The sequence below is a fragment of the Acartia tonsa genome, chromosome 7 (assembly GCF_053477335.1).
Source record: "Acartia tonsa isolate MP-2025a chromosome 7, ASM5347733v1, whole genome shotgun sequence".
Lineage (NCBI taxonomy): Eukaryota > Metazoa > Arthropoda > Copepoda > Calanoida > Acartiidae > Acartia > Acartia tonsa.
Window position 1 is genome coordinate 22,914,838 of NC_137266.1, and position 144,179 is coordinate 23,059,016.

The 144,179-nt window shown below is 32.3% G+C and overlaps 4 protein-coding genes and 3 long non-coding RNA genes across 8 annotated transcripts; 3 read left to right on the top strand and 4 right to left on the bottom strand.

The window, feature by feature from the left end:
* Positions 1-405: 405 nt before the first annotated feature.
* On the bottom strand, positions 406-1,759 carry LOC145324208 (uncharacterized). The gene is made up of 3 exons (XR_013881206.1): positions 1,668-1,759; positions 1,033-1,133; positions 406-571 (listed from the first exon to the last, which is right to left on the bottom strand). It is a non-coding gene; the product is annotated as an uncharacterized LOC145324208 (long non-coding RNA).
* An 11,308-nt stretch (positions 1,760-13,067) lies between these two features.
* Positions 13,068-111,960, top strand: LOC145325090 (uncharacterized). The gene is made up of 10 exons (XM_080167934.1): positions 13,068-13,323; positions 60,763-61,034; positions 89,392-89,503; positions 89,875-90,006; positions 90,233-90,310; positions 101,992-102,373; positions 102,869-102,972; positions 103,725-103,899; positions 108,319-108,483; positions 110,276-111,960. Exons 2-10 carry the CDS (start codon positions 60,794-60,796, stop codon positions 110,489-110,491), a joined length of 1,605 nt encoding a protein of 534 aa, XP_080024060.1. The 5' UTR covers positions 13,068-13,323; positions 60,763-60,793; the 3' UTR covers positions 110,492-111,960.
* Positions 24,530-30,175, bottom strand: LOC145324460 (uncharacterized). Its single transcript, XM_080167046.1, has 5 exons — positions 26,955-30,175; positions 26,705-26,761; positions 25,570-25,697; positions 25,181-25,232; positions 24,530-24,658 (listed from the first exon to the last, which is right to left on the bottom strand). Exons 1-5 carry the CDS (start codon positions 29,883-29,885, stop codon positions 24,530-24,532), a joined length of 3,297 nt encoding a protein of 1,098 aa, XP_080023172.1. The 5' UTR covers positions 29,886-30,175.
* On the top strand, positions 31,519-38,401 carry LOC145324461 (uncharacterized). The gene is made up of 3 exons (XM_080167047.1): positions 31,519-31,963; positions 37,989-38,307; positions 38,394-38,401. Exons 1-3 carry the CDS (start codon positions 31,841-31,843, stop codon positions 38,399-38,401), a joined length of 450 nt encoding a protein of 149 aa, XP_080023173.1. The 5' UTR covers positions 31,519-31,840.
* LOC145325089 (uncharacterized) lies at positions 38,414-48,733 on the top strand. Its single transcript, XR_013881396.1, has 7 exons — positions 38,414-38,456; positions 41,253-41,319; positions 43,343-44,409; positions 45,212-45,277; positions 46,496-46,576; positions 47,633-47,756; positions 48,549-48,733. It is a non-coding gene; the product is annotated as an uncharacterized LOC145325089 (long non-coding RNA).
* Positions 79,596-80,244, bottom strand: LOC145324209 (uncharacterized). The gene is made up of 2 exons (XR_013881207.1): positions 80,081-80,244; positions 79,596-79,815 (listed from the first exon to the last, which is right to left on the bottom strand). It is a non-coding gene; the product is annotated as an uncharacterized LOC145324209 (long non-coding RNA).
* Positions 111,961-119,091: 7,131 nt separating the features above from the next.
* On the bottom strand, positions 119,092-138,599 carry LOC145325091 (uncharacterized). Of its 2 annotated transcripts, XM_080167936.1 has the most exons (21): positions 138,535-138,599; positions 137,791-137,941; positions 135,086-135,172; positions 134,461-134,573; positions 134,120-134,194; positions 131,848-131,916; positions 131,410-131,462; positions 130,465-130,563; positions 127,468-127,594; positions 126,796-126,889; positions 126,205-126,245; positions 125,750-125,838; positions 125,117-125,173; positions 124,208-124,276; positions 123,470-123,530; positions 122,397-122,456; positions 121,494-121,638; positions 121,047-121,125; positions 120,578-120,666; positions 120,188-120,222; positions 119,092-119,793 (listed from the first exon to the last, which is right to left on the bottom strand). In XM_080167936.1, the coding sequence occupies exons 2-21, from the start codon at positions 137,876-137,878 to the stop codon at positions 119,776-119,778; spliced, it is 1,548 nt and encodes a 515-aa protein (XP_080024062.1). In that variant the 5' UTR covers positions 137,879-137,941; positions 138,535-138,599; the 3' UTR covers positions 119,092-119,775. The 2 variants fall into 2 exon arrangements, with proteins under 2 accessions (XP_080024062.1, XP_080024063.1); XM_080167937.1 differs by lacking the exon at positions 120,188-120,222.
* Positions 138,600-144,179: the final 5,580 nt, after the last annotated feature.

Consider the following 144,179-nt stretch of genomic DNA (forward strand, 5'->3'; position numbering starts at 1 on the left):
TAGGTAAATTTGTTGCAAAATACATGATACTATCATTTTTAGGACTTGATTATAGAGATGCTTCGCTTATAACACTGTACCTCGTTGTAATAGGAATCAGTATTCAAAAAATCAGATAAATAGGATAATCTTAGCATACAAAAATTTGTTGTCAAAAAAAATAAAATAAATCAGTATGTTTTCAATGGTACAGACTTTCTGCCAACGATTATAGAGTTGCTACGCTTTCTAGATTGTACCTAACTGTTATAGGAATCATCATGCAAAGTTTGAAATTGATATGACAATTCTAACATGCCTAAATTAACAAAAAGTGCTAACCATTACGGACGAAGCTACCCTAACAATAGAAAAGATTCGCTTTTAAAGATGTAGAAAAACTTTGCTTTCACACAACACAAAATGTTTTACTGTTTTTATATTTATTTTCAATACAATGAACATAATTAATTATAAGTCTAATGGCCAACATTTTTAACCATACCAATAATAGTCTCCGTAAGGGTATCCGTATCCGTAATCCCAGTAGTCCCAGTAACCGGGATAATAATATACGGCTTTACCATCTTTCCTAAAAATACAAATATTGGGTCAAGTGCAGCTCATGGTTCAATATTGCTGGTAACGAATGCTTACTGGTTTCTGTGATTATTAGGTTCCTGGATCAACAAATTAGAAAAGAATCCTTTAATACAATATGACACTTAGCATCATAACTAAAGACCTTAATAAGGATTCCTACTGTTGCTATATGTCAGGTGCACAACATAAATAGTTAAAAGTTGGGGAAAATGCCTTGGCCCATAAACAGGAGCAACTCATTACCATGCACAGTATGGACTTCTCAGACAAAGGTCGTGCAATCAAATGATGGTTGTCTGTTGGATGCTACTTAACCTTATATCGTATAGTGGACATATAGTGAGTATTGCATCCCAATTACAAGCGGATGATGCCCTTGGGTTCTCTACATGATCACTTGAAATCTAAGGAGAATCTTGCTGCAATGAATTAATAATAAAAATTATCTACCTGTCATTAGGTGCTGCAGCCTTTTTAAAATTTTTTCCAACTTGAGGGTCTAGTCGAGGGCTTAGTCGAGGGTGCAGTCGAGAACCATTACAGATCATCACCTAAACAAAATTGAATGCTATTTAAATAAGAATTGAAGTTTTTAAATTACCAAAAACGGTTTTAAAAAAAAAGTTTATAGCAGATTTGACTAACCCTTTTTAATACAGCCAGTTTCAGAAAATGTTTAACAATAAAATTAGAGCTCTAACTCAAACAACAGCCAAGAAAATAATAATAAAAATAGTTATTTATCGCATCACATTATAGATAATAAATTATAAGATCAAACCAGTTTATTAGCCTCGGAGGGCTGTAGGCTCCGGCTATCCAAACTGGTAGTAATCTTATGACTTTTGATTTTTCTATGCATAGAAAATTATATATAATACGATACAGTACATAACTATTCAGGGGCAATTTCTCTTGGGAGGATGGTGGTACCCTCCCCCTAAAAAGTTACAAACCTTCCTGGGTACTATGTGAAGCTACCCTGTAAAGCAGAACCATAATGGATCAGCGGTTAGCGAGATCCTTCGGTACAGACAAAAAACGCGTACTACTTTATATAATAGGATAATGATAAGGATAATTACCTCCAAGAGCACCAAGGCCAGGACAAGAACCAGTAGTTTTCTGGACATCTTCAATTTCTATACTGATCATATTATTCAACTAAACATCTTTTTATACTATTTTTTAAAATCTATTTTTAAAATCTATTTTTAAATGTTTAAAAAAATAAATCTATTTTTAGATGTTCTATTTATAAATTATAAAAGCAGGGTTGTTGCGCTTACAATTTTTAAATAATAAGGACATGTATTAGGAAAAACAGATGCTTTTACATAAAGTGATTGTTATACCAGGGAGGGAGGGGACATGTTTCATATCGATAGGACAATTCTAACCTGTCTTAATTAAAGAAAAGAGCTAACCGTTGCGGACGTAGGGACTGACCCTAATTAAAATATTATTCCCAATATTCAAACTCTAACTAAAATAATTAACTTTACAATTTAACCCTTAGGGTGTTAAATTAAAAGTTTTAAAGCCAACGAATATGAGAATGTATTTATTAAACTTTGGGTAACAGTATAATTTACAGTCAAATGTCCCCTCGATTACTCTCAAACAAAAGTAGAACCAGAATCAATGATTTTAATATTGGGAAAAATGAGTATAATTCAACTGTGACTCCAATATTAAAAAAAATGTTATGTAAATTGTGTAAATAGCAAAAGATGTTGGAAATTATTGGTTCGAATAGGTTGGACTTTTTAATAGGCTAGTTTTAGGCAGGCCTATGACTGAATTCACCCCCCCCCCCAAAAAAAAAAAAAACCAAGCATTTTTTAAAAGATCTCAGAACTTGCATGACCAATTTTATTCTACTGTTGATCATTTGTTACTTACTAGAGGATACACCTTAGCATCTAGGGGAGGATGTCAGGTAAATAGCCTAAAACCCACCCAAGACATTTGTAAAGCTTCCCGGAAAAGTACAATCAGTTCGGACCAGTATTTTCCGAGATCTTAAGCTTCAGACAAATTATAAGATAAAGAAGTTTTTTTAAGAGTCACAAGGATGACAACATCCATAAAAGCGAAGCACTGAAACGGTAGGACAAACGGACATGAACACTTATATAGGGTCAGAACTGAATAATCAGAATATAAATATAAAGAGTCGAAGCAAAATTGTGAGTAAATTTGTTGAAAAACTGCTTTATACAGGATAATGTTTATGGACATACTTACATTTATAGGACTTGATTATAGAGTTGCTTCGCTTACAACATTATACTTTTTTTTCCCAGGAATCAATATACCAAAAATCAGATCAATCGGATGATTAGATCATATAAAAATTTGTTGTTAAAAAAGTAAAAAAATCAACATGTTTAAAATGAACGTACGGACATTTTTGGTAATGATTAAAGAGTTGATACGCTTTCTAAATCGTACCTAACTACTAAAGGAATCACCATGCAAAATTTGAAATCGATAGGACATTTCTAACTTGCTTAAATTAACGAAAAAAGCTGTCCGTTACGGACGGACGGACCGACCATAATTATAGAAAAGCTTCGCTTTTAAATTATATCATTCATCTAATGTTTATTCAAAAAATAGAAATAGAAGAATAGAAGCATATTCTGAACCCTTTTTTCGTCAAATCTATGAAGGAACATTTCTAGCAGACAAATGTATTGTTTACTTTCGACTCAAGCTGATGTGGATTCTTAAAAAATGACAGACTCGCTACTCGATAGTGAGGCAAAATTATTTTTATTAAAAATCATCCAAAAGCACATTAAAAATCTACAAAAATTAAACAAAATCATATGTTAATAACCCTTTAAAGATTTTATTTAATTTTTGTGAATTTTTTTATTCGATTTTGGAGGATTTTTCACAAAAATAATTTTGCCTCACCAGCGAGTAGCCAGCCAAACTTTTTTTTTAAGAATCCACCTCGTTTCGAAGCTTTCAAATTTAAACGAAATTTTTAGGCAATTAATTCTGATTCCGCAAAGCTTTCTACTAAGAAAATATACTGTTTACAGCTGACTTTTATATATGTATGAAATGAAAAAAAAAACATGCATTTGTAACAAGATGTGTACAAAATTTCAACCAATGAAATTAAATGTATGTACCGATGCGATTCTCTTATTGGCTCAATCAGACATTCCCTCTCTTTCTTAGTACCTTTATTATTCAAAATTACAAATAATTGTGTTAGTGTAGTTATTATATAACTAGCATCTATCGGTTTACCTTTTTTTTTAACAATTTAATGTAATAATACAATCTTTAAACATAAAACAAGTAAATTGTTATTTTAATAAAAAGTGAAGCTTTTCTTATTTTAGATTCTGGTTGTCTATATGTTGGTAATGGGTAGTTCTGTTCGATGATTTTAGCATATTTGAATATTAGGACATTCTTAGGCCGACAGGGTAACTTATTATCAAGTTTGATTTTTTTTATTCAAAGTCCTTTACTTTGAATTCCATTTAGATTTTCTGTTACCTAATTTAATTATTGCTTTTTATGTGAGAATTGCCTTGCATAACGGGGTGTGAAACAACCCCATAGAGCCCTCGGGACTAGCTAGGGACTACATCTCCCTGATACACCCTTCTTACACATTTAAGAGGGGTATCAAATTAAAAAAAAGTCACACTCCTTTACATCAATCTATAGCATGATGGTTTAAAGAGGGTGTCAAAATCTTATTGGGTGGGGAAAAATTTGTATCATTACTTCGCCCACCCTATTGGCAAGACCCTGTACACGCCACTGTGTAAGACTATCAAATATGATTAAATCACGAATACATAATGATATTGTGTTGTACATATGTAACACAAATCTTCTTGTGAGGTTGTGTAAGTCACACAGGGATGGAAGTGGATGATATCTGATATCTTAATGGAAGACAATAAACGATAAATTGATGTATATCCCAAATGATAATCATTAAATTTACCCCTTCTGTAGATTAAAATGTTGGTAGAAGTTTGGACAATGCAAGTTTGAAACCAGTCAATCAAAATATTATAAATGTACCCATAGTTTTTCAGCCAACAAATGATAAATTATGTTTATAAACTTTAGGCACTAGTATAATTTACAGTACAATATCCCCTCTTTCTCCCTGTGCGCAACTCGAGTTGGGTTAAGGATGACTGGCTCAAGTCCTTGCCTTAGAGTTAAAAAGTTTGAAAATATTTACTTTTGCTGCTTTTCATAGAAAGGACCATAGCCTAAAAACATAAAAACAAGGATGGCAACATCCATAAAAGCGAAGCACTGAAACGGTAGGACAAACGAACATTAACACTTGTATAGTGTCTGAACTGAATAATCAGAATATAAAAGTAAAAGCAAAATTGTAAGTAAATTTGTTGAAAAACTGCTTGATATAGGATAATTTGTATGGACATACTTACATTTTTAGGACTTGGTTATAGAGTTGCTTCGCTTAAAATATTGTTCTTTGTTGTCCCAAGAATCAATGTACAAAACATCAGATCAAATAGATAATTAGATCACATAAAAATTTGTTGTTAAAAAAGTAGAAAAATCAACATGTTTAAAATGGACGTACGGACATTCTGGTAATGATTATAGAGTTGCTACGCTTTCTAAATCGTACCTAACTACAACAGGATTTACCATGCAAGTTTGAAATCGATAGGACAATTCTAACATGCCTAAATTAACGAATAAAAGCTATCTGTCTCGGACGGACGTACGGACGGACGGACACCGACCCTAATTACAGAAAAGCTTCGCTTTTAAAAACTATTCATAATTAAGACTTTCAGATAGGGGCTCTGCAATCAAAGGGTTAATGGTCTATCAAAGTAGGATTAGGACTAACATTTCTTAATCGTACCTAAATGTTTTAGGAATCATCATGCATGAAATGTATGAAACAATTATAACATGCCTAAATTAACGATAACTGCTATTCACTAATAATAGAAATGCTTGACTTTTTAAAAACTCCTTTTCCAAGCGCAAAAGATCCATTTTATCCGTGAAAGTTATGTTTGATTATGAAATATGCATAATTAAGAAAATATATTACGTTATGCTCATAGCTTAGCTTCTTATGATAATGTTCATGGACAGCGGTTTTAATCGATTTAGGCCATGTTACAAGTATAAAATATTGTGGTTACTCAAAAATTTTAAACAATATAATAGATTTTAGCAATGATCTATTTTTTTTTATGAATATTAATTGAACTTAAAACATTTATACACTATATCTTACATCATTTAACACCCCCCCCCCCACCCCCCAACAAAAAAATCTTGGACGCCCTTTGCTATAGAAACAAACAAGAATTCTTTTATTCGTAATTAGCGCAGCAATATTGATACAGAATAAATAGGGGCAGTAACATTAATACAGTATTGATTTAAAAATAATTTATGCAGCCCTTCTTTATTCTATAGTATGAACTAACGGCTTCGCCCATAGCTTTTTGGGGCATTGCCCTAAGAGGTAATGGAAAGTCCCACGTCTATATAAATTTTTTCTTATTTTATTTTGTGGGGGGGATTGGGCGTGTTCCATCCCCCATGAAAATAGCTGAAAACCACCACAGGGCCAGTAGGTATATTTGCTGAAGATTAAAACCCAATCGGTTCAGCGGTTACTGTGATCAGATTTCAGACGGACAGACAGACAGACATCGTTTTACTTGTATTATAGATACTTATAAATATATATGGATGTATAACTTTGCACGGTATTGTGATTGTTATAATAAAAGTTTTTTACTTTGTAATCAATCATTTTACATTATTCATTATCAAAAAGAAATAACAAAAATTATGATAACTTTGAAAATCAAGGGTATAATCAAGCCAAAGCAAAAACTTCGTATGCTAAAATCGGTGTACTACCCCCTATAGTAGCCTTTATTTAGTGCCGAAGCCCCGAAAGCGAAGCTTTTCTATAATTAGGGTAGGTCCGTCCGTTCGTCCGTCCGTAACGAATAGCTTTTTTCGTTAATTTAGGCATGTTAGAATTGTCCTATCGATTTCAAACTTTGCATGGTAATTCCTCTAGTAGTTAGGTACGATTTAAAAGCGTAGCAACTCTAAAATCATCACCAAAATGTCCGTACGTCCATTTTAAACATGTTGATTTTTTTACTTTTTTAACAACAAATTTTTATGTGATCTAAATATCCGATTGATCTGATTTTTAGTACACTGATTCCTGGGACAATAAAGTACAATATTAGAAGCAAAGCAACTCTATAATTAAGTCCTAAAAATGTAAGTATGTCCATAAACATTATTCTGTATCAAGCAGTTTTTCAACAAATTTACTTATAATTTTGCATCGACTCTTATACATTAATATTCTGATTGTTCAGTTCTGACACTATACAAGTGTTAATGTCTGTTTGTCCTTCCGTTTCAGCGCTTCGCTTTTATGGATGTTGTCATCATTGTTAATAATAAATTGAAAGTAAGGAGGGTAGGAAGTTTTTAGTTAGTTTGTTAACTACCTTAGGTTTTATTTTTTACTGACTAGCCCCACGGGGTAGGACACCTAAGGTAATGACCCCGCAGGGTTAGGCTCTCCACAGGGATCAGGATTAAAACTACCCCCTCTCTAATTTTTGACATTTTAAAAAATGGTGGGGGGACGGTTCATACAGGTATTGGGTGGAAATGTTAAAATTAAAATCTTCTTTTTAAATCAAATAGATAAAGTTATAAAGTAGCATATCCTTACTTTAAATCTTAGCGAATATTTTGGTAAAGAATACTTTTGTTAAGATGTTCAATCAAAAATGTTCCAAAATATTATCATGAAACTTCATGAAACGTCAAAATAAGAATTGTTATTAACAATTTCCTAGTTAATTAACTTGTAGCACTTGTAAAAAAAACTTATTTTGTCGCCATGATAATAGTTTATTTGGAAATTTGATATCGAATTTTAATTTTAAGTAATATTTCATGAAAAATGTTTAATTTGAATAAAAATATTTTTTTTAGAAATGTTTTCCAAATTTTATTCCTAGAACTAGAGGCAGCGATTTTAGCATCTAGAGGGTAAAATCTTTAACAATAATAAGTTAATATCATTCTGTATGATCGTAGCATCGACATAAGTATCATAAAAAACTGCCGTAGGTTTTATATGCAGTTTTTATGCTACTTTAAGAACAACACAAATAAATTTACAAGGGAAATTGGTGAATTGTTTTGCATAGAAGGTGTCATAACTTTAAATAAGCAACCACTAAATGTGCAGCTACTTCTTTACTAATTTTAGTAGCGAAGCTACTTTATAAATGGGACTAAGGGATAGTCAGTAAGTCAGTTTCTATAAAAATATCATTCTAAGATTAAAGTTAAAGATCTTTTAACTCAGTATTGTTCTATGCTCACTTCAAAACAAACTTTCTTATAAGGTTCATAACTATTTTGGGATTGGGTACCTCACCCACAAGAGAAATAGTCGAAAAAATCCCCCTTCCTTTCATAGGCGTCCAAGGGGGGGGTAATGGGGCGATTACCCCCCCCCCCCAAACGAATTTGGGGGTGCCTACGGCACCCCCAAAATTTTTTTCATTTTACCCCCCCCCCATTCAAAATTTACCCCAACCATTTAGAAGGGTATTTACCCCCCCAAATAATTTTGGGGGGGTAAATACCCCCCCCAAAATAAAAAATCTCTAATAAAAAAAAATTTTGCGCGCTTCGCGCGCATTTTTAATACTATATATTTAATAAAATTTAAATTACCCCCCCCAAAAAAATTTTACCCCGGGGGTAAATTTTAGGGGGGGGTAAACTAAATATACCCCTGCCAACAGATTTCAGGGGGGGTAATTACCCCCCCAAGCAAATTTTACCCCCGGGGTAAAAATTTTGGGGGGGGTAAAAAAAATTTGCGGCACGCTTCGTGCGCCATTTTACCCCCCCCCAAACACGAATTACCCCCCCCCCCAAAAAAAATTTTTACCCCCCCCAAAATAAAAAGCTTGGACGCCCCTGCTTCCTTTTTTTCTTCTTAAAAACATAAGTCTAACTAAAAGTATTTTATTTGAAGATAAAAATCACGCAACCTCTGAATATAAGATAAAAAATTATAACAGGCATTTTTATATCCATGCTTTTAAAATGTAATACATTATAATATGATAATATTAAAATAACAAAGCTTTTCTGTCAGAAGTTCCAGATTTCTTTAACTACTGAACCAATTGAGTTCTCTATTCCAGGGAAGCTTTACTTAGTAATTTTATTTTTCTGCCCCCCCCCACCCTCTTCTCCTATACTTGATAAGTACGCAGCCGCTATTTTTAATGGCGCCAATCTATTTTATAGCCACGCGCCTAAATTTTAAATTAATTAACGAGGTTAAATACTTGAGTAAATGCCATATATATGTAATTCATTATTAAATTAGTCTATAGGATTATAAAAATTTTAAATGGGCGGGAATAGGGCGTGGTTGAAAACCATAAGCATGTGGAAAGGGGGTGTAGAGGGGTTAAAAACAACCCCCCCCCCCCCTCTTAGTATTGAAATTGGGGAGGTCTACTTTACTACACCTCCTTTAAAAACATGTCCATGCCACTGGTTAAAATTAAACAATTATACGTTGCTTAATTTTGTCCAGATAATTTTAAATGTTTTGTTTTTAAAAAGACATCAAATTATTAAAATTAATTTATTGATATAATGCCAGATTTCTTTTTTTTTTTATAAAATACTAGCGGCTTCGCACCTAGTCTTTTGGGGCGAAGCCCCAAGAGGTCATTTAAAAAGATTTTTAATTTTAAATTAACTGCCTAAAAAATGGTGGGGGGATTGTGAGTGTCCCAACCCCCAAGAAAATATCCTAAAACCACCTCAGGACCAGTAGGTATATTCCCTGAAGAGTAGAATCCAATCGGATCAGTGGTTACCGATATCTTAAGGGGCGGACGGACAGACGGACGGACAGATGGATAGACATCATTCTACTTTGTATTATAGACAGAGCAACTATAAAAAGAAATGGTTTCTTGAATTTGAATGGCTATTTGTATTGGCAGCTATAAAGGTCTGTAAAACTTTTAATAGCTCTAAAAAAAGCTTGTTCATCTCAACCAAAACTAAAAGTGTGTCATTTCATCTTGTTAATTACACCCAAAGATTGGTTATGGGAAAATGGTCACCTTTTTTTCTGTACAATATAAAAATCAAATGGCAAAGTATTTGAATTAGGTGCACTTTATGGAGAAATATTGCTGGTGACGATTACTTACTGGTTCCAGGATCCTGCAGCTTAAATGTTTCCCTGTCAGCAGCAATATTTCACAGTACAGGAAAAAATTATTAAATTGTCAGTAAAAACATTAACACCACCCCCCCCCCCCACCACCACCACCACCACCCCTACAGAACTATGAACTCTGGCCGCAGCGCTCGGCCCCTTTGCCTGCCTAGCCGCAGCGCTCGGCTTTCTAGCCTATAACCTAACCTAACCTAAACTAGTTGTTCTCTGTCGGGGGGGGGGGGGGGGAGTACTCAAATTTTCAAAATTAAAAAAATAAATTTCTAAGAGGATAACGCCGAACATTAATATCTTTTGTAAAACTCATATAATACCATGTTTTGTTTTTCGTATAATATTGAAAAAAATATTTTTTCATTCAAGTTAAATTTTTGTTTGAAATTCGTACTGAGTTGAATTCTTCTGTACCCTACTGTACTACATAGTACAGAAAACGTGACCAATTGTGCCACAACCAAAGGATGGTATAATGGCGCCAGTTAAGTCAAGTCAAGGTGCCTTAATGGCGACACATTATATACCATTCAAGTACCATTTCCAACCCCCCTCCCCTCTATTGCAATTTTTAAACCCTTTAAATTTACCCATAAGCATCCCTCCTTTGCGATAGTGGAAAAAAATGCCATTTCTCGCGGTCATACGCCGTTATGCGTTATGTCGGATTTCGTGATTTGAGAAAAAATTTATCTTACAGCGAATTAAACAATCTTGCCAGTATCGCTTGTATCTTATAGAGGAAAATAGCGAAAACTGAGATCTGGAATTTGTGTCACCCTTTCAATATGACGCATGACGGCGCATGACCGCGAGAAATGGCATTATTTGGTCCACTATCTAGCTCTTTCATTTCTTATATGTTTTAACACTGGGACTTAAACAAATTTTTATTGCTATGAATCTTGTACAAACAAAATAATATGTCCGAAAGTTTTAAAGCAAGAAAAAACATTTTAGTCATGAAAAGAATAATATATGATTATATAGAGATTTTCGGGGGGAAAATTTAAACCAAAAAGTTATGATAATATAATTACCTAAAGTAACAACAATAATTTAGTGCATTGTATGTGAGTTACTAATTGCTTAACTCACTTTAGGTACAAGCATACAGAAGTAAAATCATCTTAAGATTATATAGGATTTGCAAGGTTTATTTGATAAAATATGGGAAAATTGCTATTTTAAAGATTTGCTGTATATATAAAACACTTAAAAATAATTTTCATCCCTTTCGAATTTCTTAAACTTGTCATCGGAAAGTTAATAACTGTAAGATCTGTAAATCATTAACACTTTATCTATTTAGTCATTCGTCTGTGTGGCCATTTTTTAAATAGTCTAAAACTATCCTGGGAGCTTTATAAAGGTTATCTGAAATATTAACGCCAAACATAGCATTACAAACAACTCTTTAATTTCAAAACATTTGCCTAGAAGTCTTATAACTTTCCATTGTCTTCATACTTTTTTTCTATAACAGGGACAAATGTGTTTACGAGTAGCGTATAAACAGTTTATTGTCAATTCTAGTAACAAACAAACAAACGACGTGACTACGGAAAAACTTACTGAGTAGCTACGCACCAAAAAAGGGCGTTTCTTTGCTATGCATTATTGACAAATAATAAACAATAATAACACAACAAGAAAAAAAGTCAATATTAGCGTAGCCATTTCAACTAATTAGAATAAAATCATTTAATGCTACCTTAAAGATGCATTATATAAATGAAATAACGACAATTTTAGTGATTCGAAGCATTTTTTTGCTCTTTGTATTTTCACTTGTGTAAATATGATACATACAAATTATAGTCATGAATCAACAACAGACAGTCGGACAAACCTACACCTTAACATATAGAGTAGCTTCGCTACAGCCAATATTACTGCTAAACAATAATTGATTGAAGTGTTGGTACCCACCAAATATTTGCTAATAAGATTAAGTTTCATGCAAAAAAATTATGATCATGGTATTATGGGTTTTTCTTATTTGTCAACAAAGACAATTTATTAAAATATTGCTTTTCTACTATTAGGGTCAGTCCGTTCATACATCTATCCGTCTATTACGGATAGCTCTTTTCGTTAATTTAGGCATTTTAGAATTTTTAAACCGATTCTTAATTCGGCATGGTAATTCCTATAGCAGTTCATTACAATTTAGAAAGCGTACCAACTCTATAATCATTACAAAAATATCGCTTGTACATGAAGAAAATTGTGATTTATAGCTTTTTGGACAACACTCAACCATGCTAATTCCTTCATTTTTAAAGTATTGATTCCTCGGACAATTATGTATAATGTTATGAGCAAAGCATCACCATAATAAAGTCTTAAAATGATAGTATGTCCATATTAAGCATTCACTTTTTACTTTCCCTCAATATAATTAGTTAATTTATGAAATCATTAATGATTGTATAATGATGGATTGTTTTCAAATCAATGAAAGATCACTTTCCTATTGACTTACTCCTCTACAGGTTAAACCTTTCTCAGTGTTCATACACCAAATCTAAATTTTTAAAAAATCAAGCAAAAATTTTTTTTTATCTTTTGAATTGATCGAAATATATCTTTAAATGAAGTAAAATACTTGTTATAAAAAAAGTATGTTATTGTTGGGGCAGCAAATCTTGACCGCTATGGCTGAAGATGGTTCGTCCGTCTGTAACGGATAGCTATTATCGTTGATTTAATAATATTATAATTCTAATCTCGATTTCAAACTTGTTATTTAATAGAATTTTTGTTCTAATTTCTGAATAATGTTGAATATCAAAAATCAAAATTAGATCAAATATTCATTAATGTTCGTTTGTCTTACTTTCTGATTGTGGAGCTTTGCTTTTATGGATGTTGTCATCCTCGTTAATCTAAAAAATTGTAGAAAACTTTGTTTAAGTATTAAGCAGGTTTTTAGCTATATTTTACATATTTGCTAATAACAAGGTTGTGGGTATTGTATAAACTCCGCGATAACCATTTATTTGCTTAATATTATCCTTCCCTCCCTGTTCTCTTGCTCTTTCTCTCCACTGCCCCCCTCCCTCTATTTTTGCTCTTCCTCCCTTATTCTCTCTCCCTCTTCCTATACCTCTCTTTCTCTCTCGGTCTCTCGCACAGAAAATTTTATCGGACGGTAACTTTATGGGTAGTTTTCTTCAAGTATTACAACGAGGGAGAGTAAATTTTAAAATTCATAAAAAAAATAATAACAATCATTTAATAATAAAAAGTGAACAATTAAAATAAAACATATGTAATTAAATGATAAAAAAGTGCGTTTTTGTTTAAATTTGAAATTAAACGAAAAACAAAATTGTTGAGTGATTAAAAACAGTGGTGTTTGACATAAATTAGTTAGATAATATCATAAAATTAAGAAAAAATCTTCTAATTAAAAGGTAAGAATTTTTATCGGTTATAGGCCTAAGTTATGAATTCTAAGAATAAAATTTTATACATATTATACATATCAGTATATCAATTTATCCTTTTTTTTCGCCGGATATTAATAAGAATATAGAAACCATGATCTTTTGTTAGGAATAGGTTAAGCATAAAATATATATCCTATGTATCAAACAAGAATGATAACTTACAAAAAAAATATAGCTAAAGCTCTAAAAAGGGCAATATTTTAGTCCTTAGTAAATTTAATTTTTTAGTTACTGTAATTTTATCATTAAAAATCAAATACATATATGAGATAGTTTAGTCAATTCTAATTCAATTCAATTTAGTTTTTTTTTGATTCGTCATTAAACGAGAAACGTTGGTGTTTAAATTCCCTTATATCAAACTTTAATCGGTATCAAAGAGGTTAAATAAGGGTTAGAGAAGCCACGAACATTAATTGTAGAATTGCCTTACTTTTAACATCATACGCTGGCAAAATTAATATTTTCCCTTTTTTCTCGCAAATATTTGATAAAATATTTTGCCAAGAAAACAATTTAATTTCACACAGCGAACCTATCTTGTATACTTAGGGTATATCCTTCAGTCTGCCAATTAAAATTCCGCCTGTTTAAGGCAAGGCATTCTCCTACTCTTAATGCTATTGTCAAACACAGCTAGAGGTACCATTTTTCAACTTGTTTAGTATGACCAAACTCGAACCCGACACATCCCCTTCAGCATGTTTTTATTCTTTAAAATATTTTTTTTCTAATTTGAAATATCTTTTTCTATAGGTATATAAGAGAAATTAAGCCAGAATATTTTTACTGTTCTACAGTTTGCTTTTTCCTCTTTCCTGTAAAGTATTGCTAGCATTTGTTGATGTGTTACTCAATACTCAGTAACATGAATGTCCTTGTTGAATTATGAAAAAAGAAAATACTGAATGTATGCTGGAAAGCGTACACTATTTGCATGGTTAGCATAGATATTTACCAATTTTAATTATACAATATGTTTGTATTTATTCCATTATATCAAGTAGAATTAAGAACTTTTCTAAACGTCTTTAGTTAAACGTTGTGTTGAGCCGAGATTAGAACTCGTAACCTTACAGACGACGAGCGGATGCGCTACGTTTTAAGCCACGGTGACGTATTTAATGGATGTAGAATATACGTCGATATTAAGACAGGGAAAAAATTCTTATCAATTTAAGTTGCATGGACATCATTTATTGGTCAGATTGCTCATCCAGTAAGGATAAAGTAGAGGGGGTGGATGGGAGGTAATCATTATTTTATCCAGCTAAAAGTTTTATTTTATTAGAGTACATGATAATCTAATGTAAGATGCAAGAAATAATAAATACATTTGTATTTTTGTGTCAATATTAATACAGTTGATGTAATACCTTCACATTACTAAGAAATAAACCTAAAACCTTTTTTTAAAAATGATTCAAAGTGTAAGGATCTACATTGAACGTTGAAGGAAATAGAATTATAATTGATGGTTCCTTCAAATACTACAAAAAATAGAATATTTTTGCTTTAAAAAAGTTCTAAAATTTTTCTTTTGGATTAACGAAAAGGTAATCGACTTCATTGGGAACTTAATAAATATAGTTCTTTTGTTTGTTTTTCAATCAGGGTTAGGTTAGGAAATATTGGGTACTGGGTAGCCAAGGCATATGCCTCGCAGGGGAAAAATACAGGAAAAAATACCACACTTTATTTGAATTACCCCAAATTATTTTAATTCTAAGTGGGTTCACAGTGTTCGACAGGCTTATTGAGGGAAAGCACCTTAGTCTCTACTCTACAACTTTAAAAATGAAAAAAATTAAGGTTATAGACATTTTAATTAATTTTGAAAAATTTTATTAGGAATTATTTTATGAGGTAAATTTTTTTAGAGTGTATCTAAGTGAAGAATTGATTTTTTCATGGTTTAACAAAAGCTTATGCATTTTTATATCTTTATATACAAGCTCAAGTGCGTGATTATATTATCAAGAATGACAATATTGATAAAAGCGAAGCACAGCAAACTAAAAAAAACTAACATTTAGTTTCATTGCAATTTGAAAGCTTTACATTAATTAGATAGTAAATATCCAATTGTCACAAAAGTTCTAAATAGTTTCGAATTGCGAAAAAAAATCCTCAACTGGCATTTGATCCTGAAGTACTTTGAGCCACCTTACGGAAATTGAAACGGCTCATCTATGTTTTATGGTTTTATATAATAATCATAGAGAAATGGCAAGGTTTAAAGAAATTACAAATTATAACAGACGATTAGAAACTTTCATCATCATCATCATCAGGCGCATCTCTCTTTTTGACTGTTGAGTCCAGAGAATACGGACACCTTGTTCCTCCATGAATTTCTTTTTTTGGCAAGTGCTTCAGCTTCTCTCCATGTTAATTCCAAATCAAAGAGGTCCTTTTCAGTGCTCCGCCTCCAGGTCATTTTTGGTTGTCCCCGTTTACGTTTACCAGTGGTGGGGTTCCATTTTAAGCACTTTTTTGGAAACCTATTTTGTTCCATTCTGAGCACATGTCCTAGCCACCTTAGTCTTTTATATTTCACTTCTGCTTCAATACTATTGCACTTCGTCTTAGCATGCAGCTCAATGTTTGATATTTTGTTTGGCCAGAATATTTTGCAAATTCTTCTTAGGCAGCTATTGTGAAATGCATTAAGTTGATTTGTTTCAGTTTTCACAGTTCTCCAGCATTCAGCTCCATAAAGAAGAACTGATTTCACATTACTGTTGTAAAGTCTGATTTTTGTTTTCAGAGCAAGTTTCTTTGAATTCCAAACGTTGTGTAGACTGTTGAAAGCAACCCTAGCCTTATCAATCCTGGTCTTAATATCAGCTTTTGAGCCATTTTCGCTGCTGATAACACTCCCCAGATAAGTGAATTTGTTGCTTTGTTTCAATTGTTCACCATTTATTGTTATATTTTGATCAGGGTTTGTAGGTATATTCATAATTTCGGTCTTCTTGACATTGACAAAGAGCCCGACTTGTCCTGCATATTTGACTAGTCTATCTGTTTTAGCTTGTAGATGTTTGATTGTTTCTGAAATCAGTGCCAGGTCATCAGCAAAGTCCAGATCCTCTAGGTGTCCTAGTATGCCCAGCTGGAGACCACGTTTTTTGTCCTCTGTGGTTTTCTTCATCACCCAGTCAATGACCAATATAAATAGAATAGGTGATAAAATGCATCCCTGTCTAACTCCAGTGCTTATTCTAAAGAAATCAGATGTCTTATTGTTTCCAACTGAAACACAGGCTTGGAAGTTGTCATAGAATTTAGTTATCATAATTATCATCTTTTCAGGTATACCATAACTTCTTAGTATTTTCCAAAGTGTTTGTCTGTGTATGGAGTCAAAGGCCTTAGAGAAATCAACAAAATTTACATGGAGTGGCTTGTTAAATTCAACACATTGTTCAATAACCGTCCTCAGGGTGAAAATTTGGTCAACACAGCCCTTTCCAGCACGGAATCCAGCTTGTTCTTCTCTTAGTTTATTGTCAATTTTTTCATCAATTCTGTTTAAAATAACTTTACATAAGACCTTGCTTGGGATAGAAAGCAGCATAATTCCTCTCCAATTATCACAATTGTTCAAATCTCCCTTCTTAGGTAGTTTTATGATTATACCTTTAGACCAGTCCGTTGGTATCTTTTCTTGCCTCCAAATTTTATCAAAGAGATCAGTTAGAGTCCTAGCAGAAAGCTCTATGTCTGCCTTAAGCATTTCGGCAGTTATCAAGTCAGGTCCTGGTGCTTTGTCATTCTTCAGACTATGTATAGCAGCTTTAACTTCTTGAATAGTTGGTGGTCGTGTGTCTATGTCTATTTCATGTCCTGGTTCTGGTTCAGCAGTAATTTCTGGTTCAGGTCTGTTCAACACTTCTTCAAAATGTGATTTCCACCTTTCAGCAACTTCTTTTTCTGTAGTGAGTAATTTACCATCTTTAGCCCTGATAGTTTCACCACTCTTTTTGCTATATTTGCCACTTAATTGCTTGGTTATGTTGTATACTGTTTTCATGTTACCAAAGTCAGCTGCTCTTTGGGCCTTTTCAGCCAGATTGTCAATGTAATCTCTCTTGTCTTTCTTTGTGCACTTTTTGACTTCTTTGTCTTTAGCAGTATATTCAGCTTTTAAATTGCTCATGTCAGCCAAATGTTGAGCATTATGGATTTTGTTTTTGAGCTTCTTTCTCTCTTCTATTTTGATCCATGTTTCTTCAGAGATCCAGTCCTTTTTCTCTGGTTTCTTGTGTCCTAGGATTTCCTTAGCAGTAGATTGAAAGTTTTCTTTAATTGAAGTCCATGTGATCTCAGTCTCGTCATTTAGGTCCTCTAAGACTTGAAATCTATTTCTGAGTTTTAAGACAAATTCATTCTTTATCACAGGGTCCTTTAATCTTGAAGAATCATATTGTCTACCAATCTCACTCTTTTTATCATGGCCAGTACGCTTAAGCTTTAATTTAATCTTGCTGACAACTAGTTCATGGTCACTAAATATGTCGGCTCCTCTGTAACTCCTACAGTCTTGCATTGACTTGACCCATTTTCTATTGATCATAATGTGGTCAATCATGTTTCTTGTTTGTCCATCAGGCGTTGTCCAGGTATATTTGTGAATGTTTTTGTGTTGGAATAGTGTACCTCCTACAACCATATCATTATTTAAACAGAATTCAATTAAAAGTTCTCCATTTTCATTTCTTGTACCTATACCAAAGTGTCCCATTGCGTTCTCCACTCCAGTCCTGTCAGTTCCTACTTTAGCATTCATATCTCCAAGAACTAGGCACATGTCATGTTTGGGTACTGAGTTTCTGATTGATTGCAGTTGATCATAAAACTCTTGTTTTACTTCTCCATCTTTGTCATTTGTTGGGAACTTTAGAAACTTTATTGGTTTGGTAATAAAATTTTTTAAAAATTCTTTAGTTCTTTCGCCTTTCCTTAAAGATTTCACGAACAACTGAACAGAATGAGATTTTAATTTATGGAAGCTTTACATACATAAAGGGAAGGTTTTAGGCTTTTAGATTATAATTTAAAGCCTCTTAAAGATGCACAGCCGCTAGTACATTTATAAGTTTAACCAAGTTATGAATATGCATTAGTATAAGTTCGTCTACCCCTGAAAATGACATTTTCCTTCTATTGATACATATAAAATAAATATAGATCCTAAGGAATTTGAATTTTCAAAATTACAGTATTAAATCTGCCTTCGTAGTTTTTGATCACCGAAACCCTCCAAAATCATATTTTGAATTACGAATAAGAAAACCAAATTTTCCTCATGTTGGGGGGGCATAACCCTGCGGGTGAGGGTGGAGCTTTTCTAAACTTTACTTAACCTAACCTAAAACATAAACAAATAAAAGTTTTTTTTACCTTAAATCTATATTAGAGAAAAGCCTTTTTAGGTGAATAGGTATTATTTTAACTAATAACTCTTTCAATAACAAGGTATATTAATCTAAATGATGGTTAATAAAGTAAACGTTTTAAAAATCCATGTTAAATTTCTGTTAAAAATACATGCCTATCCTAATTATAGAGTATCTACGCTACGCGAAACTACATATCATTGACGTCAGAGTTGTAATCAAAACTTTGCATAATAATCTGGAGAAATTATCAACAGTAGAAATTTGCAAGATTTGCACTATTTAGTCTAATAAAATGGAAATGTTTTTTACAGTAAAAAAATTCCACCTTTTTAGTTTTTATAAAGTTTTACAGACAAAATGACTTAAACATTTTGGGTACATTTATTAAATTATTTAGTTTCAAATTAATGGTGTCTAAAAGTTTCAACCAAGAATTTATTCTAAAGTAGGGGTAAATTTGTTTTTAATCATTGGGAATCCATTCATTGCCCATTGTCATATTCCTTAATTCCCTGTCTAAAAACACAATATATGTACAGGCTGAACAAATGTTAAAAATAAACATTGGTAATCTTAAGATATAAATGTGTAGGAACTGAAATGCAAATCTACATTCTAAAGATTCAAACTTTAAACCAAATCGGCGAGAAATATTAAGAGGACAATATAATCTGTGACAGCGTACCACTGCACTGATTTAAAATGGTTAATTAATAAGGTTAAATATTTAAAAAGAGAAACAAAGCGGCTAAAAAGCATTGAAGGGGCAGTCTAGCTGTTAATGTTATGAAATGGTCTATTATGTTCTATAGTGAGAGGATTTTTCACTAGAAAAAGCAAACCTTTTATCTTGTAAAGCCTCTGAGAAAATTTAATTTTAGACGGATTAGACGGATGTACGGATCAGCCCTAATTTTGAGGTAGCTTGAAAACTCAAAAATCTAATGTCAACTTTAATTTTTTAGCTTATTTTTCCCTGAAATTATAGTAAAAATGTAATATTTCCTTTTTTACAATCATTCCTGAAATAAGAAGCAAAATATATGTTTAATTGACACGACAAGGTTTATATGATCCAAACCTTCAAAAGATGGTAAAAAAGAATTAAATTAAAATTTAACTTGGAAAATTGAAATCCGTTCAGCAATGAATCTTATTCTACCCATTTAATTCAAACCTTAGATAGGAAAACAAAAAAATCTAGGAATTTAAAAGTTAATAGATTATTAAACTTTTACTAAATAGATTTTTTAATTTTAATTAATAGATTTATGACTTTAATAACATGTTGGTTGTCTGGAGGATGTAACTTTGTCTAAGACAAGAAGAAATACCATAACTTTACCAAAGTACAGGTGCCTAAGGAGGATGGGAACATTGGACTGTAAATTATACTGTTCCCCAAAGTGTTATAAACACGTTCTCCCATGAGTTGACTCATACATTTACTGTCTTGTCTTATCCATTAAGATCCCTGACTTATACCTAAATAATTGTCTGCCCTGTTAACCATATATTCGTTCCTGACCCCTGATTATAGCGACATCCTAGTTAATTAGAATTTAAATCAGGAATCAAGGAAGAAGTATATTGGAATGAAAACAAAAATGATAACATCCAAAACAAACAAGGCTTTGTTGTATTTGTTTTGTCAATTCTTCATTGTGGTAAAATATTGTATAGTTAGAACTTTTTGCTTGTAACTTCTGTAGATGAAAACTATAAAAGATTTTATAAAAGTATCCAAATTATTTGGCCAATAATTGAGAAGGCATGTTTTTAGAAACTTGGGTACCAGTGTAATTTACAGTACCATGTTTATTCCAAGTTAATTACAGACTGGTAAACTAACCAAACATTATTTTTCTTGCCTCCCTGAACTTGTGAGATTAAATCTTTCCCATTATAAATTTAATTTAACCTAAAGGGTAATATTATCTAAAATGAATATTTCATCTATACTATATTCTCTACTGGCAGCTGTGCCCCAAGCTTCTAGGTGCCCAATATTTGGGAATATAAGAAAAAAACTTAATTTCAATACTTTAATCTAAAAATAATATAGTTAAAAATATCTCTGAAGTTTTTGAATATTGTATGAATGATACCTGGAACCTACATGTTCCTGGATGATCTAGCAAGCTTTGCTGGGATACATTGTCCAACAGGATGACACTTTCAGCTAAGATAAAATATTTTCCTATCAAAGAGGCTACCTGGGACGTCTCGCTGGTCCCGAGGAGCTAGATTTGTTAGTGTCACCTAGCTACAACTCTCACTTACTCGTAGATACAGCAGATTTAACCGTCCCGTCAGAAATATCAATGTATTTTTTAACCCTTTTGTACCATGTCCTAAATTTTAGGTCAGATTGAGACTAAGTTATTTATACTTTTTACACTTAGAGTCAGTCCGCCCTAAAACTATCAGTTTTCCTACTCAAGTTCTACTGCCAACCCTTATCCCTGGCCTTCAAAGTTTATTAAACAATATGTTAGGACGTTATTTCCTCTGGCCTGGGTTTTAACCCAGACGTATGTTTAATAAGCCAAAAGCGGAGGACATTCTGCTTTACATATTTATTAACAATATTGGGATTAAACCCTAAGATTAAATAAAAAGAAAAAATTCCATTTAAGTTTCAGTATTTTATTTACAGTTCTAAAATTCCAATTTAATTATTAAAGACTATTTTATTACAGGTTTTGTTGCTGTACGAGTTTACATCACAGAGGAACGGGCTTGCTGCAAGATTTAGAAACTGAACCTGAGATAGTGGTACCCTGAAAACTGATGATGTCTTCCCTTGTCTTCTCATATTTATAGACACAGTCAGTGAAAGTTTTTAATATGTGGAAGGTGAGCTAACCCTTTTTGTGATATATACCCGAACAATACAGTGAGAATTTTATAGTAAATATTAGCAAAAATCACACATTTTATAGAAAAAATATTTAACATACACTATATCATTACTAATATTTTAAAATTATTAGTTTATCTAAAATAATATCTAAAATGTTATCATTTTATTTTACATGTTAAAATCACAAATTTTGATAATCTATTTTTATTTGATTGTTATACAAATTTATTGATAATTGATATAAGTTTATAACTATCCATTTTCCAAAGATGAAAAATACACTTTTTGTGGTAAATTTGTTGTTTTATGGAAACGTTTATCAAAGTAGAAAGTGTGTTTGTCTGTACATTGCAATATGATTTTGTTTGCGCAAAAATAGAAGGTTGTAGCGCGTTTTATTCTAACTAGGCCATTTTAACATATCTGGATAAAACTGGATATAGAAACTGGATAGAGCGAATGTTTTATTTAAATGATTTTCATGTATGTTAAAGTGGAGTGTTCGTCCGAGTCTTTGTTATGTTGGGTGATTTTGTTTTACTTATGTTTTTAGGCCCAGTGAACAAAGACAGGGTCGAGTTCCACGGATTTTACTACTTTATTACTGTTATTTTATAACTTTCTCTTTTTCATAAAGGTCAAGGAAAAGTACTTGTTATTTTATAAAATAATTCTTAGAAACTGTTTTTTGGGTCATATATGACCCATCCTCCCCTCCTTCAGGAAAAGATTGCGTAACCTAGTGATTTTCAGGCTTAAATTCAAAAGGTGGTTTTAATCTTCACTTAAGAGGGTAAAATACTAAAAAGTGTTTTTATTTCGTTTTAATACTTTTTTTGGTTTTTCTCATGTTACATAATATTTACAAAATATTCATTAATTTAAAAATTCTCCTTTTTACTTATTCCAATTACGAAGACGATCTTATTAAGGTCGTCTTTTATACCGTAGATGCGCATATTGTTTACTGGAATGCCGCGTATTTTGTTATACTACGTAGCTTTCTCCCACATGGGCTTGTCGGTCCAGTTTACATTATACGCATTTACCGTGAGCACATCATTTTAGTTAAAAATCTATTTTAAGGCATATTATTAGTGAAAATATTAAAAATTGATCTTTGATTAATTACCATATATAAAAATTGAAATAATATTGGTGAAAATATCATATTCATAATATAAATTTTGTTATAATGTATTTTCCATGGCCTCTTATAATATGCCTTGTTTTCATTTCAGTTATTATCAGAAATTTGTTATTCTTTGTTCCACGTTCCACTCAAGATGGAGTTGCCCTTGGGAGTCTTAGCGACCTTGGGCATCACTCTTCAAGAGTGGAACGTGTTGAATATATTCGCCCCCCAGTACTTAGAGTCTACACTGGGGGATGGCGATTTATCTATGGAGGTTAAAGTAATCATGCTGAAGGTAATCTTTTAAGTCAATTTATATTAGCTATAATTCTAGTATTTTGTTTAACTATTATGGTTACGTTAAGTATTAAGTGTCTTATTGGGTTGTTTACTATTACATTTTTCTTAAATATAAACTATGCATATTAATAACTCAAATATTTACTGATTTTGGCTTTACTTATTATTACTTAATATTTACGGTTATTTACTATCTCATCTATTAAATATTTTGACATCGTTAGTTTACATTAATAATTAATAGGTTATTACACAATATATCATATACTTATAAAATCACTACTACATTTATTTTAGGCACTTTTTGTTTTTTCACTATCTTTTTCACTACATCTTTTTGTTTTTCAGAGCCGGTTGAAGAGCTTACACGCACAAGGACTGTCTTGGGTGGCACAAGTCACATCGTGCGGTGTGGAGGGAGCCGGAGCCAGCAGCGTGGTTATTGACACGCCCAGCCTGCTAGTTGGGCTGAGTGGTGTGCTCCTCATCCTATTTGCTCTTAAGATGGGTGAGTTTTTCACTTTTTATAGCGTTATAGTACCTTTATTAATATGATTACAAACAAAATAATTCAAATAGTTTACTTTATTTTGGTTAAAACTGCTAAACAATACCTGATTTTTGTTTTCCAGTTTTTTCCATACTTTATTTTAGACATACTTTATTTTAGACAAAAGAATCGTTTTTTTCTTTCCAAATCTTTAGTTTTTTAGAGCAATCTTTTAGTAGTACTTTGTTTTGGATAGAAAAAACGGTTTTGGTTATAGAGTAGTTTCGCTTTTTAATTTTAAGTTGCGTAAAATGATGTTATTTTTTCCACAGACCTTTTATTTATTTTATGCCTCATAATTATTTCAAGAAAAGAATAAAGCTTTTGAAAATAATAAAATTTGAGAAATTTATACCTGTAAATGCATTTCTGTTTGTTTGTTGTTCTTCTTTTGTCTATTTTCTCTTATTCTTTTGTATAGACTTTTTCTTTATTTTTCCTTTGTCGGGTGTGTGGGAGTATGGATATTTTGTCCTTGTTTTTGATTTTCTTAGCTATTGACAGCAATTTTTTCATGTTTCTGTTACTCCCAACTTGGAAATTTGTAGGGCTAGTTTTGATTCCGATTGGTGTTTTAATTGCTAACCATTTTCTCAGGATTGTAGGATTTCTTCGCAGGTTTTCTTCAAGTATTTCCCAACTTTTTTGAATTGTTATATTGTGTTGTAATTTTAGGATGTGCAGTACTTCGTTTAAGATCAAGCTTCTAGATAGGTCTTTTTTCATGTTTATTGTTTCAAAATTTCCTTTTTCATTGTAATCTACGTAAGGTATTTCAGTTTGTCCTTGGAGTTGTTGTAATTCTTCTTTATATTTTTGCCTATAGTTGTTGATTAGCCTTTGCTTTTTGGCTTCTGTTGGCATATTTTCCAGAAATTTGCATATGCTTTCTATGTTTTGGTGTGGGTTGTTTAAGTATTCATCGGGTTCAGGTATGTAGGTTTCCTCTTCTTCAAACATACAGTCTTGAATTTCTTCCTTGGGAATATTGTCATAGGTGATATAGGCTTCTTTACCACCTTCGGCATATGCCCAGGTAACTGTTGTTTTGTTGTAGATTCTAGGTTTGTCGGACTTCATTAATTCTTTGATGATTCTCATTCTGAAGTATTCCATGTGTTCTTGCCCAAAATCAATTTCTTTTTCAATCGCTGCGTAATATCCATATACACAGGTAAAAACGCCACAATCAAAATTGTTGTTTTGTTGTGGTATGTTTGTTAGTTGTACTATTTGAGCATCTTTGATGTATCCTATGTGTTCTAGATATTTTGCTATATCTTCTAACATTTCTTCTTGGTTGCTGGTACAGTTGATAAGGGAGTTGTAGTGGTAGATGGTGTTATTTTTTCTTTCTACTACACATAATGTCCAGTGTTCTTGTTGATGTAGAGGAATGATGGCCTTGTTTGTTTTATTTAACCAATGTTCTACTACCTTTTTCCTCATTATGTTATCGTAGTTAAATCGGGGATCTTTTATTTTGTTTCCAAAATATGTGGATGGCATAGCAATGTTTTTTCCAGAAATTATTTCAATCAGAAAGGCATTTATTATTTCACCTGAGAGTTTCCCTTCAAATATCCCACTACTATCCAGCCTTTCAAGGTCTGCCTGGCAAATTTCAATTTTGTTTATTAGAGTTTTGTGCAAATAGGTTTCATTATTCTTTTCTTGTAAGTATATATCCCTGTCAGTATTCAAATATTCTAAAGGATCTGAGCTGTGGACATCTGTCCAGTTGAACCGTATCTCTTCGCCGTAGTATTTGTGGATAGAGTTGGAGCTCCCTTTTAGCTTATTCGCCGGCCCGAAATTGCCTGGGGATAGATCGTCCTTTAACTCATTATCCTGAGATACAAAATTTAATAAGTATTTTGATGTATAATTTCTTTCTTTATCCTTATTGGTAGGAAAGTATACTTTTGGTTTTGGGATATTATAATCAAACTTCCAGTATAAGGTTTTTTCTCCAGAAGGTGGACGCTCACACTCTTTGAGAGAGTTATTAATTCTCTGTCCAGAGGGTACAATTGTTATTGGTGGGTCCTGTTTCCCTTCACTTGTGGAGCATTCCATCTAAAACAATAGATTTAATTAGATATGTTATTTTGTTCTCTTTTTTATTACTACGGCTGAAGTTTAGTTTGTTCGAAATATTTGTTAATATTTTTAGCTCAGGTTTCTTTATAATATTTGAATGTAGCATTTTAGACTTTTCAGGAGCTTTTATGTATTTTTTGGTTGTTGTGCATTGAGTGTGTTAAACATTTCACAAAGTCACTTCCAATTTATTTAAAATTGCGCAAAGTTTTTTCGTTATTGTTTGCACACCATGCCTATGATTTTGTAGTTTTTTAAGTTTGCAGTGTTTTTCCTAAGACAGGCTTTGGGGGCTATTTATTGCTACTAATTGATACTCGGTGCTAGTAGCAGCTTCTTGTGGTCGGCAGATTAAGCAGTTTGCAAAATTTTTTAAGTCTCTTGCTGAGCAAGGACACCACCTAAGTTTTTTATCTGCCCCCACAAAGAAGTTGCTAAAGCACGAGTAAGCAATTATGATAGCATTAAAACCCCCAAAGCTTATCCAGATAAAAATACTCCAACCATAAGTAATCACAAAATCATAGATCATTCCAAAAATATCAGAGAAGCTCCTGGTAAGGATAAAGTGCTCTGCCAAGATTTCCGCTGTTATGATAAAATTTGCAATTAATGCCTTGTCCTTACTATAAATACTGCACATTTCATTGCATTCGTAGTACATTTGGTTCGTTAATTCAGTCCTACTTCCTCCAAAAAAATAAAAATGATAATCACAAGTACGGTCCATGTCGCCAATGCAATCCATTGATTCGTATTTTAGTTCAGGCCACAAGCAGTATATAGAGCTTGCTATAGTAGTAGTTTTAGGGCAGACCATGTTAGGGGGAAAAGTTGGGGAGAAAAATACTCTATTCTTTTTCAGCTGCCAAAGCGGCATGACGCCGAATTTCATGGCTTCATAGCGATATCCATAACCTTTGTCCTCTTTAAATAGTAAAAGCCTTTCTTTATAGAAAATTGACCTTTAATCTCATGTTTACCGATAAGGTCCTGGCAACCGTGAAATAAAGCAGGGTTGATTTGTGTAGCGTCGTCGCCTAAAGGGATTATGTTCATTAAATAGTTATTTAACAAATTTAATTCTTGGGTAATTCTCAGATTTAGTTTTTTCTTAAGTTCCGTATCGCTTTGACTATTAAGCACTTCATAAATTCTTTTTACCTTTAGGGTGAACTCTTGTTCTGTTATACTTAATCCTTTTTTGAATTTTATGAATTGATACATACTTACTCCTCGTTGGATGTCAGTCATTGCGTCTAAAAATTCATCTGTTTCTTTACCTTGTTGTTGTTGAGCTTTTTCTAATTCTGCTATTTTGTCCCTTAAATTTTTTACCTCCTGGGTACTTTCACCTTGTGCTTCAATCATATCTTCCAATAATTTTTTAAGCCCAGCTATTTGTACATCTTTATCTGAATTATTGTTTTCTTCAGATCTTACCTGGTTTTGGTTGCCTTGTCCGTTATCTACTTGGACGTTCATGCCACTAAGCGCGTCGCTAGTTTGTCTTTTACTCACCAGATGGCTTATTATTTCCTCTTTGCTACTTACTTCGGCTAGTAACCTTACATTTTCTAAACTTGAAGCTGTGTTTTCTTCATTTATTTTTTCAAAGCGAGTAGTTAAGGCTTGTAATTCTTCCATTTTACCCTCCAATTCTAATGTTTTAGCTTCTAAATCGTTTTTATATTTATCTCTGTCTTTCTCAGTTTGTCTTATAATGTCTTTATTTTTGGATTCCTCATTTTCTAGTTCTTTTACTGCGTCCCTACTCTCTCGTAAGTCTTTCAGTGTATTTGTAAGATTTTCTGTGACTTTCTGTATTTCCTTTTCTAGTTTTGTCCTTAAATCCTCTATGTCTTTTTTAAATTTCTCTTCCATTTCGTCTTTTTGTTTAGACAAATTGTCATATTCTCTCTCTTTAATGTCCAATTCACTTTTACTCTTTTTTTCACAGTTTTTTAGTTCATCTACTCTTTCTCTCAATCTTTCTATTTCTTTATTAATATCATTTTCTTTATTTTTCTCTCTTTCCATTTCTGTAATTCTGTCGTCTAATTCTTCTCTTTTCTTTTCAGCTATCTCTTTTTCTAGTTTTAGTCTATCATATTTGTTAGTCAATTTATCTAGATTTTCTCTCAACTTATTCTTTTGTCTTTTTAGTAATGCTATCTCTTTATCCTTATCTTCTATTTCACCCTTATAGTGAGATACATCAAATTCAAACCATGATATTTGTTCTTCTAGCCCACTTATAGCTGATTCATGAATTTTAATTTGTTTATCTGCTTCATATTTCCCTCTACTTAGTGCATTATAATTACCATTCAAACCTTCATAATTCCTATTTGCTACTTCTAGTTTAAATGTTTCTGCGGCCAGATCAGTTTCTGCTTTATTTTTTAGATTTTCTAAACTATTTATTTTACCTCTTAGTTCTATAACCTGGGATTGAGCTTCGTCTCTTTCTTTCTCTGAATTTTGCTTACCTGTTGTTTCTGTTTCCAGTCGGTTCTCTAAACTGACTTTTAAATTACCGATTCTTGCTATCTCATTATCTTTTTCTGTTACCTGAGATTCGAAAGTATCTCTTTGTCTTTTTATTATTTCTAACTCTTCGTTAACTAATTTTAAATCATTATCTTTACTAGTTACCTGCTGTTTATATCCATCTCTAGCGCCTATGACCGTCTGTAGGTTGCTTTCCAGGTCCTGGCTTTTAGTAATAAAGGGCGTGGCATAATTTAATTGACTCTGTATTTCTGTTACCTGATCTGTTAAAGTTTCTATCTTTTTATTTTCTTCTGTTAAAATGACTATGGCTCCCTTGGCCTCCCTTAAGTTTTGTTCTAGGTTAATATGTTCTGGATTATAGCAATTACCAGTGTGGTCTTCTTGTTTTACCTGTAACAAATTACTTTGGTCTGTTAACCTATTTTGGGGGGCTTGGGTTCCTACTGTACTGGGAGGTGTAATTGTGTCTCCTATATTACCTGCATTACCTGGTGTATCAGAAGTGGGTGTATCAATATTTTCATTTTTTACCTGATTGTTAAGATTTTCTAATCCATTAGGGACATTTTCCACATTTTCATTAGATTGGTCTAGTCCTTGGTCAAAATTATTTACCTGTTGTGTGGGTGTGACATTATTTACTTGATCCATATTTTCGCTACTGTTTTCTATTGGGGGGTCATTATTATTCTGTAAATTATTTAAATCTAAATTGTTTTCCTCATCCTGTACATTATCTGAGGTATCATTATCCATGTTTCCCTGTTGGTTGTTAATTGCAGGGGGTCGTCTAGTTCCACCATACCTGTCCGTGAACCATTCTTTAAAAGTGTCATCTGGCATGGCAGTCATTCCCAATACTTCACATACCTTTTTTATTACCTTTGCTTTAAGTATTTTTTTCCTGTAATTCGTGGGTATGTCCCAGTTTGCTTTATGAATAAGATTTCCTAGTTGTCCTTTTTCCCTTACCTGGTCGATTGAGCTATAGATCTGGATACTAATTATCCTTTGATCCTCTATTGACCTGTCCCTGTATAAAGTGGGAATTTCTTGGTCATAAATAATGTCATAGACTCGGAGCATTGGCAAAAGGGGATATTCCATGCGTGGCTTTTTTGTAACAGGGTCATTTTGATTGTCATTATCGGGTCGAGGTCTTTTAGTAGGAAAATGCATAGGTGTGTCTGTGCTAGAAAGATCATTATTTGTTTGTCGTTTTTTGCGAGCTGATTGTTCATTAGATGTTCCTTGTGTATTAGTTATCATATCGTCTAATTCTATTATTAGAGTTTCTAAATTTGCTAAGTGACATTTTACTGTTCCTTCTTCTATCCTGTTCAATGTTTTGTCCAAGTTTAAATATCCTATAGCTATATCCCTTACTGCCTCAGGTGCCTCCCTGTTTGTTTGTCCAAAAAATATTTCCAGTTTCCTAGCCCATCCTACATTTACTTGTTCTGAGAATATTTTCTTTAGCAAATTTCCCCCAAGAATATCTAGGCTAAGGGTGACATTATCGGCATAGTAGGAGTTATATTTTAGGACTGGGAGGTAATGACTTTCGGAAAGATACCTTTTTTGATTATCCTGTAAGGCTTCATTTCCTCTCGTCAAAATTGTTATCACAAGTAGGAGGGAATACATTCCTAAAATGATTTTTAATTGTTTTATTTTAAGGAAACATCTTTTTTAGAACTTTCAGCTTACAAAATTTTAGTTTTTATTGTCATCATAAAGTTTTTTTAAGTGTTGTGTAGCAGTTTGGTGTGGATTAAAATCTTTTTGAGTTAATCTAAAAAGATAATCAGCCCAAATATGGTTGTATTCTCTTTTTAGATGTAAACCATTATCGTTTCCGTCTAGGATATATTTAAGAATTATACGCTGAGCCTTTTTGTTCGTACAAAGATTTTTAAATGAGAACTCAAAGTTTTTCTTTGTCAATTTCTTAATTAGATCCATGTCGTTAACGAAAATGTCTTTTAGTTTTAATCTTGTAATGAAATAATTCAATATGTGTTTTATGCTTATTACATTCACTATTTTGACTCCTTTTATTGTGAATTCTTTTTGTATTTTAATTTGTTGTGTGTTAATTTCATCCTGAGTTAGTTTATGATCTTGTCTAATGTGTGTTTGGTTTTGACAGCACGTGAAAATAAAACGAGGCAGGGTGGGCAAGATGATGATTTTTTCCGATAGTTCTTCTCCAGATACGCCTATGGCTTTATATTGATTAATAATGAAATTGATTAGCGAGGTCATATCTGTATAATATCTACTTTGTTTTGACTCATCAAATGCAGAATTGGTCATGGGATTACAATGTTTATCTCGTGTTCTATTTTCGTAAAGACTATTGCCAGTTAAATTAATGTATACTTTCGAGTCCTTGGTCAGATTTTTCTTAAAATTTGTAAAGAAATCTTTTTTCTGTTGTATTTTTTCTGGCCTTTGAGTATTGAGATATAAGTATTGTACATTCGTTAAAAAGAAATATACAAAATTCATTTTTACTAACCTATTTCTTATTCTGTTAAGATAAGACCCTCCTATAATTATGTCTCCCATTTTCTTGAATTCTTATGTCTGTCCAAGAACTGAAAAATATATTTTAATCTTTGCTGAGTTTTTAATAGATATTATATATAATTTATTGTTTTTATTCAGGGGCTTTATTCTCTACTATTATATTAACTGCCATATTTTATTTTCAGTTTTGTCGAAGAAGCAATTAGAGAGGGTATGTAGGTGGGTCATAGACATGTTTTTTAATCATGTCTTGGCCCGCCTACGCGGCGTGGAGAGGCGAGGCGACGTGGAGATTGGAGTGGCGGAGGAGCCTGAAGAAGTAGAGGAGGGGCGGTGCCGTATTATGTAAATTTTAAGTAAGTATGTCTTAATTTTTTATGTCTTAGGTCTTTATTTTGTGGATTAGTCCCTGATTTTTATTTAGTGTTTCTACAAAACAGAAAAATATTTACATTCTTTTTATTTCTCAATTTTTTACTTTGTATTTGTTTATAAGTATTTGTTTTTATTTTACTCTTTTTATTGATTTTAGTCTAGTTTTTTGTTTCTAATTTTCTTTTTTAATTTTAGATTGTTTGATGGATCTTTAGAGATCCGATGTTGTTTTTATATCCAGCCGTTTTCTCTGGGCTTTTTTCTGAAGATCTGGTGTTGTTTTTATGTTCAACCGTCTTATTTGGGCCGTTTTTTTTTTTCTCTGCTCCTCAGTTAATCGGTGAGTTTAGCTTAGTTAAGTTTTGTGTGAAAAAATGGCTAATGAGACGATGTTGTATCATTACGACTATGATGATATGTTCCAAGGGGTTAGTGATTCCCCTTGGGATCTTTTTTATTGTAATGTTAGTTCCGTGAGAGAGATTATTTGCGGGTAATGTTTTCTTGATTTATTTTAATTTCTTTCTTGATTGATTGGATATTTTTTTTGTGTTTAGGGTTTTTTCTTAAAATTTTGATTCTGAATTATGTTTTTATTTATTTTTTATTTATTTTGATTTATTTATTTTCATTATTTTATTTATTTTAGATCTGGTGTTCCTCCTAATGTTTCGGATTTGACTGTCAAGTCTATGAGCGGTTCGAGTGTGAACGAAGTTCTGCAGGATTTGATTTCCGCTTTTGTCCCGCCGGCTAATCAAGGAGTAATGCTGGCGGGTTGTGTGGTTTTTCTATGGTTTTTGGCTGCTTTTTTGGTAAGTAATTATTTTCGGCTAGTTGGGATTTGTGCAATGTTCTTTCGTGGTGTGAACTACCCAAGGGGTTAGATTACTACGTACGCTCTTTCACAGGCTAGCTACTTCCTTAATTTTTTAGTGAGCATAGTAAACTAGTTGCGGGATTTATTAAACTACTTGTAAGCCTCTGTCCAGGATAAATCCCTCACTCGTGTTGGGCATAGTTTTATTTCCCTAAAAACCTTTCGGAAAGTCACTTGGCCAAGTATAACTTATTTTTTATTAATGTATGATGTGCCTTTTTTTACTTACTTTTTTGCAGTTATTAACCTTTTATTTCGGCTTTTTTATTTTATTTTGCCTTTTATTTTATGTTTTAATTTGTTCGTTTGGAGGAATTATGATCTTTTGTGTTTTTTACGATATCCCCCTCTAAAAAAATTTCTGTTTTTTAGAGTGTCTTTATTTGGGTGGGGAGGGATTTGGGTTATTTTTAGTTTTCTATTGTTGAAATAGTTTATTTTTAGTTTAATTTATTTTCTCTTCTGTCCTTTGTATATAGAGAAATAGGGGGTACATTTTCCCTATTTTGTGTTTATGATGTTTGTTTGTGAGTTCTATTTTTAATTCCTTTGTGTTTTGTGTGCGCATGGTTTTGCACGTCTTAGTGTTGGTTTAATAAAATGAAATATTTTGGTTTATTTATTATTCGTGTTTTGTTGTTTGTTGAAAAATGTTTGAAATTGATGAGATTGAAAAACGTCTTTCTCAGTATACTTAGATCTTAGGGAGATTATTTCCTTTTTGAGAACGAGTTTTGAGGAGAAAATTTTGCTTTCTTACCGTAAAGAAATAGATGCAGTTTACGTTTCTGATTTTTCATCACGTCTGGCCTGTCTTTTTAACAAATTCATGATCGAGGATTATTTTTTAAATATATTTTGATTTGGAAATTATGTTTTTGTATTTTTATTGTAAGATTTTTTGGTTAAAATTTCTGTTATGTTATTTACTGTTTTATTTGGACATTGGTTGGTTGCTATTTATTGTTCCTCTTTGCTTGAAACTTGGTTGTAGTTTGTCCAATAGGAATTTGTTTAAGACAGGTTAAAGAGGTGTTATTTGTGAGTAGTGCGCTTATTTTGTTTATATGCTTGGTTTTTTGGTATAAAATAGTTTGCAATCGGTATGGTTTTATCATTTCTGTTTTCTGGTTGAAAAATGTCATTAACAGAGGAGGAGAAAGCAGAAGCTTTTGAGATGAATAATAGCCAGTTTGAGAGTATGAAGTTGAATTTTATTTTCTTATTGGAAAAGTTTCAGGATGAAGCTCGTTATGAAAGTTTTACTAGATTTAATGATCCAACGTTGCCTAGGAGAGTTAGGGAAGGATTCTGGGTTACTAGGTTCTTTGGGCGTTTGGATACTCTGTATGTTAGATTTCTTGCCCTACAACCAAAGTATGGTGATGAACGCCAAAGTTTTGTCGCTAGTACTAGACCTATTCTGGATGAATATTTTCAACTGCGTGAAGAATTTTATTCTAATATGATTTTAAATTAGTGTTTTATAAAATTTATTTCCATAATTTTATGAATAAATTTTGTAATATTTATTTATTTGTTGTTTTGTATGCCCGAAAATACTTCTGATCTATTTTATTTTCGTTCTATGGATGGTTTATTCATCCTTGCGCGCGCGTATCCTCATCTGGCGTGCTCACAGAGTTCTAATGTTTTCTGGATTTGGTTTTACTTTTAGTTTGTTAGCATATATTTAAAAAGAATGGCTGTAAGCGAAACTGTTAGATTAATTTGGGAGGATTTGACTAACGTCATGAGGAATGCACATAGATATCTGCAAATGAGGGTTGAAACCTCTGACCCTACCGTTGATAGACAGGAGGTGGTTAGACTAATGGGTGTTCAAGAAACTTTAGTCGCAAGGGTCTTGCTCTGTCGGCCTTTGCCAGGAGAAACTGAGGCTGTTCAACTTGCTAAGTTGAGATCTGTAGAAGATGATGTAGAGTTTCACCAGCTCCGAGTTTTTCATGTTTAATCAAATTATTTGTGTTTCAAATATACATTAATAAATGTGAAAATTATTTATCTATTTTATTTTATATGGTATTTTCTAAGATTTGTTTTGTTTTAATAATTTTGCCGCCTTTTTTATTGTCTAGCTGCCCGCAGCTGATATGGAGATTAGTTATTATTTTAATCGGTTTAAAAAGGGGTGTTTTTTATTTCTCCAGGTGTGGTAGCTATTAAACCTTTGTTATTTGGCGCGTTTAATTTGCGCGTGAATTGGTTTATCTTTGTATTTTAATTGATGTTTTGCTTGGTTGTTTGGTTTTATTTTAGTTGTGTTTGGTTGCTTATTGAGAAAATGTCTACATTTGCTAGTCGCGAGGCTCTAAAAGTTATTTATGGCGATTTTACTAGAAATATAGCCAAGCTTATGGCGGGTTTACAAAACGGCGAATTCGGAGATTTAGCTTCTCAGATTGATCGCAATAATTTTAGAAGAGAGTTGTTGGATCTAGAATTTGAGTGGGTCAACCGTTTTACACCAGATGATTCTAAGCCTGCTACTTTTGGGGATGATTTTGTCGAAAATTCGAATGATTACATTGCGTATATCCGTCGAAGATTCGATTCAATTTCCAACAGGATCTGTGAGAAAACCAGCGGCAGCTTTCCTTGATTTTGAAATATTGTTTTTAATGTTTCCAAATTAATTTTTCAATAAATTGTGGAAAATTATTTTTTATTTGTTTTAAACGGCGTAGTAATTTATTAATAATTGTTATTAAAGGTTAGATTTATTTTATATTGTAAAATTTGTATTGGAAAGAATTGTAAGGTTAGGCTTGCCGCTGTAATTTAGCGCACTATTATGCATCATTTTGTTATCCAATAGAAATTTGTTAATGGCAGGTTAATGAGGTTTACTCGTGAGCTTGATTCGTATCCCTAGCTTTACGCACCTGGTTATTTTGGTATAAAAATGAATGGTTATTTGGTGTTTGAGTCATTTATATATTCTGTTTGAAAGATGTCGTTTGCAGAAAATGTGCTGGCAAATTCCCAAGCCTTACTTGTAAATGATTTTAATTTCGATAATTTGCAGACTCATATTAAGATTTTATTGGATAAAGTGTTGGATGAAGTTAAATACGAGAGTGTGACCAGGCTCAACAATCCTGAATTGCCTATGAGAGTTAGGGATGGTTTCCTTACTGGATTTCATGCACGTTTGGAACGCCTATATAGTGTCTTTCTCTCCCAATATCCCAGCTATGGTGACGATCGCGAGACCTTTGTCTTTCGCATGAGATCTATTATTGATGAATATTTACGACTACGCGAAGAATTTTTTATCAATATGATTATAAATTAATTTGTTACCTTTTTGTTAATAAAGATTGTATTTTATATGTTTGTATTGTTCTTAATGTTTTTCAATAGATTATGGAAAATTGTTTTTTTATTTGTTATGTTTTGTTAATTTGTGAGGTTTTAATTTAATTTATTTTCATTTGGTTATTTTGTTTGAGCTGATTTTGAAGTTGTCCTAATTGTGCGCAGTGTTGTTGCCATGTTTTGTCCTTGAAAAATTTGTTCTAATTGGTTGGGGGTGTTACTTTAAAAGAGGTGATTATTTTTTATTTTTTACCTGTGGCTGGGTTTAGTTGTATTTGTGACGTTGGTTTGGAAAGTCTGGCTATGAGTTCTACCGTTGATTTTAATTTACTATGTTCTAACTATGAATCTGAAGTGCAGTGTTGGATTTCGAATATAGAAAAAGGAATTTATGCGGATAAAAGTACTGAAGATGAGAGATTTTGGCTTCGGATGGAGCTTTATGATGTTCTGTGTATGATATTGAAATATCGGCCTTATTCATTTGAGGATGTGTTTATCGTGAAAGGAAGAATGTTGTCATTAACCATAATGCTACGTGGATATTTAAGAAGAATTAAGGAGAAGACTAACTGTTCCATCTGCACTACTAGTTGTGAGACATGTTCTCTAGTTTGATTGGAATTCTCTATTTTTTAAAATGTATTTATTTGTTTTAATTTGTTTTTTAAATAAATTAATCAATTATTTATTTAATTAGTGTTTTTTGTTTATTTAGTTTAATATTTGTTATTTGTGTGTACTCGTTATTTAATTTTGACCTATCTTGGAAATGATTTTCCTTGTTTTTTTATTTTTGGTGTTTTCTTGGTTTTCCTTTGGGGAAAAGAGAATTTTATTTGAGAGAGAAAGAATTAGGGGTGGGGGTCTAAGTCATTTATATTTTATTGTGTTTAGTTGTTACCGGACTTTTTAATCCATGATTTGCTCTTCAGTTTACCGTTTATTATTGGTTTTACGAGGTGTTTTGAAGAGAGAAGTTAGAGCGCTCTGCGCTTTGTGTGTCTAGGGGTTTTTTACCTCCCCTTTTTTGGGTTAATTTGAGAGATTAAGCTAGCTTGGTTTGCGTGTGTGTGTTATTTTATTTGTACTTTCACTTTCGTTTTTTAGCGCGAGTGTGTGTGTGTGTTGTTTTGTACTATGGTGTGTGTGTGTGGCACTGTGTCTATGTGAATGTGTGTGTTTAAACTGTATTACTTGTACTTTCCTTCCAGCTGGCTGGCGTGTGTGTGTGTAACCTATTGGTTGAAGCATAGGTGTGTGTGTCTTTTGCAAGTTGGCGCGTATGAAATAATGCAAGTTGTTTCCTTTGCTTTTCAATCTTATTTAATATATTATTTTCGCTACTTTATGAATATTATTCCCTTGATTTTAAATACATATAAAAATTAAATAATATTAACAAGGTTTTTTGGGTGAATATTTATATTTTAATCCTGATTTTTTAAAAATATGATTACAAACAATATAAATCAATTTTCGTATCAATTATTTTCTTAAATGCGTCTGCTAATGTTTTAATGGACTGTTTAATATTTTATTTGACATCTTAATGAAATTTTAATTTACATTAAATCGGGCATAAGCATAATATTATTTATGTGAACGGTTTCTTTCGTTCCAGCCTCTGGGTGGGAAACGCTCGAACTCCTCCCACAGGCCCTTAACACGGTAGAAGTAATCGTCCGTGTCCTCGGCCTTGCGTATCATTTTTTCTACGGCTTGTTGTTGTTTTTCATATTTTTGTGCTCCTATTATCTCATATAGTGACTTTAACTCCCCTGCCCGTCTCATAGCCTTTGCTAATCTGGCCCTTAGGATCTTATTAGTGGCCCAGATTAACATAGTCTGAAGATCTTCTATGCAATAATTGATGAATAGCAAGTACAAGTCGACATATTGGCGAGTCATATCGCTAGTCATATTATAGCAAAGATGAACTGAGATAGGCCTGGTAGGTATCATCCTATTGAGAAAATAGAAGCAATTACACCGATAAGGATGCATACTAAGAAAACAATATTCTGAAAATTGATCATTACTGCATGTTATAAATATTTTCCCATTAATTATTACTATAGAAGTCTATTACATTTGTTGAAATAAGTTTTTCTTTAAAGGAAAGACAAGGCGGCGGACGTTATTTCCTCAGATTATAAAATCTTGCCTTAGTCTTTTTACTGTAAGTTTTAAAACATAAGAAACTTCTATTTTATTACTATATAGTTTTAATAATTGATAAAACTAAAAATGTTGTAACACTATGTTTAAAAGGCTTTGACTAACTGAACCCTTTGTTGCTTGGTTTTCAGGTCTTTGAACTCACAAAGTACCTAGTTTTCAGGAATGTAGGAATATTTTTTAAAAGTCTTTTCTTATTTATTCTAATAAATTATCTTTCCAAATATTAAAACTATTTTATTGTTTTGTTATAATTTATTTTGGTTTAATTTAAATGTTTTTCTATATTCCTTCATTCCTGTACTCGCTTGGTCTTATACTTTTTATGTTTATTACATTCATGGGAGTGCTTTTTTATTCGCTTTCTCTTTTACTAGGACAGGGAGATATTTTTTAATATTTTTTTGTGTTTGTTCTAATTTTTTATTTGTTTTCAGGTGATGTTGTCCTGGAGTGCTATGAGCCTTTGTCTAACTAAACGCCGTTTGTTACGTCAAATCTCCAGTCTTAACAATCAGCTTAGTGATATTGTTGTAGAGCATCGTGGTACTATTCAGCGCATGTCTCATGAGAATGACTTATTGAAAGGCCGATTAAGTTTCTTAGCGCTTAGGTACCATGATGCTCTGCTGGAGGTTAGTAGCTGGCCCCAACACCTCAGAGAGATTACTGATACTCGGATTAGAGGTGCCGAGACAAGAAACTTTGGACCGCTTTCCTCTCATTTCGTGGTTATGGAGAACGAAGGACGTGAAAGTGCCGAGCCCATATATGCTGCTTTAGATTTTTCGGGCTCGGCCGCTGGTGTGGCGGTGACCGGTCTTGTTACCGCCGCCCAGCAGGGAGTTGAGGAGAGAGGGTTTTTTGATAGTGTCTCCATATCTGAAGTCGAGGAAATTGATCGGGTAAGTTTTTTATTTTGTTTTACTTTGTCTCTTAGCTCTCATTTAATAATTATGTTTCTTTTGGTAATCTTTTAAAGTATTTGTTCATTTTACTGACTTCATTGAATCTTTCAATGTCGTCAATAGTGATGAGCCTAAAATGCTTCGCTATTTTGGGGGGTAGTTGATAATTTCCAATCAATTCTGTCTTAATCACTTTTAACTGTGTCGGATTTACTCTCGCTATAGCCGTTGATACTATGTTTTCTATTGTAATAAGTGTTTTTCCCACATGTCTTACTTTATAAACATATAGGTCAAATAATGGTTTATTTTTATGAAATACGTGTCCTTTTTGTGCGTCTTTTTTGAGTAGCACAAATTGGTTAATTTTTATTTTATGTGGATATCTATATTGATTTAATTTCTTAATTTTCTTTTCTTGTCTTTTTATAATTACTTCTCTTGTTTCGTCATGTAAGCTTTTGAATGGTTTTTGAAATTCTTCAAACCTTGTTTCTAATGATTTTTCATCAAAGCTAAATTGAGGCTTAAATAAATCGTCTGTTTGAGTTATCCCTCCCTCGAAACCGTACAGACTTAACCAGTGTAAGTTGTACGGTGAGAGGGAGGTTCCTATCAGTTTCATTGTATTTACAATATGGATTTGTGTGCTTAACGCAGTTTTGATCTTTATACTTCCTGCATGGGCCCTAGCTATTCTTATTAAGTTTTGGACTATTTTGATACGGTTCTCTATATTTCCGCGACTTGCGGATTTATAGGGAGCCGAATCTAAAAATCTAGCCCCTAATTGTCTCAGTAGTTCTGTATTATTCTGGTTTTTTAGATTTGTTCCATTGTCACACCATATAAATCTGACTTGTCCATGAATCATAATATAATTAGCTAGGCCCATTTCAACACTTTTTTGTTTAAGATTTGGCAGGAAGTATAAAGTAAGATACTGTGTTGCCACATCCATCGCGACTAAGATTCCTGCGATATTTTCTAGTTTCATATCTTTGTTTTCATTTAGTCGCTTTGGAAATTCTAGAATGTCAATAGTAACAATATTGTTTCTATAAAAATTTGCTCTTGTTATTGACGTTTGTTTTTCTAATTTCATATGATTTGCCTTGCTTTTCAGGCAGGTGAAACATAATGATATTTGGGCTGTTATTATTTCAAATAATTTTGACTTATGTTTTACATAGTAGATTGTTTTTATATTATCATATACTTTTTGAATTCCACTATGTATCATATCAGCATGCGTTAGTGCTGCAACATATCCATAAAGTTTAAAAGGCAAAATTAGTTTATTATTATAGTATTTTAAAGAAAATGGGTAAACATCGTTACTCATGCCTTCATTTATTTGTAACATTATAAAGGTTGACTTATTGAATACTCTAAGTCTTTCAAAAGTTGCATTAGCGTTAGGCCTTAATATAATGCTGTCATTTTCCTCGTCTTCTATATGACTGGGAAATTCATTTTCGTTTTCTTTAGAGTTTTCTTGTAGTTTTACTGATTGGTCTAGATAATTTTCTATTATTTCTTTTCGCATGATTTCCCTTTCTTCCCTGGTTGGTTTTTTATTTAATCTGTGTTCTAAAGATCTTAAACTTTTTGCAAGCACTGGTTGATTTGAACTATGTAATATTGAGTTTAAGTCATCATAATTTATTATGTTGTTATCGAAAGTATTTTCTAAGCTGGGGGAAAGTGTGCTTTTATTCATACTTTCTCCCGCATTTGATAATTTATTATCTGGTATTTTAATGTTACTTTCTAATTTTTTTCCTTCAGATTTTTTAGAAAGTTTATCTTTGCTTTCAGGGGTTAAGGGATCATTAATTTCATTGGTTTTATTCTCTGTTATTATTATTTCGTTGTTTTTGCTAACTGTTTTTTCTGATAATTGTTTACTTTCAATTTTCTTAGAAATTTGATTTGTAGTATCTTTCTTCGGAGTATTTATTACCTTTTTTTCTTTATTATTACTTATTATGTCAGTAATAATATGTTGTGGAGTGGGGTATTGTACCTTTATAGGTTTTTTGGTCGGCGTTTTTTCAGGCATTATACTTATCACTTTTTCTTTAATTGCCTTCCCTGTTTTTTTCAACTCCTCATATTTTTTAATAGCTTTGTCCGCCACTCCCCTTGTTATGGCTTGAATATCTACTTGATTATTTTTATTTTCAAACCCTTCTCGGTCACGAGCAATGGGTGTGGGTTCGTAGATTTCAAAATCTTTTCCTATGTATATTGGTTTTATGTTGTCAATTATGAAATTTAGTCTTTCTTTTTGCTCAGGCAGGAGCCTACTTACGAAATCAGCGAGTTGCTCTTTTGTTGATATACTTAAAAATGAAATATATCGTCCTACCCAAAATAATATTTTTTGACTTATCCAATCTAATTTTGACTTTCTATTCTCTATTTTAGTATTTTTTAATATTTTAAAACAAGCAATGTTGTCTGTCAATACTAAAGTTTTTACAGGCTTTATGTCCGTCTCAAAGAAAGTAAGTCCCTCAAATATTGCTAAGATTTCTAGATAGACAATGCCTGTCTGCTCCATAACATTTGGGGCAACTGTCTTTGAGAAGAATCCTAAAATTTTACCTCTGTTTTTTATGTCATTTGTGCCTTTTTTCATTGATTCTTCTATTAGAGAATATATTTCTTTGTCACTTATATCTAGATTTTTGTCTACCTTCTTGTAGATTTTTTCGTTTATTTTAACATCGTCTTTTGAGCCAATATAATAATATATCCCATTATAATGTATTATATTTATTTCAGATGACTCTGTCTGAGAAAATCGACGATGGAGATCTTGGTCAATAAACTTCCCGTCTCTGCATGACTGGTAAGTTAATTTTATTTTTCTTTTGCTGAAAGTCGAAAAAGACATAAATAGGAACATTTGATAAAAAGGACATTCTTGCGGGTATCCCCCAGCCCGCAAAGTATTCATTCTTTCTACGAATAATTTATTTTTCTGTAATTTATCCAATTCTACATTATCTTCTGTTGTTTCAAGAAGATAGGCCAATTCTACATTCATTGTATAATGTATGGAAAAATTTGTTTTCCATTTTTCAAAATCTTCATTCTTGTCAATGTTTAAGAAATTAGAAATTTTATGAAACAATGATAAATAATCTTCATCTTGGTGTATTATACCAATTTCATTTGAATTATTTAAATATGCCTTTATTTTTTCTGGCATTTCTAAAAAGGGGGGGAGATTAACTGGTATTAAGTCCCTTATTTTATATCCTATTAAAGTTGCACCGATTGCGTTCTTAGATGCATCGGTATAGAGCAGTTGAACATCGCAATCGATGGCTGCGTCATTACTAAGGGAATCTTCTAAGAAAATCTTTTTTATGCTTTGGAAATTATACTCGGCTTCTTCATCCCAACTAAAGTTTCTTACTTGTTTATATAAAGCATTCATATGGCCATGTATTGTTAGGGATAAAAGGCTTCTATAGTATTGAAGATTTCCTAAAAAGCTTTGTAGATCTTTTAAGTTTTTTGGTCTGTCTATTTTAGCTATAAATTTCCTTTTCTTATCAGGGATTACAATTTTCCCTTCTCCTATATCGTAACCAAGAACAGTTACTTTTTCCTTGCTTAGATCTACCATAAATTTGCATTTATCTAGATTTAGTTTAAGATTAAGTCTATTTAATCTACTAAGTAGTATATCTAGTTTGGCTAGATGGTCCTCAATGCTTTCTTCTTTCCAAGAAAACATTGAGAGATCATCAAACCAAACTAGAAGTAATTCAATAATTTCTTGTAGACCCATCTTATTTATATGGATGTTGGATAAAATGTAGTGTAAAAGTAAACTAGGTGTCCCTGCATATCCTGTTATAGCACGTTTGAAACGAAAACACCCAAAACTAGTCACTATGTTACTTACACCACTTTCTAAAACTTTATCTGATAATCTTAAGTTATAAAAAGCGTTTTTAATGTCTACAAAAGTGCCATATCGGACATGGGGTAATATTGATTTAAGCGTTTGCATGGGATCCATTGTTATACTACTTACATTATAAGGGATACTTTCATTAACTTGCCTAGCATCTATTATTATGCGGGGGGGAGCTTGCCGGTCTTTTCTCCCTGTAACAAATACTGGAGAACCAAATTGTTGGTCTGGGGGCGAGCATTCTATTATATCCATTTTAATGCAAAGGTCTATAAAATATCTTAAGTGAAGGGTATCTACTAGAGTTAAATTATAAACTTTGGTATTATGGTTAAAGTTTTTTGGACAAGGAAAGTCCATTTCTACATTTGAAGCTCCTATATCAAAATTGTGACTAGCACCCGAGTTATACTTTAGTAATAACTCGGCTACTTTTTGTTTATGATTCTCATTTGTTATATAATCTAATTTTGCTTTAATTTCATCTAATGTTAATGGCGGAGGGGGGAGTGGAGCGGTGATTTCAATCCCTTCTTTGTTATTTATAAACTTATCTTCTACATCTTTTAAGCAAAGAGCGCTATTTTCATCTGCAGAAAATATACTATTTATCTTAAGTTTTGTCTGAATACTTTTATATATTTGGTCCTTTTCAAATATAATAGTCTTAGGCTGGGGTTTTTTCAATTTTTTAGTTTCACTTCAAATGGGAAACTTTCTACTAGTTTGGTTAAATAATTTGCTACTATATTATTTTTTATGTAGTGTTGTAGTATAATAAAAATGGCTGAAACTATAGAACGAAAATTCATTTGTACTACTAGGTCTTTAGATTGCTCATTATTCTGATTTTTTTCGTCCATTGTCTCAACTTTTCTTATAGATCCTATCTTACTTTTTTTAAAACCTTTAATTTTATTAATTGGTTCTTTTTTATTTTCAGGTGTGTAAGGGATTAATCCAAGCAAGAGATCTCCGCTTTTCAAGACAAGATCGTTCTCTCCCACATTCTTTATGGTCACACCGAGAGTCACGCTGTTTTTGCGATCAATTTTATATATTCTATAGTAAATGCTTATATTGTTGTGGTTGCTATGATGAGGTAGGTAGAGTTCTTCTTGACCTTTATTTTTTATACTAAATATTTCCTCTTTTTCCTCCCCTTGACTGAGTTTAATATTGTTGATGTTTACACAATATGGTATTTTAGCTTCTTTAGTTTTTTTCACTGGGTTAAGGTTTATTGTTATTTTTTCCCCTTTAACTTCTAATGAAATATTCATCTTGGTCATAAACGGGCGTCCTAGAAGGCTAATATTATCTTCCTTTAGTATATGAAAGTCAAGGAAAACTTTACCTACGTCGTCAAATATGCATGGTATTTTTTTACAGGATTCAACTTCTATGTTGGCTCCTTCTACCGAATTAAGGCGATATTGTTTGGCACTTTTTAGGAACTTGTATGTGGGGAGCAACTGTTTAAGTAAGTTGGCTGATATACAGTTGACTGCTGCCCCACAATCAAGTTCCGAAATGTGCCTCTGATTGTTTATTAGATAGGGTACCTCGATTTTTTCGAGTACAGAAATGTTTGATTGAATAATTTTGATTTTTAGGCCTTCTTCAATATTATTCAAATCAAACATTTTCTCATTTTTGTTACTGATTGTGCTTATCCACTCACTCAATTTTAACTTCCCATAATTAAAACAGTATAACATAGTGCTTATACCCATTATTAACCATGGCGCAAAGTGACCAAGAGAGTTAATAAGCATTATCAGTAACAAAGTACTAATTAGTGTGTTTTCCTCTAGTTTATTTTTAATCTTTGATTTCATTTTATTGAATATGCTATTATTTTCTGGGTCATTGTTTTCAATGTTTTCCTCTGATTTTTTGTATTGATCTATGTATTGTGTTTCAGAGAACAATGATTGGCTTATGGTTACTGAATTGTCTGGAGTTTGTGCGCTATTCCCTTCAATATTTATTGTACCTTCTAATAAGGTAAATATATCTGTTTCTTTATCAGAGGTTTTGTCTGTTTGTTCGTCATTTAAATTAATATTAGCAACTACGTATGCTAATTTTTCTATTTTTTCTTCTATATTGTCCGTATTATTATTTTCTTCAAATTCTTTAAAGATTTCGCATAAATTGGTTAGATATTCTTCAGAATTTGTACTATTTGTACTTATATTGTCATCATTAATACAGTCCTCTTTGTCTGATAGAATACTAATATCGTCATCGCTATTGTTTATGAATTTTTCTAATTCATCTTTTATTTCCGCTCGACTCATATTACAGTTTTCCATTAGTAAGTCTGTATCATCAATGTCATATTTAAAAATGTCACTTGGCAATTCTTCATTGTCCTCGTTACTATTATCTGTGTTTAATGATTCATTATTCGGATTGTTTTCTATTTTGTTTATATCTATTTGTTCGTCTTCTGATTTTTCATCAGACTGATTTGTTTGGACGTTATTATCATCCATATAAAATGAAGGGGTTATTAGTGATTCGAGACTGCTTGTCCGACTATAATTGGGGGTAGACACGTTACTTGTAGTTATAGAAAACATATCATTAAATTCCTTATCGATTTTATTTACATGAATATTTAATGGTTCTAATATGTTTTCCTCATCAATGTCCGAATTTTCGTCCTTATTTTTTGTTATCTCATGCATTTTTTGATTTAAAATTTCAGTATCTTGTAATTCTTCAAAATTTAAGTTCGTGTTATCTAGACTTTTTTCTACTTGTTCTAATTGGTTTAACTCTATTATGTTATCTATTTTAGGTTGAGACGTTAATTCTGTGTTTGTATCTGGCTCCATGAGTGGAACGTGTTGAATATTATTTAATGGTGAGTTTTTTTCATTTATATTTTCTTGGCGGCAACCGCCGGGCATTTCCCAATAAGTGTCGGACATATTTACTTTATTTACATTAAGTTGGGCTTGTTGGGAGATGCTCGGCTGCCTATCTAGTTTTTTTCTGGGATATTGCAGTGATTTATGGGGTGGTGCCTACGGAATAAACCGTATTTTTCGCACCTCTTGCATGGATCTTGGCAAGGCGTCACCCCTTTAAAAATAGGACAAGTATCGGCAGCGTGGCTGTCCTGATTGCATAAGAGACATTTTAATTGTAGTCTTATAGCTGCTTCCATCCTTTTCTTTTCAACCCAATCCCTATTCTTTTGGCGCTGATCTGGGTCAGGATGTCGCATACAATGTTCCTCCAAATGTGTTTCTTTTGCACAATGAGGGCAAGGGGGGAATATTTTCCTTGGAGGCCTATAGTTTTGATTTTGGACTGGTTTATTTTGGTTTTCATTTGTGTCCACCTTTTTATCTTCAGTTATAGGCATTTGTTTAACTGGTTTTGGGTTAGACTTATTTTCCTTTTTTCCCTGTATTTGACCTATATTTGCCTTATTTTCGGGCCTTTCTTTATTTCTCCTTTTCCTTTCAATGGCTTGGTCAAAGAAAATTTTGTTAACACTAAACCAGTTTAGAATAACTTCAAGGTTGCAGTCTGGGGTGTTAGTTGCAGTTATAAAACTACTTTGCAAGTTACTAGGGATAAGATAATTATTCACTTTTTCCCTTAGCTTACTCATTTGAGCCTCTGGTGTCTGTCCAGTCTTTTTTAGCCACGCTGCCAAATTTATGGAACAAACATTAGGGCGATCCTCATCTTTAGGGGTGAATTTGTATGTATGGAACTTTTTCTCATAGTCCGAAGACGTAAGTAATTCACCTCCTATTGTTGTGATAATTTTGGTCACAAATTCAGTCCCTTTTAAGCTATTAGGATCTATTTCTAATTGGTCCATTTTATTTCGGGCCTCTGGGCTGAAATAATGAGCCAGAAGATTATTGTATGTTGAGTGTGTAAAAGGCCTTTTAAAGTCATTTATATATGAAAAGGATCCTACAAAGAGTATAGGATTAGTAGCTTCAGAAAAGGTGTTCGGTATCTTACCGAGCACCTTTATCTCTTTGCTAATTCTATAATGATCACATGGTCCTTTAACTAGTGATTTAGGCACAAGTTTTATAATTTTCTTTATATTAAGGTCTACAGCTGAGTGTGCGGATGATAGTAACTGCTTGAGTTGGTGGACCTGACTGTCTGATAATTCTAATTGTTTTAAAAGGTTGGTGTTTTTCTCAGCTTTATTTTTATAGCCGTAGGAGCGTTCGTCATCGCTTGACGAACTGTTTTCTGACGAACTACTAGACCAATAATGTTTATCCTTTTTATTTTTTCTGTCTTTTTTTCTGTCATTGTCACTGTCTGTGCTACTATCGTCGCTGCTATCTCCGTGACCTTTTCTTTCTCTTTGTTTGTTTTCTCTTTTTTTATTGCCTTTTTTATCTTTTTTGTCGTTTTTGTCATTTTTGTCATTTTTGTCATTTTTGTCATTTTTGTCATTTTTGTCATTTTTGCGGCGTTTGTCATTGTCCTTTCCACGTTGGTCCTTGCCGTGGTTTTTGTATTTTGTGTCTTGTCTGTCATTATCTGTTGTGTCATCTGTATCACTTCTGTCATTTTTGTGATACTTTTTTGTTTTTGTCTGTCTGACAGTTTCAGACTCACTGTCAGATGAATCACTGCTGTATGTGTCATATTTTGTTTGTTGCTTTTTTGTCTTGTTAGTTCTTTTTCTTTTATAGCTGCTGTCTGTATCTGACTGGTCACTAGGATCTTTATTGTGACTTTTTTTGTTTTTGCCTTTTTTATCTATTTTAGTTCTCTCATCTACGTCAGTTGCGTCATATTCAAATTCTGTGTAGTCTGATGGTAGGCCTCTAGCTTTTGGATATGAGTCAATGTCGTTTGGGATATTTTCTTTGATTGGTCTATTAGTTTTGTCTAGTTTTTCTTCCTTAATACGCGGAGGGGCTACTGGCCTATTCTCCTTGTGTACATCGGCTTGTACTGTAATATTTTGTGTCCTGCTTTTTAATTTGTTAAATAGCGACATTGCGGTAGCGGAATTTATTTTTTGACGAGACTCAGCTCTCTCAAGATATTGTATATCTCCGTCAAAATCGTTTGCACGGAGATATATTTCGCTACCGCTGGAATGTGCGTATTCTGGGTTAAATGGATATTGGTTAAAGGGATGATCTTCAATATATAGATCATCATCCAATGATTGTATATGATCTCTAACTTTGCTTGTCATTATAATTTTATTTTATTTTAGGTGTTGCTGTGTGATTATGTTGCCAGAGGCTGCCTTTGTCTGGGCCCTGACCTTCTTTCTACTTTATGTTGCCTTAGCTGTCCGTTTTGTTATAATGATCTGGTTCTATTTTGAATATTTATTGGTAAGTTTATATATAATTTACATCTGTATCCTACATTACTATTATTTTCTCGTTTTGGTCCTTTTGTGAGAATAGAATAGTAATTCCGGGGAGGTATTCACTTTTTTATCTATTTGGAAAAAATAGGTAAAAATGTGAAAAAATTGTATTTTGAAACAGCCTAATGTGTTATTCAAGTAAATAGGCCTTTTTTACTCAATTATATTAGCTAGTTCCAAAATATCCCCCTCTGGAAAAAAAATTTCTATTATTACTATGGTTACTTACTTTGATCGGGTGATGATGAAACCGGTAACGGAACCACTTCTGGGACGTCTCGCTGGTCCCGAGGAGCTAGATTTGTTAGTGTCACCTAGCTACAACTCTCACTTACTCGTAGATACAGCAGATTTAACCGTCCCGTCAGAAATATCAATGTATTTTTTAACCCTTTTGTACCATGTCCTAAATTTTAGGTCAGATTGAGACTAAGTTATTTATACTTTTTACACTTAGAGTCAGTCCGCCCTAAAACTATCAGTTTTCCTACTCAAGTTCTACTGCCAACCCTTATCCCTGGCCTTCAAAGTTTATTAAACAATATGTTAGGACGTTATTTCCTCTGGCCTGGGTTTTAACCCAGACGTATGTTTAATAAGCCAAAAGCGGAGGACATTCTGCTTTACATATTTATTAACAATATTGGGATTAAACCCTAAGATTAAATAAAAAGAAAAAATTCCATTTAAGTTTCAGTATTTTATTTACAGTTCTAAAATTCCAATTTAATTATTAAAGACTATTTTATTACAGGTTTTGTTGCTGTACGAGTTTACATCACAGAGGAACGGGCTTGCTGCAAGATTTAGAAACTGAACCTGAGATAGTGGTACCCTGAAAACTGATGATGTCTTCCCTTGTCTTCTCATATTTATAGACACAGTCAGTGAAAGTTTTTAATATGTGGAAGGTGAGCTAACCCTTTTTGTGATATATACCCGAACAATACAGTGAGAATTTTATAGTCAGTGTCCCATAGAGTAGTGGTTAGCGCACTACGCTGTGGTTGGGAAAATCCGAGTTCAAGCCCCCTCATAGATATTGTACTTGGATGACAAATGCTGTTGCAATTTGTCAGTATATAATCACGCAACCTTCCCTGTGATGCCCTTAGGTTGTAAAGAGGGAGATTTGTAGGAAGTTAGGATCCTACCTATCAAGCAACTGTAATCGTGCTTTCCCTCGTCCATGCTCCTCATTCATATGAGAGTGCCATTAATTAGGGTGGCTTAATATGGAACACCTGCCAAAACTCTAGGCCAGGGTGATGTAATAATTGAGTAGCTTCCACGAGAATTGCGGGTCAGCTTGTAATGTAACATAGAATACACTCAGCTGTGCGCGAAGCTTACCAATCTATGATTGGTCAAAGGATTCTCACCTCCAATCTCCTCGTGCATCTGAATCCTAACTTCAGAGAATCAAGGCTACATACATACATACAGAATTTTATAGTAAATATTAGCAAAAATCACACATTTTATAGAAAAAATATTTAACATACACTATATCATTACTAATATTTTAAAATTATTAGTTTATCTAAAATAATATCTAAAATGTTATCATTTTATTTTACATGTTAAAATCACAAATTTTGATAATCTATTTTTATTTGATTGTTATACAAATTTATTGATAATTGATATAAGTTTATAACTATCCATTTTCCAAAGATGAAAAATACACTTTTTGTGGTAAATTTGTTGTTTTATGGAAACGTTTATCAAAGTAGAAAGTGTGTTTGTCTGTACATTGCAATATGATTTTGTTTGCGCAAAAATAGAAGGTTGTAGCGCGTTTTATTCTAACTAGGCCATTTTAACATATCTGGATAAAACTGGATATAGAAACTGGATAGAGCGAATGTTTTATTTAAATGATTTTCATGTATGTTAAAGTGGAGTGTTCGTCCGAGTCTTTGTTATGTTGGGTGATTTTGTTTTACTTATGTTTTTAGGCCCAGTGAACAAAGACAGGGTCGAGTTCCACGGATTTTACTACTTTATTACTGTTATTTTATAACTTTCTCTTTTTCATAAAGGTCAAGGAAAAGTACTTGTTATTTTATAAAATAATTCTTAGAAACTGTTTTTTGGGTCATATATGACCCATACCCTTTACAAAAAATATGCACTATAACCTAAAATTGCAATATATTCAGTAAATATATGGGAGAAAAAAAGACAGCAAGAGGGAGAAAGAGAGAGAGAGCGTGTGAGAAAGGAAAAAAGAAATGGATATATAGAATGATATTTATTTCTGTATTGTAACAGTGGCGTATTAGAAGTATGTGTTTGAACCAACAAAAAATATTTTTAATCAATTTTAATTTTGAAATAAAAGCATTTAGATAGCAAATTCATTATTGACAAATATACAAATGTATTATACCTTTGGAGTAGCTTTGATACTAAATAGATATTAGTTATTTCTTGCATCGTATTATAAACAGCTTACCGCGGATTTAAAATGTAGAATTATAAGATCAAATCCAGTTTTTTAGCCCCTAGGTGCTAGACATAGTTTTTTTTTTTGTATGGATGTGAACCGGTTCTAATTCACCGGATATGTTAAACGGTTTTGAATGAATAAGAGAAAATATATTCTACTATTTTTAAAAAAGAATAAAATTACCCCTCCCACATTTAAAGTTTTAGTATGCCTTGCCATATATTGCACTAGTCATTATAGGAAATAACATTACTATTGCATTTAAAATTGACAACTATACTTACTTTATACTACTGTACAATATTTAAAGTAATTTTTCCTCTAAGTTTTGATTTTAAATAAAAATTGCATTTAAACTTAAGTATTAAGTTTAAATTAAATCTAAATTAGAACTTTAAGTTTTAGACTATCAAGTAACTATACAAAGAAAAACTTTAACAAATCAAATCAAAGGAACTTTTTTACCAGTAGCTTTAATTTAAAACCATCTACTTGTTTATTCAAAATTTACTAAAATTGATTGATATTACCTGTCAAAATTGAAATTAAAGCTGTTTTACTATGGTCAATAGTATAAGAAGGCTGCTCTAATGAAACAAGGATAACAACATCCATAAAAGCGAAGCGAAACGGTAGGATAGACGAACATTAACTTTTGTAGAGTGTTAGAGCTGAATATGCAAAATATAAGTATAAAAGTTTTGACAAATTATACGTAAAATTGTTGCAAAACTTCTTAAATACAGAATACTGTTCAAGAACATACTTACATTTTTTAGGACTTGATAATAGAGATGTTTCGCTTATGATATTGTACCTTGTTATAATTGGAATCAGTTCTCCATAAATCAAATCAAACGGATCATTATATCACATAAAAATTTGTTGTTAAAAATCAGCATGTTTAAACTGGACGTAAGGACATTTTGGTAACGATTATAGAGTTGATATGCTTTCTAAATCGTACCTAACATCTACTGGATTCATCATGCAAAGTTTGAATTCGATAGACAATTCTAACATGCCAAAGTAAACGAAAAAAGCAAACCGTTACGGACGGACCGACCCTAATTATAGAAAAGCTTTACTTTTAAAAACAATTTACTTCTACTGTTTTCAGTGTAGTTATATAATTATGAATATTGGACAAGTTTATGTAAAGGAATATGTCCAGTATGAGGTATTTGGAATTCTGAATATCAAAATATAGACAAGACAAGGATATTTTTTTCCTAAAGTAGTGAAGTATGAATTATTAGATTTAATTTTTTTTAAAGAAGGTTTATTATATAGTGTTTTACTTAATTTAAATTGAAGTTATACTCGAAAATAGTACTACAATTTTCATGACAGCTTTGTACTGGATGATGTGTTGAACCTAAGCTAACTATCCTAGATAACTGTACTTTTTATCCACTTGTTCAAAATGTATAGGGTAATAATTATATTTTAATACTAATTTTAACCTTTTATTATATAAGTAAATTGATTAATTATATGTTTGTAGGTAGAGACAGATCTTACTTAATTAAAGATTAGCTATGCAATCAGTATCATGTAAAAAGATACCCATAGGAAAATCTCTTTAATTATTTATTTTTATGTTTTTTACGGCTTTTAAATCTTACCTGTGCTAAACTTACAAAAAGATACCTTTAAAGTTTTGAATAGGTAAAAGAATGTTTTTTTTACTTAGTTTTTATATTTTTCTTTAAATTTTTTATATATATCTATTACCACTCTCTTTAATAAGTGCACCATGATACCTTTGAAAACAATATTGGAAATTTGTCAAATTAAATTTTGATGAAAATGCACACTAACAGTTTATTTGTTTTTCAAAGGCCAAGTCATTGTGTAATCTTTATTGAATCATTGAGTTTTTCAGGTTGTAAATACAATTAATTAGTAAATATAAAATAAGTATTTATTGTTAAGTTGGATATCTAGCGTAAAAGTTGTCTAATGTACTAATTTTTCAATTCTTACCAATTTTGATATTAAAAGTTGGGTATCTCAACCTAAAATTTTCAGGTCACAAGGACAAAACATTGTCTTTTAGCTGCAAAGTATTCAAAATGATCAATAAGTGTTAGTTAACTGGCATAACATTATTTTTAAAATAATCTCAAATAGTTATTTTTATATCATCAGACAAATAATGCAAGTCTATACTTTTCAGCAAATAAAATTGTAGAGTTGCTTCACAACTAATAAAACAATGCATTGCAGCAAAAGCACACATAACCACACATAAAAACTACAATTCTGTAAATAATTTAGATTTAAGAAGGAATTCTTCAGTAGTATATAGAAAATACATTCAGGATAGTAGATAATACTTAGAACATGATGATTGGATTTTAAAAAGTTGATTCTTTTTCATTTTTACTTTGATCTAGTCTAAAAGCACATTTAAACAAAATCTTAAAATTAATTGTATATGATACTTTAAATGACAAAACTTTTAACCCTTTTTAGTGTCGTTTTCTACAAAGAACAATTTATACATTTTGAAAAGTCAGATATTCTAGAAATATTGTTTGACTAGTCTAAACCTACTAATTCATTTATCCAGAAATGTTGGTTGCAGTTACGCCTATGTTTTCTTTGCTGCAAAGCACTGGTTTATGTTCTCATAAATTATAAATATTTTTTCTAGGTTTCCAATACTGTTTTATTTTCTTCTTTATTAGGAGTTAATAATTTTAAATACTTTTGTTTGATATTAAAAGTAAACTTTCAAAAATACAGTGCATGCACTTCCAACAATTAAATATTCTAATGATGATTGTTGCCCTTGTCAATAAAAGTTTAGAGATGACAATTCTCTATTTTATTAGAAACAGATTTTAACTTTGGAAAAAGTTTGGACATTATCCTAATCACTTCAAATAAACCATTGCCAATTTATATTTTTGTTGTTAAGTTATAAAATTGTTTTTACCTACATTTTTTTAGTTATATTGTAATTATCGCCAAGAATTTTTTAAAAAAGTATAAAATAAAATATTAGAATGTAATACTATTTAACTAAAGTGGAAAAGGAATTGCAAAGTTCTAAATCTCTGCCATCTATCCAAAACTTTGACATAAATTTCTTTTCCGATATTATAAAACTAAGAGATTATACAATTGAAACCAAAACTTTTCCTATCATCTACCCGGCCTAACTTTGTAATGAAAATTTCCAGAGTTTGATAAATATTTTTCCAAGTAGTAAAGCTAGCTTTAACTATTCTATCTTCTTTCTCTAAATCTGTATTTATTCAATGGAAATACTCCTTGGTTATGTTGAATATGTCTTAATTAGTTAACTTTGTATTTCTTGAAAAACAATTTAATTTGTTAAAGCTTGAATGTTTGAAACAAAGTTTAGACTTGTGTACTAAATGCATTAATATTAGACATTGCAAGTAGACTGGCTGTTTACACATTAGACTAGGAGAAGTTAGACTGACTAACAATGAAGTTGCATTAAATTAAAAGTAACATTTTAATAATTTTAGTATTTTATTGTTAATTTATGATTACCATTCCTTGTATCTAAATATTAATAAATCATTTTTAGCTGCTGCCTTGGGAATCTTAATACAAAATTGTAAATTTTTTTTGATAAATTGCATTATATATTAAGTAAGGTCTGCAACTAAGTGAGGTGTTTGCCAAGTTTAGACAAATCTGACTAATTAAGATTTAGATGCATTCATTTTCCCCATGTACCAAATCATTAGATCATGTCCAAGGATAAATAATGCAGGTTGCATAGTTAAGAACTATTCAGGCTAATTCATTGTCAACTTCTTAACACTGTTTATCACCCAAAGGTCACAAAAAGTCAAAACATAAGTTTAAGGATATGACATTATTATGCAAGATACATTTCTTTTAATTAAAAGAGATTTTTTTAATGAAATAGGTTCTTGATAGAAAATTCTGTTTGCAAGAATTTGATCTTCTCTTTTCTTGAGTATAAGTTTTATTTCAAGGAATTATGAACAAATGTTTTACCAAAGTTACAACTTCAAATTTTTATGTTACTACAATACACCCAATACTTTCTACAAGAAAAATGATTCATTTGTCATCTAAGATAAAGAATTATTAAAGAGTTAATAGTATCAGAGCATAGTTAAATCATAGGATACAAAGTAAGGGTTAAATGTTTCTTTGCTGTTTTATAAAAAGATTGTTAAAATTCTCTTATGGAATTTAAAATCCCAAAGCATGCATGTAAGTATGTAGGTTTTATATACATATATGTACTAGGTAAAGTCTGCAAGGAATTAGGTTTATGCCAATATTAGAAAATGCTTATTTTGTAACTTGTTTCTTTTTTAAATTTAACACTGAAATTTCCAGAGAAAAGGTATTCCATGAAACCATAAGATCTCAATTTAAACAGTCAAATAAAGTACATGAGTAAAATACCTTTTCGGCATTTGATTGTAGGACCTTGTTTTTAAATCTTGATTGCTTTAGATTTTGCAAAAAAATACTTCCCCCTTTTTGTAATCAAATGCAGTACCTTATTTGAACTAACTGAAACCAATCTCCAAACAAACACCATGTAACATTGTACACTTAAAATACCCCTATAGGTTATGATATTACAAATATCTGTCACAAGTCTGAACTGTAAAAATGTGGTCAAGTAAATATTTAAATAAATACCCACCACACATGCAAAACTTATGTAGATCCCCAAGGTTGTTTATCAAAATATCAAGGTTATAAGCCAGGGTATACCATACACAATTTTTTTCTTAACTGTTTCAAGCTATAAAAGTATTTTTTGAAGAACAAACGTTTTGGTTTTTAAAGGAAAGAATGAGCTGAAGTCCAATAAAATTAGTATTAATATTACTTTAATTGTATTTTGAAGTGTGTTCACATTTCACTGTTTATCTGTTTTTTTTTGTAATGTTATTCACACCTTGAAATATTGTCATTCTTTTTTTACATACCTAAATTTTCCTAAATTTGTATTTAGGCTACATAAACCATGTATATAACATACCTTTAACAAACAATCTTCCTACAAATAAGCAAAAAAATACTGTTTTTCTTTCGTTGTTGACCTTTGGCTTCAACCATTTTTTATGGGTAACACTTATCTTTAACGAAAGGAAATAAGGTTTGTTTGTAATGAAGATATTGTTCCACTATTTTTTAGGTATCACTACAGGGCAGGATTTTGGCTATTTTGAGGGGTTGGGGATCTCCTACGCCATACCTTCTCTATAAAAAAAGATATACTTCGGTGTAAAGCTTTCCTTACTCTTGTTAAACTAAACCCCTCGAAGATATGGGGAAACAGTAAGTCTCTTATTTTTTCTCGTATATTTGAAGAAACTTTAAGAAGCATGTGTATGAAAACATACGTTTGTATGTTATGTTTTGGTCATTCTTCAAAAAAATAAATGCACTTTTTTCATTCAGATGTGTATTTTTATAGCGTAGTTACACTTTAGTCGGTATTATTTCTGTATGTCCGAATGACCATCACCAGAAAAAAACAGGGGAAAAGTTCTAAGACTGAAACTTTTGATAAAAAAGAACTCGTTTTACTTCTTTTTGTTACTAACCAAAACTTTGTTGTATAATTATCGTAAAACTACTGTTTGCTTTACTTCTTGTTTCATAGCTTGTAAATTCACCGCTGCAACGGACAAAAATTTTCCTTGTATCACATATATGAATATATACAAATAAGGCTTGACCTAACTATACATAAATGTTCCTTTTAAAAGTATATTTTCATTAGAAATAGAACTATGAAAAAAAAGACAACGTTAATGTTATTACCAATTAAGGCAGCAATCTGTTTTCCTGATCTTTTGACATTGTGGGGCGGATAATGAGTTGTGCCTGTTTTTGAGTCCAAGCAATCTCTATTCTGATTCTAACAAAATTTAGGGAAAGAAGGGACATTGGACTATAATTTGTAGTGTTCTCCAAAGTTTTGTAATTACGTTCTCTCATTCGTTGGTTCAAACTTTAAGTGCTTTTACTAAATATTGATTGGTAGGTAAAAAAGCAGTGGTTTATAGAGTATATTTTCTGCTAATAACAAAATATCACTGACAAAACTTTTTATTTATTTTACATAATAAAATAATGATAACAATTGAAAATCTAATCACTTGAGAAATATTATGTGAAATTAGAAATAACAAATCTCTAGAAATGTTTCTTTTCTTTAGGCAGTCTCATAAACACTCAAATTTCACAATGGTGTTCATTAAAAACACATAATTTTTATATAGATTTGTATAGCCAATATAAATTCCAGTGTTTTTTTTTATAAGTAAGCATTTTCTTATAAAATTATGAAACCATTACAAAAGGGAGTTAAATTCTTAAAGCACAATTACAAATATATAAACACAAATGGCCATGTCATTCTTAAAATTTACGACTTTAACATGTAAAACCTTTAAAAATATGGTTATATCTTTTAAAGCATGACTGATAGACAAACGTACAAAACAATGTATAGACTAGATGTGCATATGTCATGGGAATCTTCACTGAAAATTTCAGCTGTCTATCTTCAATAGAATCTAAGAGAAAGCTGACCGACTGACAGACAGACACAGTTAGTTATAAAGTAGCTTTGCTTCTAACACTTTGCACTGTACTGCATCCTAAAGATACATTAGCATATTTTTAAGATATTGTTGTATTGTAGAAATACCAAAATTATAGGCATCACCTATCGTTTAGTATTGGATTTAATATACCTTAGATCTTACACTAGATTTTCATGTACTATAATAAAGTGAACTCTGTAGCGGGTTAAAATAATAATCTCCCCCATCCCCTCCTTTACCCATCCTCTCCCCTCCTACCGGATAAACGGCCCGACCAATAAATGCGAGGTGATATTGCAACCTAAATTGACGACAATTTTTCTTCTGTCATAATATCCATGTGTATTCTACATTCATTTGTTTAGTATTGATGGTTAGATGAAGATTATTGGTCTATCTTTGCGGTTTTGTTAACCTTAGACTAGTTGCATGCAATAGAGTGGAAATAATACTGTTATGTAATAAAGTGTTTCATATTTTATAAGCCTTTAAGTATATTTTATATTTATATTTGTTATACTAGTACCCAAAGTTTTATAAACTCTTTTGAAATGTTGGCATAAAGTAAATGGAGAAAGTCACTCAAAACTCAGACATGTGACGTCATAAAATTGAGTGATTATCAATCTCTTTTTAGGGGTTTTCTTTCCCATCTCATCTCCTTTATTTTTATTTTTACATGTCTAATTTTTTAGTGACTTTCTCAATTCTCGGCAATTAAGTACTTTTATTAAATCTTAATTGTTTAACTTTCAACCAAAAAGTTTTAATTCAAAGGAGGGGTAATTTTGTTTATAAACATTTGGAATGTTTATTAATTTGTCATGCTTAGTCATATCCTTTAAAATACCTGTGATAAGCACTATTAGAGAACATAAAAATGTAATTATGATATAATTGCAAATATAGACATAGATAATGTGTCAGTTATGGCCACTTTTTATAATGCTATATAGTCGACGCCAATCAAATGTTGGGTAAAATGTAGAAATACATAGATATGGATATTGGTATTGATTGATGGTTTAAAATGGTCCCTTCACAGTCATTATTATATCTTGGGTATAAACAGTGACATAGACAAATTTATAGTGGTTTTAATTAACTTAAGTCATGCATTGTTTACATGAGGCCATTTTTCAGAGTATATAAGAATGTTTGAGCTTAAATATTTCCGTCGGTTGAACACCAGCGGCTAAGACCAGGGGCCTTTAGGGGCACTTTGATGAAGGAGGGAGGGGAGAACCAACTCTTCACTTTTAGAGGAGATTTCTCGAGGGGTGGAGTGGTTGTACCCACCTCAAATACTTTTAGACCTTCCCTGAACCTATTAGGTTCTTCACTGCAAATGAGAAACATATCAGTTCAGCGGCTAGCGAGATCCTTAGCTACAAACACACAGACAGAAAGACGTCATGTTACTTTTCTATAAGAATAATGGTAGCAACATTATAAAAATAAATTATAATTTTTGACTACAGGAAAAGTTTAAAGAAAATGGATGCAAAATACCTCTCCTTAAAATGGGTTTCACGCAAGAATAAAAAAATAACATGGGTTATAAGCTTTGTATTACATGATTTAAAACTTAGAATGTATGTCCCTCTTTGAGTATATAACAGCTTAGAAAACAATAATCATCTTATTTTTCCCAGGAACATTCGAGAAACCATTAAAAGGTGTTTCTGTATTTTAGCAAATTTTAATTCAGCTTCAATATACTTGGGCATGTTTGATATTCGTACGACTGTTTTACGTACGACAGTATATATATATATATATGTCTGTTTTTGACAAATTATCCATTTTTAAAGCAAATCTACTCTACAATTTATAGTTGTTGCTTATCCCTTAGAGCAGCTAAGAACCTTATATAATTATATTTGTAAAAGTGAAAGAATAGCTATTATAGCAAGAGTGTAACAAAATGACTCCAAAAATACATACGATAAGCGAAAAGTAAGGAATAATATGTAAATCAAAAGAAAATAAATTAAAAAGAGATTGATACAAAGTATTAGAGTCCAAACTTATTTTTAAAAAAAATTAATCTACAGTATAGTAATTTGGTTTACCTTAACTTTGGTTAATTATACACGTCAATTGATTGTCAAAATTGTCCTGGATATAATAAACTAACCTAAACCATCAGCATTGGTCAAAAGTACCTCACCCAACCTATTTATCCTCTAATTGTTTTTCAATGAGTTACATCATTTATATTATACAGATACCTTTCTTTATACCTCTTTTTACACTTTTTTTTGTGGCGAAGCTACTCTATAACAGTATAAAATATTTACTCTATGTTTGGAGCTACTTTTTTTGATAGCAGTTTGACATTTTTTTATGAAGATTTCTAAGAACAATGGCTATTTAACATAAATAGATACATGAAGGGATTTTGAATTGTAAATTACACCAGTACCCAAGGTGTAATTTACAATGAACTAAACACGCTCTTTTATTCGTTGACTTAAAAACTTTGTAATTTACCAAATCTTGATTGGTTATTTAATATATATTTATCTAACTTTTGCATTTATTATTTCATTATCAATTAAGTGGTTTATCATCATTGGGATTGTACATAAATTTAAGGTTCATTGTCTTATCCCTTAAGATCCCTGTATTGATGTTTGATGTTAAGATTTCTAAGACCACAGGGTTTCGCCGTTAATGTTTAGAGAATGTCATCCTTGTTTATTGTTCTTTACATACTTTTTTCATTATGTATTATACTTTCTCTGCCTTTTAAGGCAGTGTCTGCCTATATTATGACTTTTTATAATAATTTGTAGTAACAAATTGTTATTTTGAGATTATATATGAAGAAATAAATTTAACCGTAAACTTATATGATGTTATTGATTCAAAAAGATACTATGATTTTTTTATAATTTCATTATATGAAAATAGTTATCTTGTAATTATAGGTTTCTATTAGAATGTGCATAATATCTACGCTAATACCAGTCAAATAAGCTTTTGTAACAGCCTAACAAAATTAGACTAGGTCCTATTTTAAGCTAAACTGGAAAGTCATGTATCGTATCGTTTTTTAGACTATTTCCTACGCATAATGATTCAAGTATTATAAAATATAGATATTTTTGGCCCAGGCCTTGAGCCCCTCGGGGCCAACACAGCTGGAAATTATCTTATATCTTATAATTTTATAAATATTCCCTACTGTTGGATGAACGAACTGACCAATAAACTCGACAAGGGAAATATTAACCTAAATTGACGATTTATTTTCTTTGTCATAATATCCATATACATATACATCCATTAATCTTACTAGTACAATATTCATATATCAGAAAATTGAAAAACATGTTTATTTATTTCCATTTTACTCTAACAAATATATGATGTTATTAATAAGATAAGAGTTTATATTATTATATTATCTTTTCACAATAGGCTAACACCACGAGCATAATAACAAGTATTAATAATAATCAAGGATGACAACATCCACATAAGAGAAGCTAAAAATATCAGACTGGCACACAAACTAACATTATGAAATAGAGTAACAGCACAATTGATATTCAAATTTATAAAAATTTAAAGTATTTGAATTTTTAAACATTAAACTTAATTGATACATTTACATTTTAAAACTTGCTTTGCTAACAATATAGTGCCTAATAGTCCTGTGAATCAATTTTCCCAGAAAGTAATAAAATAGAATAATTGTAAAAAAGTATATTATAAAAAGCTAAATCATAAAAGGACATACCGACCATCTAATAATGATTAATAGAGTTTCTACGCTTTCTAAAATGTTTAACAAATCCTTGCTTTTAACAAGAATGAAAACTTTTGTAGTTAGTATACAGTATGTATAATAATTTGTTTTTATTCAATTTTATTTTAGTTTTTTAATTGATATGTATCTTTTTCAGGATGTTGTAGCTAAAACGCGAAACAAAGAAAATGAAAATGTTACTCGCAAAACTAAATCCAGGACCACTCAGTGAAAAATCTTCTAAACAAATTATTTTCATTTTAATTTTGTTTTGTCTTCACATTGCTGTATGTGAGAATGAACGACATTATAATGATGGCGATGAAAATAATACAAGTGTACCAAAGTATCTGTTAAATTTATTTTCCAAATTGGAGAAGGAACGGGGGTTAGAGGGGGGCAGTTACAGAAGTATTTTTCCAACTGAAGGTTAGTTATTTATCTTTTTTATTAGCGAAGCTACTCTTTTATTGCTTTGTCTGTGTTCTGTAGACTGTACATCTTTTTTTATTTCTGCACTACTAGAAAAATTACTGAAATTTCTCTATCTAGAATAAAAATATGTAATTCTCTCCTGAGGGCACGGACCCTGTCCTGATTTGTATAGGGTCTTTAAAATCAACTGATAGCTTAGGAAATGATGTGCTGAAAATGGATTGCCTATTTCTTCCCTAATTTCCAAAGTTGTACAGCAGTTAACCCAATTATTGCAAACGCTATTTTCAGCTACTCCGGTTAAAGGGAAAAGCGACATAATGTATAAACGATTTATACATTATACATAAAAAAATTTAATTTTCAAATTTTAGTTGTTTTGGAAGTTTGAAGCTTTTTTAGCTAGCAGTAAATATTGAGATAGGACGGGGAAGCTAGGTAGACTTTTGGAAACTAAAATTCATTACATCTAGGAAATCTTTACATAGCTAGGTTCCTTCAAAAGAACTAACAACAATTTGTTAGCAGACGAAAAGGTCTCTGCTATTTGGGGCAGTTAGTTTTTTGGATTATAGATCTTATACATATACATTTATTATCTGAACTACATATATGTTTAAATTTGGATATATTTATCCTCATTTTTAGGTTAAAAGTGTAGCTTTTTGTACAGTGCAAAAATGTAACTGTAAAATTTTAACAATTATACATTATTTTGCAGCTAAATTCAATATGAACAATAACAATAATTGAATAAAACCAGCATTACTGTATTACATACATACAGACAGATGAGGAAAATTTCAAGCAAAACTATAGGGTTGAAATTTAAAGTAAATAATAAATTTAGCAATACTTTAGAATACAGACATAAGAAATTAAGAATCAAAAGAAATATGGACATACTAACGTTCCATCGTATGGAATGCATACAGAGTGCTGGAAGCGAAGCGTTATAGAACAAACTTTGTGAATAAGAAGTATAAAGAGCAAGTTCTAAGAAAAACAGATGTAGTGATATTTAGAGAAAAAGTGTTAAGAAGAAAAGTTGTAAAGAATTTCATTTAGCAAATTTGAGACTGGCTAGATTTGTTGTTTATACAAACTAACTATATGTCTTATTAAAGTTTATTTTTCCTGTCTTAAATGGGTTATCTAATTTTCTGATAAAACTGAAGACGTTAAATGCATTTTAGCCAAAATTATTTTTATTATAAGCTTTTTGGATAGAATTGTGGGTGCTTATTTTAAGATTGGCTAGGTTAAGTAGAGCATGGGTTAGGGATAGGTCCCCACAGGGTAGAGGCTCACGAAAGGTTTTTTAATAATTGTATTTTTGTAAAAATTTAAATTATAAGAGGGGATTTGTGGTTTAAAAATAGAGTGAGAAATAGCACCTAATGTTTTAAGAATCTGAAAACTCCAAAATATTTTGCTCAATTATTAAAACATTAAATTTATGGCAAATGTGATTAAGGACAACATATTAAAGAAATTGCTCAGGGGGTTTATTCTAACAACGTTTTAAAAAAAGTAATCATAAATAAAAGTAACTTTCTTTCAAATCCTTCTTTTGAATTTCTTAACTTAAAAAATATACACGTTTTTTTTTTATAAAATAGTAAGTTTTTTTTCTGAAGCTTAAGATTTCAAGTACAACTAACCCGATTGAGTTCTCACATTTCCTGGGATGATTTTAGGATTTGGTTTTAAGCTATTTTTCTTTAAATGCAATGCCCTTATATGCTATTGTCGTGTCTGCTAGTATGTTTTTGCAGACATGAATGTACACTTTCAGGGAAATTACTCATAGGTCCGGGGATGGTTTTAGGTTATTCAATCTTTAGATTTTCTTCTTAGTGTGGTTTTAAGCTCTCTTTAAATGCAGAGCCCTTAGATTCTATTTGCGCATTTGCTGGTATGTGAACATATATCTAGGCTGCTAGAGGAAAATTGATAAAATTGAAGCAGTTTAATATTAAATATATTGGATCCTAGTCAATAAAGTCATAATGTCGACCAGGCAAATTAGATCAAAGTCAGTAATATACCAGCGCTGACTACTTACTTATTAAAAAGGCATTTAAGTCAATATAATCCATTAAATTTTAATTCTACTAAACATGACGTACCTTTGATCCAAAAAGTCAATTCTTCCTGAATTCCCTGTAAACATAAAAGATGTAGAATAAAACAGAGAGAAAGCTGAAAATTTGGAACAAGGAAATTAAATATTAATAGGTAAAATTAATTGTATTTCTTCTCTTGACAACGGGTCCAGATTAATCTTTCACTTTTCCAAAGAGAGAGGGGACAATGGGCTGTTTATTACACTAGTCCCCAAAGTTTTATAATAATGTTTTCTTATTTGTTGACTTAAGAACTTTGATGACTTTATTAAATTTTAATTGTTTGGTTAATTAAGTTTAGTTTTCCAACGGTTCAACCACTAATTTTGATCTACCGAAGGGGTGATTTTGTGTATCATCATTCGGGATGTACATTAATTCATCGGCCATTGTTTTATCCCTTTAGATCCCTGAAGTTTTCAGAATGTATTTGTCTTTTATTAATAGCACTTCTACTCTATAATTATTTTCTTACCATAAAAATATGGTTTTAAAAGTAACCTTGCCTTAGAATTTAAATATGATTAATTAAAAAGATTAAAAGCCCAGATCAAACATTAGCTATTTAATTAGACAGTAATATCCAACGATACATACTCAAATATTACAATTTGTTCACTAAACTAAATTTAAATAATTAGCTTTACCTTTCTTTTTTATGATTGTTGCTATAATACTTGTGGACACAACTGTCCTTAATTATTTATGTATATTGCTTTACATTTTGTTTTGTACTTTTATTGATATCTCTGGGGATGGTTGATAACAACGTAGGACCAGACAACCAATTCTTTGATTGCACTTCTATTGTCTGGAAGTCTTAACTGTGGCTGGTAATGCATTCACCTTTTTTGGGCTGGTTTACTCCTCCTACTCTAACTATCAATGTCGCACATCTGGCATAGCAGAAGTAGGTAAACTTTAAACGTCTTTAAACGAACCTAGTAAAAGTGTCTGACTCTGATTATGACGTAAAAAGAAAATTAGCCAATGAGAGGCCACTATAAATTTTACCATTGCATTGGTCAATTACAGTGTATACTGGCCTCTCATTGGCTAATTTTTTCACGTCATAATTAGAGTCGGACACTTTTACTAGGTTCCTTAAAACTTAAAACCGTACATTTATCTAAAATATTACTTTAATCAATTTGTTCTAATTATGAAACACTAAACAAATCAAATACATTTGGATTATTTCTCTAAATTACTTTTGTTATGTTGAGCTAAAATAAATTACATGCCTTGCCTTTTAAGATTTGCAGACTTCATTAAAAAACGTACTTACTCTAATAATGTATGTTTTAATCATGTAATTTATCTGATTGTGATGCAACCCACTCTCAAAATTGAATAATTATGAAAATAGTATTTATACAAGTCAGGGAAGCAGAGGACATTGGACTGTAAATTATACTGATAACCTAAGTTTTAGCAAAAATCTGGTTCTCATATTACAACCATAATTGGTGGTTTCGAACTAGAAATGACTAAAACTTTCAACCAATGATATTATTCTACAGAAGGAGGAATAAGTTTTATCATTTTTGATTTACATAAATTTATCTTCTATTGTCTTATCCCTTGAACTCCCTGGCTCGCAAGCAGTCCTCATTTTGTAATTGAAAAATTACAAGTACAATGATTTTCATAAAAACACGCCAAATATTACAACAATTCAACCCACTCTTGCATTCAGAAAGATTTAAATTAGGTTGATAAAATCTGTTAGTGACTATACAAGCAACTTAATATCCAGCAAAATCACTTGTGTCCCTAAGTAGCTAAGCAATAACAAGTTGACAATATTTTTTTTTAACGCGACTTTTTTAGATAAGGTCTGTTCGTCTGTCACTTAGTGAAGAATAGTCTACAGTTAAATTAGACATGATGAATCGCCATATCTGATATAAACTTGGAATGATGATTCCTGTTTCAGTTGGGTATAATTAAGAAATCGAAGCACATCTATAATTATTACCAGTAAGTTCATTTGTTCATTAATTACATAATGAGTTTTAGCTATTTGGAAACAAATATTATGATAAAATTATACTATATCTTTGTTTTTTTTTGTAATATTATTCCTAGAACGATTAGGAACAATGTTAAAAGCGGAGCACTCTTAAAATATAAGTAAATCCATATTATGCATCCTGTATTAAAATAATTTATAATTTTGAAAAGAGCTTTGCCACTATCTGCTTAAATCGTCTTTATTTAAATGTATGTCTATGTATGAGGTAAAAATATTCAATTTATAGATATAATTTAAACTTGATGGTGTAACCTTTAAAATAAATGAAAATTTATGAATAAAACATTCCTTTTTTTATGAATGTCAAACGTATTTACATAAAAAGTTAAGTGACTCTAGTTTTTTATTGAAAGGTGAGGGATAAAAAGATTTAAATATTCAAAAAAAATATACTACAAGTCCTAAATTCATATGACTCACACCAATGGAGTAAAACACTAGAGGGCGAAGGTGTAAAATAACTGTATGTCCCCATCCCAAGAAACTTGTGCCGACTCTCAATTGGGTATTTGAAAATAGTGTCGGGAATATTAACACAGCTAAGTAGCAGAAACAAATTTGGTAGCAGACGAAAAAGGTCCTTGGAAAAAGGAGGGCAGGTGGATATCTGTATATACAATACATCTATACCACAGATCTGTTCTCATGCCTTCAAAATTGTTTAAGAAAATGGACGCAGTAGAAGATATGAAAAAAATAAATTTGGTTCATGTAATTGTTTGTGTGTGAATCTTTTTCTTTTTAAACCTAAAATTTTCAAAAAAAAGTTAAGAAAGTTGATAAATGCGTAGAATAATTGTTGATTAAAGAATTTGAACGCACCTTCTGAAATGTCTACAATTTTATATGTCTACAAGTTCTTTGGGATAGATATATGCAATCTAAAAAAGTATTGTTATATCTGAAGAAATTTTTTTTGACTCTTTGAACCAATTGTAAAAAGTGTGTTTGATTTAGATTTACTATATTGTGACTAAAACTGTAAGATTTTAATGCTAAAAAAGACATATGTATATATAATATATTTATAAGGATTTCGGGATTATCTAATATTTTTCATTTCTTTTTTCTCTTTTTTTTTCTTTCTCGTTTTTTATGACCACAGAACATTTGCTCTTAAAAATCATTTGGCCCGTTTGTCCGTCCATATCTTTTTTGTGCTGCGCTTGTTTTAAGTTTCCTTTTTTAATCAAGGTATATTATCAATTTGCTATTTTTTCATTTGATGGTATTACAATCAACAGTCTTACTTAAGCCTTATGTGACAAATTACACTATTTTAAAGAATTATCCCCGGTCTTTGCCGATTTATGTGTATTTATATACTTGATGTCTGTTTTATGTGTTTTATATGTCAATCAAGAGTCGAGCAGGAATAGAAAATATAAACACAGTGGAAAAAAATTATATTTTAATACTTACAGAAAAAACGAGCAGAAGAAATGCGTTTGTGTGTATTATTGTATTACATGTTTTGTCTTTTTTACGATTTATTAACCGACTGACCTTGTTAAAATCTTCCTTAGTACCTTCCCTAGTAACTACAAATTTTGTCAGAGATATGACAATGCCAGTTAAACTTTAAAACAGTTAAAATTTATCTTTACTTTACCTGATGTAGGTTTTTTTTTAAATCTTTAAAAGTATTAGAATTTTTCCACTGTGTTAAAGGAGAATTGAAAAAGAAGCTGTTTATAATTCCAAGTTGAGCATTCCTATAAGAAATTATTTTAAATTCTAAACAATTCACAATTAACAACAAGGATTACAACATCCATTAATTGGGAAAAAATAAAAAATAAATATATATCCAAAATTTCATTAGCATTTTTGAGTTTGAATTTCGAAATATGCTGCATGAATACATGTAGACAGACAGACAACATCCTAAGTAGAAAAGATATGCTCATAAAACCTTGTACATAGTCCCACTGAACTGTTATGAATAGCATTTTTGTCAAGTAAAAACCTACTAACAAGACTTACAGAGTAGCTACAACAATTTAAGTAGGTAGCAAAGTCACACTTTTCTAAACAATGTTTCTCGAGACCCTAAGATAGTAGACTGACAGTTAGACAAACTGACACACAGACAGACAGCCATAGTCATACAGAATAGCTATGCTCATGAAAACATGCAGAAAGTCATACTGTTCTGAACAATGTTTCTTTTGACATATATCTGTTTTTGTTGAAAAAACCTTTTACCATTAAGACAACAGAAAAAACGGAAAACATTTGAGATGTGAAATTCTGACTCTAGTAGCTGGTAAACTTTGTAGAGACTTTAAATTAATATTTTAACAACCAAAATATGTATTTTTTCTTTTTATAACTAAAATTGAAAGGTGTCACTTACCCACCCCCCCCCCCTCTTTTTTCTAAATTGCCCCTAGAGACTCCAGGGGCGTAGACGTTTATACATAAATAGATTCTTGTTAGATTAAAAACCACATAATAAAAAGAGCAAAAACTGAAGCAAAATTCTATTGATTTAAATTTTCGTGACTCATTTAAGTTGCGAAGCTGCCTTACAGTGTTGCCGTCTAAACGTCAGTAAAAAAAGAGTTCAACTTCCTATTGCTTCTTTGGCGGTTTCCCATGTGATGCATCTGGACTACAAACTATTTTTCTCATATTTTGGTTAAATTAAGAAAATGTTAAACAAGTCTCCCAAAAAGTATTTTTTTTTATAAAATTAGAAAATAAGGGGGGTGGACAGGGTGGGGTTTAGCGGACTATTAAAAGGGTTGAGTGAAAGCACCGCTTGATAGATTATTCACAAGAAGAAATATGACATACGGGAGTTATGATTTTGTGAACGGCATATTGCTTTATTATTTAGTATAGTATTTAGTATTAATTATGCTGTGCTGTTTTACAATGATTAAAACATGTAAAACCAAAATAAGAATATGCAAATAATAAGTTACACAATGTTTTTGTTTGTTTAATTACAGTTACATTCAGTGTTGATATAATACACCCATTATTATGTAATTTAGCATAAAACCAGGGTGTTGATTATACATTTTGATTTTATAACCCCTTTTGGCTCTGTATTGTCTAACTTTCCTAAAATTTCACCCCACCCCCTTCCCACCCACTTGCATTTCTGTTTACTAGTTTGGATAAAATTAGCTATTTTTAAAGAAACTTAAGTAGTTTGGGGTGGACACTATTTCAAATTGACTGATTATCTTTGTTATTCGGATCTCAATAATGAAGTATGTGGCTTTAAAATAGCTATTTCTTTGTTTTCATCTGTCATGCTTACATAATATGCATAACAACAACTTATCCACAGTTTATATAGTATGATAAAGTAAATAACAGTATTAGTCTTGTATTAATTTTGTGATTTTCATTTCAATATTCGTGGAGAAATGGAAAATAAGATGCTATGCATGATTTTTCAGCATGGTTGAGTTTTTAGTCGTTTTTGAGCTCATAGAAATAAAAATTGTATTAATCATTATTAAGTATATATTTATGGCTTTAAATATGGAAGAAGAAAAAATCATGTTCGTGTATTTTTTTCGTAGAATTGAGTCCACACCCTTGATATTATATTGAGGGGTTGGCTAATTAGCGTCCAATAAATGTGACTATCTGTCTAACAATCTTTACAGCGATGCTTAGCCAACGGAGGGAGAAGACAATAGCATTGTCAAGCTACAAAATCAAACACGTACTAAACATTATACTTTTCATTTCATTTCATTAACTAGATTGGTTCTTCTCAGGTATAGGTTTAAATGTAGTTTATTCAATTTTATGTAAGATGGTCCCCCAAAATCAGATAAAACTATGAAATATTTTTTTTCGAATTAATTCAGATTTCTGTTATACAGCTGGGTTCTACTAAAAATGTATATAATCGTAAATAAATTACATAAGTTTGAAATTGTTAAAAATATGTCAAAAATTTAAATCACTCCGTTAAATATAAAATGCAAGAGACAAACATACACATTCTTGAAAACTTGTTGAAACTTTTCTACAGGAAAAAATTCTGGATCAAATCTCATTAAAATGTTTAGGTTTCCTTTTTACGATTTTTCTATTGCTGGTGGATTGTAACCATGTGAGTCAACAAATCTTCACCTTAACATTACAGAGCACTTTTCACTATTTGCGGTAAAAATATGACTGAAGGTTTTATTAATTGAAGTTTGGCTACAGAGAGATTATTTTATATTTTATTTTATATTAAATTTAAAGAGAATTGGAAGGGGGTTCTAATTGACTTTTTTAACATTTCATAGAAAATGGAGACAAAAATTTGCAAGCTTTTACTCGGATTGACATTAGACATTTGCTAGACAGCTAAAGGACAATAATTAGATTAAATGTATTAATTAGGGATCTACAGACGCAGCGATAGTTAAAAATTAAATAATAAAGAAAAAATTGAAATTTTGATAAAGCAAAAAATATTCCTGAACTTGTAAATAAGTTTAAACAAAATTGTACGTAGATCTGTTTCCAAATTGAGTAATACTTTCATGTTTTAGGATTTAATTAAGGGAGACATCCATATACTATTGTTACTTGTTGTTCTGGGAATCATTATTACAAAAATTAGACTAATAGGATAATTACATATGTCCCAAAAATTGTTTTCTGGATTTTCGTCGTCATTTTTGAATGGTGGTAAGGCAATAGCTTTTCTATTATTGAATTATCCATCCTTGCTAAAATTCCCTTGAATTTATAAATATTATGTCTGATATTCTATAAAGTTATGTTTTGTTGTGTATTTGTCTCTTTTCAATTTCCGTTTTACATGTTTTGATAAGAAGAAAATATTACATTTTTATTTTCAATTGTACAATGTACATATATATTGTTATATTGATTAGCAAAACATACTTTAATGGCTTTTTCATTTAGAGTCCGTCCGTACGTCTGGTTCTTACATCGTATTTGAACATATAGCTCTATTTATGAAATTGTGCATGTAAGAATTATTCCCCTCCAGAAAGATTCCTGTAGGTACAAGTAAGGGGGGGGGGGTAAGCACTGCAAACACACCGGTACCCAAAGTTTTATAACAACGTAATCTTATTTGTTAGCTAAAAACTTTAGGTACTAATATTAATTTTGATTGGTTGGTTTAAAACTTCCACACTTTTCAACCAATAATTTTAATCTTTAAAAGAGGCTTATTACCATTAAGGAATTGTATATCAAGAGTAATTTAAAGAATGTTGCTTGATAAATTATTTGCGTTGCTCTATTTTTATTCGGCTTCGTTTATAAATGTTATTATCCTTGTTTTTTTGTGGCTATTTCTTTGATTTCAAAATTTATCCTACCATACCATCAAAAGCAAACCGAAGGTGTTAATTTGTATTTTGATATGTATTTGATAAATGCATTGCAAATCTGAATATGTATGTTCAAAATCTACCATTTCAAAATTTAACTTGAATGAAGATTGGTTGAGTTGGTTAGTATTTCATATGTGAATCTACATTATACTCATGATGTTTGTCTGTCCAATTTTAATCTAATTGACAAAAAATAGGCATTCCTGGCTAAGGCTTTGATAGTAAAAAATATCAATAGCTTTTGAATTACAGTTATATCATGAAATAGTATGTTGAACTAAAAGTGGATATTAGCAGTCTTGTTTAGGTTTAGATGTGTTGGTTGAAATATAAGATTCGATGTATTATTACTTGGATGTTGCACCAGTTTTTTGTACTCTTCTAAAGCGATGCTCGCAAATGGTTAAAATAACGATACCCCCCATCTACCATCTTTACCCCATACCCTTCCCTCCTTCTGGATGAACGAACTGACCAATAAATTATTAAGAAGCTAGATATACGTCAAATTTTCCCCTGTCAATATATCCACGTATATTCTATATCCATTATTATAAGTAAGATTCGTATGGTTAGGGATCTAAAAGGTGAAAATGCATATTCGAAAAGGTTACTAAACAAGAATGGTAGCATTCAAAAGAAGAATTTATGAAAACAACTATATATTAAACAACAATATGTGATATCTTTCTATTCCTTTATACTTTTTCTCTTAGAAAGATCTTTAGATATAAAGGTAATTGTAAAAGTTTTGAAATAGTTTTAAAACAATTAGTTTTTCTTTCTGCAAAGATGCATAATGTTCTCCTTCTTTTAAAGTTCTTTATTTTATTTTGTACAAATTTTGTTATGAAATAGTAAAGGTCTTTTTTTTGTAAAGAACTATAATCAGAAGTTTTGTAGGTATTGTCAATAAATCTCTAGATAGTTTTAATTAGTAAGCAAAGCTAAGTTTAAAATGCTTATATCTTTAGAGTATCAAAAATACCAACTAAATGGTGAGCGGACCTTTTTATAATTCTAGTTGCGCGGCTTGTGATAATGGTAGAAATAGGCCTCACAAATTGAATTGTAAAAATCTACTCATTTGTTTGCAAACCATTTACTTTAGCTTTTAATGATTTACTTGCAAATTAAGTTTTAGGTCAGTTGGGGCATTTTAACACGTAGCTCCTAAACTATACATAGCACATAGGAATCGTTTTTATATTTTCAAAAAACTAGAGTTCATAGCGGTTCTAAAATTGTGTTTAACTTTATTCTACCATTAACACAAGCCGCGCAATTTGAATTTTAAAAAGGTCCTCATGTTTATTGCTCACCCTTTAGTTAAAAAAAAAACAATTAAATAAATAAAGAAAATGCAGATAAAGTTGCAATGAAAAGAAAAGGTTATTCTTACTATATAATTTGTATGCTATGATTTATACATTCATACACGAGGATAGCCCTAAAGATGTTTCCATATTATTACCATATTAATAAAAAATTGGTATTTCTTTTCCCCATACAACTGTTTGTTGAATACAAACATTGAATAAATAAAAGAAGATATGTTTATTTCAGACTAGATTAGGTTAAGTAAAAGTTAAAAGAATAAGGGTTAAAGATATCGGCAGGGCCCAAAAAGTGTTTTTTTTTTTAAATTCTTAATGGGGAAGGGAATTTGTGTCCATTGTATTATCCTTGTATCTCTGCTAAGAATATATGTTGCTAGAACATTTTGACTGTTTTATACAACACCTAGTTCAATCTAAACTATACAAACACAATCTTTTCCGGTTTAGCCAACCACATTTTTTTCAAGCACAATTTGTTTTTTATACAAATTAGAAGAATTAGTTTTTAAGAAATAAAGAATGTGAAGAAAACATAGAAAACATGATGTCTGACTGTTTGTTGCGAAGGATCTCGCTAACCGCTGAACCGATATGGTTCTCCTTTACAATGTAGCTTCTCATATTTCCCAGGGAAAAGGGAATGTGATTCTGACAAACAATTCTAAGTGAAAATATCCCCCTTCCATTTTTTCTTCCCTTCTTACCCACTTCCCTTTCAGTAACACCAAAAAAACAAGTTAACTCCAACAAAATATTTAATTTTTGGCAATTTTAAATGGAATTAATTGGCTGAATAGCAGCCCCGGCATAGGTCCTGGGAAGGTTTATAACTATTTTGAGACAGGCTACCACCAATCTAAAAATAAAACGTGGGTTGTCGAAATCAATCCCCTCTCTCAGTTGCCCCAAGAGGCCTAAATGTAGTGGGAAAGAGTAAGAAAAACGAATGTTGTAGTGCCATGTTAAAGTTTTGATATTGTTGGATAAGATTAAGATATAGAAGCAAGGAAGAAGGCAATATAATAGAGATTATATAGAGCTATGCTACACAGATTTTAATAGGGGATATGCAGAACTAAACTAAACAAATTATAATAGAGATTATATAGAGCTATCACAAGCGATAATAGAGAATAAGTAGAGCTATAATACTAAGACTACATAAGTAATATATAGAGATATACTTGTAAGACTTCATAAGATATTATATAGAGCTATACAACTAAGAATACATAAGTAATATATAGAGATATACTACTAAGACTAAAATAGAGATTATATAGAGCTATACAACTAAGAATACATAAGTAATATATAGAGCTATACTACTAAGACTAAAATAGAGATTATATAGAGCTATACAACTAAGACTACATAAGTAATATTTAGAACTATACTACTAAGACTATGATAGATGACATATAGAACTATACTACTAAGACTAAAATAGAGATTATATAGAGCTATACAACTAAGACTACATAAGTAATATATAGAGCTATACTACTAAGACTAAAATAGAGATTATATAGAGCTATACAACTAAGACTACATAAGTAATATTTAGAACTATACTACTAAGACTATGATAGATGACATATAGAACTATACTACTAAGACTAAAATAGAGAGTATATAGAGCTATACAACTAAGACTACATAAGTAATATATAGAGCTATACTACTAAGACTAAAATTGAGATTATATAGAGCTATACAACTAAGACTACATAAGTAATATATAGAGATATACTACTAAGACTATGATAGATGATATATAGAGCTATACTACTAAGACTAAAATAGAGATTATATAGAGCTCTACTACATATATTATAATAGAGATTATATAGAGCTATACTACTAAGACTATAAAAGATATTATATAGTGCTATACTATTAAGACTGTAATAGAGCTACATTATACAAATATACAAAAATTACAATCCCCTTAAAACCCCTCTTACATTAAAAACGCTAGGGGTGAGGCCATATGTAATTAAGTTTAAGTTATTCCTAATAAAAACAAGGATGACAACATCCATAAAAGCGAAGCACTGAAACGGTAGGACAAACGGACATTAACACTTGTATAGCGTCTAAACTGAATAATCAGAATATAAAAGTATAAGAGTCGAAGCAAAATAGTAAGTAAATTTGTTGAAAAACTGCTTGATACAGGATAATGTTTATAGACATACTTACATTTTTAGGACTTGACTATAGAGTTGCTTTGCTTATAATATTGTTTTTTGTTGTCCCAGGAATCAATATACCAAAAATCAGATCAAACGGATAATTAAATCACATAAAAATTTGTTGTTAAAAAGTAGAAAAATGAACATGTTTAAAATGGACATACGGACATTCTGGTAATGATTATAGAGTTGCTACGCTTTCTAAAATGTACCTAACTACTACAGGAATTATCATGCAAAGTTTTAAATCGATAGGACAATTGTAACATGCCTAAATTAACGAATAAAAGTATCTATCTCGGACGGACGGACGGACGTACGGACGGACGGACGGACGGACGGACGTACGGACGGACGGACGGACCGACCCTAATTATAGAAAAGCTTCGCTTTTAAAAAGTCTGATAATGGGGAGTCTATATTTTTGTTGAAAATATAGAAAACAAAGTATTTTAACCTTCCAAAGTTATGATGGAGTATACACCTAGATGTAGAAACCTGTGAAATACAAGGATGACAACATCCATAAAAGCGAAGCACTGAAACGGTAGGACAAATGGACATTAATACTTGTATAGTTTTTGAACTGAAAAATCGGAACATAAATGTATAAATGTCGAATCAAAATTGTAGGTAAATCTGTTGATAAACTGCTTAAAAACAGGATAATGTTTATGGACATACTTACATTTTTGGACTTGATTATAGAGTTGCTTCGCTTATAATATTGTTCTTTGTTGTCCCAGGAATCAATATACCAAAAATCAGATCAAACGGATAATTAAAACACTTGAAAATTTGTTGTTAAAAAAGTAGAAAAATCAACATGTTTAAAATGGACGTACGGACATTCTGGTAATGATAATAGAGTTGCTACGCTTTCTAAAATGTACCCAACTACTACACGAATCATCATGCAAAGTTTGAAATCGATAGGACAATTCTAACATGCCTAAATTAACGAATAAAAGCTATCTATCTCGGACGGACGGACGGACGGACCGACCCTAATTATAGAAAAGCTTCGCTTTTAATAACCATCTATAAATCAATCTGTCTATCAATCTTTTTATTCATATTTTCTACTAGCGGCTTCGCCCCTAGCCTCTAGGGGCTATGCCCCAAGAGGTTTGATCAAACCAATTTTTCGTATTTTAGATTTAAAATAAAAAAGAAAAAAAATTTTTTTTGGGGGGGGGTTAGTCGACCCCACTATTTTAATTTTAGTTTTAAAAGAAAATTTTTTTTTTTTAGGGGGGATGTATTTTTCATTTTTTGGGGGGTTGGGGGTGTCCCACCCCCCAAGAAAATAGTTATAAACCTTCCCGGGACCTATGAGAAGCTACCCTGTAAAGGAGAACCCGATCGGGTCAGCGGTTAGCGAGATCCTTCGCTACAAACAAACAGACACAGAGACACACAGACAGACAAACAGACAGACATCGTTCAACTTTGTATTATATGTAGATATCAATTATATTTTACTAGCGGCTTCGCCCCTAGCCTCTAGGGGCTTTGCCCCAAGAGATGACAACAAAAAAAATAAAAAAATAAAAATAAGAAGAACTAAAGAAATTTTCTACAAAAGAAATTTTCTACAAAAGAAATCTTCTACAAAAGAATTCTTCTACAAAAGAATTCTTCACAAAAGAATATTTCTACAAAAGAATTCTACAAAAAAAAAAAAAAAAAAAAAAAAAAAAAAAAAAAAAAATGGGGGGGGATTTTTTTTGTTTTTGGGGGGGTTGGGGGTGTCCCACCCCCCAAGAAAATAGCTTAAAACCACCACAGGACCAATAGGTATATACCCTGAAGAGTAGAATCCGATCGGTTCAGTGGTTACCGAGATCTTAAGGGACGGACGGACAGACAGACGGACAGACGGTCAGACGGACAGACGGACAGACGGACAGACATCGTTCTACTTTGTATTATAGACTAGCAGCGGAGCCCCTAGCATCTAAGAGCTCAGTAAATATTAAAAAGGATAAGAAGGTATAAGAAAAATAACGTAAAATATTCCAAGTTTATGTTTTTAAAAATAAATAGCCCTAAACCATCACGGGGACAATGTGAAAGAGAACTCAATTATTTTTAGTAGTCATTGAAATCTTAAGCCTCAGACCAAAAAAACTTATTGCTTTATATAATAGGATAGATACATTTTAAAATATATCGATCTATTTATCTATCCTATTATATAAAGCAATAAGTTTTTTTGGTCTGAGGCTTAAGATTTCAATGACTACTAAAAATAATTGAGTTCTCTTTCACATTGTCCCCGTGATGGTTTAGGGCTATTTATTTTTAAAAACATAAACTTGGAATATTTTACGTTATTTTTCTTATACCTTCTTATCCTTTTTAATATTTACTGAGCTCTTAGATGCTAGGGGCTCCACTGCTAGTATATCTTTAAATATCAATTTGTTATGAAAATTTCATACATTAAGAATTAATTCTCTTCCATTTCAAAAAGCCCGGTTTTTATGTAGTTAGCTAAAATCAATATCAACACCACTTTTTTGGTGAACTTTGAAGCAATCTGTACATATCTATTTTAATTTTATTTTTTCAAAAATTCATCTTTTAATCCAGGGCTAGCAGCCACACCTCAGTCACCTGTAAGCCCCAGAGAAATCAACCTTTACCATTTTAAAAATCAGCTGGAAGTATAAACATTACCAAAATATGTCAATGCCTCTTTTAACAAAATTTTCATATCATCTAGACGGGTTTAAAATTGAGGCTTAGTCACTGCTTCTCGTGGCTGTCGAGCCCTGTTTTAATCCCATGAAACTAAATTTTCTGACATATAAAACTAAGTTGAATAAAAGTTATATTTCCTATGTTTCTATGTATCACATATAGGTACTATATATTCAACTCAATATATTTAAAAATATTAGTTTTCAAATCTACATAAAAGCTTGCAAGTAGTTTTAATAAAAGTTTGGACGAGAGAAACTAAAATTGCACACTAACCACGTTCACCCATGTATGTATATAATTTTCTCAGGGAGTAGGGAGGGGACATTAAACTTTAAATTATACTGTAAACTAAACTTTTAGAAACACTTCCTTTCATTCATTAGCCTAAAATCTTTATGAAGTTTTATAGATTCTTGATTGGTTTGTGCCAACTAGAAATGTCAAAACATTGACAGTCAAATTGCCATTGAAGATTCTCTAAAAAGACCTATATGTAAGCTAAGCAAATTCCATTTAGCAAACATATATAAATCTTCTGAAACAAACAGCCATTTTTTGTCAAATAGCTACCCTTTGCCCATAAGTCTACTATATTTAGAAAAGAGCTGATTATTTCAAAAAGTAGCAAAGCTTCAAGAGGACACATAAACTAAAGTTATATTAACCTCCCTTCTGATTTCATTTCATTCGCTATTCATTAATTGTTGTTATCCTTGTTTCGAATATTGGCAAAGAAATAAATCATGCTAATTGATTTCTTTATTGGCCAAATTAAGTAGGGTACATTTTATCACCAGGCATTTAAAACTATTAGATTAGAACTTTAATGTCATTTATCAGTTTGCATTTTAGGTGTCAAACAAATAGTGCTCTACAAAAGTTAACAAGGATGAATGAAACCAAAACAACTCAGCAATCTAAAAAAGCATATAATAAAAAACATGCACTTATTATTTTAGACTTAATAATCAGAAATCTGAAATACAAAGTAGAACGATGTCTGTCCGTCTGGAGCTTAAGATCTCGGTAACCGCTGAAGTGATAGTTTAGTAATAATTTTCAAAAGTATACACATTCAATTGTGCTTAAAATTATAAGGTAGCAAGCGTGTTAGAGTAACTTTAATTAGATTTTTTTTTAATTACTTCCTAACTTCTTGGTGCGTAGCTCCTAGCCTCTAGGTTCAAAGCCACTAGCATAACTATACACTATAGAGTTGCTGTACTACTGATAAGCTGGGTTTGTCAGCCGCACTGAAGCATTAAATTTAACCCGTTTGGATGTTTTGGAAAAAAAATTGGTTCAGGTTTATACTTTCAGCTGAGTTTCAGAATTGCAAAAGGTTGATTTTCTTGAGGTTTATAGGCGACTGGCGCGCGGCTGCCGAGCCCTGCTAACAAGTACACAAATATACATACTTAGATCCTTAGGGAGATGTGTATAAATCCAATTATAGGAAGTTGTAAATGCATGGAAATTTGTTCTACACTATTCTTCTAAACTCAGGGATCTCAGAGATATGTAACTAAAAGAAGTATTAAAATAAGTTTTTCTTTTATACAATTTTCCAGGGATGCATGCAAAGTTCAAAAGTTAATAAATTAGTCTTCTGACCAATTTAAAAATGAAAAGTTCTTGCTTGATTTAATTTTCAGTTTGGAGGAAAGATTTCTTTAAAAAGCAATGATTGGTCCATATAAACTTTATTTAATTTTTCCCCCAGTGTATCTATCCCTTTTTGAATGGACTAAACTCACTTTACAAAATACTTGGACCAAATGAAATTTAAGGTAATCTGTATATTATGAGATTGTCGTAGATTTTAGACAGTTAGATTGCTAAAAATTAAAGATTAGTAAAATTTGATAATATTTACATTGCATTGACATTATGTCTAATGGGAATCCTCAATTTTAGATTCATATCATCTTTCTTAGTGGCTGTTTCCCTCATTCATTAATTGACGGATAAACACGTTCTGTTTCTGGAGGAAAATAGCCTAAAACCATAGTATATAGCTAGCAAAACAATCTTATAATATATGTACTTTTTTTGCTTCTTCAAGTTAACTTCCATAATTGGATTTGATCCTAAATTTTAAAATAAGTTTTCTAGTGTGTGAGCATAATACTTTACACTTTAAACTTTACCTTAAGTCTTTGTCAGAACATTTACAACAAAAATACAAAATTCATACATTAATTAACATTCAACATTTCATACATTTTGTTTGACAAACAAAAATATTTATATTTATGCTTAAATCGTTAATGGAAACTAAAAAATGCAACAATCACAAAATAACAATATTTCAGAATAGTTACTTATCTTCATTGTATTATGGGCAACCTTTTTGCGGATATTAGAATGGAAAAGATTAAAACCAGTTTTTTCAGACCCGAGGGGCCGAAGTACCGGACTAACACAACTTATGATTTTTATTTTGATATTCGTGGAACAGGGGGACTGCCATTTACACATCCAGCAAATTTACAGTGGATGTGTTTTTGCCAGTGCATTGGATGTATATATGACAAACTGAATTTTTACTGTATAAATGACAGTAAAATCGATTCTCATGCCATAAATACATCCAACACTGGCAAAAATACATCCCATATTTTTATACATATGTCAAAAATACATCTAACACTGGCATTTACACATCCATACTTTTTCATTTATATGTCATAAATACATCCAACACTGGTATTTACACATCCATAGATAATAATAAGAAAACAACACACTTGTATATTATTTGAGTTATAATATATTTGTCAGGTTAAAATAGAAAGCATTATAAAGATTTAAATATATTTGTCAGGTTAAAATAAAAAAAAACATCATGTGATGGATTGTTGTGACGATCCTGACCGTGTCACAATTCTATATATTAGTCTACCAAAATCATAAACCAATAAGTCAATTTGGTCTCGGTGACTTTAGATTCAGCAGGGCTAGGTATAATATATTTGTCAGATGTAATCTCCCATCACTCATTTTATGCTCAGTTGGAATACTAAAAAAACAAAATGCAATTTACAATTTGCAAATCAATAATATATATTTTACAAATCAATAACAAGAGCCAATGTAATTGTTTATAACCCCAACTGTTTTAATATATACATACATAATATATATATTAATGAAAATACAAAACGCAAATTACTATTATTTTAATCCCCATATTATAAATTTTAAATCGATAACAAGATCTAATGTAATTGTTTATAACCCCCAACTGTTTTAATATATATTAAACAAAACAAAATAACTTTTACTTCATAATTTGAGGTTCTTCATCAGTCTCTTGAGCGGATCTTTTGATGTATAACGGCAGCTTATTGTGGCCATACAAAGTGCCTCACAGCAACTGAAGGTTGAGTAACCCGAATTTTTCAGAACCCTCCTGTAGAAAAAAATAGCCTCTGGCTCTGCCACAATAAAACAATGAACTAACAATAAATATTTAAATTATAATATTATATAGCAATAATTTGACCACCTGCGGAAATGTATTGATGTTTTGTAGCGAGCATCTTGAGAAAAAGGGAAGTAAATAGGGGGAGAGTAACTAAAATAGGGTAAAAAGTTTAAAACCTATACATACTGTACAAAATCTAATTAATTGTAAATAAATATTCATATAAATCAATCTAGATGTATATTTGCCAGTGTTGGATGTATTTATGACATATCATTGAAAAAGTATGGATGTGTAAATGCCAGTGTTGGATGTATTTATGACATATAATTGAAAAAGTATGGATGTGCAAATGCCAGTGTTGGATGTATTTATGGCATGAGAAAAAGTAAGAAAACATTTTGCCAAAAATACATCAACTGTAAATTTGCTGGATGTGTAAGTGCTATAGCCCCGTGGAACATTGTCTGCAATACGAAGCTATATATGATTTTTCACTATGGCTAAGAACCGGTTCTATTCCAGCGGATATTAATCGGTTTCGAAGCCATACTGGAAACAGTATTCAAAGTCCTAAAATGTACAACTATAAAACTATATAAAAATATCTTTATTCTTTTTATGTAAAAAGTAAAGGTTAAAAGACTATTTTACATTATTTGATTAACTTGTTTAATTAATTCGTTTCTATTAAGGAAAATGTTAATTTTTAAAAGATCAAGTAGTCATGTAAATTTATCTAATTTTAAATATTTTTTTCCAGTTAGAAATTTTAAAACTATACAAAAAAATGAGGTCTTAGTCTTTTATTTATCGAGATGAACAAAAAATAGTGTCTAATCGATCTATAATTATAAAATTGTTAACCTTTCAAAATTAAACTTCGTAGTTAAATTTCGGATTAAGCTATCCTTTTAGTATTTACGGACAAACCGTTTTACGGGCAAGCTTCTCTTCTAAAGAAATAAGTCAAAATGTTATGATTTAAAGCTTAAATCTAAATCTTTTTTAAGTGCACAATAAAAATGGGCAGCTGCTTTTCTTTCTAAATCCAACAAAGAATTGATATGATATTATTATTCTTCTGGTTGACTCTAATGTGCTGGAAATAAAGAAAAGAATATTTTCTTATTCTTTTCTACATAAGAGGTTTCCATATTTTAGAAATTCAATTGTGAATGGTGTTCATACATCACAGAAAATCTTGTCAAATAGCATATTAAATTTTAAAAAGTCTTCCTATATGTATCTTTCTTATGACAATAAATTTATTGTATAGATGTATAACCAGACAACTACCTGAATCCCCCTGTTAAGGAACTTTTTCGTCTGCTAGTAAATTGCTCTTTTGTAACGACTTGGCTGTATAAATATTCCTGACGATATTCGTGGATTTTCAAAGACCCAATTGAAAGTAGGCACAGGGTCCTTAGGAAGGGAACATGACAGTTATTATCCCATTCCCCCTCTACTTTTGTACTCTAATCTTATGATAATTTCCTGTCGTCTTGGTAGTGTTGCTACTATATAACGAAGTATGTCTGTTTGTCACTCAGTCCGTAAAAGTATTTTACATTGCATTAAAACACTATGAAATGATACGAATTTTCCCAATAGACAATTTAATTTTGCTATTAGATAACTGTTTAAACACATTGTGTGAGCGTAACCAATCGAATTGTGTGTGTGAATGGGAGCTTAACAGATTTAATTCAGAACCAGAGAGGGTTAGCTACCTAGATAGATAGACCAGGCCATAGTTTAGTCGGTAGCGTAGCTTTTCTATAGAAAATATGATTTAAGGAGAAGGTTAGCAACCTAGATAGATATGCCAGGCCATAGTTTAGTCAGAAGCATAGCATTTATATAGAAAGTATGGTATAAGGAGAAGATTAGATACCTAGATAGATAGGCTAGGCCATAGTTTAGACAGCAGCGTAGCCTTCTATAGAAAGTATGTTATAAGGAGAAGGTTAGCTACCTAGATAGATAGGCCAGGCCATAGTTTATTCGGTAGCAAAGCTTTTCTATAGAAAGTATGGTATAAGGAGAAGGTTAGCTACCTAGATAGATAGGCCAGGCCATAGTTTATTCGGTAGCAAAGCATTTCTATATAAAGTATGGTACAAGGAGAAGGTTAGCTATCTAGATAGATAGGCTAGGTCATGGTTTAGACATTATCGTAGTTTTTTTATGGAAAGTATGGTACAATAGAAGGTTAGCTACCTAGATACAACAGGCCAAATGGTTTTACCAGCAAGATAAATTGCTAAAGAGTGTATTTTCTTCTATTGGTAATATTGTACGTCTAATAAAAATAAGCTTTTCATAAAAAGTTGGGTTGAAAAATTAATCTTCTATGTGAAAGACATGTGTTTGGGAAAAATGAATAGGTAGTTGGGGGCGTGGCAAAGTTTTCAATGTTTTTGGTTTTAGATTTATTTACTCCACAATTATCTCTTTCCCTTTAAATTATACCTTCTTATTCCTTTTTCAATTTGTTATGCTTTAACAAACAATCTACCTAAATATTTATAATAACAGTTAGGTATTTGAAAGAAATATTTTCAGTTTTTTACATTATTTAGTTTTCTAATTGAATTCTTTAATAAATCTTTAGATTTGTGCAATCTATGATACAAAGTAGAACGATGTCTGTCCGTCTGTCTGTCCGTCTGTCCGTCTGTCTGTCCGTCTGAAGCTTAAGATCTCAGTAACCACTGAACCGATTGGGCTCTACTCTTCAGGGAATATACCTACTGGTCCTGTGATGGTTTTAAGCTATTTTCTTGGGGGGTGGGACACCCCCAACCCCCCCAAAAAAATGAAAATACCCCCCCCCCAAAAAAAATTTTTTTTTACTTTTTCTTTTTAAATCTAAAATACGAAAATTTAAGTTGATCAAACCTCTTGGGGCAAAGCCCCTAGAGGCTAGGAGCGAAGCCGCTAGTGAAATTATAATTTAAAACAAGAATGGCAACATTTATAAATTTTTAAAAATGCAACCAACAGACAGACAGATGGATAATTTTGTTGTTGAGGAATCTTCACAAGTTATTTAAGAAATCTATCGGTGTAAACAGCTGAGAAAATCATATTCAATTTCTCAACCACTTTTGTCAATTGTATTTTTGGTACATACATGTATCTCTTTTTCTATTTACGTAGCTTATGGACGGACGAACAATCTTTTTGAAATGTATAATCACTTCGCGCCAAAGGCTTTTAAAACCAAATATTTTTTTGGTTTTGAAAAGTTTTATTTATGAGAGCATTTTTCCGACATCTTCTGCATTTCAATTTGAAAACTGTCTTTTATTGCCAGAACAATTCTGAAAAGAATAAAAAGGGGGAATAAAATTTTAGATGGTAACCCATTTATATTGTGCATAATGTATATTTAAAGGGGAAGTTTTAATTTAGTTGTATAGGATTTCTACATTAATGGTATATGCGTTAGTTGATTCGCATGGCTTGAAAGTGTAGCAATTCTATGTACATTAAGTTTATTTTAAATATTTTGACAGTATTATTCTTTATATTCATTTTTTTATTCTGAATGAATATATAATTTAATGATATTTTTCTTTATATTAATGATTGTAATGCTCTTTCTTAACCTTTGCTTTTATGGATATTATCATCTATGTTTAATACCTAAAATAAAACAACTATTTATTCTTAGAAAACCTTAAGGTTTAGTATTTTAGAAAACTTTGTACGAAATCATTGAAAAGAAAAAATATAGGAATCAAAAAGGATAGCAATATGAATAATAAATCAATGTACATCACAAATGATCATAAACAAAATCAACCTTGTGTAGATTACAATTTGGTTGGTAAGTTTGAGCTAACTAACCAAGAATTATTAATAATACCGAAAGCTTTTTAGCCAACGAACTTTGGTTACCAGTATAATTTACAGTACAATGTCCCATCCCTCCCTGAAGAAAATTACAGTAATTAAGACACCTTTATTCTCCCCTGTAATTTCATTTTCAAGACTTGGCTTAAAACAATACCTATATACAAAACCTAAACAGGGCAATAAATTAAAATCTTTAGAATGGTTTAACTTAAATTTAACTGTATAGGTCTGTAAATATTCGAATTCTAACTTTAATGTATTTTTCTCTTTTTCAATCAATAAAAATCTTTGGTAAAGTAAAGTCGATTAAAAAGTGATTACCAAAAAGATGATATTAGAAAGAGAATAGATATTTGTCGCATCGTATTATTGATATTCATATAAAAAAATGATTAAAACTAGTTTTGGTAGCTCCGAGGGGCCCTTACTCTTAAGATTTTTCTTTTAATATTTGTGGAAAGTCGTCTGTAATATGCTCCTATGCATGATTTTAAGAGGGTAATCAGCCATACTGAAAACGTTAAAATGATATTCAAATATTCAACTCTTAATTATAAATATAATATGTTTGTTGGTAAGTTAGTTTCTACGCACACCTTAATTTAGGTTTTTACAGAATTTTGTAGCTACTCAATAAATTATATTGTTTTAACTTTTGTTCTACACAGCAGGGGGCAGAGTAAATAATCACAGGTGTCACTCAGGGATCTAAAGGGATAAGACAATGGCCGATAAATTGATGTACATCCCCAATGATGATTATCCCTTCTGTAGATTACAATTAGTACTTAATCAACTATTCAAAGTTCAATAAAGTCTCCAAAGTCGCCAACGAATATAAAAACGTAATAAAACTTTGGGGATATGTAATAAAAAGACCAATGCCCACCCCCTCCCTGGGTTTCAGTCACAAACGAGCTAAACTGATAATAAAGAAAAATTAGAATAGTTTTATCGTTTCGCATTATAGACAGCTTCTGTGAATATTAAGATTAAAAATTATAAGATTAACCCTCTTAGGGGCCAACAAAGGAAACCATCTATAATTCGATGCGATTGATAAATATAAAAATATTGGTTCTTGATCGTAGATAGGGCGTAATCGCTATGAAATAGTATTTTTTCTCAAGAAAGAGAGTTTTTAAACAAAATATTCTTTTTTGTTGTGAAATGATAATGTATATTTCTTTAGTAATTAAGAGAGTAATTACGATAAAACTCACAAATAACACACAAACAAAAATATGCTTCTTAAAGAAATTGCAATCGAAAAAAAATTTTAAACCGTCAAAATAACAATGGCTAATATATTGAAGGGTGGGACATTTGAAATTTGGTGGATAGGAGGGGGGAAGGGGCTAATCCGTATTATTAAGGGATTACAATTATTGTCTGACTGACTTTTACCTTTTTTATGCATATACTCAAAGTGTTTTTATAAATCCGCAACTTTTATTATTAGCTAAATTATTTCAGAAAGATATTTTTTAATGTAAAAAGAAACCATTATACTTAAACGTTCCTTTTCATGCAGTAATTTTTAGCAAGTTGTTTATAACATTTATTTAAATTTTATTTTGCAGTATTATAAAAAGGTTTGCTAATAGAATTGAGAAAAAATAATGATAGCTAATAGGTTCATGGGAAAGGTTCAGTTGTAATTCCTGCGCTAGTTCAATAGTAGATTTTTTATTAAATTTCTTTCTTCTCTTTTTTAGCGACTTAGATGTTTTAGTATTTTCAATGCCATTGGCTGATATTCAAAGACCCAATTGAAAGTCTGAACAGGGTTCACACCCTATGAACATACAATTATTGAACCCCTTACCCTCTATTTTTGATAACAAAACACTTGATATGGCATTTTTTTGATTGCCTTTTTAATTTGGACATCAAAATCATAAATGATACAATCATCGATTTGCATTAGTAACGCCTTCTGACAAAGACATGTACAGACTGACGGACTGACCTTGTTTCAAGAGTAAGTGTGCAAATAAAAGGAAAACAAGGATGACAACATCCATAAAAGTGAAGCTCTAAAACGGTTAGAAAACGAACATTTAGAACTTGAAGAGTGTCAGAACTGAATAATCAGAGCTGGATCTTTAAATGTGTAGCCGTTGGCGTGGCTGTAGCCGTGGCCGTAGTCATGGCTGTGGCTTTAGCAACGCTTTAGCCACACTAATGGACTGTGGTCACTTTTAGCGTGGTTAACCACGCTACGACTATGACGACGCGTTGCCAATATGATTTAAAGATCGCATTTTTTTTTGGCCACGGCAACGCGTGGTTAATATGATTTAAAGATCGCTATTAGGTTGGTGGCTGTAACTCTGACCACGACTACGGCAACGGCTACGCTTTTAAAGATCCAGCTCAGAATATAAATGTTTAAAAATTGAACAAAATTGTAAGTAATTTTGGTTGAAAAACTGCTTAAATGCAGGAAAATGTTTAAGGACATACTTACATTTTTACGACTTGAATTATTGAGATGCTTCGCTTATAACATTGTACTTTGTTGTCCTAGAAATCAGTATTTAAAAAATCAGATCAATCGGATAATCATATCATATATTTTTTTGGTCAAAAAAGTTAAAAATCAACATGTTTAAAATGGACATACGGACATTCTGGTAACGATTATAGAGTTGCTACGCTTTTTAAATCGTGTCTAACTACAACTTAATCTCATGCAAAGTTTAAGGTCGATAGGATAATTCTAAAATTCTTAAATTTAGGAAAAAAGCTAACCGTTACGTACGGACGGACGGGCCGAACCTTATCATAGAAAAGCTTCGCCTTTAAAAATAGCTCAAAATTGTTATTGTAGAAACTGGGTGTGGTAATGAGATTAAAAGGGATGGTGCTTAATATTTCTTTTAACTAATCCTAATAATCTAGAATTAATAATAATAATAAAAATGCAAATATTTATAACATTAAACTTATCAATTTTATCAAATGTTTTAAAACTTTACTTATAAAAAAAAATACTATTGAAATGTGTAAGAACTCAATAATTTAGAGAGTAAGATATTTCAGGGAGGAGGGGACAATATGGGCTGTTTATTACACTAGTCCCGAAAGGCATATAAGAACGTTTTCTTATTCGTTGGCTTAACAACCTTGGGGGATTTTATTGAATTTCGATTGATTGGTGTTTAAACTTTTCAACAATAATTATAATCAACAGAAGAGGGTTATTTTGTGTATCACATAGGGGATGTACAGTACAATGTACATCAATTTATCGGCTATTGTCGTATCCTTTTAGATCCCTGAAAATATTTAGCATTTTTTTCCTTGTTATACAGGGTGTTTTTTTTTAATAAGTTAAAAGTATTGCTTAATTTAACCCACTTGCCATTGACAGAAATTAATAATCTATATCTTAATTTCTTCATTGATGTGGGACATTTTGTATGAGAAAAAAATATTTGGCGATTTTCAACAAATTCTGCCTTAAAAACAGGTTTTTCTAAAGTACCTATTTTTGGAAGATTTTTGGATCATGACTAATTAAAAAGTGTGCAAAAATGGGTACATTTTTAAAAATCAAATTGCGCGGCTTGTGTTAATAGTAGAAAAATGTTATGCATATCGTTAGAATCGTCATAAACTCTAGTTTTTAGGTTTTTAAGAACTATTCCTGTGCTACGTATAGTTTAGGATCGCTACGTGGTAAAATGTTCCAACTTACTTCAAATTTTTAACATTTCTCACATTTTCCAATGTAGCTTCTATACTACAAATAGCATGAATATGATACATATATTTCCAAAAACTAGAGTTTATGACAATTCTAACGGTATGCATAACATTTTTCTACTATTAACACAAGCCGCGCAATTTGATTTTTAAAAATGTACCCATTTTTGCACACTCTTTAAATTAGTCATGATCCAAAAATCTTCCAAAAATAGGTACTTTGGAAAAACCGGTTTTTAAGGCAGAATTTGTTGAAAATCGCCAAATATTTTTTTCTCATACAAAATGTCCCACATCAATGAAGAAATTAAGATATAGATTATTAATTTCTGTCAATGGCAAGTGGGTTAAATTAAGCAATACTTTTTACTCAATAAAAAAAACACCCTGTATTATCAATCAGACTTTATTGACAAGTAACTATACTTATGTAATCTTATAAAAATGTTTTTGGTCAAGGAGGTTAGTTAGAAAAAGGGGATAGTCCCTATCGTGGCAACGCCCCTTGAGGGGCGATTCGTCGTATTTTGAAAATGGCTTTTTATAGGTTATTGTAGGTTAGGTTAGGTTATATTGGATTAGGTGATTGTCCCAGGGGATTATGCAATTGGCCCCGCAGGGTTAGAGCCCCCCGCAGGGGCTAGAAATAGTAGAAAAGCTACTGTGAAAAATACGAAGAATCGCCCCTTAAGGTGCGTTGCCACGAAAGGGACTATACCCAGAAAAAGATTATGATCTAAATTTTATCGAATTAGATTATTTAAGATATTGAGTTTTTTTTATCTACTTAATTAACCCGATTGATTTCTCTATGTCAGAAATAGGAATGGGTTTAGGCTATTTTTTTCTTTTTAATGAGGATTGCTATAGATTCTTTTCTTTCTCTACCTTTAACTTTGAACACAGAACCTCTAGATGCTAGGGGCGCAACCACTAGTCTAAGAATAAAGTGTCTATTTGTAAATTTAGAGAGATAAACAATTGTTAGGATTCTATTCATATTTGGATATTTAAATTTCTTCCAATCCAATCAAACAGTAAAATAACCTTAAACAAGACAAGGAACAGTACAAAGATCGCAGAAAATTAAGTCACGCATACAAAAACAAATAAATATCATAATAATTAATAGTTGTTCTTCATATGAGAGTAGTCTAGAAACTTTACAATTATACCTTCTTAAATATAATTGGAGTCTTAAATTAACTATTAAAATGTTCATAATGTTTTTTAACTTTTTTAATTCAACCAAACCAATTTGTCTAAAAATGTGAAACAAAGACAAAAATAATCAAAGTAGTAAAACCATTGGAATTTAGGGGGATTCTGCACAGAGATAGGGGACAATGGGTTGTTAATTACACTAGTCCCCAAAGTTTTATAATTATGCTTTCTTATTCGTTGGCTCAAACGTTTCAACAACTAATTTTAATCTACAGAAGGGGTAATTTTTTTTATTAGCATTGGGGATGTACATAAATTTATCGGCCATTGTCTTATCCGTTTAGATCTTAAGGGATTCTGCCTTCTACTCGTTGGATAATACCTCGTTGGTTTCATCATTTAATGATTTTATTTTTTCAGGTGGCGCAGAAGGCACCTTCCTGCAGTTTAGCTACCGTCCAATCCAACCAGTATCCAGTGAGAGCAAACACAAACCAGTTTTTAGCCTTGCTGAACTACATCTGAAAACCAGGCATTGAAAACTATAGATTACCAGAAAAAACTTATTAACATTAACTGATTTATCACATATTGAATAATTGAATTGTAAAAACTATTTGGGTTAAGAAAGAAAATAAGTAAAATATGATTTTCTCTGCTGCTATTTCGGATAAAAGGTGGCTTTATTAAACAGATATAACATAACAAATCTGTATTTTGATATTATACTGAAATCCGATTTTGAACTTTGCTACATATGGTTATTATTAACCTTGTTTTTAAAAGATTGATATCATTAGATATTAAATTATTCTCTGGCTAGTTTCACTATACTACATGGATGAAAAATATTTTTTATTAAAAAGCTACCTCATTCTCATCTATAATTTTCTATGAAACAAGGAGAAGGAGACACAAGACAGCGAGGGATGAAAAATCCTCTAACCCAAATTCTGATATCTATACTGTTGAATTCAGAACTATTGTGAGTGTGGAGGGGGGAAGAGAAATACACCTCCCCTTACATTCTAATAGGTAACAACTTTTTTTTAAGCAAGGCTGCTCTATGATTTACGTTGTCTGTACGTCAGTTTGTAGTCTGTAACGCTTTAAGGGAAGTCTGCTTTTCTCAACTGCAATTTAAGAGAAACTGTTGATAATTTTGTTCAGATTTAATGTCCAACTGTTTCTCTGATTTTAAGTGACAAAAAAAGAAATAAAAAAATTATATTAGAATATAAAAAATGTATAATTTGTTTAGATATCCTGGTTGGAAGAGATTTGATATTACAGAATTATTTCAAAACCTGGAAGGACCCAGCTATACTGTTTTCCTAAGGTAACAAGGATGTGGTAGATGTAGAGTAGCTGCGCTACATATAGTCAATAAGAACAAGGAAAATTATGTCAACTATTAGCGCAGCAACAATAAGATAACAAAATTTTATTAAATGACTAGTGAACAAAATAATTAGCCAAGTAGAAGTAAATCTTTCTAAACGTTTAAATTATCTTTGCTGCAAGCGTATTTATGTTAGTTGTGGAGTAATTGATACCATACTCTATATAATTATTTATACAAATTATAAGACAAACAAACATATAATAATTATAAAATAAATTTGTATTTAGTAATTATTGAGAATAAAAATTTAGAATTAACTAAATAAAATAAAGCTGTGTGGTCTTAGAGCATCTTCTGCATTTATTAAAATTCATAGATAAAGATTCTAGATTTGATTTTCTTAATGTCTTTCGTCAGCCCTTTAAATCTTTCTTTTAAATGGTAATCAAAATAAGCGAAGCATACTCTTCAACTCTTATTCCAGATTGCTTAATTAATATCTATATGTTAAAGTGAGATACGACAGCAAAAGAAATTCGAAGAAATAGAAGAAAAAAATTAGAGAAAGAATAAAAAGGGAGGGAGAAAAACAGAGATTGAGCTAAAACTAAAAATATAAATAGTTATGTTTTAAACACAGAAAAATATAGAGTTATCTTTTTTTAAAGACAAAAAGTAATGTAAAGGATAACAAACTATTTTGTTGTTGACTATACTGCATTCTCAAAGTAATATTGTGGTAAGCCGAAGCGTTTCAGCTCACCGGTTGCGAGTTCGAATCCAACGAGCCCTAGCCTTGAAGTATTCTACCAAAACAAACTAGCAGGATTTAGTCATACAGAAATTATATATTTAACTGAATACATTTACAATGGGTGGTTACTATATATATACAAATAAATTATAACAATAGGTTAGGTTTGAAGGGGGTGTGGGAGACAAGGGCGTAGCCCGCGGCGGTAGACAGTCTGTGGGGGTAGCTGTGGTAAAAGGGGAGGCACCACCTCCCGGTTGTATAGTTGCATGAGGGGCGCGTGATTGCTGCGTGTCCGTGCCCCTCCCCTATTTAGCCAGTCCAGTTTGACCGCTGCGCAACGGGGTCATCTGCGGTCATGAGGTGAATGGTGATATAATAGGATTAGTGCAGAAGGCTTGACATGATAAGCCACTGCGTAGCAACTCTGTAAACTACCCGTCCGTCTGTTGCCGTATTACCACAACCTCCCCTTCAAGGGCTGCGGGGCTCCCGAGCCACCAGGCCTTGAACCTGGGGATACGGCAGCCTCTGTCTGCGAACGACAACATCTTCCTGGGGCACAGCTCGGTGCAGGACAGCTCTGGCTATACAGGCTCCGCAGGACACTCGCTGCTCGGTCTGGCTGTGGTTGGATATCAGCATTGTCAACTCCCGGTTGGCTTCCAGCCGCGGGTTGGCGACAGCCAGGCCCCGTCGTTGGAAGTTTGGCCTTGTCTGCAGGACTAGTTCTGTCTCGGCTGGTAACTGAACACGGAGGCCTAGGCTCACTCTAGAGGCTCCCAAGGGGGGAACAACGATGGAGGAAGGCGCGTAGAACTCCATGGGGGCGCCTGCCTGGTCCAGGTTGCTCGGCCTCTTAGCTCCCACTCGGAAGGGGACGGCTGTCATCAGTAGGGGACACATCGCTTCAGCTTCACCCTCTGGGGCCGCCACTTCCATCTCAGTGGCCGCTTCTCCTCCTGTAGGCTCGCTGCTGGCCGGCAGGGGCTCCATGTCAGCATCAGGGTTCCAGATTGCATCCCTAGGCGGTTCTGGGGCTGGCGGCGGCAGCGGTGGTTCGTTGGGTTGGTGCTGCAGGTTCTCTTCTACTGGGTCACGATCCTGGCCGCTAGGCTGTGGGGCGGCGGCTGCCGGCTGGTACACTGGAAACTGTCCTGGGTCACTAGCTGGCAACGCCGCAGCTCCAGCTGGCAGCTCAGTGGCGTCCTTGTCGCCGTCCAGGTCGCCTCGGATGTCTGCTGGAATCTGCTGGGCAGTTACATCTCCGGTGTATTTGCGCAGTCGGCCTACATGCGCGGTGATTTCCGAGATCTTGGCTGTTGGAGAGGCAGGTTTGATGACATAATGGACGTCTGTGGCTTGTCTCACTACCTTCCAAGGGCCAGTCCACCTCTTGGTAATCTTGGCTGACTTCCCTGGCACCAGGCGGGGGGCTAGATACCAGACCAGGTCTCCAACTTTGTACTTGGCTGTGCCTTCGTAGGCGGCCGCGCTCCTTCGGATGGTTCCCTCCTCTCGCTGCTGGATTGCGTCGTACACGGCATGGTATCGTTGCAGGAGAGCTTGGACGTTGGCTGGGACTGAGGCATATTCAGTGTCTGGCAGCCGGAGTACCATGTCCACCGGGAGCTTGGCCTCTCTCCCAAAGTAGGCCAGGAAAGGGGTCACGCCCGTGGATCTGCAGGCCTTGGTATTGTAGGCGAAGGCAATGGCAGGCAAGTGTGGCTCCCAGTTGTTGTCGTCTCTGTCCAGGAACAGCCGCATGCCTGTGTTGAGCGTCCGATGGAACCTCTCCACCCGGTTGGACTGCGGGTTGTAGGGCGGTGGATGTGTCAGGCCAATCTCAAGCTTGGAGGCCAGTTCCTTGAATACCTGGCCAGTGAACTCCATTCCATTGTCGGAGTGGATCTTCAGGGGACATCCGAACGTGGCCAGGTGGCGGTGCAGTAGGGTTTCAGCCACCGTGAGAGTGCGCTTGTTGGGGATGGCGTAGAGGCTGACAAACCGGCTGAACCCATCCTGACAGGTGAGGATGTAGCGGTTCCCGGCTGGTGTCTCTGGCAGGGGCCCTACCAGGTCAATAAACAGGACTTGCTGTGGATACCCCTGGCGGGAGGGCACGTGTATTCCTAACTTCAGCCTCTCCTTGGTGACCTTCTGTACACACTCAGGGCAAGTCTGAACCATCAGGCGGACGTCACGGGACAGGTTGGGCCACCAGAAATGCATGGCGACGCGGGCAATAGTGGCGTCCATCCCAAAATGCCCCGCCATGGGGGTCCCATGGGCCAGAAAAAACGCGTCCTGCTGGAGGGCCGAAGGCAGCAGGTAACTTGTCCTCTCCCCTGTCAGGGTCTGGTCGGTGGTGGTGAGGCAGCCATGCTCGTCAAGTCCCAGGGCTGCGAAGCGGCTGGCATACTGCTGCTCGTCCCTGTCCTTGCCTCGCAGCTCAGCCTTAGTTGGGGCCTTTCCGTCGGCCACCCACTGGCGGACACGGAGCAGGAGGGGATCCTGTGTCTGTGCTTCTAAGACTCGGGCCGGGTCCAGCCGTGCTGCGTAGGGTCTGCCAGCTGCGGGCTCCCCTAGCTGGCAAAGGGTGTGAAGGTACTCAGCCTGCTCTGCTAATTCTTCGGCGGTGGCTGTCGGCATATTATCGTCCTCCCGGCGGCTGAGGGCGTCAGCATTGGTATTCTGGGTGCCAGGACGATGGCAGACAGTGAAATCTAGGGCCGCTAGCTCCTCCTGCCAGCGGGCCACCATCCCTGTGGATGTGTTCAGCGACTTCATCTGTAGCAAGGCTGAGGAATCAGTGTTGATCTGGAAACTACGGTAGGACAAGATGCCGTGAAATTTCCGAATTCCATACATGATGGCGGCCATCTCTCCCTTCCAGGATGGGTAGCGAGTTTCGGGGTCGGTTGTCTTGCGCCCCACGGCGGCAATGAGCCTCTCCTTGCCGTCCTGGCATTGGCTGAGTATGGCAGAGATGGCGCGGCTGCTGAAGTCTGTGGTGAGCTGGAACACGGCTGGTAAGTCAAACCTGGGTGGCGCTCGGATGGGGGCTTGGCGAAACTTGTCCTTGAGCTGTACCAGCTGGGCTTCCATCTCAGCCGTCCAGGTCAGTGTCTTGGCCGTTTTCTGCCGATTCATCTCGTAGGTGAGGTCGGCATACTCTGGGATGAACAAGCGGTAGTAGCCAAAGAACCCCAGGAGCACCAGCAGGTCCTTGGGGGTGATGGGGGCCGGCCAGTCAAGGATGCGGTCAATATAATCCTCTTGCATGGCTATCCCCTCACGGCTGAGGGTGTGGCCCAGGTAGTCTACTTTGGCTCGAAACAGCTTGGTCTTGGCTGGCTTGAGGCGGATTCCTCCCCTGCGGTGGGCTTCCAAGACTTCCCAGAGCCTAGCCAGGTGGGCCCAGGTGTCTTGGTGAAAGGTCAGGACATCATCAAGATATGACTGGAGGTTGGCCGTGCCTAATGGGTTCAGGACCCCTGCAATAAATCTGGAGTAGACAGATGGCGCTGTAGCTAGGCCAAAGGGCATCCTTTTCCATTGGTACAAGCCTCTGGGGGTGGTGAAGGCGGTGCAGGGCCGGCTGTCCTCGGACACTCGGATGGTGTAGTACACAGCCACCGCGTCTAAGGCACTGTAGACGCGGTGTCCCCCGGCTCGTTCTACCAGCTGCTGGATCCTGGGCAAGGGGTAGCTGTCCAGCTCAAGACACTTGTTGAGGGCCCTGTAGTCGACGGCCCAGCGGGTGCTCCCGTCCTTCTTCTTGATGGGCACCAGGGGGCTGCTCCAGGCGGAGTCTGAAGGCTCTATGACTCCCTCTTGCAGCCAGGTGTCCAGTTGCTTCTCCGGCTCAGCCTCCTGCCGCGGGTTCAGATCCCTAAATCTCTGGCGGATCGGCTGGGTCCCTGGCTTGAGGCGCAGCTGTAACTCTACTACATCAGTGCAGCCGGGGGTAGAGTTTGAGAAGACATCTCTGTACTCTGACAACATGGTCCAGACCTCCTTCTTGAGCAGGGGGTCCTTGCGCAGAAATTCGTTCTCCTCCATCTCAAGGGCTGCCCACAGCTGCTGCATATCTGGGGGCTCAACAGGCTCTTGGAACGAATGGATACGAGGGGGAGGCTTGTCAGAAACCTCCAGAATGTCGGGCTTTACCAGCTCCCCAGCCACGGGGAGGCCGGCGTTCAGCAGGAGAGGCATCTCCCCCTCATTTACCACCAGCACTCGGAACAGGCTGGCGGAGCCAGGCCTGTGTGCATACAGGCCTTCTGGGATGACAAGATACTCCCCAAACCTCTGTTCTGGGGCAGATAGTTGGATGGCATCCTTGGTACGGTGTCCCACTAGCTCAACAGGGACAGCCATGACACCGCGGCCAGGCAAGACCACCCTCTTGGCCGTACGGAGTTGGGGTGGTTGGCCATCGGTTGGAGTGACAGCGCTTAGCCTGTACGTGGCTGGCACGGGGTCAGCTTCGGCTCCGGGAGCCACCGGCCGCGATTTGACGGGCTCGGCGCCGGGAGGGGCTGAGGTGTTGGAGCCATGCGTGGCTCCGAGGGCGCCCGGCCACGATTTGACGGGCTCGGCGCTGGGAGAGGCCGGGGTGCCGGGGCCAGCCTTGGCTCCGTGGGCGTTCGGCCGCGACTTGACGGGCTTGGCGCCGGGAGAGGCTGAGGCATCGGAGCCATGCGTGGCTCCGGGGGCGTCCGGCCACGACTTGACGGGCACAGTGCCGGGGGGGGCTGAGCGTGGCTCCGAGTGCATCAGACTGCGACTTGACGGGTCTGGGCTCGGACTTGGCCGGTTGGGTTGCTGGGGGCCCCAGGTAGAGGGGGCCAGGTGGACACGGCTGGCCGTTGATGAAGGTGTCGGCGGAGAAGATAGGCTCTGGAGGGCTGGAAATCTCGGGAAACGTCGTTGGCAGGTTCTCCAGAGGCACCTTGGGTACTGGGGGCAACCCCATGGCTAGCAGGTTGGTCCCCCTGTGGGCGTTCAGCGCAGCATCCACCCAGTGCGTGCCTTTCTCGACTACACGCGGCTGCTCTGGCAGTGGGCCTGGCAGAGGCCCCTCGTAACTCAACTCTCTCTCGGCTGTCTCCCGGTCTATGGGGACGCCACGGAGTGGGATAAACTCCCCACGCACCCACAAGCAGGGGGGTTGCATGTCGAAACAGAGCCTAGTTCCGAACTCCTTGAGAAAGTACCCTCCTAGGTTCAGAGGGTGTGAGAGATTCCGTACCACAGTCACGTGGTACAGATGGAGTATAAGAGTGTGTGAAACTGCCATATATAATTCATATAATTTTCCAATTACCTGAAGGGGCTGCCCTTCCTCATTAGCAGTCAGGATTTGGGTGTTGTCTGGAACCAACATGCGCTGCATGCCCATTGCGTGCATGAGGTGTTCAGAAATGACGGCAGACCCTGGTACACGGTTGCCAGAATCTACCATGGCATCAACCTGTACGTGCTGGGCAGGGTCAGGAGTAGGAAACCTCACCCTGATGTGGCAGGGGAAGTGGAGGTCCTGCCCTTGAGACAGGGGGGCCTCTCGCTCGGCTGGGGTCGGCAGAAACTTCGGCGGTGGCCGAACCGCAGCTATGGTAGTATCGCTTACCATGGTGTGTGTGTAGACCGCTGGTGGTGGCTTATACTGTAGCTTCGAATCACTAGAGCTTATCAATTATCACTGGGTCAACAATTTTATATTTCTTTTTATCACTTGGTTGACATTTATACACACTTATGTGTAGTTATCACTAGGAGCTCTAGGTGTGATTCTGGAAGCACCGGCAGCAGGGAATGTCCGTCCTGCAAGGGTCAGATGGATGGCGGCGGCAGGGAATGTCCCGTCCTGCAGCGCCGCTGGTTCGAATCCCGAAAGATGGCGGCAGGGAATGGCCCTTCCTGCAGCGCCTCGGGTTCGAATCCTGGGAGGCAGCGGCAGGGAATGTCCCGTCCTGCCGTGCCTTTGGCTCAAATTCTGCTATCCGTCGCAGTGGTAGGTCTTACTTGTGTGCTGAAGCTTCGCAGCCACACATTGCCTTCTCAGGGAGACCAGCACTTAGCTGTCCGTCTCGTAGGTTTGGCCTGGGTGTCCTGGGGCTTGTCCCAGCTACACTTGCCAATTTAGACTCAGTTTTGTAGCCGTCTGAGCTAAATTATCCGATTACCGTGGCTGCGCACCTAGCGCTACTCCTACACGGTACGGAAAAACGCCGTAAACTGGCGCTTTTAGCAGGCTAAATCTGCTTGCCGTAGGCCAGAGGCCTACATAATGCGTTCAAATGATGGAAAATCGACCTAAAAAGGCCGTCTCACGGGTCAGTTGGCAGCTGACTGTCCCCTTACTTGCAAAAGGGTCCAATCAGAGGTAGAATAGGCTAAATTCTGTAGGGCTCGATTGAAACACGCTGACACCAAGATGTGGTAAGCCGAAGCGTTTCAGCTCACCGGTTGCGAGTTCGAATCCAACGAGCCCTAGCCTTGAAGTATTCTACCAAAACAAACTAGCAGGATTTAGTCATACAGAAATTATATATTTAACTGAATACATTTACAATGGGTGGTTACTATATATATACAAATAAATTATAACAATAGGTTAGGTTTGAAGGGGGTGTGGGAGACAAGGGCGTAGCCCGCGGCGGTAGACAGTCTGTGGGGGTAGCTGTGGTAAAAGGGGAGGCACCACCTCCCGGTTGTATAGTTGCATGAGGGGCGCGTGATTGCTGCGTGTCCGTGCCCCTCCCCTATTTAGCCAGTCCAGTTTGACCGCTGCGCAACGGGGTCATCTGCGGTCATGAGGTGAATGGTGATATAATAGGATTAGTGCAGAAGGCTTGACATGATAAGCCACTGCGTAGCAACTCTGTAAACTACCCGTCCGTCTGTTGCCGTATTACCACAATATAACCTTTAATGTTTAATATAAATTTATGGCATAAGCCTTGACTCTGTATTCCTTGACTAAGGTTTAGAATCTAATAACACATGGATATATTACATTGGACTGTAAAGTTTTATAACCACGTTATCTTATCGTTGGCTCAAAAATCTTTGGGTACTTTAATTGATTTTTAATTGGTTAGTTCCAAAGTTGTAGCGTCAAAATTTTCCAACAATCATTATAATCTATGGAAGGAATGATTTTGTTTATTATCATTAGGGATGTTATCGTCATTTATCGTTGGACAGCTTTCATTTAAAGAGAAGCATTGTATTTGTTTTTTAAGATGTATATTTACTGATTAGGGTCTACTGTAATTGTAAAGCTTTATCCACAATCAATTATTCTGGTTGTATCTTTATCTGTGATTCAAAGAGAATAAGTGTTCATCCAATAACCATAATATTCCACTCACCCCCAGATAAGAAATGATTGTCCTGCGATCTATGAATGCATGACGGTATTGTTGAAAAAGGATAACTAAGCTTATTATATAGCGCAACAATAAGTTAAGCAATTTATCTTTCCCTTTCATGAACACAATCAGAAAAGGTGTCAACATTTTTAAGTGTGTTTTGTCCACCCCCTGGCAAAACTCTGTTCACGCCACTGATTACACTTCAAAGTCTTTTAATTCTTTAAAGGTAATAATTCTTGTTATATCAAGTAAAAATAGTTAAAGTTTAGTTGTTTTGTTATAATACAATAAAAGATGCCTATCTGTTGCCCAAATCCTTGTAAGAATCTTGCACTCTTAACTCACTAAATGACAAGTGCAAACAGATACCAAAGTTTGTTACCAACAAGTTGCAAATTCAAATTTAGCGCAATGATATTATTTTTAGCAAATAAATCTCAAAGTTCATATCCAATTAAATCTTTAGTTTACACCTGTAATGTCAATATTATAATGCCATTTTGTGATGTTTTACATTTGTTTATTATTGTGATTGTTTATTACTTTAGGTCAGGTTAAGTTACATTAGGTAGAGTAGCCCTACAAAGTTAGTTGCTTCCGCAGAGGTTTAACAAAGGGAAATAAAATACCACTCATTATTATTTTTTTTAGAAATTAAGTTGGTGTTATCACTGCTCATTGGGTATTTTGCATCATTGTTATGTATAATTGAATTAATTACTATAGATAATACTTAATTTTATCTACTTTGAAATACATATTTATGTGTCTTCTTTTAAGGATCTCTCAGAGATAGCGGGATGACTATTAATGAATTATGTTCGTTTCTGTGGATAGATAATAGTTATTTCTTTCATCGTATTATAAACGGCTTTCCGCGGATATAAAATGTACAATTATAAGATTAAAACTAGTTTTTTTAGCTCCTAGGTGCCGAAGGCACGGGCTAAAATAACTGGTTTTAATCTTATGATTGTACATTTCTATATTCGTAGAAAGCTGGATATAATACGATGCTATAGACATAGTTTTTTCGTATGGATGAGAACCGGTTCCTATCCACCGGATTCGAATGAATACGAGAAAATAAATTATATTAAGATTAAAGATTTACCATGGATTGAGAAGACATTAGACTGTAAATTACATTGGTACCCAAAGTTTTATAAAAAGTTTAGTTATTTGTTGGCTCGAATTTTGATTGGTTGGTTCAAAACTAATAGTGCTCAAAATTTTCAATAAATACAGAACGATTGATTTTTTATGGTTATTTTGTATGTATTGTCTTATTCCTTAATATCCATGAGATTGGCAGAGTAACTAAATAGGTCCCATTGACTCATTCCTATCTCCGTGTGATTGCATTTTGTTGATATAAATGTAGATTAATGTCGACAACGACACAAATATACGGGTCACGATTTCAATGTCAATAGGAATTCCCTGTTAACTTTTATGTTGGGAAATAGTCATTCATCGCTTCGTATTATAGACAGCTTTCCGCGGATAATAAAATGGAAAATTATAAGATTAATTCAAGTGTCCTTTGCCCCGTGGTGCCAAAGGCTCTGGTTAACAAAACTTTTATCACGTTTATAATTTTATTTAATTATTCGATGAAAATAGGTCACGCATTTTTTAAGTATAACACAGAACCGGCTCTTATCCAGTGTAGATAAATCGGTTTCGAAGCCATACTGGAAATGTTATTCCAAAGCAAAAGCTATTATTAAAAGGTTTATCGGCAGTTTTCATCATGTTTCATTTGGACCACTAACTAACTTATTGTTTCTGTTTGTTAGTATAGGTTAAGTAAAGTTTAGAAACTCATCCCGTAGGGTTAGGTCCAGTGGGGACTTTTTGTATATGCTTGACATTGTCAGAATTGAAAAAGACCCGAATGTTTTAATTATGTCATTGTCATTAATGAAAACCACAAATAATTATCTTTTTTGAATTCTAGTATTTGTTTTGTAGTAAAAAAAACTACGGTCAAAAACAAATAAATTAAAGCTAAGTAAATAAAAAATCATGCAATGACTAATTAATTAAAAATAAATCATTGTATTTAAATGTTTTAAAGTATACCAATAACAAGTTTATATTAAGGATCATAGCTGCTCGACAAGTCTACATGTAAGGCTATGAATATTCTTATATAAAGCTAAAAGTATGTTTGTCTGTACTTTAAGACCTCACAAACCGCTGGACCAATATAGCTCTCCTTTACAATGAGGCTTCTTATTATTCTTTAATGTTTGGAATTTTACCTTAGACTGGGTTCAGTAGCCATAGCTGCAAAAAAAACTTATTTAAGAAGCTGCGGCTTGTTCTTGGAAATTCTAGGCCGCGGCCGCTGAATAGACAACAAGCATTTTATCATTTATTTGATATGTATTAATCAAAATTGATAAATCATCTTAATCCATTTGCAAACTGATAAATATAACAACAAGGATGACAACATCCATCAGTAGAAATATGCTTAAATATAAAATAATGGTAATGTTTACAAGAAATTTTATCTATTTTTATTCGCAGCTGAGAAAAACATGTTTATCTTTTAAAATTTTCATTTCACAGTGAAATGGACGGAAAATAAGTTTTAATGTTATTGGGAAAGTTTAAAAGACAGACAGACAGACAATCAATTGATATTGATAGCTTCGCTAATATAACAAGAAATATAGGATTGATAGATAGATATTTTATATTAATCCTTTAACAAACTAATAAAGTTTGATTTCTTAATCTAAGAAGAGTTCCTACAAACTGTATAACCAATACTTGAAAATAGCCAAATATAACAAAGAATTTGTGGGTTTTAAAGTTATAGGATTAAATCATCAAAATGATATATATAATAGGCCAATGGAAGAAACTATTTAAAGTTCATTTCGGTTTTAAATGGTTTCATTAAAATATAAAAAAATTAAGTAACGTAAAAGAATAGAGGTTGCATAAGGGCTGTGATTTTGTATTTAGTCTTTTAAATCAGCTAATAGCGAGTAACTTAAAAAAAAAACAGAAAGCAAATTTTTAGCTGACGATAAGGGATCCACCACTTGGGCCAGATAGTTGTCTGGATTATACGTATCTAAACATGTATTGATAAAGAAATATGTATAACTTTTAGAATTTATGCGGTTTTGTATATGATAACTAAATGATCTAAAATCAACAATATCTAATAATCAGAGCTAAAGTAAACATAACACAATTAATAATATTTATCATATATTATTATTAAGAGATCATATACAAACATTGTTTTAATATTCTATCTCTAATATAAAGTAGTAAGGTTTTTGTCTGAAGCTAAATATCTCGGAAAAAATACTGGTTTGAATTGGTTATACTTTTTAGAAAAGCTTTTTAGATGTATTGGGGTGGTTTTAGGCTATTTTTCTGACATACCCAGTCCTCCCGTGAGCCTAGAAACGAATCAAATAGTATAATATAAAAAAGTGGGATGTATGTATTTCTTCTAACTTAAGTTACCCATAGATTTAAAATTCATATATAATTCATTTTAGGTTTGAAAGCCTGTCTGGAAAGATTCTACCAACGCGAAGCGTGCTGAAATTATTCCGCTCCCCCTTCCTGCTTCTACAAACTGCCGACTCAACAGAAAATCCGCCAAACTTTATCGCCGACTTTGCCGCTGAGGAACCACCAGCCGTTACGATAGAGGTGCAGGAATCCCATCCGCGGAAAAAGAGATTTGTTGAGATTATGTCCAATATTGAGGATTTTGACCATCCCAACAATTTATACACTATTGCTGATCAGGATAATGAGGACGATAATAATATTTCTATTGAAGAAGATTTAGGTGATAAAGGTGATAGAAAGAAAAAGATGGATAAAAAGAAAAAGAAAAGGATGAGAAAAAAGGAGAGAAAAATGAAAAACGAGGTAAATATTTATTTATTGTTGAAATAAAAGTAACGAGCCAAAGAAACATTAGAATAAAACTTTTTTCTACAGGGATGACACAATCATAAAAGCAAAGAAAAATAAATACTACAGTGTTATCAATATCAAAAAAAGCATAATAATCTGAACAAAATATTATGTCATTTTGGCTCTAATTTTACTAAATGGACATATATATATTTATTATAAAGCTCCTTTGATAATTCAAAACCTCAAATAAATTCAGTTTTTATGAAATCATACATAAAGTAAAATACTATAGAGGGAAGGGCTTAAATAACTGTTTGTCCCCATCCCAAGGACCTTGTGACAACTATCAACTAGGTCATTGAAAATCAACCAATGGTTCCGGGAATATTAATACAGCCAAGTAGCAGAAAACAAAAAGGGAGGCAGGTAGTTAACTGTATATACATCTATACTATAGATCTGTTGATCATACTGAACCCTTACAACAACATATTCTTTTTGTAGGTTTTAAGTTTCTACGACGATGATTATCCCGACGAAAATGAAAATATTCTTGATCTTGATTATGAGAGTGATGATCTTTCTTCAATAGAAGCTGGTCAATTCAGGTAAATCCTTATCATATAGTAAGAGGATATCTGTCAATGTGTCTATCTATCTATGTTGTAGTGTACCGTAGGATCTCACTAAACACTGAACCGATATGGTTCTCCTTTACATAGGGTAGCTTTTCATAGGTCCTGGGAAGGTTTATAACTATTTTTTGTGAGGGTTCCACCGCCCTCCAAAGAGAAATCGCCACTAGAAAAAAAATTCTCCCCCAATTTTTTTTTTATTTATTCTGTTTCTTTAAAACTAAAATAGAAAATGGGGGATCAACTGCCCCTCCTTCCCTTCTCAGGGATCCCTAGAGGCCTCTAGGAGCGTAACCAATAGCAAATAACCAAGGATAAATTAATAGATAGATAGATATTTTGAATATATAACTGAGTAGATGGATAAATACAAAAAAGGGTAGATTCATAGTTTAATGGATAGTAAGAAAGCTAAATTTTTATTTGTTATATCGAGTTAGATAAATAACCTGCAGGGGGCTCTAACCCTGTGGGGCAATCACCTAACCCAATATAACCTAACCTAACCTAAAATAACCTATAAAAAGCCATTTTAAAAATACGACTAATCGCCCCTTATGGGGCGATGTTACAAAAGGGACTATTTCCGTTTGTACCACACAATCAAGATTAATTAAGCTTGCCAAAGTTTTTATAAGCCAACGAATAAGGTATTGTATTCATAATATTTTGGGTACCAGTATAATAATGTAGTATTTTAGAACTCAATTTGATATTGTTTTTAGATTGAAAACAGACGGAGACACAATACCCTACCCTAAGGATTATCCAACTAAAAACAAGAACAAACACAAACACTCGGGGCGCAGCTCACATCATAATAAACAAAGAAAACATAAGAAGGAAGGAAAAGAGAGTAAGGATGGACTACCCAAGTTTTGGAAACGTCTGGAATATCAGGTTAGATTATTAAAATTTTAGTAAACCCACACCTTATTTTTAATAGAATTAAAGATAGGGGGTGGGGGGTAAAAATCTTCCTAGTACCTAATATAACTTAACCTGAAATAGTGTAATAAAACAAACAATTGAAAATCACCCTTCTTCATTAGTTTTGATTTATTATTAGAAAAAAGTCATAGGTGAATAATTTTTTTCCAATTTAAAATGCGTAGCTTTAAGTAAAGACACAAAAATAGCTACGCATTTCGTCGGATACGGATTGGATACAGATATAAGATCTATTTAGTACTTTTTTATTATGTCCAAGTAACAATAATAAAAAATTCTTTAGGATATTATTATATCTTTATTGTAAGACAAAGACAAATGTTCAGAAAAAAATATCCTTTGTTATGATGTATGTAAGGATAATTTATTTGCAATTTAAAACAAATTATTGAATTAGGACTTTTGACTGGAAAGAGAAGGGACAATGGGCACTAGTCCCCAAAGTTTTCTAAAAACGTTTTCTTATTCGTTGGCGTTACAAGTTTGGGACTAAGGAATTTTGATTAGATGGTTTATTAAGTTGAGTGTTTAAATATTTCAACCACTAATTTTACGCTACAGAAGGTACATTAATTTTTTGGCCATTGTCTTATCCCTTTTGATCCCTGACTTTTAATAGTCAACATTCCTAGAGTCCTCTAGGGGCGCAGCCGCAAGTTATGCATATTGCAATTCTTTTTCGTTTGCTATTTTGAGTGTTATGATTGTATTAGCCTATTAGGTGTTGTTTAATTTAGAAAATGTGTCTCTACTCAACAATAGCAAACAATATTTATTTATCAGAAAAAGAAGAAAAAAATAACAATTTTCTTTTATCTTATAACAATCGTTTTTCTGCTAAGAAAATATGTTTAATTGAAAAAGTTTTAATGATTTGGAGTTAATTTTGTGTAAAGTTATCTTTAATCCCTTAAAACTTTTTATTGTTAAGCTTAAAGATTTTAGAAAACTTATCTGAAAGTTTTTTTTTATTTGTTAGAAATCATTCTTTTTTAGTAGTAAAGTCTTTGTGTGTTTTTGGTCAGAGAGGGTACAGTGGGCTGGGTAATACACTTGTCCCCAAAGTTTTATAATAACGATTTTTTTAACTGTTTGTTATTTATTGGCTGGTTTATAAAGTTGAGTGTCAAAACGTTTCATCTCTAAATGTAATCTATAGAAGGGATAAATTTGTGTATCACCATTAATGTACAATTTATCGGCCATTGTCTTATCCCCTTAGATCCCTGGTTTTTAGTGGGATAAGGTTCAAATGAGTGAACAGTTGAAACTTTAAAATGTGTGTCTTACATAATACGATACATATATCCTTTTATCTTGCATGGCCCTATTCCTACGATGCACTACTTGCCACGCAGGGCTTACCTAAAACTAAATACACACAACGTATAGAAAGCAAAGAATAACGTAATATAAAAAAACACCCCTGAACACTGATTTGGTCCACAACATTATATAATATACTTATTTCATTTTGATTGTCAAATTGATAGAAAAGTGTTTACAAAAACTTACTATTATGGACATATAGTCCTTATATGGAATTTTGAGGACTTTATTTTGTAGCCCCTTTTTTGGCCTGATTTGGAGTTGAAGTAGCTTTATTGCTTTAATAAAACGTAGCTTTTCTGTATTCTAAGTTGTCAGTCTGTTTTGGTGTCTTTTTGATAATATTTAATATTTCTTTTCTCAAAGTTATTAGCAGAGATAAAAATATGAATTTATTTCGTCCCTTGCTTCTAGAGGATTAGTCCACATTTAAGAAAAAATTTCTAAAGCGCTATTCTTTTAGCAGATAACATACCATTTCCAAAAAGAAATTCAAAGTGTCCACAATATAAAGCTTCCCTGAAAAGTAAATACTTCTATTGTTAGAGTAACTTTTTTAGCAGCTAACAAATTTCTTGTTTAATTTTAAAATGGCCATCCTTGTTTTTTTTTTTAATTATTTTAAAAACTTATTTTAGACTTTATAAGAGAATCTTTTATACAAAGATCTTTTGAAATGTAATTAAAATCTTAAGATCCTAAGAATATATTTTTAACGGCGTCTGAAGTTCCTTTCTTAGAGAATGACAAATTTTATATCATATTCTTTACTACAATTGAAAAATCGAGGAGTTCTCTCAAATTGCCTTGTTGAGGACAAATCCCCCCGCCCCCACCCCTCCATTATTTTGAAATAAATGGCTAATAAGCGAGTAGGGGGATAGTTTTTGACTTGCTCAATTATTACATCAGGTAAGGTTAGGTAAGGCCCTGCAAGGTTTGAGCTCCCCGCAGGGGTTAAACAATCGAGAAACACTCCCTCCTTCCACTCCCCTCCATCATTATAAATTCATTGTAAATAATGGGGAAATTAATGTTTGATCGGCACTTTTAGGGAAAGTGCCGATAATTCAGAATTTTAAAGAGATTCTACTTAGCTTATCGTAGACCAGATCCTTTCTATAATAAATACAATCTTAGACATTAAATAAAATAAGATATACATAAATGCAGTGGCGTGCACAGAGTATTACTAAAAGGTGTATTTATTTAGAGGGTAAAAACGGTTCTAATTTATCGGTTTTTAAGTCATACTGGAAAATAAATAAAAATGTAAACAAAATTTTAAAATGATAGAAAGATAGATTGAGAGATAAATTTAATCTACAAACATCTTTAAACCCCAAATGCTTGTTCAGTGCTAAAATTTGAGCCTAAAATTTTTTATTCTTCACATTCAAATTTCAAACTAAAATAAATTAGAATAAAGTATATTACATGGGTCGCCTTGCCCTTAGACAAAAGAGCATTTGCTTGGGAGGGGGGTGGGGGGATTCTTCTATATATGTCAAAACATATTGCTCTGGCGTGTAAGCTTAAGTGATTTTTAAAAGCGAAGCTTTTCTATAATTAGGGTCGGTCCGTCCGTACGTCCGTCCGTCCGTACGTCCGTCCGTACGTCCGTCCGTACGTCCGTAACGGATAGCTTTTTTCGTTAATTTAGGCATGTTAGAATTGTCCTATCGATTTCAAATTGTGCATGGTGATTCCTTTAATAGTTAGGTACGATTTAGAAAGCGTAGCAACTCTATAATCATCACCAAAATGTCCGTACGTCCATTTTGAACATGTTGATTTTTTTACTTTTTTAACAACACATTTTTATGTGATCTAATCATCCGATTGATCTGATTTTTGGTATATTGATTCCTGGGACAACAAAGTATAATGTAATAAGCGAAGCAACTCTATAATCAAGTCCTAGAAATGTAAGCATGTCCATAAACATTATCCTGAATCAAGCAGTTTTTCAACACATTTTACTTACAATTTTGCTTTTACTCTTATACATTCGCATTCTGATTATTCAGTTCTGACATTATACAAGTGTTAATGTCCGTTTGTCCTACCGTTTCAGAGCTTCGCTTTTATGGATGTTGTCATCCTTGTTTAGTATACATTCATTTAATTATACTATAATCTCTTAATTTTACCAAATTCCTGTTTATTTAAGATAACAGTGATTGTTCTTAAGCTATTTCTAACATATCAATGCTGCGATACTGAAGAACATAATTATCCCTGTTAACTTAAATGTGAAAATTAAAAATGTTGGGCACACCTTATCTACCTTTTCCACATTACCCAAAGCTAATTTAGATATGTATATTGCAAACACTTTACATTATCAAAATATACTTTATGCTGCTCTAAAATAGATGGATAGATTGTAATATATTAGAATAGATAGATAGGCAGGCGTTAGGGATAATAAGCCGCCCAATTAAAGGATTGTTAGAAATAAGCGGCTTAATACAGCTTAAGGTGCAATTTTATGATTATAAAAAAAATTCGGATGCATATCATTGACGTTCTAAAGGCTGCGGCAGCTGAATTTATAATATGCGGCTGCCGAACCCTTATAGAGATATTTATGTTAAATTTCCCTTATGTATAATTGCAATCGCTTTAGATAATCAAAATATACTTAATGTAACTATGATTATGAAAACATTTTAAGTGCCCTAATACATCATTCCTAACTATGCATATTAGGATCTTTGAAACAGTTTTATATACTGTCTTTGCTTGTCAGAGAAGCATCTTTTGGTCGCGAATCAGTTTTAACGCTTGTATTCAATTTAAATTCGATCTTTAACTATGACTATGTCTTTAGGAAACTTCATGTTTTAAACAACTAATTAAGATTTTTAAAAAGTACCTATTACTTTAAACCTACGAATAAGAGCACGTGTTTATGTAATTTTGGATACATGTAAAATTTATAGTCTACTTGCCCCTCCCTACCATGCTATTTTTTTCTTTTACAAACAACATTTCTGTTTTTATCCGTTTATTATATAGATTTAATATTTTCAGATATCCGACGAAGTCTTGAAATCCTCTGAAACACGAGAAGGAGGGTGTAAACTCCACCAGTACAAAGTAGACCTCCGTAGAGTTGGATTTGGACGGCGGATAATATCTCCCAAGAGCTATATGGCTAACTATTGTGCGGGCAATTGTACCTTCCCCCTCACTAGGGTGAGTAGATTGATAGATAGATCAGTAGATAGATAGATAAACATGTGAATAGATTGATAGATAGATAAATCCGTGGATAGATTAATAGATAAATTAATATATGGATTAATTGATATATGAGAGCTAAATGGCTAAATATTTCGCGGAATGTACCTTCGCACTCACTAGGGTGAGTAGATAGTTTGATAGATAGATATATAAATAGATAGATATGTGGCTAGATTGATATATAGACCGAGTTATAGATAAATAGATATTAAGATAGAAAGATAGATTATAGGTAAATAGATAGATAGTTAAGTCATATATTAGCTTATCTATAAAATAAACAAAACAGAAACAAAATGAAACAATAGGTGATAACATTTAGCTTATTTACAGAGGTTTTGTCTGTCTGTTAAGATATCGCTAACTACTAAACCTATTGAGTTTATCTTTTCAGGTTTTATAAGTTTTGGAAATGTTTCTATGTCTTATTTCTTATTAAATAATGGAAGCTTTACAAAGTGTCTCAAAAAACTCAGCCATGTGACGTCATAAAAATGAGGGATTATCCATTTCTTTTTAATGGTTTTCTTTCCCACTTCTCCTCTCATCCTTCATTTTAATTGATTTTTAATTGATTTTTTATACACTTTATAAAGCTTCTCCATAATGCCTCTTTAGGCTAGGGACTCATATGCTTGTAGTCTTATAAAATTGACTATAAAAACCCATATGTTTTTACATTTCAAGTTGATTTGATTATGGGTTTAAAGAACAAATTTTTTTTTCTTTATTTGCTATTTATGAAATTTTGTATTTTCGTTGAAACGTATTTAAAAATAAAGTTAAAGCACCTTCTGTTTATATTTACTTTACATTTAGATCTTTAGATAAATAATTTTACTATTGCAAAATTTTATATATTTCTAGGAGAACAGCTAATCTATAATTATCGTTGTATGTAGTTGATATGACAATGATAAAGTAAATTATATTTATATTTAAATAAGAATGGTAAATTGAAATGTAAATTTAGGAAACCCAAATTTTTGAAAAAATACACTGAAATATTAATTATTAGCGGTTACGCCCCTAGGGGCTTCAATGGAGGGAGGGGTTGGGGTGGGGGGGGAGGTGACCCTCCACTTTCAATTTTAGTAAAAATTCTCCCAAAATAGTCTAAAAACTTTCATATAAATATTAGAAGAATCCTTTAAAGTTTTAGATAGTTATGTCTATCTAGCGGTCAATGTGCTCTTAAGCTAGTCAGACATCATGTTACTTTTATGTAAGAATAATTACTATTAACATTAATATCACTTTTTCATTTTCAGCTTCGATATATTTCTGCTTACTCTGAACAAATTTACACTTGTTTTCCTTTTTATCCAGAAAATGTTTGAATTTCCTGCTTTCCCTGATTTTTGTTAGTTTATTTTCATAGAAGGGAAATTAAAAATTACATAAATAAATATATAGTTATAAATATACTACGTTATTTAGAAAATATTTTGCCAAAAAATATCATTAATTAACACAGCTTTACTACTTATTTATTCTATACTTGTAAAGAATTATAAGATTGGAATTTAATTAGGAAATCTAATTATATTTAAAGACAAGGTTTCGTGATTTTGAAATAGTTTTAGTAAATCCTTAAAAAGACACTAGTAGCTTCGAAAATATATCTGTACTTGTAATTCCCCTTTTAACATCTCTTTGGACATAAATATAAATTATGATTAACTATTTTCATATCATATTACTATCATATTTAAGACTTATTAATCTAAATATTTTTTTTCAGAACTCGCATCCCACAAATCACGCCACCGTGTTGAGCATCCTCTCAGCCCTGGAGCATCACGGAGGGCAACACAACGGCGGGGAGGGACAGCCACCACCCGCATGTTGTGTTGCAAAGAAACATGACTCCCTGACACTCCTGTATTATGATCTGGACGGGTCCGTTGTGCTGAAAAATTATCCACAAATGTCGGTCAAATCTTGTGGATGCAGATAAAAATTATTTTTAAATGTAGATCTTAAAATTGCAAAAAAAACGTATTATGATATTAATAATGTACTCAAGACTTTCAAAACCTAATTTTTTTTCTAGATTTAGTAAGTTTTGTTATTGTTACGAAAATAGGCTTCAAAGTTAAAAGTTTTGAAGAAAAAAAAATTGGATTTAAAATACCTAAATAGTAGATAGGTTAAAGGTTATAGGTATGCTTATAGTGAAATAGGCATACCTACATTAATTTACATGTTTTAGTAATTTAAAAGATAAAATAACATAAAATTAAGTTAATATATTTAGATTCTCTATCAATAATTTAATATTTAAAAGATTTTATCACTTTCAAACACAACGAATTTAAAGGGATTGGGAAGCAATTTTATTACATTTGTTTATCAAACCTTAATGTAGAATATACTTCCCAATCCCTTTAACAGTTTTTTTTTAAGAATGTCATAATAATTGAATTATAAATCTGTTTAGTAATTTGTCTTCCAATAGAAACTTTAAACTTTTATTTAATTAATTATAATACAATTATAATAGAAATATAATGAGTTACAATTGGAATTTTTTCTGTTTAAAAAATATATTTTAACAGACATATCTTTAAACATATTATTAGAATTTATAAATGTAAAGAGGCATTATTTCATCTCAAAAGATTATTCAATTTATAATATTTCTTAGAAATTATTATACAATAACTCTTCAGTTTTAAATTTGAAAAGTTATTAAAGAGTTTTACATTAGATTTGTAGTTTTTTAATAACAAAAAAGAGCAAAAGAAAAAAATTATGATGTCTTTAAGTTTTCTACAAAAAATAAAGTCGAAATTATCAAAGGGGGGTCTAATTGTTGGTAACTTTGAGGGTTGTTTACGATGACAACACAGCTGAAAGGTCTTCTTCCTCATTACAACAGGCACAATGAAGCCAACAAATAATCTGTTATAATCAAGTTCTAAAAGGTTTAAGGTTATTTATTAGCTTTAGGTGTCTGTTTTAATGATGATCTAACTTTGTTTGTTTTTCTGGCATACAAATCTTAAAAGATTAAAGTTACAAAGAGAATTAAGGGAGGAGACATTCGACATTAAATTATGCTGGTTCCCAAATTATTATAAAAAATATTTTATTCAATAGCTTATAAACTTTGAGGTTTTTTATTAGATCTTGCATGGGTTGTAAAAACTTGAGAACCCTGTATAATCTATTGTCCAATGTCACCTCTATCCATGGTTTTAATGTTCTATTTGAAAATTGTATACAACATGTAAATAAAAACACAGTTTACTAATGTTACCATGTCAAAATTTAGTCAAGTAGTAAGAATAATGATTTTTTATCAATTAATATGTACCAAATAAATTATTATATAGTAGCTGCACGTTCAGCTACTTATAAACATGATTTTATTATAAAAATGTAAATGTAATTATTATCTATGAAATATATTACAAGTTTTTATCTACATTTTTTATTATTTGTGTAGCTATTCTATAATTGGAAATGTCCGTCCAACTGTCTCTTACGTATGGTATATGTGGAACAAGACTTCGGCTTCTGATTAAGATACACAGCTAAAAACTTTGGGAGTAATTTCTTTTACTAATTAGCATCTAGTACATAATTTAATTGGTCCATCGTTTTTTTTTAGCCAAGCTTTAAAAGACAAAATTTTTTACAAAGGTTTTTTGATGTTAAAAAAGTCACATTGGTATGTAAAGCTATGGCTCTATTTATGCTTATGTTTTAATGTTTCTATTAATTTTTTTAAAAGCCTCGCCAAAAATTTTAAAATTGTCCTTATCCATAACTTGTTGATGTACCCCTGGCATTTATGGGCTCAGTAATGAAAGGGTGAGCATTAAGCAAAGGAGCAGAAAAATAATCTAAAACCATCCAACAACTTACAAATAAAATAACTTGAAACCATCCCTTGACCTAATATCTCAACTTCAGATCCTTTCTTCTTTTAAAGTTTAGTAAACTAATTAATAGAATTGTAGATTATTTTTCTTCAGAAATCACGCGATTTAATTGGCCTATTAAATGTATGTGGCCTATCATTGATAATTTGTATTTTATGACGTTATGACTATAAACTACTTTAAAATGCTGCCAAAACATTAAAATTGTACCTTGAATTTTAGCTATACCTCAAAATCCCAATGCTAAAATAATTCATGCGGAATGGAGTGTCAACATCCCCCTTAAAATTGAAATTGGGAAAACCTACCCTCCTCATCCCTGAAGAAATGCACTTCCTGTGTCAAGTCTCCCAGTGCACGCCACTGCTTGCTTACATAAATTGCAAATATAATCTAAGAATTTTCATTTACTTCTGTGTATAATTAAGTATGTTGACAAAACAGAATCTTGTTAGAAGCGAAGCTGCTTTAGAACTTATATGTGTGTTCGTCAATCATTTAGACTATAACACAATAAGGACTATTCTTCTGAACAATTGAGATCCAATCCATTATCCCCATCTAAATTTTATGCTTCGATTCATTTTAATGTTGCTATCATTGTTTGGTTTGTTAAAAGCGAAGTTATTCTATATTTATAGTTGGTCGGTCCGTACATCCGTTTATCTATATTCATGTCTATAATTAGGTCTTATAATGTAAGTATGTCCATATTTAGTGAAAAGGACTAGTACTCGAAGCGTCGACCAAGTCCCAAGAGTTCATGTCCATATCTAGCTTCCTTTATTTTGGTAAGTTGAGATAGATTATACTTTTTCATACTTGTATAGTTGAAAAAGAAATGCTCGTTTGATAATCATCTGATTTGTTGAGCTTTGCTCTTATGGATTTTTCGATTATCTTTTTGTTTGTTTTTATTCTTAGAATCTTATTAATATGAAATGCAAAGGAGATTAAACTAAGGTTGACCCAACATTCAAATTTTATTACATAATAAATGTGAAACATGTATTTGATTTTTAATAGCAAAGCTTCTCTATTTTTAGCTTTGTCTATCTATCCGACCACAAGTAAGTCCGAAGGGATATTCATTCAATAAAAATTAAAATGATAAAACATATTTTCACATTGTATTCTTTTAATTGATTTTTTTTTTCTTACTTTGTATGTAAGAGTAATCCAGCATGATTTGTCACAATTTCTTGATTTGTGCAATTGGTTGCAAAGTTTGGACACTCCTAGTTTTAAACCAACCATTATAATTCAATAAAAGTACCCAAAGTTTTTTGTGCCTAATATAAAAAAATGTGGTTAAAAAATCACTCCCTGCTTAATTATCTTTCGTTAGCCTTTTTAGACAATTTTATCTTTTTTATCTTCTGTAAATCGGGGCATTTCAAATCCACATTGCAAAGTCTTTTTTAAGTCTTTTTGTGCCATTTGACATCAATTAAAAGTTGTGAAAAGAATTTTATAATTAACTCTTCCTCTTTTATTCTCCAGGCGTGAGGGGATAAGTTAATTTGGTACATAAAGTGATTATCATCCGAGAAAAAGGAGATGTTTGTCCTTTTGAAGTGCAGCCTGAGCTGTGGTGTCTATGTGTAGGAAATTATCCTGCTAACCGCTGAATAGATATCGTTCTCCTTTAAAGGGTAGCTTCTTATAGAAACAAGAAGTTTTATGACTATTTTGGAGGAGGATATTAGTCTCTGGAAATAAATTCACGCTCAATAAGAATTCAATTTACTCTTCATTTTTAATACTAAATTTAGGAGTGTAAGGTTTACTACTCCCCTCCCTCCCTCCACTCTAACCTCAAACTTAAAATGCCTCTAGTGGCGTAGCCACTAGTGTAGAAAATATAAAGTATAAATTTAAAGTCATAAAGATTGAGGTTAACATACAAAAGCACAGAAATAAATTATCACGAGATCACATATATGAACCAAGTAAATAACTTCTTCCCTATTAAATTTTATTTCATATGATTATCTGTTCCATAATCCCTGTAAATTTTGGCATAGTCAAACAATCAGATGAATATAAAAGAAAGTTTAACAAGGATGAAAATAAAAGTTGTTAGCTTTATTTTTTCAAAAATGAGGCGGTCTCCCTCAAATTTTCTAGTCGAACTTGGAACACCCTGTCTTATTTTAAAAGATAAGAAGTGGAGAAGGGGTAGTTTTCCATTGGTTTGTTTATTACTTTAGGTCAGGTTAGGTTAACTTATATTGTGTCATGATAGTCCCAAAGGGTTAAGCACTTCTGCAGGAGTTATGCACAGAAAAAAAATATTCTTTCCCTTATTTTCATTAAAAATATGGGAGGTAGTTTCAGTGCCCAAAATGCACTTTTAAAGAAAATGCCAAAAAGTAGAGATTAGTTGTATGTACTTGGATAAGTTTGTCTAACCAAACCTTTCAATCCTATTCTATAAAACAGATTTGTTTAATCGGTAATATCTCGGTAACAACCTAACCTCATATTATAGGTTATAGGATTATTTTAGTCCTGGTATGTTTTTTATCCTACCATCTCTCTTCCTTCTTCAAAAACAGATCCCCTAAGTAGTTTCAAACCATAATTAAAGAGTAGCTTCACAACGTCGTACTTAAGAAGCGTTAGAGACTGACGGACAAACAAAGTGAGTTATAGAGTAACTTTACTAAAAACTGGAAGCTGCATTTTTGCAAAGGCCACAGATGAAAAAAAAAGTTTTTATGTGATTGTGATCACTTTTATATGGTCGTTATGGAGTGGTGTTCACATGTTTTTGGTTAGAAAATGTACACATATGCAGTATGCGAAAAAAATACAGCTTTGTTCTTTGTTATTAAGTTTTTACTATTTCAAAATGATCACAAGTCCTAATGTTATATATGGAAACAAAATTGGAACTTTGCTCAAAGTCCCTCGTCAAGCACAGAACATCCCCCCCCCCCCCTCCTTTGAGATTTTTTAGTAAGGCAATTTTAGCAAATTTGCCAATGCGGTTTGTAAAATTTTTGTTGTCTTGAGTAAATACTAAATATTTCTGTGATTTTTGCATTGGGAAGAATTCAAGAACAAAAATCAAAGAATTAATTTACAAAGTTTTTAAAATGTGTTCTCAAACTTAAGAAAATTTAGATGAAAACATCCATAAGGGAATATAGCTCAACAATTAGGAGAGACAAACGAACATTGACATTTTTTGAGTGTGTTCCCGTTTAATATTAAAACAGACAAATATCATTTTGAAATATGAACATCTTTAATGCTGATTTTCTTATGAAACAATAATTTTTTAACTCACTTAATTTAATCATTTTAAAAGGCAAGCTTTAAAAATCCTAAAATTCAAAGGTAGGCCAAAGAGCATTCAGTATACAATTTACTTTATCCGTTAGTCTGTTATTGCTGCTATAAAAGAAATTAATGTATTGATTTTTAATATTTTTCGATCCTTTATTTCAACTTAATATCTCCTCTATAATTATCTTTGTCCGTTTGTCCATAAGTGACTCTTGTGTATTCAAAGTTGTTTAAAGTTATTTTGTCTTGTCTGATTATTTTATGACTTCCATTTGACAAATATAAGGCGCCTAATAACAAAAAATGACAAATTAAAGAGAATAGTTAAATAATATTCGAAAGTTTCTGGGAAAAAGCTGAAACAATTCTTAGAGACGCAATTTTGAAGAGTCAAGATATTTTAAAAGGACTGTGTTTTCCTAAATTTTTATTTAGAGTATTTTCTAAAAAAGAAATTTTTATTCTTATTTTTTGACTTCCCGGTTAAGTTTGTGCTGTTGTGATATCGACATGCAAAGATATAAGATTTTTATTGGTAGTTCGATAGAACACACTATTTTTTTCTCAATGTCAAATAGTCGACAAATCGATTAATGCTTAAACTGAAAAAAAGGAATGTATATGTTGTAAACAAAAAGATAAAAAGTTTCTGGATCTTGGTATTTTGTAAGCATGTCCAATTCTAATTAAAATAATGTAAATATTGTCACAATTCATGAAAACGCATAGATAAAATGCCATCAGTTTTAACTTGAAGTCAAGAAATTATTCGCTTAAAACACTTCTTTGACACCTGATTGCTTTCATTATGAAAATTAGATCCAAACAACTTCACAATTGAAAAGGACATATTCAAAATAGGCTGGGTACTGCCCTTTTAACCATCAACAAAGACTAGGGATTAATTCTTTTCTTTTAAAAGTTTCTTCACCTTCATTCTGAAATATTTCAATAACGAAGCTCTTAAAATAAAGGACTTCAGGAGCAATTAATTTATTTCATTTAAGCTACAAAAAAATTTTACGATTGGAATAACACTCTCGAAAGGTTAACCCTTACAGATCGGGCCCCTATTCCCACCTTAATAGATCGGGGGGGGGGGGTCATATTGACCCCCCCCCTCTATCTCGGCTTCTGTTACAGATAAAGACGTAAAATTTTTTTCTGGTGGTTCATGTGTATTTTTAGAGAAAATTACTTTTTCTAGTCATAGCGGTCAGGCCGCTCCTTAGCCGCTTTTTAGCGGCCAGCCGCTAAATTTTAAAACAGCTGTAGAGCGGCCAATTTTGCAGCTAGGATGACCAAATTTTAGGACGAACTCTTATTTTTCATAACAAAAAAATTACCTTTTCTGATCATCGCCGAAAAACGGTTACGGCGGTAAAACGGCGGTTGGCGGCGCCAATTAATATTTTTATCTGTTTATTGTTGATCAAGGATTTACCAAAAAAAATTTTAGGTCTCTAGCTGTAATAGAAGCCACGATATTCATGATATATGTCTGTAGTAAAAGCCGGACAAAAATCGGTCATAAAGTCGGTCAGGGTGCGGTCAAACGGTCATAACACCACATTTCTCATAAGGTCATTGATATCTCAGTATTCACCAAAAAAATTTAGGTTTCTACCTTATACACAAAAGTCATAATGTAGAAATTAAGATTTATTTAGAATATTTTTTTAATTTTGGTGCTACCCAACCGACTTTGACCGGACACCACGACCGACACAGACCAGATATCCTAATAAAATCAACTCTTGCCGACGTATAATTACTAAACTTAAAAAGTCATGAAGTCACAGCTCTCCATCTTACCTACAAAAAAAATGACATTGAAAAAACTAGAGGGGGGGGTCAATATGACCCCCTCCCCCCGATCTGTAAGGGTTAAATATAAATTTGCTTGTCTATAGATAATTTAACAGGATTAAAAGTTGGATCCTTGAAAGAAAACGAAGTAGCGGGTTTCGTTGTATTTTCACAGTAGCTTTTGATAGGTTATTTTAGGTTTGGCCGGTTAGGTTAGGTTATTCAAATGTTAAGGATAAAATTTTATAATACAAAAATATTTGCTTCAGATATCTTTGAGGGAAAGAGGAAATTAAACGAATAATAATTATTTAGAAAACATGAATCATTCAACAAAAAAAATCTATAAGTATAGATGTATAACCAGACAACTGTTGGGGACCTTTTTTGTTTGCCAGCAAATTGTTATCTGCTTATTGTAGCGACTTATCTCTGGTAACTTCCCGACGCCATTGGTTAATTTTCAAAGACCCAATTAATAGTCGGCACAGGGTCCTCCCCCTTCCCTCTCTATTGTTTTATTCCAATCTTCAAAATTAATTATAGAGCATCTCTGGTACAAAAACAAAATGTTTATTCTATTGATTTATTTATTTGTACTTTCACAATATTATATAAGGACTATTATCATTATTCATTTGATCACAACAATTAGTATTTATTACTTTTATAATTCGAATATATTTGACATAGTGTGTTAAAACTAAGTTTTTTTCATACACCCATTAGTAAAGTTAAAATTATTGGTTGAAAAGTGAAAACATTTTTTTCATAATCCTTCTAACTAAATAGTTGTATCAGAAAACTGGAAAACTCAGTTTTGTAATGACCTAGTCTGTATTAAATCTTTATTACACTAACGACAGCGCCCCTAGCATCTAGTATAATAGCATAAAACCATCCCAAAACTTTTATTCAAAAAAAAAATAAAATGGCCTACAACTATTTCAGGACCTAAAAGAAATTTCTTTAAAATGGAGAACTCAATTTGTTTAACGGTAAATGAGATCATAACGGTTATGATCTCATTAACTAATAACAGACAAACAAAAAAACCTTACTACTTTATATATTAAGAAGATAATGTGAACAAAGTAGGGATAAAACTATCAATAATTAAGGACTATAGAACATTATTTGCATTTGTAGTGGAGGTTTAATAATTACTTTCAGGTTTTTATTACATTTTACATTTTAACAAATAATTAATTATAGTAAAATGTTCTTTTTACTTTATTTTGCACTAGCGGCTACGCCCCTAGAGGCCTCTAGGGGCACTTGAGGAGGAGAGAGTCGAATTTAATAATTCAATTTCTTATTTTAGATTTTAAAAGAAAAAGTAAAAAAAAATTACGTTTGATGTTTGTTTTTCGTTGAACTCTCTTTCTAAAATTGAGAAATTTAAAAAAAATTTAATTTCTCTAGGGAGGGTGGTGGTACCCTCCCCCAAAATAGTTATAAACCTTCCCGGGACATATGAGAATCTACCCTGTTAAGGAGAACCCGATCGGTTCAGCGGTTAGCGAGATCCTTCGGTACAAACACACAAACATCCTGTTACTTTATTATAAGGATTATAAAACCTTAAATAATCGATTTTTAAATATGTTTTATACCAAAAAAAATAAAAAGGATACATTTAAACATAATTTATAATTTAATTAATATATGAAGATTCAAATCAAAATACATCATTAAACCTATATATACATACATACACAATTGTGTGTTATTTTCACAACCTATTTTAGAAGTTTTAGGTAATTATTTACAATATTTGCTTAGGTTTTAATTAAATATGAAGTGTTCTCAAAATGGTATTTAAAATTTTATTTTTGTCTATATTAAGAGTTTACAAGTTTATAGGTAGTGATAAATAAAAATGCCTACTGTTTAATTTTGATTGTCTATTTTAATTATAATTTATCTAAACTACGATTTCACCCACATTGGATTGCACTAGCCCTAAGTTCTAAAAAAAATCTAATTTGACATTAACTTTAAAAAGTCATGCAATCCTTAGTGGGCTAATTTTTTTTCACCCTTAACTAGATTCTTAATTGTTAATGAATACATTTTAAAACTACAAGTGACTTTACCTCTAGCCTCTAGGGGAAAGATATTTTACAACATGCCAAAAAATACATTTCATAACATAATTGATAATACTTTGAGTACTTGATTAATACCATATGATAATACAATATTTGTTGTCGTGTTTACATTATATCACTTTCAGATGTCATTATTTCTGGGGGCGGTCCTGAAAAAAGTAAATTTTTATAGATGACGACATTTAAAGAAACATCTTTAAAATATGATTAAAATTGTACATACGGGAAAAGGGATATATTATATACTGCAATTAACGGTAAGATGTAGGTTTATAAATCCATTTGAAGCAAGAAAACATTATATAGCTTCTTTTGGGTGAGCTTTAATTTATTTTATTAGTGTATTTCCATAGCACACAGAAGTCCATAAAGTTCAAAGATTTTATTCCATTAACATTTTGCCGTAACATGCAGTAGATCCGAAAATAATCTTTTAAAATGAAATCCCATAACCATCATGTAAAAACCAAGTTTTATTGTATAAAACTTTTAAAGGTGCATTTTTAAAGTGATGTTAGTCACACTACAGGAAAATGTACCTACATTTATAGAAAGTGGATCTAAAAGCATCATTCGTTCTAAAATTAAGAACAATTTGTTATTGATCTTTGCACTTTATTTGATTTCTTTTTAATTTCCAGCAGCAGCTTATAGTGCCTAATAAAAAATTACGTCTTACAATACAAAAGACCAATGATAGGCCAGTATACATTTTAATATTAGTCCTTTACAATGTATAATACCCTATCATTGGTCATTTTTATTGTATGACGTCATTTTTATTCGGCACTATAAGCTGCTTTAATTGCGATTATAGATAAAAATGCGGCAAAGACTGTATGTAATAGTTTCTAAAATATGTGTATAAAAGTGTAGAAGAAACGTAGTACTCATAAAGTAGCTGCGCTACTTTAAAAAACAGCTGTTTCTAACCTGGTTGGGGTGTATTATTGACAGCAGCTCCGCCGAAATAGTCCATAAGTCCACCGCCAGCTGGCTTCCTGGCACTGCCATTTGTTGCACTGAAATTTATGTTAGAATTTGTTAGGGAGGGATTGGACTTTAAATTACTCTGGTACTAACGAGTAACGATATCTTATTCATTGCCTTAAACATTTTAGAAAATTATCAAATTTCGATTGCTATTCCTAAATCCCCTTCCCCCATATAATTTTGATAATATTGGAAATAAAGAGGTGGTAATTTTCTTATTCATAACCACTGGAGTGGGCTCAAACCCTGCATGTCCAATACCTGCCGGGCCCTAACCCTGATGGGCTTCCCAGTAACCAAAAGTAATAAACACAATACAAACCATCCTTATTTGCAATTTCAGGGAGGGAAGGGGGGACGTTTATGTGCTCGACAAGGCACTTTGAGAGAAACCACCGAAATAACTTACATTCTTTTATTTTCATGCATTGTTCCAGGACCAATGATGGCTCCAGTCACTGTCATAACAGACATATCAGCTACACTACCTGAAAAAAATATTATTTTTTTTTATTTTGTGCTTATTTAGGAATAGTAAATTTTTATATTTTCTGCCGTTAATCTGTTAGTTCAGAAAGGAAATTAATTCTAAAAATCTTATCAAATTTTAACTTTGCATGAGAATTCTCTCGTTCGTTGGCATAAAAACCTTGCAGGGCTTCTATTGAAGATTGAAAGGATTAAATAATATTGAATTGTTTAAACTATTTCTTTTCATTAGATTTTTTTTCAAATACAGGGTAATATTGTTCAGCATAATTAAAGGGTGTGCTTCAATTTATTATCCATTTTCTTAATCAGCTTTTTATAAATATTAATGCCATTTTTAGAAATTTTGTCAAATAAAGTTACTTACTGGCATCGTTGTAATGATCCATATTTGTGTCCGGCGCCAGATAATTTCTGCTCCTGTCGGCGGCTCCATTAGCGCCGCTCACAGATGACGGCGGGCGGGGATTGAGGAGGCGGTTAACGGTGTAGTCACTCTCTACCTCTGGAACCTGTAATAATAGAATCAAGTATGTTTATCAAGATAGAGGTTAATTTTTCTTTGGAGAAAGTTTCTCCTGTGCCTCTTATCTGCGGAAGCCCTATTCAATTTTCAAATATAGTCTGACCTAACCTGATTTAAAGTAATAAACAAACAAACTAACAACTACCCTTGCCCTTATTTTGATATAAGGTGGGTTCTTTGCTAGAGGAGCCACCTTGAGGAAAACCGCTCAATTTACTTTAAAGAAATCTTGAATCTAAATTTGAGGCTCCAATGAAATATTATTATTTTTAAGATTATATTGTAATTCAAATTCTTCCTAATCCTACTGATAACACATACTCGTCTGACAGAGTAGCAGTAGGTAGTAAACAACGTTTTAGTACGATGTGGCTTTGGGAAAGTTAATAACAAATGTGATATTTTCTGGATTTAAAGGTAATTTTTTATTCTGTAATGAATGTTATTGAGCAAGACAGGACAAGCAAAGTGAGTTGTAGAGGAGCTTTGCCACTTCATACCTATTTATTTAAAAAAGTAATTGTAATTCCAAAAACCATTGTGTAATGCCATAGCATGCTTTTTGTGCAAATATTTAAATTATACAATAATATAAAATTTTCCCTCAGATATGACCTTAATTCAAATGTCTTGATTTTATTTTTCTAATCCATTCACATTTAAAACCAAATTTTGAACTTTATATTCTATCTTAAAGTTTTTACTAATTTCAATTATCTTTTACAGTGTAGTTTGTTTGTTTACCTTTTCAAGTCTGCTGACAGTAAGTTGGCTGGGAACTTTGGACCCTCTTCCATTCATATTCTAAACATTTACACAATTTGGTCATCATTGTTAATTTTTTAGATTTAATAGAGTACAAAATTTTAATGAGGTTTAGCGACTGACTACTGACTTTACCATAATCCGGTTTTGATAATAGTTGTACCATTCAAAACATTCTATACTTCCAATGGTTTCATGATGAGGTTTCATGATTTGGAATCTTGGATAGAATTGTTGGTGAGACAGGCCTTCCCTTTCCCTTGTTAATTTTATAGTATGTAACATTTTTGGTTTATAAACCTATTTTTTCTCCCCTTTTTTATCATTTTGAGGGAAGCAAATGAATGAAAAAGATAGATGGACAGAGAATTAATATTCCTTATTGAAAAGTAAACATGATGTCTGTATGTATGTAACAGTTAGGGAGTTGAATCCATTTTTATAGAAGCAGAAATATAATCTATGATTATGGTTTGGACCCTCTAAAACTGTAATCTACCTTTCCACTTTCCCCTCTCTTGGTGAAGATATCTTCAACGCCGATACGATTTTTGAAATGTAAGATTCTACTTTCCCTTCTCTTGGTGAAGATATTTTCAACGCCGATACGATTTTTGAAATGTAAGATTCCACTTTCCCCTCTCTTGGTGAAGATATCTTCAACGCCGATACGATTTTTGAAATTTAAGATTCCACTTTTGCCTCTCTTGGTGAAGATATCTTCAACAAGAGAGACAAAAGTAAAATCTTATATTTAAAAAATCGTATCGGCGTTGAAGATATCTTCACCAAGAGAGGGGAAAGTGGAAGGGTAGATTACAGTTTTAGAGGGTCTAAACCATAATCATAGATTATATTTCTGCTTCTATAAAAATGGATTCAACTCCCTAACTGTGTAAGGAAGAATTTCGCTACCGCAGACCTCAAAACCGCAGGCATCAAAAACTTTTTTCCTTTTTGTTTTTCACACAAAATTTGAAAGTGTAGGGTCAATTACCCCCTCTTCCCTCGAAGGGCCCCTAGAGGTCTCTCTTGTACAGAAATAGAAATACCTTATAGCTGTTAGTAGTGCTTGATTTTCTTGAACCTGACATGTCTTTGTAACTTGTACCTCTAAACAAATTAATAAATCTAATACAAAATTCGGATCTACTGCAGTTCACGGTAAAATATTGCTGGTAAGCAATATTTCCAATAATCTATGAATTTTAAAGGCTGCTATCTACCAAACGGCTGAACGTACAGATCATACCTGCACCGCACACCATTTTAAGCGGCTTAAGAAGGCTTACAAATAATCTGTAATAGCCAAGATCCAATGATGCACAGGGAAAGCTTCTCTGAAGAAAAAACGCGTAAAATAGGTCTTTTTCGCGCATTTCTCTGCACTGCGAGATAATTATGCATTATTGATTTATGGCTCTTCCAGATTATTTGTAGGCCTTCTTATGCCGCTTAAAACAGTGTGCGGGCATGATCTGTATGTTCAGCCGTTTGGCAGCTAGCAGCCTTTAAAATTCATAGATTTTTGGAAATATTGCTTACCAGCAATATTTTACCGTGAACTGCAGTAGGTCCAAAAATTCTTACTAATTCTACTTCTCTAGTTAGAGTATGTCTATCTGTTTGCCTTTCTGTCTGTCTATCTGTATGTGTGTCTGTGAGTCTATCTTTCTATATATCTATCTATCTATATGTCTATTATCTATCAGTCTATACATATATCTATTTTTATATTTAATTATATTTTATCTATCTACCTAATTATCTATCTATCTATATTAACTTACTTAGAACTTTTAGATGCCCTGGAGATATGGCTGGACCTATCGTAGCTCATCTTACTGTGGTGAGACATTCTAATTATTAAAAAAGCTTTAATAGTTGTTTTGTTAAGTTACAAATCTACTCGACAAGTATTTTGGTCTTTTATTATATGTACATCTTAACATATTCTTTCATCAAAATTGATTTTTTAAATTTTCAATAAGATATCCAAATTAATTCAAAAACCAATAAGTTATTGTTATTGTAAATTTTTGCTATAAAATATCCGTCGGATTAGAACCGGTTTATAAAATCAATATCAGTTTTATTGGCCCCTAGTTCATCTTATAATTTTTTATGTTACTATCCGTGGACAGCTGTCTATAATACAATGCGATGTTAACTTTCAAATTACCTTCTCCAACTGTTAGCGTGAAAAAAAAAGATTTATAGATGTTAACAGTACTTGATAATTTTAAAACAATTAGCTGGAATTCTAAGGTATCTTAAGTGAAAATATAATGGACTTTACAATTGATGCACACCCAAAATTTTAAAGTTGTCCCACTGGTTTAAACGAATCATTTAAGAGTCCCTAGATTCGTATATCTTGTTATATTTCATTTAGATAAACACACATACATACCGATCCCACTAATTTATCTTCCATTTACTGAATAGGACGACTGCAAATGATTTTAGCATTTAGCTTTGGAGGGGGGGGGGGGGGTGGATTAACAAATGAAAATCGGCCAAGGTAAGCCGAACTTTAAAAAGTGTGACAAACATATTTTGAGTACCTATATTGTTTCGGATTTCCGTAGAACAATACAAGTACGAGAAAGCATTGCTAAAAATTATAATTGGCACAAAACGTAAAAACTAAAGCAAAATAAAACCTGAAATTGATAAAGAAGTTTTAAAAATCTTACTTTTCCATATTTTCGAAATCAATAGGACTCATAACTCTAGCTCCACTTTGGCTTCTCCTAAATAGAGTAAAACAAATTGTCAGCTGGATGTTTGTCCAGTAATATCTCGGGAACCACTGGGCACTGTGCTATATAATTTTTCAAGAATCTTTCTATGGGGTATGCGCAAGTTATGGTTTTTTTTCAGTGAATTTGTTACTTCAACCTCTTTCCCCCAAATGATACAGCTCTTAAAAAAACCACCCCCTCTCACCCACAATCATTAAACAAGAATGAAATTTAGCGTAGAGGTAAAAATAATAGTAAGGATTAGTCTAATTTAGAGAGATATCTCTCAATGACGACCTTTTAAACTTTATCTATTCAGAAATTTGTTAGACTAAAAATATTTTTTACAAAATTAATTAGCTTTTGTGTAGCTTAAAAATCAACAACAACAAAATTAAAAATAAAATATTTTAGTTTGTTTGTTTATTACTTTAGGTTAGGTATGGTTATGCTAGGTAATGGGTATCCTCGCAGGGTTAGGACTATGCAGGGATTAAGTAAAGTCCTTCCTTTATGCAGTTTATATAAAAAAAAGTGGAGTTTCTAAGCATTTTGAGGGAAACCACCGATTAATTTGATTGTTACCTGGATCTGCCAGATCTAACAGAGCCTCCATAATCTGAACCTCCCCACATACTTTCATCTGTTAGGAAAGCCTTCAAATAATGTCTCTCCTACAAAAAAAAACAGAATATAGATTCCATTATGTCTGCACCTCAAATATTATTTAAGATTTATTTTGCTTGTTGGCTATACCCTATTGCTGGTGAAAAAAAAACTTGAAAATATTAGTTGATTTGTAATTTTATTTTAACTAGACAAGGATGACAACATAACGTTGTATGGCAACTAATAATTTATCATATCTTCCATTAAGTGATTTAAATCAACTAAGGGAACACATTTTCCAAATATATATTATTTTAAACAATAGCATGATGATATATGGTCAGACGGACTTTGACGTTAGAGTTTACTCTAAATAAGTAAATAACGTTGCAAAATTTGAAAATTGAATTGAAAAAAAAAACAATTCATACCTTTAACATCAAAGCAAGCATTAGACCCCAAATAAACAAACCTAAAACAGAAAAACAAATTAAATCAAGAAATTAACTTTTATATTTTGGTTCTGATTCTTAGATTATTTATTTTTTTTGTTAAAAGTTTTTTTTTCTTCAAAAAATAAATAATATCAAAGCAGTTGCGTGCACAGGGTTTTGCCAGGGTTGTTTACACCTCCATCAAAATTTTTTACACCCCTGTAAACAAAGTAGAGGGTAGTGTAATACAGACAGGGTGTTAATTTATTGTCAGGGAGGCGTATACAACCCCATAAGTGTCAACCCCTATACATAATCAACATACTCAAAGATAAATTGTGACCGAAGATTGTTTTAGCACACCACCCTAAAATATTAGGGATTGTGGCTTTTTTTACCCCCACAGTCCCTAAAGCTGTTTTAGATGTGCGCCTCTGTATTGCAATAGGATTATAAAACAGGAACAAAAAGTGTTAAAACCATTAGAATAAAACACTAAAACACTAAAAAATTTGCTAGCAGACGGATAAGGCCATTGAAAAAAGAAGGGGGGTAGTTATTTCTATATAGATTTATTTTAAAACCTACCAACCCAAGCTCCTGCCATGCTAAGTTCCACAATAAGATTGGCTTGCTCAGTTTGATACTCAAAACCTCCTTCATCTTGCAGCCGCGAGTTCGCCTAAACATTAGAAACAAGGATGAAACAATCATAAAAGCGAGGCTTAACTAAAAAGATAGTCAAATTGATAAACATTAACAATGCAATTTACATTCAACATTATGTCTTAACGAAAATCTGTATACAATATACATATATCTCAAAATATATACACATATATACACAACATGCTTAATATGGACATACTTACATTTCAAGAATTGATTATAGAAATACTTCGATTATAACATTATGTCTAATGATACTAGGAATCTATATTGCAAAAATCAAGTTAATAGGATGATTATATCATATAAAAAATGTTATCTAAAAAGCTTAAAGTCATCCTGTCTACAATTTTTAGTAAGAGTTATAGAGCTGCTACGCTTTCTAACTATGTTTCTATTGTATCCTACCGTTGCAGGAATCACCATGCCAAATATAAATTCGATTGGACAATTATTACTAACTAAATTACCGATAAGAGCTATCCCTTACAGATCGACGGACCAAAGAATCAAAATAATGCAGAGCTTCGCTCTTAACAATGATATCAACATCCGTATTCGCGAAGTACAATTATAATGATAAAAACTTACACTATTATCATTCCAGCTATTATGATACTGTGCAATGTAGCTAGGGTCCGATACAGTATTTTTCTTCAGGTCATAATGAACTTTGACGTCGGTAAACATCTTTCTGCATGTGATTGCTTGTTCACCACTGAAAAAGATAGAAGACTTGTAAATATTCACTTTTAAATATAATATTGTTTACATCTTTTGTAAAAAGGATGACAACATCCATAAATAGCACAGCAAATAATCGCAAATATTTGCAAACGGACTAAGTGAGTTATAGAGCATATGTTTAATGGTCATAATATAAATCAATAAAGGTACTAAGAAAGAGAGGTAATGTCTGATTGAGCCAATAGGAGAATCTCATCGGTACATACATTTAATCTCATTGGTTGAAATTGTGTACACATTTTCTTACGGACGCATGTTTTTTTTTTCATTTCATACATAGATAAAAGTCAGCTGTAAACAGTATATTTTTTTAGAAAAAAACTTTGCGGAATCAGAACTAATTGCCCTAAAATTTCGTCTTTAATTTGAAAGCTTCAGACAGAGGTGGATTCTTAAAAAAAAAGTTAGGCTACTCGCTGGTGAGGCAAAATTATTTTTGAGAAAAATCCTTCAAAATCGAATAAAAAAATTTACAAAACCTAAATAAAATCTTAAAAGGGTTATTAACATATGATTTTGTTTAATTTTTGTAGATTTTAATGTGCTTTTGGATGATTTTTCACAAAAATAATTTTGCCTCACTATCGAGTAGCGAGTCTATTATTTTTTAAGAATCCACATCAGCTTAAGTCGAAAGTAAACAATACTTTTGTCTGCTAGAAATGTTCCTTCTTAGATTTGACGAAAAAAGGGTTCAGAATATGCTTCTATTCTTATAATTCTATTTATAAATCCTAAAGCCTTTATATAGAAATAAATTTCTTTTGTAGCATAACCCAGGGACAAGGGAAGGCTATTCTGGCAAACAATGCTTTAGAGCTGATTTCATAGATTTCCAGTTAAAACTAGATGATGAGATTATGCAACTTTTGGCAGAATTTGATAAGAATCTCAAGCATTATTTTATTAGTTTTTGCTCACTTTACTACAAGCCATGCAAAAATGATAGTCAGAGATTAGTTCCATGTTCAGTTTTGAGATGAACGAGTTGAATAATGCATTTTACATATTTTATATATTTTATCTAAATCATAGACTACTTGTAAATTATATGTTTAATAGTGAATAAAATTTATTGAAAATCCCAAAGAGTGGATAGCTGTAATATTTTCAAAAATATTTAAGATTGTTTAGATATTTATCTCATCAAAAAATTTACATAAAAAAAGTTTTTACGACACCTATCAATAAAATTCTGAACTACATAACTATTCTTTTACAAATCCTAAATTTTATAATATATGTTGTGGTTTAATTTGGTATTTCTTGACAACATCTTGCCTCTAATTGCAAAATAAGTTGGAGGGAAGTGTCGAAATAGGAAATGTAAATAAGGAGCTTCCCTGAAATCATAAAATGATTTATCATGTCCTGCAATATTGAACATAAAAACAACTAATCTTCTCGAATATTAACAATTTACAAACTTATTACAGAATTTAAAAATGGGTAATTTTCCCCAAAGTGCCTTGTAGAGCACAGAATCCCCCCTTTCCCCACCATTAACTTAAAACAAATTGTAAACGATCAAAGGGGCGGGGGTCCTTTTGGTATAGCATTAAGGAAACTAAAAGATATAATCTTAATAAGGAGGGGGATCAGTGCTTAATAGGCAACTTTGTGGTAAGGCACCAATATATATATTTTTTATGCTTATTTGTTATTAAGGTGTTCGTCAAATAGAATTTAGTATTTTATGTTTATTTATTTTTTAAAAGCGAAGCTTTTCTATAATTATGGTCGGTCCGTAAGTCCGTACGTCTTTCCATTACAGTTAGCTGTTTCCGTTAATTTAAAAAGGTTAGAATTGTCCTATCAATTCAAACTTTACATGCTAATTCCTATATCTGTTAGGTACCACTTAGAAAGCGCAGCAACTCTATAATCGTTACCAGAAAGTTCATTCGTTCATTTAAAACAGGCTTATTTTTTACTTTTTTTACAACAAATTTTTGTATGTTAAAATTATCCTAGTCATCAGATTTTTTGAATACTGATTCCTATTACAACAAGGTAAAGTGTTATAAGCGAAGCATCTCTATAATAAAGTCCTAAAAACGTCATTATGTCCTTAAACAGTAACATGTATTTAATCAGTTTTGCAACAAATTTACTCACAATTTTGTAGACATATGCATTAATATTCAGTCTATTCAGTTCTGACACTCTACTAGAGTTAATGTATGTTTGTCCTTCAATTTCAGCGCTTCGCTTATGAATGTTGTCATCCTTGTTTTAATAAGTAATGAACAATGAATTTTATTTTTGAGCTTTAAAGAAGGATGTATTTTAATCATTGAATCAATATGAAACTTTTGTCTTAACTTGCTTTAAGGGGTTAATAAAAGTGTTTGAAAATGCATCAAAGTAAAAATTTATTAAAATATTTTGTTTTTTGTCTTTAATCAGTTACAAATATTATGGAAAAGAAAAAAAATTAAAGATTTATATTTTACGAAGTAATTAAAAATATTTATTAATCTCCCTACTTTTGAATTGTTTGGTAGGAATTCTTTTGTTTGTTTTGAAAAACGGTCTGCTAATTTCTTATCTAATAGTGAGGTTTAGTGATGAGATTTAGCGAATGTAAACCCTTATCTACTTTACTATAAACCCTTTTTTATAATAGTTGAATCATCCCAAACATTCAAAACTTTTAAAGGTTTCGTGAATTAGTTGCGTGATTTTAATAGAATTGTTGATCAGAAAGAACTTCCCTTGTCCCTGAGCATAACCATAACATAAGAAATGTTCACTAAAAAAATTAAACCTTATATCTTTAATAGCATCCAAGAAATTACAATTTCACTAAATGTTTCAGATAAATATTTATTTACTTACGCGTTTCTACCCAAAACATCTGTTTGTGAATTAGTATATCTTTGGATGGTATGATCATCTGCAAAGCTATCCAGCCGCTGCCTCTGCTGATTGTTTCCTCTAAAATACACAGGATGATAGTCTGTGTTTGTCTAGGAAAAGTAACGATGAACCAGGGGCGTCCAAGCTTTTTTTTTGGGGGGGGGGGGTAATTCGTTTTAGGGGGAGTAAAATGGCGCGCGAAGTGCGCCGCAAATTTTTTTACCCCCCGCCCCCCCAAAAAAAAAATTTACCCTGGGGGTAAAATTTGCTTGGGGAGGGGTAATTACCCCCCCTGAAATCTATTAACAGGGGTAAATTTTGTTTAATCCCCCCAAAATTTACCCCCGGGGTAAAATTTTTTAGGGGGTAATTTGAATTTTATTAAACATTTAGTATTGAAAATGCGCGCGAAGAGGGCAAAAAATTTTTTTGTTAGAGATTTTTTATTTTGGGGCACTCTCAAGTTCGTTTGGGGGGGGGGGTAATCGCCACATTACCCCCCCCCCCCTTGGACGTCTATGCGTTAAACCCATAGAGTTCACCTTTTCATGATTCTTCTCAACACTCTAAATAAAAATACCCCCTCCCCCCGAAAAAAAATTCCAGTTTCTCTTTTTAAAATTAAAAGTGGATGGTCGTCCATATTTCCCCCTCCTCACAAACACCCTCAAATCAAATACCCTAGAAACATTTAGGAGCATATCTACTATTACTAATATTAATAGTAGTATAGTTTTAAAATAAATCGGGCGGTTTTAGGCTATTTTCATGACCTCCCCACCGCTCTCCCCTAGAGGTCAGGATCCACTAGTTAAAAAGAACAAAAGAACATTACTGATGAAAGTATAGAATAACTAACAGACATGACCAAAAATAAAATGTCTGAACCTTTTGTTCTGGAATTATTATTTTCTTCCTATTTACCTGTTTGAACTTGGGGTGAAGTTAATTCTGGCTCTTAGAGTTTGCTTAACCTCCTATAAAAAGAACCACAGGTTTAGGGTGTTAAATAATTCGGCAGTTTCCCTTAAAGTACCAAGTCGAGTACCAAACCCTCCCCCTTTTTTAAAATAAATTTAAATTATGGAGATGGCTTTAGTTTTTGGTTTGTTTGGTAAATACTTTAGGCATGGTTGGGAACCCCCACATGAGTTTGGCATAGGGAAAAATCTACCCCACCCCCTTTTTTTCAATTTATTTGAAGGAATGGGGGTTAAAGTGCTCGCTATTTTCTTTGAAGGAAAGGACAAAAAAAAAAGAGGCAACTGCATTACAGCTGTAGTTTAATGTATATTTTCTTAGATAGTTTGTACTGAAATACTCTTGTTATAAATTAGTTGCGCTACAAAAAAAAATTATTACCAAGTAGATATTTTCACATGAAGTGGTGTAACCAGTTGTTAAAATTATGGCGTTTATAGCTATAATACCCTAAAAATAAAAATAATGGTTAATTTACTATTCATAAACCTATTTTACCTAATACTTTTAAATTTCATATTATATATATACCCTACACCCATGTAATGTAAAAGTTCAGCAAATAAGTTTTTTTCCAGGTTTTTCAGTGTGCAAAAAAATAAGAAAATGTATTCTAGCCTAAATAATATCATGTAAACTACACAATAATTAAACCCAGAGAGAGAGGGGGACAATGGGCTAGTCCCCAAAGTGATGAACTGAAATTAGTTTCCGAATGTGAACACATTTTCCTAGGTGTTTCCCAATCCTATCTCAATATTTGCTACTAGCTAAAAATCCTTCAAACTTCAAAAAAAAATCAAAATTTGAATGTATTAACGATTTATACATTATACATTCAAAGTTTTAATTTTTCAAATTTTGATTTTTTTTTTGGAAGTTTGAAGGTTTTTTAGCTAGTAGCAAATATTGAGATAGGATTGGGAAATACCTAGGAAAATGTGTTCACATTCGGAAACTAATGACTGTACTCAAAAAACGCCTATCTCAGAAAACGCCTATCTCAAAAAACGCCCATCTCAGAAAACGCCTATCTCAAAAAACGCCCATTTCAGAATTCGCCTATCTCAAAAAACGCCTTTTTCATAAAATGCCTACTACATTTTTAAAAATTATCTTGTAGTGAAACATGTAAGTCTAAGAAGGTATTGTGAATATTGTATAATATGTACATTATAAATCTTCTTATTGAATTATCTATCTCTGAAGTATAATGTCACTCTTTTACATTCCTTAGGCACTTTTTATTTTTTTAAGCATTTTGAGCAACAACATACTAATTTTTGAAAATTGATCACAATTGAACATCAAAAACTTTTACCTAGTTAATTTATGTTTTAAGTTTCATTTTTTCATATATGTACTGCAAACAACCCAGTTTACTTTTCAGTTATTATAATAAGAAGAACAACTATGAGCTCTATTAAAACATACTTTTTATTTATTTTCTTTAGTATTTGACCTAATATATTGAATTAACAAAATATCAGGTTGAAATGTTGTAAATATAACTAAACCTAGTAAATTTGTTAAGAGATATTTATAAAGATGTTGTGGAATTTTGGTTGGGTGAATTTCAAAATGGGGTTGTGAAATTTGGGTAGGGTGTAAAAAGGGATAAATAGTTTGGAAAACACAAAATTTTGTTTTTGTTTTTATTATGCTTAAAAGAAATTTTAGATTTATGTTATATAATTATTAACATACACAAATAATATACAAAATATTTATTGAGTATGATATGCTTTAAACTTATCAGAATTAGATAGCTGTTCCTCAAAATAAAAAAATAGTTTAGAATACCTAATTATTATAAATTATAAAGCAATTTAACATTTTTTTAGATTCTACTTTCCATAATTGATGAATTTGGGGGGAAAAATAGGGTCAGGTTATTTTAATGTCTTATCCCTATATTCCTTCTTATTTTTACCAGATTAAAAAATGATGTACTTTTAAATGAGCTTCAATAATCAAACCCTTTCCTCCAATGAGTTCTCCCTCCAATAATTTTCTCCCATTTATTAAAACTATACCTATTCTCTAAATATAGCAGCTACTCTTTAGTTTACCATTTTATCCATCTTTGTACATAGTTTATAAAACTGTTTATTTATGTTTTAAATAAGAGATCATGAATAACAAGTATTGTATTATTTTATTGAATACTATTTATAAATTAGGCTTTATTTTTAAAAAAGTAGTGGGCATTTTATAATAAAGGCGTTTTTTGAGATAGGCGTTTTCTGAGATGGGCGTTTTTTAAGATAGGCATTTTCTGAGATGGGCGTTTTTTGAGATAAGCGTTTTCTGAGATGGGCGTTTTTTGAGATAGGCGTTTTCTGAGATAGGCGTTTTTTGAGATGACCCAAACTAATTTCAGTTCACCCCCAAAGTTTTCTTATTCGTTGGCATAAAAACTTTGGGGACTTTTTATGATTTTTGGTTGGTTTATTAAGTTGAGTGCCCAAACGTTTCATACACTAATTGTGTACTACAGTAGGGGTAATTTTGTGTATCAAAATTGGGGATGTGCATAAATTTGCCAGTTATTGTCTTATCCCTTTAGAGCCCTGAAGTAAACCTTTATCAATAATTATTTATGTACATTATTTAGGCCGGGTTAAAGGAAGCTCAATGAAATATATCTCACCACTACAATTCCATGGCATATTATTATTTTCCAAAACTTTTTCTTAAACTTTAAACGGAATTCATCTGAAGTCATCTAAATAGAATAAAAATATTAGAAATGAAAATTAAATATTTTAAAATAAAAATATAAAACAATAAGAGGTAACAAATTAAAAAGAAAAGCAACACATAGGAGTATTTTGAAATGCTTTGGCGCATAATCAGGCGCAATATATCAAGAGTCATGACAGTCAGACAAAAGTCATGCAGTCAAAGGGTTGGTTATCTTATATGGGGGACTTATCCCTTGGCTAAGCCATGGCTTAACTCCTATCTATATAAAACATGTTTAAAACCTGCCTCAGGTAGCTTGATGTGATCTTGTGTTTTTCTTAAATGTAACCAGTTAACAAATCCAAGGAAAAATGCACAAATCGCAACCAACAATGGAAGAAGTCCACTTACTATACAGCCTAAAAATTAAATCCTGTTTTATTTTATAAAGTAGTAAGTTTTTTTTCTGTAGCTAATTAACTGAGTGAGCTCTCATTTTTAATGAAGCTTTACATACATAACTGTAAGGTTAAATGTCATTCTATTTTTAAATTTAAGGAGAAAGACTAAACTACATAACTTTTGTGTCACTTTTGAGGAAGACGATTCCCTTTTCTCCCATCTCTTTTGAAGAGATTTTGTTCCCCCCTTCCCTTTTCTTTTCTCTTTATATGACGTCATATAGAAATCGTGTTCCTAAAAAGTGACACAAAAGTTATGTAGTTTAGTCTTTCTTAATTTAAGCATTTGGATATATTGGCAGGGGAAAATCAGTCGTTAATTTAGCTTGCTAATAGGGAACTCATTTATTAATCCAGTAAGAGGAAAGGGGATGAGGTAAACGGGGTGGATGGAGTGAGATCATCACTTCATCAGAGTACATCAAAATCTGGTGCAACATCTGGTGGTAATAATATATTGCCTTTATTACCTGCTTTGGAGCCATACTTGATGGGTGGTTTTGATGTGAATAGAAGACATCCAGCGTCGTCGTTCGCAGACATGTACAACATTGGCACTAGTCACAATTAAACAGAGGTTATGCTTCCACAGGGGTGCTGCCACTTTTACCACTAGCAAAAGTACAGCCACTGTGTTTTTGACAAATATTGGGTGTGTTTTTAGCAATTTCGTTTTTAGCTGTATTTTTGGCAATATTTTTTTATCCACTGTCAAAATTACACCTTTCCGCTGTCATAAACACAGTTTTACTGTCAAGTTCACACCCATGAAATTCAAGAATGCTGTCAAATTCACAGTTTTGATGACAAAAATACACCCACTTTTAAATTAATATTAATTATAAATATTTTGACCAAGTTGTTAAAACTTATAACTATTAATAATAGTTAAATCAATCTACTAATTGTTTAGAACAAAGTCATGTTTAAATGAAAGATTAAATAGGTGAACAACAGGATCTATAACACTTGCCATAATTTCTTTTAAAAGTTTAGTAGAAATATTGTCAAACTTAGTTTTGGTTTTAGTTTATTGAGAGTAGAAAAAATTATTTGAGGGGTGATTTTTTGAAAGACAAAATTTTCATTGACTGGAACCCCAAGGTAGTCATTAAAATCCTTTTTGCAAAATGGAATTTCATCTGCTAGACTGGGACCAACATTAATGAAAAAATTGTTAAAACCTTCACAAATATCTTGAAAGTTTTCATAAGATCTGTTATCATCAGTAAAAAGATTTGGGATAAAATGCGTTTTTTTTTTATTCCTGTTTGATTAATTGTAGACTAAGTTTTTTTCATGTTAGACGAAAATTCATTGAATTTAGAAAAATAGTACTCTTTTTTTTTGTCTTTTCTAAATGCAGATTTATAAATATTATTTGCAATGACAAATTTTCTATTGCTATCAACGGTTTTATCTTTAAATTTTTGTCTTAATAACATTTCTTTTTTCTTTGATAACATTAGAAAAGTTTTCAAACGCACTCTCTGGATTACTTGAAATTAATTTTATATCATCATCAGAGCCCTATAATAACAGATAAGTTTAAATTAGTTTTATAAGTTATACTACTTAACCCCAAAATAGTAAACTTTTAATCTTTAAATTTAGATTCTATTTAATTCTTTTTTACATATTTTGGCTTTGTATCAGATTTAACACCAACATGTTTAGGCAGTTAGCTGTCATTATCACTTATGGTGTAAGTAAACGAATTTTCATTTTTAGGGTAATAATGTATCTATATGTAATAGATATATTAATATTATGGATAAATAAGTAGGTATAAATTTAATAGATGTATATTTGTCAATATGTAGGTGTATAATTGACAAATTATAAATTTAATAGATGTATTTTTGTCAATATGTAGGTGTATAATTGACAGCAAAACTGTGAATATGCCAGTGCAATAACTGTATTTTTGTCATACACCCTAAAAACGCAGGTGTGAATTTGACAGTAAAACTGTGTTTATGACAGCAAATCACTGTGTTTATGACAGTAATATCTCTGTATTTTTGCTAGTGGTAAATCTGCCATGTACCCCTTCCACAGTTTTGTAAATAAGAGAATGCTCCTTTAAGGAGGGCAATACAATGGCTAAATACCATCCTAAGAATCAATACAATTATTTTTGAAGTATATAAAGCTTCCCCCAGAATATTAAATTAATATATTTGTCAATTGTCCAATCCCTGTATCTCTAGATAATTTATAACAATTTTAAATTGTCATTTTTTAGAACGGAAATATACTCAAAATTAGTTTTCATTAAAAACTATGCATTTTTCAAACAAAAAAAGGTTTCTTTCCATTCGTGTATTTAAAGACATAAAACAACGTAGTATAGTTGAAATTGAGAAAAAGAAAGATACATTTCACACAGACATACACCCTAGTAATTCTGCATAAAAATCAACTAAGATATGTCAAATCTAAAGATATATTGAAATGAGAAACATACATGCATTTTAAAGACCTCTGTTTCAGTGGTTCCTGACTCCATACAAAAGACGAAAATAATTTATTTTAATTATTTGTGGAAAATATATTAACTTTAGCCATTTTACATAGGCTTAAATAAATGTAAAAAGTAAAAATAAATATTTGGCACTTTATATAAAAGTCATGCAATATTTAATTTTAATTAAATTTTTCATTTTAAATAAGTTTTTATGCTGTGATGATTATTTAATAACATGACTCATATTATTAGTTTTTAAATCAGGGCTTGGCCTTAGCAACCGCAAATCTTTGTATTTTAATGTAAAACAGCTTAATTTTGGTTTAATTTAGATCTTTAATCCTATTATATAAAGGAGTAAGCTTTTTTGTCTGTAGCCAAGGATCTCACTTATCACTGAACCGGTATGGTTCTCCTTTACAGCGTAGCTTATTAAAGGTCTAGGTAAGGTTTTTTAGCTATTTTAAAGGAGCGTATCTCCACCAGCCTGAAGTGCCCCAAGAATCTTCTAGGGGCGTAGCCGCTAGTTGTATAAAAAAGAAGCAGTATTTTTATGTTTAAATAAACTATCCTTAATTATTGAAAGTTTTTGAAATAGCTATTTAGATTTTATTGTTCTCAATATTTCCAAAAGTTGGCAAATTCACTAGAAGTGGAAAGCTGCTAGTTGCGTAGAAAGTTTAACTGGAAGCATAATCCTCTTGCCTGTGGTGAAAAAGGTTAGCAGGAAAGCAAGACCGTACAGCCATATGTACAGCTTTAGCGCCCCCTCCAGCTTCATAGGACGCAACATTGTGGAAGGTCGTCGTTGTTTGTTCACTTGTTTAGATTAGAGTATTCTCTTCTTTGTGTTTTCCTGAAAAATATAAGTATTTACCATCATTTCAAAATTCTTCTGATTATGTTCATTGATAGTCAAGAAGGTTTTGAGTTTGTGTCCCGCGAAACAGCGTATAGTGGACAATAAAAATGACGTCATACAATACAAATGACCAATGATAGGCCACTATACATTGTATTTGACCAATGAAATTGCATACTTGCCTATTATTAATGATTTATATTGTATGATGTTATTTTCCATTTCATGTTTCGTGTCCTGCTCTTGTTTAGAAACTGAAGGTGGGTTTGTATTCATTGTCCATACTTTAAGGAGATGGTAATGACCTAACTAACTAACTAACAAATAAAATTCAATCATTATATTGTTAGCCAATTTAGCTAATAAGACGACTTTTTTACAACCTTATAATCAAGGAGTCCTATGGATATGACAATGGACGATAAATTGATAAACATCCCCATTAATGATAAACACAATAACTTTCTATAGAATAAATTATTGGTTAAAACGTTGGATACTTGTGTAACAAACAGTCCATTGTCCCCTCCCTCCTTGATATTATCTCTACTTCGTGCCCAAGTATAGATACACAACTAATAACTTACCTGTTAAATAGAAATTTTAAAAGTTACTTCTTAAAAATCTACATTATGATATCAAACATTGTTCTGAAAACAATCAAAATATTATTTAATATTTTATATTTGCTTTACTCTACATACTTGTTTTTTTAAACAAATACATCAAGTAAACTTTTAAGACATTATACAATAAAATAAGGATGACAACATCCATAATAGGGAATCATTGAAACGGTAGGACAAACAAACATTAACACTTGTATAGTGTCAGAACTGAATAAACAGATTATAAATGTATAAGAGTTAAAGCAAAATTATAAGTAAATTTGTTGAAAAAGTGCTTGATACAGGATAATGTTTTTGGACATACTTTCATTTTTAGGACTTGATTATAGAGTTGCTTCGTCTATAGTATTGTACTTTGTTGTCCCAGGAATCAATAAAACAAAAATTATATCAATCGGATAATTAGAAACTTGATGTTAAAAAAGTACAAAAACCAACATGTTTAAAATGGACGTACGGACATTCTGGTAATAATTATAGAGTTTCTAAATCGTACCTAACTACTTCAGGAATCACCATGCAAATTTTGAAATCGATAGGACAATTATAACATGCCTAAATTAACAAAAAAAAAGCTATCAGTTCCGGACGGACCGACCCTAATTATAGAAAAGCTTCGCTTTTTAAAATTATTAGAAAAGGTATTTTTCATTTAACAAAACGATAATACAGAAATGTACTTATAGCATTTTAATCAGTAATATCTTGTACAGTATGCTCTTAGTTTGGAGTAACTACGCTTCTTAAAAAGTAAAATTAAAGGGTTAGAATATTAGTAAATTTTCCACTGGTTGCGCAAATATTTGCATAGGTCAACAATAATATTAAACACATAACACGCCAGTTTAGAAAAATCCGCAAAAATTAACAAAACAATTTTAAAACGCTTATATTAAATGCGTTGTTACTCTTTTGGAGTAAAGCACTAGAGGGGTAAAATGTTAAATAACTGTATGTCCCAACCCAAGGACCTTGTGCCGACTCTCAATTGGGTCTTTGAAAATCAACCAATAGTGTCGGGAATATTAACAAAGCCAAGAAGCAGAGAAAAAATTTGCTCGCAGACAAAAAGGTCCTTAACAGGGGGATCCAAGCATTAGTCTGGTTATACATCTATACTTTAAATTTATTGTTACTCTGTATCTGTTAATGTTCGGTTGTTTGACATTCTTATTTATTCATCTAATTAGGATCTTGTCGTCAATAAAATTTATTAGGACAAATAATTGTCCATCAAATAATAGCAAGTCAACAAGTTAGAATTGTCCTATTGGTTTAAATCCATGGCCGTACATGCTTATATTGGTACTAACCTTTATTGTATAATGAAACTTAGACCTTTAAAATATATATTTAAATGGTTAAACATTATTTATTCATTTTAGGTAAATTTATATATAAATGGTTGGAAGTATCTTAAAAATATATTTTTTAATTGTGTCCTAAAACTATTGAAATTTAAACTATATTTTGAAATGCATTTTTGTTTGAAAATAACAATAAGAAAGAAAATTATGACATCTATTTAATACAATATGAACTAACTTTAAGTAAAAATGATAATTATTTTGTTAAAAGCATATTTCTATTAACTCTCTAGGTGGTTGATGGAAATTACAGCTATGGGGAAATATACAATACGTATTTGAACAAACTAATAGTTATTTCTCGCATCGTATTATAAACGGATTTCCGCGGATATAGAATGTACAATTATAAGATTAAAACTAGTTTTTTTTGGCCCCGAGGTGCCGAAGGCACCGGCTAAAAAAACTGGTTTTAATCTTATGATTGTACATTTTTATATTCGTAAAAAGCTGGATATAATACGATGCTAGACATAGTTTTTACGTATGGATGAGAACCGGTTCCTATCCACCGGATTCGAATGAATACGAGAATATTTATTTATTATTACTTGGATTCCACACCAGCCTATCATGTAATCTAATTAAAAGAAACTTGTGGCAGGCCAAAATAACTATACCCCACTTCTACCACTCCCTTTATCCCAGCTCCTTCCCTCCTAATGGATGCACAAACTGACCAATAAGTAATGGCCATATTAGCAACCTAAGTTGACGACAATTTTTTCCCTGCCATAATATCCACGTATATTCTACATCAATTTAAACTAATCTATTCTAATCGTGGAATGTATGTGTTAATGTTCCTTTCACAGTGCAAAATATATAATATGCTATGAAAAAGCAAAGTTTTTCTACTACAAAAGGTGGTCCGTCCGTCAGTCAGTCTCTAAGCTCGTTAGCTTAACCATATTAAATTTGCAATCGAATAAACTTTTGCCTGCTGCTTTCTAGAAGTAGTTAGGTACAGTTCAGAAATAAGGAATAGAAATTTTAAAAATCACAGTTTCCCAAAATTATTTCCGACATAAAGACGAACATTATAGAGTAGCTTCGCTACTAAGAATTATTTAAAACTTATTGACGCATGAAAATATAAAATTAAATGGTGTAACACTTTTTACATGTTTTGCAAGTGAAATATAGAAGTTTCTAAATTTTCGCAAAAATGTTTTTGTTTATATCGTTACTACTAAAGTATTTCGGTGTGTAATGTAAATCTAATAAAACTCTTAAATGGCTGTATCCATAGGCATGCAGAAGAAGGTTGATACACACCCCACACCCCCTTTTAATTTTGTTTCTTGTTGTCTGTACTACACTCCTATAAATATCACACCCCAATTACCTCATCCCCCAGCCAAATGCCTGTGCACGCGGTAATTTTTAAGGGGTTGTGACTTTTCAAAATTTGCACTCCTTTGGATGATGTTTTGAGATTTTAGAACCCTGCCAATGGAGATGCAGATGAGGGGGGCTCCAGAAGGGTGTATCCACTCACCTAAATTTTTCAATGGAGGCGGGGGGTGGATATACCATCTCTGTTTCACCACTCATTTTATTTGTCTATTATAGTAGCAAAAGGCATTTTTTTCAGAAAAAAAACACTTAAAATAAAGTGTAAGAACGCAGTTATATTTTCATTTTTTTCATATAATACATTGCTTTTTTCAATTAAATAACGTTATTATGTTTGATTAAATAATCATATAAAATGTATCAACATATAATCATTAAATGTTTCATATGTTATGGGTCAATGAACTATGATATAACCTACAGATCATATGTTATTGAGTTTTCTAAATAATCATTATCCGGCAAAAAAGGTAAGTTTTTATTTCACTTATATAATAAAACTTTGATATACGTTTATCCTATTGTAATACTAAACTAATATAAAAATTTCACAACGCAATGTTATAGTACAAATATCACAAAAGTATTTTAACTAGATATTTTTAGTTATGAAAACCAGCGAACTATGGTTTCAACCAATTTTATGGAAAATTAATAAATCAAAATTTATCTCACGAAAATTATTATATAACAATTATTTTTATGACAAAACGCACGGCGTTTCAATGAATGTTTGAAACATAAACAAAACAATGCAATGTGATGGTTAGCGTAATAGTCAAGCAATTTTATTAAGCAACACAAGCACTAACATACTCACACACACACACACACACAAATTCAGGCAGTAAAGGTGGAATATTTTAGTGAGTGTGCGGGGAGGTGGGGTATCAAACAGGAAATGTGTAACAAGTAGGTTTATTTGGGGGGTGGGGAAACGGGCACAGTGGTTATTTTCTAGAAGTTTTAGAATTTTGGTATGTTTAGATAAAGATAGGTGCTTTGCTTTCAGCCGAAAGTAGAAGCATTTTCATCGATTATGTATCATTAAATAGCCTAAAACTAAGCATCCCATTTTACAAGAATATTATAGCAAATCTTTTATAGTTTTTTTATATTTCAAATTATCATTCCCATAACAATTAAGCATGATTTTATTAGTTGCATTTATGCTTTTTTTTCTAAATTCCACAATGATTTTTGAGTGAAGCGTACTAATAGAAAATGGTATAGCTATAAAGGAAGAAAGCTGCCCTTCCCATTTCCTTCTACCTTGGTTTTACACACACACACATACACACACCTGCCTTACACCTTTATTGATATTTGAACGGATAAATACTAGAAGAGGGACTAAGCTAAGCTTATAAGAGGGATAATCTAAGTCTACCTGCCCTTAAAGAGAAAGTCTCAAATCTCAATATATCTATACAGAGAAAATAGAATATTTTTATAATATGTATTGCCTAAAAGTAAATACTATGTTTTTTATCTGGAAAATAACTTCGATTTATTAGAGTTGATAAAAGTGCCTGAACAGAGAATTTAAAAAAGGAATATGTTATACATTTAAGACAGGTCATGCAAGTTGTAGATAGGCATACTTATTGTGAGAAAGCATACCTGCATATCTGCTTAACTGCATAAATTGTTTAAACAACAAATTAAATTATTGCTTTAAAACCGATTTACATCTGCTTGATAAGAGTAAGATTTGAGCCATACTTTTAAATCATCTGTCGTATTGTATTATATTAAAGACAATTTTGAATTTTATAATATGAATTATAAAAGCAATACCAGTTTTATTAGCCTCTTGGGGCCAACAAATTAGAATTAACAATACCTCAATGTGTTATCCGCGCAGCTAGAAAGCTGTCTATAATACGATACAATGAATAACTTATATTAAGAGACAAATTTATGCTTCCAAATGTCCCTTTTAATATTTATACCTGCCTAAATATTACTCAATAGCGTAATTTTTTCCATAAACACACCAACACATTCAATCCAATACCATTTTCATACAAGTTGCCAACCTCTAACAAGTATTATTGATATTCTTAATATGTTGTCGTTCTATATTATAGCAAGTAAAGTTTATGAGTAAAATGGCTTAATTTTTATATTATTTGAAAAAGCACATATTTATATTTATCCCATAATTTTAGACATAAAAAAGAACACAGACAAAAAATTCTAGCACATAATTTGCGTCAGCTATATCTGGTTAAGAAAAGTGGTTCCCACATATTTTACGGTTTAAGATCACAATAGAATTCAGCTTTGGATAGTACAATACTGATTGAAAAAATTGAAAGAAAAACTTTTGGGTCATGGAATGAAAACGAAGTTGCGGGTTTCGTCGCATTTTCACATTAGCCTTTGAAAGGTTATTTTAGGTTAGGTTAGGTAAGTGTTAATGATCGCCCCGCTGGGTTAGAAAATAGGTGCCGTAGGGTTAGAGCCCCCCGCAGGGGCTAGAAAAAAGATAAAAGCTACTGTGAAAATGCGACGAAACCCGAAACTTTGTTTTCTTTCCATTATCCAAACTTTTAAACACCAATATTTATAAGGTTGTATTTCAAGAATGACAATATGTCCATTAATAGCGCAGCGATTTGATAATAAAACAATATTATAAGTTTAAAAATTCATACCTATTAAAGGATGAAAATATAATTTTTTGGAAAGTTTTGTCAATAAATCAATAATGATGACATCTTTATATGTCATTTGATTTTTTTTTATGAAAATATAAGTAAACGATTAATACGCCTTAGCAACCTTAGCCACAGCCACGCAATTAAGCTCAGCCACAGGCACCAAATTCTAATTCAGCCAAATACGAACCTTCTCTGTAACTCCATTGTT

Bases quoted from the DNA above. Each gene is read 5' to 3' on its own strand.
- LOC145324460 (XM_080167046.1), bottom strand. From the start codon at position 29,885: ATGTATTCCCTCCTACTTGTGATAACAATTTTGACGAGAGGAAATGAA. The intron at 25,233-25,569 runs GTTTGATTATAA...GAAATTTGCCAG, and splicing joins GAAAAAACCTTATACTGGAA to GCAGACCTTGAAAGGCTGGA. The intron at 24,659-25,180 runs GTGAAATAATAA...ACAAAACAACAG, and splicing joins ATTTGAAGGGAAACTCTCAG to TTACCTGGGCATATGCCGAA.
- LOC145324461 (XM_080167047.1), top strand. From the start codon at position 31,841: ATGAGCGGTTCGAGTGTGAACGAAGTTCTGCAGGATTTGATTTCCGCT. The intron at 31,964-37,988 runs GTAAGTAATTAT...ATTTGTTTTCAG, and splicing joins GGTTTTTGGCTGCTTTTTTG to GTGATGTTGTCCTGGAGTGC.
- LOC145325090 (XM_080167934.1), top strand. From the start codon at position 60,794: ATGAAAATGTTACTCGCAAAACTAAATCCAGGACCACTCAGTGAAAAA. The intron at 61,035-89,391 runs GTTAGTTATTTA...TTATTTTTTCAG, and splicing joins AAGTATTTTTCCAACTGAAG to GTGGCGCAGAAGGCACCTTC. The intron at 89,504-89,874 runs GCATTGAAAACT...CTATGAAACAAG, and splicing joins GAACTACATCTGAAAACCAG to GAGAAGGAGACACAAGACAG.
- LOC145325091 (XM_080167936.1), bottom strand. From the start codon at position 137,878: ATGTTGCGTCCTATGAAGCTGGAGGGGGCGCTAAAGCTGTACATATGG. The intron at 131,917-134,119 runs GTGAGATATATT...TTTTATTTTTAG, and splicing joins TATGCCATGGAATTGTAGTG to GGTATTATAGCTATAAACGC. The intron at 125,174-125,749 runs GTAACAATCAAA...TACTCTATTTAG, and splicing joins GTTAGATCTGGCAGATCCAG to GAGAAGCCAAAGTGGAGCTA.